The sequence below is a fragment of the Oreochromis niloticus genome, linkage group LG9 (assembly GCF_001858045.2).
Source record: "Oreochromis niloticus isolate F11D_XX linkage group LG9, O_niloticus_UMD_NMBU, whole genome shotgun sequence".
Lineage (NCBI taxonomy): Eukaryota > Metazoa > Chordata > Actinopteri > Cichliformes > Cichlidae > Oreochromis > Oreochromis niloticus.
In genome coordinates, this window is record NC_031974.2 from 33,221,164 (window position 1) to 33,365,342 (window position 144,179).

The 144,179-nt window shown below is 42.8% G+C and overlaps 2 protein-coding genes and 1 long non-coding RNA gene across 15 annotated transcripts in view; 2 read left to right on the forward strand and 1 right to left on the reverse strand.

Moving 5' to 3' along the window:
* kcnh2b (potassium voltage-gated channel, subfamily H (eag-related), member 2b) overlaps positions 1 to 2,941 on the forward strand; it is a 238,851-nt gene extending 235,910 nt beyond the window's left edge. Inside the window, exon 23 of the mRNA XM_019362965.2 lies at positions 1 to 2,941. This exon is cut by the window's left edge and continues 1,085 nt beyond it. The gene's annotated coding sequence lies outside the window, so the exon portion shown is untranslated.
* Positions 2,942 to 8,798: 5,857 nt separating this feature from the next.
* LOC100711676 (microtubule-associated protein 4) lies at positions 8,799 to 119,822 on the forward strand. Of its 13 annotated transcripts, none has more exons than XM_019362967.2 (18): positions 8,799 to 8,948; positions 37,308 to 37,496; positions 42,382 to 42,438; positions 58,068 to 58,181; positions 59,210 to 59,296; positions 61,485 to 61,673; positions 67,207 to 68,679; positions 99,141 to 100,402; positions 101,070 to 101,327; positions 103,789 to 103,963; positions 104,055 to 104,117; positions 107,542 to 107,840; positions 108,578 to 108,634; positions 110,657 to 110,749; positions 111,434 to 111,515; positions 111,640 to 111,752; positions 114,993 to 115,185; positions 115,520 to 115,662. In XM_019362967.2, exons 1-18 carry the CDS (start codon positions 8,849 to 8,851, stop codon positions 115,522 to 115,524), a joined length of 4,809 nt encoding a protein of 1,602 aa, XP_019218512.1. In that variant the 5' UTR covers positions 8,799 to 8,848; the 3' UTR covers positions 115,525 to 115,662. The 13 variants fall into 13 exon arrangements, with proteins under 13 accessions (XP_019218512.1, XP_019218511.1, XP_025766213.1 ...); XM_019362966.2 differs by lacking the exon at positions 115,520 to 115,662 and adding an exon at positions 115,361 to 115,513; XM_025910428.1 differs by lacking the exon at positions 114,993 to 115,185 and having other exon boundaries at positions 115,520 to 119,822.
* On the reverse strand, positions 25,082 to 28,462 carry LOC112847861 (uncharacterized). Its single transcript, XR_003221692.1, has 3 exons — positions 27,916 to 28,462; positions 27,460 to 27,523; positions 25,082 to 25,974 (listed from the first exon to the last, which is right to left on the reverse strand). It is a non-coding gene; the product is annotated as an uncharacterized LOC112847861 (long non-coding RNA).
* Positions 119,823 to 144,179: the final 24,357 nt, after the last annotated feature.

Consider the following 144,179-nt stretch of genomic DNA (forward strand, 5'->3'; position numbering starts at 1 on the left):
CCTTCCCCCTGAAGACCTACACCCAAGAGGTGGAGCTGATGTTCCACACTTCCCAAGAGCACACTGGATTGGCTGGTTTGCACCTCAGGGGTGGGAACTGGAGGGTTAAAAGCCATGAATTTTCTTGATGAACATATCAGCTGCCCTGTCATAAACATTGTACAGATTTGCTAGGGAGTGAAGAACATTTGGCACGCTTAGGCAGCGTCACAAACAGGTAAACTGGCAAACTTACAAGTTTTCCACAAGAACAGTGCACCAAAAAATTAAAAATAAAAAAACCACAAAAAACCCAGCTTACTAATTTCATGAGCTATGAGTTGTGACCTTACAGCAAAGTTGTGTTGGATCATCTTTGACACGATGAAGTCAGCAGTGACTGGATACTGGAACGCTTGGATGTGTAACGTCACATCAAAGCTCATGCATAAAGGGAAAACGTCTCGAGTGATTCTAGTTTATCATAGGTTGAATTTGCTACCTCAGATTTCATTGGTCCTTACTTTCTTTTTCTCCTGAGCATGCACCCAGAATGCTTCTACTATGTACATAAGCGTTTGTCATGTGATCCGTAATTACACAAGTTTGCCAGTTTACAACGACCAGCCGAATGCGCCATTATTCTATGTACAGTATAATATGCAAACACTGGCAAGAAGACAGGAGCGAGTGTGATTTAATCTTACTACGTGTGTGATAAGTTCAGGTCCAAAGCTTTTTATGTGTGCGTTCGTCCTTGTTTTTGTCTTTCTGTCTGCAGAGCCTGGTGTTTCGTACGTTTGCATCCATGCACTGTCAAGGGTCATTGGTTTTTAATTTCAAAGACAAGTTTTTGTCTAGAAAGAAAAAAAGAAGATGTGAACACCTTCATTAAACAGGCAAACGACAGTTTAGTGTTTGAATTGATAGCACAAACCCTTTACAATGTTGACATCACCACGATTTTTTACTACAGCTGCAGAGAACACAGGAAGGAGAAACTGCACCTGACACAGTTATTTTACAGCATTATTTCAATTACCTCCTATTTTGGGGTCCCAACATCTGATCCTTGTCACAAACTTTTAACGCAGATTCTTGCAAAGGTGTGAAAAGGCTGTAATTACTTCATCACACCACTGCTTTATCTATGTGATAAGTTTAGAAGTACAGCATGCAATACATTTAGAAACAAACCAGTTTTGTTCTAGTTCATTAGAAATGTACTCTTTGACAGTCATTTGATTCAGGATCGACTCTGTTCAGGTACATCAAAAGGTGTTTCTGCTCCGGTTCCATTTAACTTTACATGTAGTGCTGTTATAGAAGAAGCGTAGCTTCAAACTGTGGCTGCTGCCGTCCATCTTAAATATCAGTCCACAGCACTTCAGTGAAAGGCTGCACTTCATCAGTTCAAAGCAACAGTAAAAATGTTATCAGTAACCAGTTGAAAGACAACTTAATACTGAATAACGGGATTTCCTTCTGTTTATAAGTGCTTCTTTCGCATGAGCCATACTGTAGGTAGACACGTACAGTTGTGGTTTTAAGTTTACTGACACTCATCATAGACATGAATGTCAAGGCAATACTGGGCTTTCAAAGATTTCTTTAGACTACTCTTTCCCTGGCACAGGAACAGAGTTACAGAGTTACAGCGCTGACTATCCCTAACCCTGTGCTGTAACCTAACGCATCAGGTCGACGCATACAACAGTAATGTGAACGTCATTGAGGATTGTGGTGTAGGGATAAAAGGAGTTTCCAGTCCCGAGGTCAGTTAGGACGTAGAAACACAAAATAAATCTGGTTGGATATTTGAGAACTCTTCTATGAAGAATTAGTAGAGTCCAGTTAAAATGGTTGCATTCATAAGCAAGGTCCAAACAGTTTGCACTGGTTTGTGGGCAGGACTCTGGAAAAGTTGTTCCTGTTTTATCTATCTCACTTGCTTTAGTTTATGTTTAGGTTACTACCCTGTGGAAACACCTGGTCACATTCAATTTCCAACTGATGGTTTGAGGTGTTGTGGAAAAAATGAGACATGGTCTCTTTCCTTTATTATAATATTCACGCTGTTCAATGTACCATTTCAACTGATGTTACCACCACCATGCTTAACAGTTGGTGGTGTTCTTGGTGTTTTTCCAAGCAAGCCTCTGGTAAATTTCGCCAAGTTTAATGGTGAAGGGCTTCCTTCTTGGACAACAATTTGTCATTCTGCTGCAATGTAAAACTCACTTAGTTACAGACAGTGACAGTGATGTTCCAGCACGTTACAGTTTCCTCTCAGCTGAGCGTAGAAGTTTGAGTCTGACCTCAAGCAGTACGCAGTTCTTTAGAAGTGACCCCAAGAGACTTTTCTGACTCTTTCTCAGATCTGCACCAAGCTTCTTGGACTCTCTGTTACTACTGTGTTAGTCAGTCTGTCTACAAAATGTAAATTTCCTGCTCTTCACAATGTTTGTTGTGCAGTCATTTCATCCCAGAAAAAGAACACGTCACAGAAATGACTGAAAGCCCGATACTGCCAAAACATTCATATCCAGATGTCCAGAAGCACTTACGACTAGAACTGTAAGGGTCACGAGGATGAGTCTAGGATTCATTTTTAATTACTGTAAATGGCCTAAGGAGAATGGCGTACACTGAGCTTACAAACTGTATGTCAAAAAGAGAACATCTATGAAGGAATAAACAGCAACAGCAACACCTTTTCTAATGTGATATAGAAGATGACGCATACACTCTAAAAGATATTACTGGTCATATAGAGTAAAGGTGGAGTCTGGATCTTGTACGATCTGAAATCCCCGTGTTGGTGTTTATCCTGCATTATCATTCAATTCAATTTTATTTATACAGCGCCCAACCGCAACAAAAGTCACCTCAAGGCGCTTTATATTGTACAATAGATCGCACAATAATACATACAGAGAAAAACCCAACAATCATATGACCCCCTATGAGCAAGCACTTTGGTGACAGTGGGAAGGAAAAACTCCCTTTTAACAGGAAGAAACCTCCGGCAGAACCAGGCTCAGGGAGGGGCGGGGCCATCTGCTGCGACCGTTTGGGGTGAGAGAAGGAAGACAATGATGTTGGTCCAGGATCAACATTGCAACTGACCAATGGCATTCTCTGAGCATTTAGTTAGCATTACCCATTAATTTAGCTAATGATTTTAAAAACTTTCACTAACAAACCAACAAACCTGGACTGACGTCACAGTGATGACGCAGGAACAACACCAGTCCAGGGATATGAGCTAAACCCTGGAGCACACCCAGACACCTCTGGGCAGACAGATGTGTATAAAATCATAAAAGGTGATGGAGGCGCATTGGTACTCCTTTATATTGGGGAAAAACAGGTTGTTCTTCTGCATTAATGGTCATTTCTGCACAGTCTTTTTAAGTTCTCAAGATGAAGGAAAACAAACACCCATAACGTGTCTTCCCTTATACGCAGTTACATGGAAAAACCCTTTCCTGTACTACAAAATCAAAAGTTGTAATGGAGGAAGAGGGCAAGCTTGTTGTTGAAGTGCAATAGTCCTTTAAAGAGTTAAGACTTGTAGCAGCTTAACCAAGTCCATTTGAATTTAAAGCACTTTATTATCATTATTATTTTTAAACAGTGCAGATGTTTAATAAAGACTCAGGAATGTGTCGCCGATGTCACAGGTCTGATTTTCCTTTGTCTCAAAAAACTCAAACCAATCAGAAAGAAACAAATTGGATACGCGGTTACATTTCAGCGGAGTTCCCCTTTGATGCAGAATTGTGACGATTGTATTTCACTGTGTGTCTATGGTGTTTATTTATTGTCGTAGGATTATGATGTGTCTGTGGATTTCTCCCTTTCTTTCAGCATGTAACAGCTCTCTGTGTTCTGTCATTCTTTTGTTCACTCTGATGACATTAATACTCATACAGCCACTATCGATATTTATTCAGTATTTATCCATATTTAATTAACATTATTGTACACTGAAAAATTCTCAATCAACTCCTGCCTGCAGTCAAGGCCACATTCGGTATCAGATCTCTCTCACCCGTTAGCTGTGGAAATTGTCGGTGTCTGTGCGGTGATTGGACCGCGCGGCTGTGCGTGTGCAGCCGCTTCGTAAAGGTGCACTTTAAGTTTGAACCAAAGCAAGCCCGTGCTGTAAACAAACCACCTCTGGTGACATTGTAATCTCTAATCCAGCTCTTTCACTCCCAAAAGATTGTCGTCGTTTGAGTTAAGTGCAGAAACGCAGCTGGATTGAGTGTAACTGTAAACAAAGATCTTTTTAAAGTGACTTGATTCCCGAGGGTGTGATGGGTTGGTTAGGATGATCGATGATGCTGTTTAGTGACGGCACATTTTAAACAGGGATTCCAGCTTCTTTCAGATGGACTGGAGCTTTTTTTCCTTCTTCTCAGTATTCTGTAGTTGAAACGTGAGTGAAAGCATCACGGGTGTTTAAAGCTGTTAAGGTGACACTGACCAAATCTGCTGAGCTCTTTTTACTACTGAACCCTACCTGGTTTATTTCACTGCCATCACCAGTTTTGTTTGGTTTTTTCCTACCAGCAGTCCCTGCCTGTGCTCTCCAGGAAACAAAGAACTATTCTCGACTAAATACCCAGTGAATCTGGCTTCTTTACAAAAGACTTCCTTTCTTTCTTTCTTTCTTTCTTTCTTTCTTTCTTTCTCTGACAGTGCAGTCAGTGGTATTTTTCAGCAGTGGGCTCCCATTGCCATCTCACATACTGTAGTGAGTCTTCTGTTAGTGTTCAATGACAGTCACCTAGTGGCCTGAACTGTGTCTTTACATTCAGAACTATGACCTCAAAACTAGAATGTGGTTGTTGTGGACTCTTCTTCTCTGACCTTGTATGTAACGGTAGACCTTAGTGCTAGAGGACACATTTATGTATGCATACTGCATATTATAACAATAGAGGGTGCACTTTCCAAGAAAAAAGAAACCAAGGGAGGGGACGGGCGAATGTTTTGGTTTGTGGGCAGTTTTTGACTTGTGGGGGCAAGTGCTTCTTCCCCTTTGCATTTAGACACACACACACACACACACACACGTACAAACATAAGAACTGCCTGCACACTTAATACACATGCCTCCCCTTAACAGCTCTTCCATACTGCTGAGCTTTTTTCAGCTCTCTTCTACTTTCTATGAGTTCTCACAGACTTGCTATTTGTAGATATTTTGCGCACTTGAAGGAGGGAGGGGGGGTTTGGTACCGTTTACACAACACTGGATCTATTCTGCCTGTAAATACCACCTTCTATTACTTGTAAAGGAATCAAACTCTTTGGCACTTGTATAGCCAGCACTATGCAGAAACCGAACTTTCTTTGGCATGCTTTGAAATGCAGAATACTATAGAGGAAAATATACAAAACAAATAAAGACTGCTCTAATTTCTTATTTAAAAAAAACAAACAAGGAGCTGTCCATGGTAAAAATGGATGTGACGATGATGACGGTGATGAGGGTGATGAAGCTAAAGACTTTTAATATTGTGCACATTTTTACTTGCATGCTGCACTGAAAAATCATCCGGCAAAGAGAAGGTTTGATGTGCAAAGCAGCTGATTTTTGCTGTATGCTTGCAGACTGTGTGTAGAGTGAAACACTGAATTCTTCCAGGTAACGGGAGAGTCGTTATTTATATAATACATATATACATACTACTTCCAGGTCATGGAAGAGAGGGGTACTGAATAGCTGCAAACATAGTGATCTTAGATGATACAATATTATATTGTATACTTGTATCTTTGGTTGCAAACCACTGTAACAGAGTGATGCATGTGTGGCAGTCCTGGGCAGAACTGTTGACCGTTTCCAAAATATCCTGAAGCACTTGATTCCCCATATCTGGTCTCCGGGCTGTCTCGCCTGGGGGAGTTAAATAAAGTACACCTACATGAAATGCATTTTTGGACCACATCTTGCTTTTTAAGTGTGACGTGGTAAAACCTCTTAGCAATAGCATATCTCTAACACATTTTGCTTAGAAGTACTGAGTCATGACATGTCCCATCAAAACCAATACTTTAAAAATGGCAACTCTTTTTAATCTTGTATACTCTGGCAGTCTATGGAATACTGCTTAGCCATAAAATAGTAATGCTGAGCTCGCCAGTGAAGCGCTTCTGCAACCCTATTTTCTACAAAATTGGGAAAATGTGTAACATGTAAGAAAAAAATCACAAAAAACCCCAGAATTGAAACCACAAACATCACATCAAATACTGAACAGGAGAAATTTGACATTGTTTTTTAACCTGTGGAATGTCTCACTCTAAATATGTCAGGCAACAAGTCGGTAACACGATTGGGTTTAAAAAGAGAGCATGGTTACAATGTTTCTAGAGGGCCTGCTGCCATCCTGATGATATCTATTTCAATGAAGGCCTTTGTCATTGTCTACATTCGTTAGGACAATGCTAAACACTCTGCAACATTCTCCAAGTATTCCAACAGCACAGCTCTTCAGTAAGAGTCCAGGTGCTGAACTGGAGTGCAGGTTTAACTCACAGCAAAGCTAAATGTATCCTTTCTACATTTTACACATAAACCCAACTTTTTTTGGAAAATCTGGGTTGTCCAAAGCGCTAATGATTCATATCAAAGACTGCAAAAGGTTGGAGGGGAAACGGTGACGCTCCAGGTTCTGATTGTGTGATAGCATAATCAAATGGTTGATCTTTATAAAATTTGAAAAATATTTCTTTCAATAAACCTCTTTGAAAGCAAAATCATTGTGACTCGACTGATTTCTGTGACATTTTAACATTTTAGCAAAGAAAAACAGTTTTACTCAACGATAACTTCATGTTGAGGTTTTCAATTCACCTTTAAATCAGACCTGTTACTTTTTGTGTAAGGTTGCTTAAAAAAGCAAGTTTTCACACGATTCTACGCAGTAAAATTATGTACACGATTATGGCTCCCAGATGAATTACAAGGCTAAACAGCAGCCAGGTGCTGATAATCAAATGCACTTGACTAAATGATCATCAGCAAGTGTGAGCACCTTTACAAAGGCAGATGTTTCAGCAGGTCTGGAGCATTCAGGTGTGTGTTAATGCAATACCAAGCAGGAAAGGCATCAGCAATTATCTGCCTAAGAGCAACTGTTGGTTCTTAGCAATCTGGGAAGAGTTATAAGTCCATTTCCACACAATTTCAAGTCCATTATTCTACAGCAAGAAAACTTATTCACAAGTGGGAAACATTCAAGATAGATGGACAGACTTCAGCAAAGGACAAACCGTGCAATTATCAGAAAAAATGCATAAAACCCAAGAGCTACATCTCAGACTCTACAGGTCTCAGTTAATGTGTGAAATGTTAATGTTTATAACAGTACAACTACAAAAACAAATATGGCTTTTTTGGAAGGGTTGCCGGGAGAAAGGCCTCTTAAAAAATGTATACATTCACAAAGCTTCATCTGAACAAATCACAAGACCTCTGGAACAATGACCTTAGGACAGATGAGACTGGTGTGGAGCTGTTTAGCCATAATGTACAGCATCACGTTTGGTAAAACCATAGCATATCAGTGCAAACTCCTCATACAAGGAGTCAAGTACAGTGATGGAGGGATGATGATTTGGGCTTGTTTCGCAGAGGCAGGACCGGGCAGCTTGCAGTCATTGAGTCAACTATGGAGTCCTCTGTGTACTAAAGTCTTCTAGGACCAAATATGTGGCAATGAGTCCAACAGCTAAAGCTTGGCCAGAGCTTGGTCATGCAAGAAAGCAACGATCCCAACCACAGCACCAAATCTACATCAGAATGACTGAAAAAGAACAAAATCAAGGTGTTGCAGTGACCCAAAGTTTAGACCTCAACCTGACTGAAATGCTGTGGCAGGACCTTAAGAGTGCTGCATAAAAATGAATGCATACGAACCTCAATGAACTGAAGCAGCACTGTAAAGAAGAGCGGACCATAATTCCTCCACAATGCCATGTGAGACTGATACATGACTAAAGGTAGTTCTATAAGCTACTGAAACTTTGGGTGTATTTTGTGAAAAGTACAAGTTTGACAAGAGATGAATTTATATAGTTGCACGTGTGTATATGCACTAACAGGCCTGGAGTATTGTAACCACTCTACAGCCAAGCAGGTGGCGGTAAGACACATAAATGTTGCTTTGTCAGATGGCTAGAACTGCCTGGAAATGACGTTTGTGCTTTCCACCACAAGGCGTCACTATAGACCTACACTATGTCAAGTGGAGCATTTTTTTCCTGCTTTTGATTTTTCTGTGGATTTTTGCAATCTCACCACCACAGAAGACACGCTTCCTTGCTCCAGTTTGTGAATCAGATCCAGTAGATTAGGTGATGAGTTGTAGTAAATTAAATCAGCTGTTACTTCTGTCCCCACTACCCCCAAAAGCAACACAGGCAAAATCAACTGCTTGTATTTATACCATCAACATTAGTGGACACGTGTGGTTTATACTTTCCCCTTGGGTCTCTGTAATTTTCTGTAGCTCCTGTAATTCCTGTTTAGCCGCTTGGTAACATTCCACGGATCAGGGCGGTGTAAGGGCGTCTTCCTGGGCCGTGGCCGTATCCAGAGTTCGTTCCCCGAGGCGATTGGACCGGCACCGTCCCGTAAAAGGAGTCAAACTTTTCTATTGAATGCACACGGTGTCTGTCAAAAGCCAACGCGGTGAGTAAGGGATCTTTCCGGGATTCAGACGTTTTGATTGGACAGTAAGGCCTTCAAGCAGAGTTTTAGTCTTCGTGCGATTGGTTAAAATGAGAGCCAGTTCACGGTATCGTTTTGTGATTGGAGCCGAGGCAGTGCTGGGGGCGGGGCATATTTATGCGCGTCCAGCAGCGTACACTCTCGGGTGGGCGGATCGTAGCGGTGACAGCGACGCTCGGAGACTCTAGACAAACTGTCAAAAAGGAGACAACTAACGGTGAGTGACGCTGAAAAATGAACGTTCCGTTCTGTGTGGCGTGTGTGGTAACGCCCGCTGTGTGCACTGAGCGCGGAGTCGGTGGGCGGAAAGCCGCAGTCTTTGTAGCAGTGAACTGACGGTGATTTTGGATGAGTGAGCTCACAGGGCGCATCGCAGCAGGGACTGTGTACGGGTGTAGGTTAATGCTGCCTTCAGGTGCGCCTCGGACACTTTTACTTTCTGAAAAGAAGTCTGCAGAATTAGCACGCTTATGCCTTAGGCTAGTTAGCACCAGGGTGGTATTGTTGTCGTGAGTTTTTTAGGTTTTATTTCTTCCTCTGAATGTCCGCTTTGCATTCTTATTATCACAGTAGTGAGTAGATCACATGCATCCGTGCCAGTATTCCCGACCGCTATAGAGACAGCATGGTGAAGTTGCACTGTCACAGCAGACTCCCACACTGTTACGCAAGTTTCCCCTTTATATCGCTGTTTCTGTTGCATCTGTCCATTCATTCGCAGTCTGCAAGAACGAGCCGTGAATAAAAAACAAAACAAAAAAAACAATCCTCCTTATACTGTGCTGTTATAGTGCACATGGGTGTGGGTTTCCTCCGAGCTTCGAGGACAGAATACACGAGCTGTCCCCCAAGAAGCAGCCAGCAATTCATTTCATGCACAGATTACAGCTTTTTTTTTTTTGCATCCAGTCATGGTAAAATATTTATTTTTCCCACAGCTAAAAAACAAAAGTGAAACTAACACAGCAAGTGCCAAAGTGCGGTTTTTCTAGTAGCCACTTTTGAAGCTGGCTCCCAAAAGGGAGTCAGTTTTCGAAGAGTCTAACATTAAAATGCTCAACATACCAATATTTTTAAAAAGCACTCTCTTTCACTCTCTGTGGATAAAAATCTGTATGGTGGGTGGAATTTTCCTCATAGCTTTAGCTGAAAACTTGGCACTCCACCCTCATGACCAGATATGGTCACGTCTTGGTCCAAAAACCAAAGTGGTGAAGGAATAAAACTAGTGTTTGTGGTTTATAATCCAGAGTTCAAAACCGTTAGGAGATGTCATGGTTGCAACGTCCGTCTTTTATGTACAGTGTGTGAGGAAAGCAGTGTGTAACAAGCAGACAGTTTCTGAACATGTTCAGCTTTTACTTGAGGAACAGTGGCCCACAACTTCACTGGTTTTCAGACTTATTGGAGAAAAAAACCTTTATGCTGGCTCCTCTGTAGTAGGTAGGTGTGCACATGTGTGTGGGAAGGATAGTTATATCTAGCACAAAAGATTCAGGAGTTGTATGGACTCAACATTGAACTATTTGTTATCTAACCCTTTCAGAGGAATATCTCAATGAGTAATGTTTTGGTGTGGTCTGCAGTTGCACGTGTTCTAGTCACTGTGAGACCACTCTGTGTGACATGCACTCTCATCGATGACACATCCAGTTTTCAGAGAGATACTGTATCTGCTGTCACTGTTGTTTTAACTCTTATCACAGCCAGCTTGTTACACTGTTACACTGCTCTTAATGTTGCTAATAGTTGTTTAATATTTAAAGAATAAACCTCAGGCTTTCCCTATTATGGCAGAAAGTGGCAACACAGTATAGGTTGGATACCAGTGTGAGAACCTATCGGCCTTGTTGACTGATGTCAGCATATCTGCAAACAAGATGGAATTTACTGATGTCACTGTCCCATATTTATCTGCTGCGTCACACTGTTTTTGCTCTGGCCAAATGTTCAAGGATAGTGTGATGAATTCTGTCACAGTGAAGTTTTGTTTCCTTGGAGCAAAGTGGGTGGGGACAGCACCATCATGTCGAGTCATAGTTATTATCCCACTGATAGTTGCTGAATAGCATCGACTCGTTAGCTAAGAATAAACCTGTAACCTGTTGTACCTGTAGAGGATTATTAACGCAGTAACACATCATCCGGATGTTAAACCTCAGCTGTCTCAGAGCGTTCTAACCAGGTTTGAGGAGAGATGCCAAATTGCAATTAAAAGCAAAAAAATGAATTTAACTTCATCCCTAATGCACAAATCACTTTCCAGCTTGAACCCACATCTGTCCATCTTAATTGGTGGGTGGAGCTTGCTCAGTTTTCCGAACAGTTTCATTGTGTCGTTAAGCTAGTCGCTCTTTGGCAACAGGATTGCATCATCATTATATGTGATGCAGCACAGGAACAGCCTACTGGTGATGTAATCAAGAACAACAGGACTTTCCATTATTGCCAACATTCGTCCTCTTTGCGTCATTGTCTGCAGAGAAAACTAAAACTATGTCCGGAAAATTAGTTTTATTGAACGGGTTCTGATGTGTGAGCTTCAAAACGATGATGAGCTATTTTGCCCCGAATCTTTATGGAGCAAAGCGCTGCTCAGTGCAGCCACACAGGAGTGTGACCTGGCCGGTCAGTCAGCGAAACTTAGTGATGCTGGAAACCTTTCCATGTTTAGCCTGTGGCGCTAATGCTGTCAATCAATCGGTTACATCTTGTAACCTTAGTGAAGTTTTTGTTACAAGTTAATTATATTTTTTACCAGATGTTCCACTTATTATACAACTTATTATACAACTTATTATATGCCTTTTATTTTTAAAGTACATTCAGAAAACTTGGAATTCTTCTCATTGATCAACATTTTTTTTATGAAAGTGATACATGTGAGTATTTATCAGTTTGCATCATTACCAAACATCTTCAAGTATTGAGCATCTATATAAACAGATTCTGGGCTTGGTTTTTGCATGCTGCGTCACATCAGGTGTTTCTGCAGGTTTTCTATCTTGAATGTGTCGTTTGTGAACTTTTTTATTTTTTTATTCTGCCGTTCCAAACACGTGTGCATCACCTCCTTTACATGCAACCTTGCGCCTCCACCTGCACTGCAATTTAACAGTAAATTTATCACAGAAATTGATATAAAGAGGACTCACAGCAGAGCGGATTGACCCTCTGTAGCAGCCTCCCTCCCTCCATCACTCCTTCCATCCAGATTACTCTGCAATCCTCTACCAGCCAGATTACTGAGTGGTGGGGAAATAAGAGGTGGGACTGATCTAAGGCCCTGGATTCATTATGGACCTGATCCAGTCCCATCCCTAAAATGTCCTGATGCTTGTGTCATTCTGCTGTAAGTCCACCAGCAGCCCTGAAGGCTGACGGTTATCAAACAGTGATGTCTTTGGTGAACTACTGTCACTCCAGCTTTCACAGGAGTGGCTAAAATGAGAAACACACTGTGTTTCTGTGTGATCATTTTCTTTCTAGGGTACGATGCACATCTCCTGTTCTCTGTGTTGTTGAAACAGTTTTTAGTTTAGGTGTTTTAGGTTTTTTATTTTTTACTCATGTTGAGAAGAGAAAGTACCTCAAAAGTCTTTTACTACATCTGTTTTATAGAAGTATGGTAGCACAGAGCGCCTGCCAGAGCCCATGTTTCCAGTGGAACATCTGGTTTATTCTCTTCCAATTTTATAAATCTACAAGTTCTAGCTCAACTTTTCATATTCTATTACAGGATATCTGCCACTGTCTGACCATTCACCAGTTTAGGCACTTTTACATATTGGGGGAAATAAATATTTTTTCCCCTGCTGAATTTTCTGATGATTGTTGGCACGATTATTGAACCATTTCTGAATATTCGCAGCAGTAGTTGTCGTCTTTCTCATCAAGCTTCATACTGATGGTCTCATTCCAGCCTTGTGCAGGTTTAAAATCCTGTCTTTGACGTCCTTTGACAGCTGTTTGGTGTTGCTCATGATTGTGGAGAGGTTGAAATAGAAGGAATGGATTCTGTGCTTTATAAACATAACCAATCGAGATCAGGATCTGTAACTCACTGAGTGTTTGTAATCTGTATGCCACACATGCACACAGTCTGTGGAAGCCAACATTCGGGTCAGATACTTATTTCCTCAAAGGCGTGCAAATTGATTTGTAACGTTTATCTCATTTTCTTCTCTGGATTTTCTGTTTCTGTTCTGTGTCTCCATTAAAATGAAACTACCATAAAAATTGGAGGCTTTCCATTTCTTACAATGACATTTGTAAGAACTGATTATTTCAGCAGGGGATCAAATAATTAATTCCATAATACCCAGCTGCCTCTTGCCAAAGTCAAATACCACTCAGTAGTTTTAAAGCTGTGCACAGTTTGAATTTCTTGGAAAAACTCTTCAGCGTTCTGGACTGAGGTGGGACTTGACGGTAGCCTACTGGTGAATTCTGTAGGCAGTGCAGATCCAGTGTTGTCTTGGGAAAGCTGAACATACTGTAAGAAAATTGGGCAGCCATGTTGAAAAACTGCAATTGTGTGCCAAAATCTAGTGACAACTAAGAGTTGTTTAGGGAGTGCAAAGAGACCATCTACTAAATTAAAGCTGAAAGTTTAACTGCATCTGAGTTGTTTCATTTAAAGTCATTGTGGTAACGTACAGAATGAAATGAGAAGAAAACTTGTCTCTGTCCAAATATTTATGGACCTAACTGTACCTGCTGTTGTTTCTGTAGCCAAGGTTTCTGTAACCTTGTGTCGGTGGCACAGTTGACTCTGCCAGGCTGAAGATCATGTCAGTTTTTACCGCCGATGCTAAATCAAAGCAGGAGCTCATAGATTCCCAGATTCTGCAGCTTGAAAAGATGAGACTTTGTGGAGAAAACTGAATGTTGGAGTATCAGAGTAGACTGACTTTCAATCCTGCATCATAAGTGATGAGCATGTTTGTGTGCATTGCCTGTTCTGCTTGGCAGTGTCTGGCTGAACTGGTTCTAACACCGGCACATCGTCACAGGCTGCCAACTGCATTTATTGTCATAATAAATTTCCAGAGTGAAGCTTATTCTTTTACAGATGGTTGGCCACGCACTGAGGGAAACGACCTTTCTGTTACATAGGTCGGCCCATGTATGGTGAAAACTCCTTAATGTGCTGTTGCTGGATTGATTTCATCTTTCTTTTCCAATACTGTAGCATGTGAAGGATGATCACACAGTGCAGAGGTTTATTTCCTGTTTAAATCTCTCAAGCCTTGGGTGGAATTACTAATGCTGCTTTTATCTTTTGTTGGATTGCATTGTCTTTAAATAAATAATCAAAGCATGCACGGTCTACTCCATTCTAGGAATTCCCACTCACTGAAAGACAGATGATTTAAAAAACAGAAAAAGCATTTGTGGACACACGTCGAGGGTCCACAGCTTTAAACATTTGGCCGTTTTTCCCCAAGAATGAAAAGAATTGTGAAGTACGTCAGCATGTAGAGTAAATGTTCTGAAATTTTGAATGAAAAGGTCACTTATTGTTATGAAGAAGACTGCTTTTTTCCTAACCTAAAGAATATTCATGAAACACAGAGTGAAGGTCAGGTAACACGGGTAACGCTGTAGTCTTCTCTGAGGTCATTCGTGGGTGTAAACAACTTTTACTTTACAAATTATAGACATGGCACACTTTCATGGGATTAGGATGAAAAACAAACTCCACAGTTATTTCATATTTATAAAGGTCCCCGGGTAGCTTTTGTTTAGCTGGTGTAAACCTGTCATGAAATACAGATGTAGGAGTCTATATTTCATTTCATAGGAGTTGTAAGTTCCTCTAATAATATCAGTCCTGTGCAAATAAGGATACAGTGCACAGAGCGGTAAACCTGGACCTTAATGCTTTAGCTGGATGAAATTGTTAATAATTGGGCTCGATCCCAGATTTGTTAGTTCGTCAAAAGAGATGTTGGATCTGTTGTCACAGCCACACATCTGTAAGGTCAAACCTACTGAAGAGGTTCATTTAGAGCTGGGCGATAGAACGATAACGATATGTATTGCGAAATAACTTTTTCTCGATAGAAAAATTAAACTATTGCGATAGACCTCATCTCTCTTGCGCTCTTAAAAAAAACAAAAAAACAAAACAAAAAAAAACAGCCAATCCAAATTAAGTAGCGCAGAGCCGACCCAATCACAGCCGCAGCTTCACGTCACGTGACTTGTTACGTACAGCACAAGTGCCAAGCCGCACGTGTGTATTTGTTTGGGAAGCAGCCAGCCGCCGTGCCGCCCGGGTAATGGAGGAAATGAGTTTGCCGACTAGAGAAAAATCAACCGAGGGCGTGACCGAAGGTTACCGAAGAAAAAACAGATGATGGTTCCAATACCGGAGAGCTTGTCGAACGGAAGGGCCACAGAAGTTCCGTAGTGTGAAGGTATTTTGGCTATTTCAAGTCTGACAAAAAACAGAGTAGCGCGCACTGTAAATTGTGCCGAAAGCAAGTCTGGAAATACAATAAAGCGGTGCATGCTCAATCTCTGACTGAAAGCGCTGATTCGTCATTCGGCTTTTGTCAGACTAAAGTAACTGTTAATAAAACTGTTTGAAAAGCTAAGCTATACAACAAGGAGAGATTGAGAATTTCCTTTTAGTTCTCAGTTTATTTGATATTGACAAAAGTTAGTCAATTTTGTCTGTTCTTCTGTAAAACGACCTAAGATTTATTTTTAGAATTAAAATTTTGTTTCTAAGTGGAATTGACAATTTAGTCTGTTTTGTTTGTTCTATTTTGAAACTTAAACGCTTTAGCAGCCGCCCTTTGTGTCTGAAAAAGTCTCATGTTCCTTAAGTACATCTACCCTGTTGAACTTATTATGGGAAATAAATATTTAAATCAAAACAAGCTGCTGATTATTTCAAATATAGTTATTTGGCTTATATCGTGATATATATCGTTATCGCCTGAAATGAAAAAAACATATCGTGATATGAAAAAATCTTATATCGCCCAGCTCTAGGTTCATTTGATGTAAACTAAATGAACTGACAGCCTTAAAGAGTGCTGCTCAGCTGTGGCTGCTCTACTCTGGCATCAGGCACTGGCTGCTGTTTAATGCTATTGCTGCGTATGCAGTTTAGTAGAAACTCAGTTTCCCTTTAATGCTCAGAATAACTACAAAAATGTGCATTGCTGCATTCTGTCAGTGGCTACAAGGTAGATGTCTAAAACCAGGTTTGGGCAGTGCTGGCTCTGCAGCCCAGGTTGTTCTGCATTTGTTTTTATACTTACCTTCAGTAAATCTTCGATCTATATGTTTTAATCAATCTATTTCGTGTTTTTGTACTTTTAGGCTTAATGCTCATTCTGTATTTATTTATCTTTGAGGAGCCAGTGCAGCTTGTTTGGGCTTCAGCAACAAACCGACTGGCTGGTTGGCTAAAAAAGATCACAGTCTGGGTTTAAACTTCAAATAATACAAACTTATAGTACTGTGAGTGTTTTTACGTTCATTTCCTGGTGACAAACCGGTCTTGTTTAATATCTGATTGGTTGATGTTCATTAAAAAAAGACTAAAAATGCCCAAAGAGAGACATAGGAAGGAAGAAATAAAGGAAGGAAGGGCTGAGTAGGGAAATAATGAGGCAGGCAGGGAAGGGTCGAAGGAAAAACAAGTTCTTAGTTACTCCGATGGAGAGTTTCTGTGTTCTTCTCAGGCTGTGGAATGACATTCAACAGCCTGAGTGTCAACTCATTGCCCACTTTCTCTTCATCCTGACACCTGAAAAATACATCTCGCCATGACGTAGGGCTGTTCGATATAACGATATATATCGGATGACGATATCGTCTATCGTTTCATTTTACGCTATCGTTTGTTTCGTGGTGTCGCAAAATAAACTGTTTACGGCAATATTTTTTCATTATTTTGATGGTCACTGTAGCGGCTATATTAATTTCCTAAAGTTCTCTCTTTCTCTTATATTTAATATAACCACACTACAGACGGACAAGCGCTTGTTTTTATGCGTTGTCGTTAGCAACAACGACGGTAACACCATCGCGTGTCCGCTTGTTTATGTTCCACATAAACCTTTCACAATAAAGCTCAAGATCCTGTTGAGACTTTTCAAAATAAACTGAATCACGTGAAAGATGCAGAGTATTTACGGATGAGAAGCAAAAAAGAGCCGTCAGGTGCTAAAAAATAAACCTTAGACTCAAACGTTAGAACAGGCTTTTCCCCGCAGCACGCTGTGTAATAAATACTCACAAAGAAAACGGCGGCTGTTACAACCTATGTCTAAAAATGTATCGTTTCATGCATCAGTTAAAACACTCGACGCCCAGCTGGAAACACTTCACGCAAGTCGAGCTGCCCGTCATTCACAGAATTTACAGAAAATGTTTCCTTTTTTTGATTTATATCGTTATCAGACGATAGATGTCTTAATATCGGGATATGAGATTTTGGTCATATCGCACAGCCCTACCATGACGGACTGGGCATCACGATTTTTGTAAAATCTTAAACTATGTCAGAGAAAGCCCCCTAGAGTCACGTGAAACTGAATATTAGATTAGGTTAGAAGTGGGGTTTAGGAAAGCTGATCAGTGCTCCACAGTCAGGATCATCCGACTAAAGCAGGATACAGTCTTTAAGGTCATTCCAGCCTCTGTCTAGGAATCAGGAAGCAGAGGAAATCCATCATCCATTTGACTCTGCAGCCAAACAATGCAGATGGCAGTTTAGTGTGGGACAAGGACTCCGTCATAATCCTTACATAGTGGGGCTTTCCCTTTTTTATAACATGAAAAGTTGAAGCATTTCTCTGAATGAGCGTCCTTTCCTTCCGAGCTCGGCCCGACCTGTTCTTCAATCATTGTCAGCGCTCTTCTTGATTCCTCAGCCGGCACACTGCAGCTTTAATGTCAGGAACACTGAGGTGGCAGCTGGTAAGTTTCATCATTTCTCTTGGTGAAGTCTGAAGTAGACCGCTTTGGTGTAAATTATAACATAGTTACACCCCCCAGCATTGAAAAGGCGTGTGGGTGGAAAGCTGTCTGTGCCTTATTTCACAAGTCATATTTACCTGTCAGGACAATGCTGTCGCATGCTCGGCCACCTAAAGGAAATCAATAACTCGAATATTATCTGTACTCAATCTGCCAGCAGACAGCTGTTTGAATTACTTAAAGCCGGTGCAGTGCACCAGAGTCCGTTAGCAAATTTAAGAACAAGTTCTTTATGATAAATACATTTTTTCATGAACGGCAGGAGACGTCTTTACAATGAGACGGTCAGCTGCACCTGCTGCTAGTCGCTCAAACTGTTGTGAGCCTATTATGCAAATGTGTTGGTGCAAACAAAATGTTTGCTCGTATGTTTCTGGCTCATCAGTTATTGGCTCTTTGATAGGAGGGGGTGGGGCGACTGCTATCTATTGCATTACAGAACTCCCTTATAAGTTTCCATTTAGGGTTTGTGAATGTTCCCTACTCATTAGGTCTCCAAGGGTCAGAGCAAGGACAGTGGGTGTGTAACACAGTGAAGTGAAATTTTATGTCATTGTGACAACATTGGGTTTTAATTTGTTTGCTAGAAGTTCATTAGAAGTTTATTTTGCTTTGTAGTTTTCTTCGTGGATCTCAGAACAAAGAAAAAGAACCAAATCTTCATTTTGACCCACACCTCCCAGCCCATTTAGGGGTGCTTGAACAATTAATTATACAAGACTAGAACACAACCATACAATCTGCCACACAGATGGAAGCATTTAGGATTGGACGCCATCAGTACTCGGCGCCACACTGGTAAATATCCGGTCCTGCCTGTAACACTTTCCATCCTGATTATGTAAGACTAAATGTATTTTACTGTAAAGTCATTGTAATGATGATTCACTGTTGATGAGTGTGCTAAACACTTTTCAACCGTCTAAACCAGACTAGACTGGCTGGGATTGAGTCAGTTTATATCAAGGCATCAGTTACAGCTCAGTGTGACTTTTGTCTGATCTCCACTGTTGTCAAAGATATGTTCATATCCAAGAGTCTTCAGAAAGTGTGTTGGCAGATGAGCTTGCAGTTAGGCAGATGGTCGGGTCATAGTTTGTCCAAACTTGAAATGATTTCCATCAAGTTGGAGTTCCTGCTGTTCACCAACAGAGGATTTGTTGCCTTTAATGCCGTTTGAGCTCATTACGAATTATTTTGAAGGAACTCAGAGCCGAGCGAATTTATGATCCTCAGCGATGTCAAATCCTGAGCCTGTTTCTATCAGGCAGGAGTTCAGAGAAAAAGAAACACTCCTTTCTCTTCCAGGAAGAGAGAAGAAAACATTTTGCTTGACTCAGGTTCACCTCTTAACTCTCAAAGAATTATTTATCACTATTGATTTCATGCCAAGTCAGTATTGCAGGCATTACATGTTGTGGACTGTTACAGAGGTCAGATTTCTTAGGGGATGCAAAGCAATTTAGAGCTGCAGTTCATTCAATTCATCAGTGATGACGGGCATCTCAGGCAGGTTCTATTAGTGGTCAGTCCAAACCTACCGAGTCAAAGACCCCCGGTTCGATCCTGGGGAGAACACAAATCCCTTTGGGGTTGTGACGGCCATCCGGCATAAAAATCTGCCAAGTCAATATATAGGGAAATATGTGAAGCTACTTGCTGTGGCACCTCCTTTCAGCAATGGAAAGCAGCTTTATTCTATTCAGCCATTTTTTTTATTCTTCAAGATTCCCTCACCCATCACGACTGTACCTACTGGTGAGGATTCATAGACATGCAGTTAGTGGGGTTAGGTGAGTTGGTGAGTGTCAGTGGTCGTCTGTCACTCTGTGTTGGCCCTGCATCAGATTGGCGACCTGTCCAGGGTGTACCCCGCCTCACCCTACGGTAGCTGGGACAGGCTCCAGCCCTCCCTGCAAACCTGAATTGGATAAGTAATTAAGAGGGTGGATGGAAATCTGAAAATGATTACAATCCCTGTTAGTCACATTATGTTTAGACCCAAGCCAACTACTTCATATTCTTTATTTTGTGCTTATTCTCTGCAGCCATAATAGAACAAAACCAGGAGATAAATGAATAAATGTAAACATATGAAATGAAAACAATAAAAGTTGATGAATGGAAATGTAGAAATATTTAATTATGTTGTTTTTCTTTACTGAAATAATGTACTTAGAAATTTACATAGCATTTGTATTTATTTATTGTTTATTAATATTAATAATAATATGACATGGATGGATATTATTTGTACTTTTTGTACCAGCCTGTACCAACAATGGTTATTTTTGTTGTTTTGTATCAAACGTTTTGTGCTGAGGAAGTAAAGAAACGTTAATCTTTCAAAGTAATTACAAAAATCATTCTTATCTTTATCACACTACCTTTTAAACATTAAGCCAATACAACATTATTGTAACACAACAGATGAACATTGCCCAGTGATGTAATTCTTATTTGCAGAAGACACACCAGTATACTGGCCGGGCACTGGCACTGGGATCAGCTTTATTGACTGCCATAGATGCATCAAGGCCTCATGCCCGCTGAAAAACACAGTCTGACAAAGTTATTTAACATATTTAGTTGTTTCTGATCCTTTGTGAAGGAGCCCCTCCACTTTCGGGACCTTCAGGCAGGATGTGGGATGCTGTATGCTCACCGCTGGCTTCACTGCACTGCTCGGGAGAGCCACAGAGGACTGAACAGCCAAAATGTCCAGCAGGTTTCCGAGAGCTGTAATACATCTGTGCATCTACTGCACTTAGCTTCTCACAGATAGGCACTGAACAGCTTCAAACTGCTATGTGACTGCTAAACATGTGTTTCCCCCTTGGTCTCCATACAGGCATGATGGAGTCTTATACAGTACACAGAAAAACAACATTTCTTCCATTTTTACCTTCCCTGCCCACTGCTGGCTGCATGCCTCTAGTTTACGGCCTGTGTGGGTTCACAGTGTGCAGTTCAAAGTTCTAATTAGTTTCCAATAATAAAGATTTTCAGAGCTCAGTGCAAATTGAGCAAAGTCCTCTGTGAAAATGTCTTTGTCAGGCTGAGAGATGAACAACGTGATGTAGCAACCAGCAGTGCTAGTTTCCAAGTGTGGCATTGACTGATCCCTAAATAACTTCAGCAGCCCACAGTGCCATGGACTTTCCACAGTATCATTTGTCTGCCTTACGGGACAGTTAATGGTGTTTTTACTATACTGCAATAAATAACTCAGTTTAACATTTGTTTTGCAGCTAAATCATGAAAACCATGATTTGGAAAGGTGGAGGTTCCTCCTGTGATCATTAGGTGATTTTATACAGATACATCTCAAAGCAGTTAGACACACACACCGGTGTGTGTGTGTGTGTGTGTGTGTGTGTGTGTGTGTGTGTTTTGCGGGGGGGGGGATTGCGTGACAAGGGCAGATTGAATGAATGAAATGATGGAGGGATTGAGAGTGGAGGGGAAGAATGTGATGGTACAGAGTGAGCCGGTCACTGTAATCCCCCTCCCCCCTCTTGTTCCCTCCAATGGCAGCAGCTGGACCGGTGTGTCAGCAGCCAAGCTTTACTGCTGCCAATCAGACCCTCTGGGAATTATACAGCAGGCGACAGAGCCGGGTGTCACACAGACGAATGGGCAGGTAGATTCACTGAGGTGGTTACGAGGTGTCCTCTAAACAATTAAATCCTGAGAGGGTGAGAACATCGTGCTGCTGAACTATAAAACAAAAGATATTTCTTTTATTTTTGTTATCTTTTTACCTTCAAGGATCAGTTCTGGTCTCAGAACTTTGATAGGCTTAAAACTGACGGACTGATATGTCACAGAGTTGTTCCTCAGAGCTCTTTGAATACAAAACAAAGAAATGAGTACGGCTGCTTTAAAAGTTCCACAAAATATGATTACATGTTACATGTTACATGTTACTAGTGTTACTTCTAGGTCAGTTCTAGTTTTTGTTACATCAATAAGAATTTTTTTTTTTTTAATTAGGGTAGGTGGAGGTCAGCGTTCCAAAGGAAGGGGATGTTTAGAATCCCTGTATATCATTCCCTGTGTCTATATGTTGTCAGTACAAACAAGAGCACACCAGAGAATTTCTGATGCTCTGCTAGAACAAACACTGGGGTTTGAGTCCATTACATGTGCCACAGATAACAAAGATGTTAATAAAGCCAACAGGTTGACTCTAACCTATCAGGTTTAATTGTTTAATGTGGAACAGCAGGGGTTCACGGTTGGATAAGCATACTTCTGTTTTTGTGGAACATGCAGTATTCTGGAGGAAACTATTTAATATTGTTTTTGTTTGAACCTAAAACTTGGTAAAAGTTCTTGCAGAGTGGAGTTATGAAAGTGTTCAGTAGTACAACAGAGGACAGGTTCCAGCTGTTCTCGGTGGGACTGAGCGGAGCTCAAACATCAGCTTCTGGGTTCTGCTCCACAAGCACGAATGCTTCAGTGATATTTGTTGCCTTGTTTATACCTAAACATGCAGCTACAGAGCTTTCCTCAACAGTATGTCGTGGATGTTTTTGGTGGGAGTAATGTGGTGGGTTTAAGCAAAGGGTATGAGGGATACAGTTTATATTGGACATGTAAGAGGCGTGTCCAAGAGAGAGTCAACGGGTCAGAGTTTAGACACGTCTGTGATAACAGGAGGACCGAGGGAAAGGACATAACGTCTTCACTTCTCTTTAATCATTCACCCTTCAGTAAGAGAAAGTTTGAATCCCAATGGCAAGGTTCCAATTTGAAGGTTTTATTTTCAGACAACTCTTTTAGACACTGTGAGTTACTCATTTACTGACATTTACCCTTCATCCCAATAAACAAAAGGTCAGTGAGACTGAAGCTTTTAATGAGATGTAATAGCTGATATTTAACCCCGTGCTGTCCAAGGCCTAATTAGTTGTTTGTTCCATGTAAGGACAGATGTGTCTTGTGAAAAACAGCACTGTGCATCCAGCAGGACAATCAAAGTTTAAAGTCAGTCAAGTCTCAGAGCAGGCGGAGATCTTCTGGTCAGTGTGTTGTTCCAGCAGACTGAGCTGCCGTGTATGTGCCCTGTGGCATGTCCTAGCCCTGTAATAGTCTGTGTCCACTACCTGTGTGTTTGTTTTAGGATTAGAGATTGACCTCTGTGTGTGTTTGTGGGCGTGCGTGTGCGAGCGCTGCTTTGCATTCCATTTCAATGTGTAATCTTCACATTTCAACAATCGTGCTCAGGGCATACGTGCATGACACCACACGGGGGATTCATTCATAGAGAGAGAGACATGAAGTCCTGTGTGTGGACATCGCTACCTGTCTGTCTGTCTGTCTGTCTGTCTCTGTTTTCTAATGTGCACTCTAATGGGGCGCAGCAAGTGCTCAATTATAAAAACATGCCCTGAGAGTCCTGTGTAATTCTATTAGGGGTAGAACACAGCTCTCTCTCTCTCTCTCTCTCTCACTCTCACACACACACACACACACACACAGTCAAATACCAAACACTAGCCCTTTCACTTAGCCCTGAAATGGGCCCACTGTGAGCTCTTATGTGAATGAGTGAGCAACAGAGGAGACACACACACACACAGACACACACACAGACACACACACATATTAACATTACCTTAAGTGGAGCTCTGTGAGGCAAACATCAAAGACAGACTGGTTGCTCAGATCAAATAAAGACGGGTACACACACACACACACACACACACACACACACACACACACACACACACACACCACTTCATTGTAAGTTATCTGCAGTGTTGCTGTGACGTCAGCGTTCAGTGTTATTCTGCGCCATGATGATTTATTCAGTATGAGTAAATACAAACTTTATTACATGTAAATGTGAACTTGTTGCTGAAAAACTAAATTTGGATAAACATACTTCCTGGAAAGAATTTGGGGAATTGAAAGTAAAACTATGCTGCACTCAGCACTGGGAAAGGAATGACAGTCACAGTTGTACAGTGAGTAATAAATGAGTGAAGAGCAGATTGTTGCTGTGGGCTCGGCTTATGTTCATTCATCATTTTTAACTTTATAAATCTTTTTTTCTTATCCGTGGCTACTGTTCTCTAGCATCTCCACTTGCTTTTCACTGTGGGACTTTGCATTTCTTGTTGCCATGTGATCCATAATTTCAGCATCCAGTATTCTACTTATTTATGTATGTATGTATTTATTTATACAATGATGTTACACTAGTTAATGTATGTATGTCTGCTGTTTTACACATTAAACATGAGTTTAAGGAAAAACTCTAAGTTTAAAAAGGAAATAAAGAACCTGATCACTAACATTTTGTTACACTGACTTGGCTGCAGTGACCTCAGCTGAACTGGAAGAGAAGGTCGGTCCCTGTAGGTCATTCTGCTAAACATAACTCTATGCAAATAGAAATCGAATCTTTTTTGAAGCCATTTGGATTCATACAGTTTACAGATACACACTCTAAGCTGGAGAGCCTTTTCACCTAACAGATAATTCCACGTTTGTGCCATCCGTTGGTCTCCTCTGCTCGTCTGTTTTGAAGGCTGTCATGGTTTCACATCATGACTGCTCAGGAGGGCGGAGTCTGTGTACTTTATGCACACACACAGAGTTCACTCACGGACGGGAGAAACTCTCCATGTTTTTACCATTTACTTGGGAAACCCCTCACACACAGGATCTCTGCATTATTCATCTGCACATTCATTATGTACTGCATGTGGGGAATAAGAGTTACATAATGTCCTGGAGGTACACATCCTTGTGCTCACTTAATCACTTGAAAAGGCCTAAAACCACATTGTATAAAAAGAACTGCAAGCCGTCTCTGCCGTCCTGTCGTTGTAAACCCAACAGATATGACATTTCAGAGCAGTGTGTCCCTCGTGAGCATGTGTTTCAGTCACAATGCAAAAACCAGGCCCAGGACTGTGCTTCAGTTCGTCATCAGACTGCTTGTTTAAGCCTCATCTGATGGCGTTGAATCTGAGGGGCAGGATTTATGCAGTCTGTTACGTCAGGGCTCATGTTTTAGGGACAGCAATGATGTTTAGGTAGCTGTCACTCAGCATCAAAACTAGCTGCAATGATTTTGTGCACTTGAAAAAGTCATATAAAATAAAATGAAAATCTAGAGCAGGGTGACCAACTCCAGTCTTTGAGAGCTGCAGCTTTTAGATGCATCCTTGTTCCGACACACCTGAATCAAATGAATGGCTTGTTAGCAGGCCTTTGCCAAACTTGATGGCATGCTGACGAGGTACTCGGATCATTTGATTCAGCTGTGTGGGAGTAGTGATGCATCTAAAAGCTGCAGGACAGCAGCTCTCGAGGACTGGAGTTGGACACCCTGATATAGAGAATATCCCTACTTTTAGTATTTGCAAGACTGATTAAGCAAAATATATATCACAGCTTGCATGATGATGATTTGGTGCCAGTGTTTATTGACTTTGGATGTCTGCAAGACTATGAGTCAAAAGCTTTTAGAAAAGTTCCGTGTTTCCTTTGTAAACCTGCACCGAGTCTCCTAAATCTTATTTCTGGCAAATGCTCTGAATACACTAATACTTACAAAGACTAAAAATAACACTAACCTAAACTAAAAACATTTTCAAACAATCAAAAGTAAACTGACACTAACACAGTCTCTCTAAATTAAGAACAAAAAGTCAAAATGAAATGAAAAAATACAAAGTAGAAAATACAAAACTACTAATCAGGCCGTGCGGCGACGTTTCCGTGCGACTGAGATGCTGGAATATCCGTCCAGTGAGAGTAACATCCGTACGTCAGAGGCAGCTACAACCACTGACCCTCACACAGCTGTAAACATTCAGTGTCTCGTCCATAACTGACATCCAAAGGAGGGACATTTGATACTTCACATCAGAGGTCTTGTATACACACATATTATAGTATTGGTCCATGACTCATTATGATTCATCAGTTTCATCAGCAGTTAATGGACTGCTTCTGTATGATAAGATGAATAAGCATTAACTATCTAACCGAGGTCATCTGATTTCTAAGCATTAAAAAGCATCAAGAAGGCTTTGATTTAATTATGCATTAGTGTGCATGACCTGCCCAGATGCATTTGGTTTTCTCCTCTCTGTAAAGCTGGTTGTATGGAGACTCTAAATTGCCCCCAGTTATCAGTGTCCTCTGATATACGGCCAGTCTGTCCAGGGTGTGCCGCGTCTCTGGCTCAAAGCATGCTGGGATAGGCAGTAACCCTGTAAAGAAAAAGGTAGTTGTTAAGTGCAATTCACCTCCAGGTGCTTCTACTGCCATTGAAAAGCTCCCTCTAAGTCCTCTTATGTCAGTGCTTCGTGCACCACATGTTGGGTCTCCTCCACAGTCCTAAAACATCAACTTTTCAACTTACATTTCATTTCATTTAAATTTTGGGTGAAAAAGCAAAAAGTTGCAAGGAGCCAATAAAGCATAGCGATTTGCTGCAGTCAGAAATGTTGCACATATTCAACACACTGTCATGCTTAACCCAGCTGATGTGATCTATCCATTGCGTGCCATTTACTTGATTACTGTTGTTGCTTCGTGACTGTTCCTGTAGCACTACTGTGAGTCTTGAGTGGTTAAAGTGGGATTTGGCAGATAAATGAACCCCAAGAATCTGGTGCGGTGCAGAAAAATGGCTCAGCACAAGATAAGTGTACTGTGAGCTACAGATGACTTGTTTTCAGACAGGCTGTGATCAGCTTGCCTGTGCTGCTGCTGTGGCTCTGAGATTTACTGCCCTTTGTGGATTTAGCCAACTGTATTATACAGTATATTAGCAGATGTTACATGGCTGATGATACTATCGTGGCTGCTTTCCAAACCCTGCTTTTCATAGTATAAGTGGAATTTGGCAAGTGCTACCAAGAGCATCATCAGCTTAAATTCACATTGATGTCTGCTACCCTTGACCTAACCTGCCATGGCAGCCTTACTTGCACCATGCCACAATAGTCTGTTAATGGTAAACTTTACCATAATACTGGATACCACTCTGTTCCATAGCACTTGTTTAAAACTCTTTTCTCACACCGTTCACTAAGGCAACAGCTTTCATGGAGTAGTAGGAATATTTTTACATTAAAATTTAAATATTGATGTCAGAATTTAGCAATTTGTGTATCTCTAGGTAATAATAAAAACAGTGCTGCAGGTAAGGGCCTGTGAGTGTAGACGAATATGTCAGTCAACCTTTTTTGTCACCATACATCATTTCTTCTCCCACTACGAAATGAGAGACAAGAATTGTGGAGTTTTAATGTAGGTATATATGCAGCTGACCTGTCTGAGCTTTATTAAACTAACTGTTTTATTATTTCGGGGAATCTTACGTGTGCTTTTCGAACACTAGGACACTCCGTCAGGCGAATGCTGTGTAGGAAATCTGAAACCAGCGGTAACACCAGGCTTTTATTTGGATATTAGTGTTAGTTGTCAAGCCTGTAGAGTTATCCCCTACTGTGGGTGACCCCACCACCAGACCAAGGTGTGTGCAGGCGGCCAGCGTTGTGCTTTAAGTTTGTTTCCACAGATGTACATAAAGACCGATTGTTAGGACTTTTATTACTTCTACATTTTGTTAAACATCATCTTTGCAAAACACTCGACTGTTTTTGGGTTACTTTCAGCTTTGAAGGAGGTGAAATGACATGAACATTGCAAAACAGAATGTGGTGTAGAAATGGTTTTATCTTAGTTACCGTGGTTACGTAATCATTCCAAGCCAAAATCTTGGTCAAAAACACCTGATCAGTTGGCCTGCACCTGTTTTTAGATGGGCGAGCCACAAAGAGAAGAGATTATATACAGACAAAAAAGTGAAAAAGCAACATCTGAATTATTAGATCAGGTCAAACTGTCATTTTTTATTTTTTGTACAGGAAACTGTTCCACTATCTGTCTTTATCTACACATCATACAGTGCATACCATGTGACCCTACAGACCAGTGCAGCTCATTGAATATGTTTGCCATTAAACTGGGTATTACAGTTACTTTGTTATGTGTCCAGCTCTATTTGAAATAACAGTGCTGGTCGTTGCCTTAGCTGCAGAGGCGGGTCTCTCTGATGACAGAAACTTGGAGGGCCAAAATTAGAAAGTAGCCAAGTTCCTTTAATTTCTTACTTCTGCAGCTGTGTCTGTGTGTGCACTCACACCCAGAGCCACTGCACATGGTCACAGCCGTTTTGTTTTGCCACAGTCTCCACTGGTGTCCATAGTGTGACGTTAGCATTATGGGGCTCAGGTAACTGTCTCCACAAAGAAGGCTGATCTCGACTGTTTAAACAGACTTTGGTCCCCATAATGTGAGTAATACAGATGTGCACAAACACACTTCTCCAACAGTACTCCGAATGTAGGATCACTGTACTGCACCTGTGCACCTCCTGAGACTAATTACAGCGTCTGTGTCTGTGTGACACACACGGCTAGACCACGCCCTGAATGCAGCAACCAATCAAGAGGCACGTGGGACTGTCTGTGTCTCTGTTTTTTCCTCTCAGCCACACGGAGTAATCATAGTAGTTACAGTTGCAGAGCCTGGTGGTGACTTACCACTAACTTCATGTTGTTGTTTGTACGCGTGTGTGTGTGTGTGTGTGTGTGTGTGTGTGTGTGTGTGTGTGTGTGTTATGACTAGAAGGTTGAGAGACCATCTGTCTGATACAGTAGAGTGTACACTGGTGTCCGTGGCTGTGGGTGTGTCTGAGGATCTGTTCCCTGCTCTGATTTTCTCCTTTATCCGAGGAAACGATCCGTAATAAAGGAGGACTGTTGTTTGTGCTGAATCACTGAAGTGTTTACTGCTTGTAAATAGTTCAGCGAGTGTAGCCTTTCATACCAAACACAAGAAGTCAGCAGCATTTTGAAATGGTCAATCCAAATATGCAGTGTGTGTTCACCCCACTCACATCCCAGAACACACAGAATAGCCGACACACATTTTTAAAGTCTAAGTAATCTTAATAGGATCGATTAACATGTTTTCTCCTTGCAGGTTTTACAGGCTTGTAAACACAAGATGTGGATTTGCCAAAGGCTTAGGTGTGATCTCGTTACATTAGGACAGAGCGCTGGGACGATTTAAATAAAATACCTGCAATTCAAGAATATCAGCCAAACGCTGCTTTTCTCACCAGTTGGTTCTCTGTGAATAGCTGCACTATTACTGGTTTTTTGCGTGTGCGTGCTTGGGTGTGTGTTCCTGGTAGGGCGCACTGACAAAGTGTTGCGATTGTGTGACTTTGCTGAAGTAGACTGAATGGCCCGCCAGGAATGCCAGTGATAGCATCTCCCTCAGATTAGTGTGATGGCAGCTGGACACACGGGGGAAAGCAAAATCTTCTGTCACCTCCAGTATGAAATGTAACTGGTTTGGTTGTAAGTGTGTCTGTGTGTGTGTGTCATCTGCATAATAGAATAAACGTATGCAGTTCAGACAGGAATGTCTGCTAAGGAGTTTTTATGACATGACACTTGAGCGTGACAGGCTGGGGGATCCCCTGTAGGCATACTTGAAGTTGTGATTTAAAGGGTGTGAACAGGTTTGAGATAACTCACTCACCTCCCTCCTCCCCTTTCTGCTGTCATGTAAACGTGCAGAGGGAGGGTCGTGCTGTCTGCACCTTCTCTCATCATTTTGTTTTCAGAAATAAAGACTTTGTGTCCCACGGTGCTGCAGGCTTCAGCCAGTGATGGCAGAATCAGGTCCGCACATCGTCCTCAGGAGTCGCCCCTCACATGTGACATGCAGCAGGAAACCGCGCAGATGCCCAGTGATTGCATTTATGTTTTTCACATTTGGCTGTAAGTAGTTGCAGCAATCAGCTGATTGCACAGAGACTGACTGTGTAACACCCGCGCATTTGACTGCAAGGCAATTGCGCAAGTCACCTGACAGCAGGTAAACTGTCTCCAAACAACTGTGACCAGGTTCTGACTCGGACCGACTGCAGTCACTGTCAGACATACGGGTTTGCTAATGATTGCTGCTTCATTTGTAAACGCAGTCAGATTGCTAACACGTTGTAATTGATCTGAGAGCCTGCAGCACGTGCAGCTATGTCTGTTTGCAACAGGGAACATGACTGATTATCAGCTGGTTGTGTTGTTAAATAAATGCATGATTGCAGTGAAATTGCTGCCCTGCAGCATCTATGTTGCCAATTGTTTCAAATCTATGAGATTTGAAACAATTGGCAACAATTGGTATGTGCTCAACATGGACAGCAACAGATTAGCAGTTTTCACTGATTTATCTCAGTTGATCACTGTGTTATCACAGATTGCACGCAACTGCAAACTGATAACTGAGTGACTCTGCCTTATTGCCGTTTTATTGCTGTCTCCAGACATAAAAGTTGCTTTAGAGACACCAACTGACCAGGTGTGCGAGTAGTCACAGGGACTGAGCTGCACACAGTCGCAGTAATTTTGTTCGCACGGTGGTTTTCCTTAGTGTGACTGTAAGATAAGATGCTCTGGGAGCTGGCAGATTAAAGACTACTTAGTGTCTTGTTGAACTGCACTGGAGATTCACTTATACAACCCCAGTGGGTTGCCAAAAGTGTAGGTCTGTATGTGAGGGACTTTAAATACCTCATGTCTGCACTGAGAAGGAAAAGTATAGTTTTAGTTTTAATGGAAGGAAAAACCAGCTTCACCAAATTCCCCTGCAGTTAACTGAGGGACCCAGTTTTTAAATGTGTAACTAAAGCAAAGCTGCTGTTTCATGTCTGAGAATAAAAAGTCCTCTGCAGACGACATGGAACACGTCCTGGTCAATAAAATAACACAACAATCCAAGGTGCATTCTTGATTATCCTGCATGTCTTACAGTAGCATCACCTACAAGCATTACATAAAATATGTAGTGTTTCGTCTAATTTATATAAACAACAGTACTTAATTGAATCCATCAGTTTGTTTATGAGCTAAACCTGTGTGTGTGTGTGTGTGGGGGGGGGGGGGGGGGGGGGAGACGAGGGACTTTCAGCCATAGCTGAAAGTCCCTCGTCAGCTGTTTCTGTATAACAGATGAAACACAAACAAAACTGTTATGCAGAAAAAAGAAAAAGGGGAAGCTGACACACACACACACACACACACACACACACACACACACACACACACACACACACACACACACACACACATATTGTGGTCACATGCGTGCAGCTCATTTGCAACATTAGATACAGATTAAATAGCGACTGCTCTTATCAGTCATGGAGTTCTATAGAATCATCAGGTGTTCTCTAATCTGTGGCTGGACATTAATCCAGATTATGCAGCTGTTGGTAAATATTTTGAGGATTAGTCATGGCTCGTTGTGCCGGTTCTTTCAGAAACTGCAGACTTCCTGTTCAGTGTTAATGTGCTGACTTGTGTCTGTGAAGAGACACTAAGAGGAGAAGCTAATAAAAACAATGGGAGCCACAAACTCACTGAAGCAGCAATGCGAGCTCACTCCCACTGTTTCACACGGCGCGGTACATGCCCACACACACACGCGCGCACACACACACACACACACACAGAGTAAGCTGAGTGTTTAGAGGAAGTGTCATCAGAGGTGAGCTCTTCCCACAGTGACTGCACGCCCAGCCCACTGTGCACGTCTTTGTCTTCTCCTTTTCGTGCATGTTACACTCACACTCACTGTCCCATCTATGCAAACGCCTTCACTGGTTACAGGAACATGGACAGGTGCAGTTTGAAGCTTGCAGAGGTAATGATGGGCCAGGAAAGGCCAGTCCCTCTTTGAAAACCAGCCCTTTAAAAACGGATCACTACTCTTTGGGTTTCATTGCTTTATTTCAAAGTTGGTTCAAAGTAGACTTTCTATACTGGAGCTCATCTCTGTGCTATGGAAGAGGATCAGGGCCACCAGGAAAACATAAAAAGTAGGCACGTCTTTTCTTTTTTTCTTTTTCACAATTCTGAGAAAAAAAGTCATAATTCTGACTTTTTTCTCAGAATTCTGAAAAAGAAAAAAAAAAAGTGCCCACTTCTTTTCTGTTTTTCTTTCCCTGCTCGTCTGGGATTGGTTCCAGCTTCCTTTGTCAAAAACATGTTTAAACATTTTAAACTGTAAATGTCTCCACTTTTCTAACTTCTTATTGGGCTGAGTGGCATTCAGCTACCTGAGATTGGGCAACAACAGTCTGTTTAGCGTTTCATTCCACGAGAGCAGGTGTGTCAACATTCTTCATTCTTCGGTTCATACGAGGTACAGAACTGAACACTGCACAGAACAGTATGATGAGTGTAGGTACCATTACAACAAACAGCAAATCCACTCAGGTTTACAGGCAGTAATCACAAATATTTGCATGATTGGATCAGCTGTTAACAGTTAATCAATATTTAGCAGCATCATCTCTCACGTTCTGTTCAGAGCGTGGGCTTCATGATTCCACTGTCAGGGTGAAACATTAGTTCACTGTCCAGTGTGTGACTTCATACACCTCAGCAGACTCCAGTGAGGTCAGCGTATCCCCTTACACTGTGACCATGTGACCTCACATAATCATAGGTCTACACTGTGGTATTGTAGGGGAATTAAACTACCCTGCAGTTGCTTTACAGCCACGTTGACCTTGGGCAGTGAATAGCCCCACATGCTCTGCCCAAACCTTTAAAGCAGTAGAGTAAGTGTAGCTGCAGGCGGGCGACTGTTGACACCATAACTGCAGAGTTTCAGCTTTGCTGCCTGCTCGTATTAAAGTCTCCTAAACGCTGAAAGACCCTCACAGCTGCACATGTGCTGTATATTATTGTGGGACTGAAGATGAGCGCTCAGCTTAACGGGGAAGTGATCTCATGCTTTGTGTGTCACAAGCTTAACCTCTCAATTTTCTCATCTTTTTTTGTCATATTACACTAGTGGACGGGCATTGGTCCTTTCACATAGCTGAGGTAATTATAGCTGCCGCTGTGCTGCCTTGCTCTGTGGCACAGTGTGCTGCAGGTGGAATGTAGAAGCAGGAATCAAACCCCGTGTTTAGTTTGTTTTGTACCAGAGTTTTCTGAATCGAGCTGTGACACGTTTTCTTGTAGATTATTTGATTCGAAGTGAGGAATTCTGATCGGGGTAATGATTCACAGAGGACAAACGTCTTGCTATAAACTCAGTCAAATCCAGATTGTTGCTCAATGATTAACCAAGGAAGCTGAAATCAGACCTTGACCGTGCAGAGTTCTTTTCCCAGTAAGACGATTTCCTCTCAAATAGATGGTCTTTAGGTGACTCTGTGGGTGAGAGTATTCACCCCGCTGAGGCTCCTGACCCCAGCCTGCCTGAGGATTAATCCAACATGACATTATGTTGTGTTGTCATATATTTAAGTAGAAGGAGAAAAAACTGCTGGGGATTTTGTGGGATTAGAGTTTACGTGTTATGTCACCAGTCACCCTGACAGTTGCTATAATGCTCGTCTCTTGCCAAGGCCGAGCTTATGGAAAAGCAGCATCAGCTCCTGCTTCTTTCACTCACCTGTGGATAAGCAGACCTCTCCCTCTACCAGCACCGTCGCACCCCTGCTCAATCCCAATGTTTGTTTGTTTATTTACATTTATTTATATTCAGACACAGTGTGTGATGTTAGGATTTATTGTAATTATCTTGTTGTTTGAGTGGAAATAACTTGACAGACTGCATCAGGGGTGGTTAACCTGCTGGTTGTAGCAGTTTGCTGCGTGTGTATGGCACGGATACTCTGAAGGATGTTTTCAGGTTAATGTTCAGAGATGAGCGCCTCTCGCTGGTTCCTGTGACATTGTCTGTGTGATCAGAGGACCTAGCTGTCTCGGTGGTTGTGGGCAGTGTCGTTTTCAGCATCTCCATCCATCCTGTTCCATTTATCCTTATCAGAGTCACGCGGCTGGAGGCTGGAGCCTATCCCAGCTGTCACAGGGCGTGAGGAGGGGTACGCCCAGTTTGTCGCAGGGCTGACACAGAGACGACCATTCTCACTCACATCTATGGCCAATTTCAAATCCCCAATTAACCTAACCCACTAACTGTCTTTGGACTGTGGGAGGAGGGAGAGGGGGAATGTTTGCACAGACTGTCTGAAAGAGCCCACAAAGGTTAAATGTGAGTGTTTGAGTTCAACTGAAAAGTCTCTTATTTCCTCGTCTAGAAATCATAAAGCCTAAAAACATTGCAGACCTACAGTAAACAGCACCTGCAAAGCTGGTATGTCCTATGAGCTTTCACCTTCCTGCTCTTATATCTGGCCTTCCTCCTCCTCATCACCGTCTGATAACCCCCACAGATGGGGCATTAATAGAAAGCCCAGGATGTCCTCTTTGATATTACAGCAGGATACGTGTGATATTATAGATTGGATAAATGATGCTTGGTGTGGAGGTCTCATTTCCTCAGTTCCTCGGGAGGATAAACAGCAGTCAAACTGATTAATTATCCTTAAAAAATAAAAATATTCCCCCAAATTCTACATGAGGCACTGATTCACCTGAATCAGCTGATTCACCTGATTCAGCTGTAATGAGAAGCAGATTTTGTTGTATCTACTTTGAATGAAAGAATAATGTCATAAGGAAAGTCATGAAAGTCATTCATGCCTTCAAAGTCACTGAGTACCACACAAACAGGCCTCGTTGCTGCTTCGCTCCTTCCTTTAACTGCTCAGGTTTCTCATGTTGCTGCTCGACTGGCCTTTGTGTTCATGCTGTATTATTGTTTATATTCAGTAGAGTGTGGAAGCAGACCGTGAGGAGGCTTAACCTTCACCTCAGCTAACACACAGGCTTACAGCACAGACTGTATATAAAAGAGACTTAGCAAGACACACACCCACCCACACCCACACACCCACCCACACACACACACACACACACACACACACTCAAGCATATGTTGGCAGACAACACAATAGAAACTGCCCTTTCCATGGATTTCCTTCCTTTGTTGAATCCAGATTATTTCCGAGTGGCCACACCAAAGTTGTCAGCAGCAGGAGGTGAAAACAGCAGCTCAGCTCCAACTCGGGTACATTTGCTCAGGTCAAAAAGCCCCAAAATCTTATGAGTTTTTAATCCCAGGGTGGTATTCTGTCCCACTGCAGGAGCTAGGCTAATGAAAAGCCTCTCCTCCTGTGGTTATGTGGGAAACGGCCCATGGAAATGGAAGCAGGCGGCGCGGGCAACAAAGACGTACGGTATCCAAACGACAGGTCTCATCCTGCAGTGAATCCAATGACATTGTAGGCTGGGTGGCACAGATCACTCGGCTGACTGTGCAGCTGGTGCAAATGACACACTGTATACTAAACACACGCAGATGATGTGGGGTTAAATATGGAAACTGGGGCAACGTTTCTGACCAGCATGGCTTTGAGGTGGAGGCAGCAGCCTTTTTGCGACACACCCTGGTCTGTGCTGTACTGCTGCTGATACAGGGCCACTAAGGCGTGTAATGAATACGCCTGTGCAGAGTTTATTTACATTCCCAAATGTGAAAGCTGCTTGTCATTCATTATAGTCACAGCCGCTATCAAGTTTTCTGTGTTGTTTCTCACTGAATGTGTGAGGACAACGTCTTTTTTAACAGACACACCACATGTTGATTTATGTAAATCCAAAAAAATCAGTCGTAGCATGTCCGATTCTTGGCTGTGCTTCAGGCGTGGAGCTCCAGCTCCTCCAGTTTAGTCAAAGTATTCTTAATCAAGTTATTAAATAGCCCGAGTATGTGTGAATGGTAGGTCAAACGTGCTTAGGCACAGAAAAAGGTACTCGTGTGAATGCACATGTGAATGGATGAATCAGGCTTTTAGGAAGAAAGTACTTGAAACACTGAAATTGAGTGAAAAAGTACTACATAGGTAGCTTTTACTGAAACTGTACCCACCAGTATGTGAAAATATAAGACCTCCAAACCCCAAATGAGTCTAAAGAGTTGTTTGTCATTATATAGCTACAAAACTACAAATAAACAGCTCTTTTTCCCAGTTATATGACTGGGAGTATTCCCGGGTGGATACCTGTACCTGTTCTTTTTGCAGTCAATGGGGAAACCATCCAGTAGATGGGGATAGAGAGCTGAGTTGGTGCTGGTTTGCAGAGGACTGTGTTTTTACTGGAGATGTGTTGCAAGCATCGACTAATACATGATATTTAGCAGAGTGGCTTGATTCATGTGTGGCTGTGAGTTTAGTTAGCACACCCAAAGTAAAACATATATTAACTTAATGCAGGGTGGATGTTGTAACGTCCTCGACCCTGATTGTGGACACAGTGTTTTGGACACAGTGGACGCCCTGATGATGTGATTAAGGCAGAGTTGGAAAGTGTGGAACATTGAAGCAGAACTGAGACAGATTAATGCAGAGCGTGTCTGAGCAGCAGAGAAAGGCCGGCTGCTTCTGTGGCCAAGATAATCTGGCATTATAGCTGGAAGATGACACAGCATGACTGCAAATTCCCAAGGTGGCCATTGGTCAGCTGAACTCACAGATTGGTTGACGACTGCATGCATGCGTGTTCACGACCATACGAGTCCATGTGTAAGCACAGACTGTGCTTCTGTCTCGGTCCAGGTCATCTGTTTCATTCAAACACCGTGATCTCGTTTGAAACTCCGCCCCCTTGTGGTAGATGGAGTTTTTATCAGTGCTTGGAAAAGTTTTCTTCTGTGCAGTTGCCCTTCAAGGACATGAGGGGTCAGGTTTAGTCCTTGCTGGTGGTAGACTTTAGCAGGGGGAATGCCAGCTAGCGCAGGGTGTGGATCCAGGTCCTCTGGTCTTTTGGCTCCTTCTGTCCTACCTCAGGATACAAATCTGAAGCCCAGTTCAGTTCACATCAAATGTTTTTCCTCTGATCACCCCAAGCAAGCATGACTTCCTCAGTAAATGATCCAGTGGGCTGTAACTGAGTTTTTCTAACATGATTTCACTCTCTAACTTTCTTTGACCACTTCTCCTATCATTTCCATTTTTCACTTTCTTCCTCTTTCTGTCCGCTCGTTTTGTCTTCATATATCTGCAGAGTTTGTAGACAAAATCCAGGATTCGTGACTCCATGTTTGTGTAGCACTGTTTGTAAATTAACCTGCAGGTAGAACTAGTAATCCTGGTTTCTTGGTTCTTGGATCGTTGCTTCCCTTAATCACCACATTTAAAGAAGAGTGTTTTAAAGGTGCAAAGCTAGAGTGTTTATGATGTTTATGCATGTTCATGAATGTGCCAGGAGGGTACTTTACAAGCTAGTTAGCAGCTCAGTGAAGACAGTGCAGACAGTGAAGTGGGAGCTGCTCTGGGCAATGATCCGATTTCTAATTACACCTCAAGCATCTTTTATGTGGTGCTGATCACATAATGCTGATATATCTGTCATAGTTGGTTGGATGGTTCAAGCTGCAGATAGAAGTCTGCTGGAAGTAAAAGGCTGATTGGCTTGGATTACTTTAAAAGATGACGATGTCCACTTTAGGTGTTGTGAAATTATGTTTCAAGTGAATCTGTACCAGGAAAAAAACACAGGGTCTCTTGTTTATTCGTGCGTCTTTCTGTCTGCAGCCATGGCGGAGTTAGACTTGAGTCTGAGCGATGCGCTGACGGACAGCGTTCCCCAGCCCGGCCCGGAGAACATGGTGCAGAGGGACTTTGTGGCTGAGTTGGAGGCGGAGCACTTTGACGATAAGGTCGGCGAGACGGTGGGAAAGACGGACTACATCCCGCTGCTGGACAACGATGACACCAGGGCAGGTGAGATTAACGTGATGTTGTCAGTATCATATGGGTGGCAAACACATCCAGGGGAATAGCATCACCGTTTATCTAAACGCAGCATTCATTCTTCTTTTTACCTCCTAAGAAAAGTATCTTTCTCTTAGCTTCTGATCAGCAGCTAGTTATGAATGATTTCTGCTGTCACAGTGTGAACTGTGGGTTTGTCAGGGTGGTGATGTAGCTGGCTGCTGTGGCTAGCTAGCAAGATGGATGTTGTAAAAGATGTTCACTATACAACAACATGCAACATGCTCTGCAGAGCTGAGGCAAACCGCTCAATAATGCTCTGTGTTTGGTTACTTTGATCAACTCATATTTGATACATTGTTGATAAAATAATTAGAGGTTGACCAAGAAGAGATGAAAGAAATTCTGACTGATGTATCAGCTGATATTCTTCATATATATGTATATTGTAAAAAGATTTAGCAGCTGTAAATAAAGTGCAATTATAACACTAATACAGTGTACAGTCATACTCCTATTACCATAGACTATAATACTGTATAATATCATTCTTAAAGCAGAGAGTGTGCCTTTGACCTGAACTCCAGCTGCTCCTGTATGACTGATGAATGCAGGCACTGCTGCACGCTGGCTGCCATCTTGGATCTGCTCGGGTGTCATTCACCCACAGGGAAGACAGTAGCCAGAAGATAAGCAGAGCAGCAGTCAGTGCTTTAACATCCCATTTGGCTGGTGAAATGTGGGGATGACACAGGAAACTGTATTTTTATTGTGAGCTGTCAGTAAATGCTCTAACTGTGTCAGGAAAGAAGTGAGACAGCTGGTTTAGAAGTATGTATAAGAAGGAGAAGTGTCCTTGAGCAGCTTGCTTGGTCTCCAGAAAGCTTCTAAAATAAGTGTGGGACATGTGATCAGATGCCTTTGGGTCATTAGCCATGGGTGACGTGTTGAAGTTCCTGGGTACGGTGCATTTGTTGTCGTGAGGAGTTTCACGTTACCCTTTGGCTGTGTTTGAGTTTGCAGGAATTAGAAGGACAAATCGCAGCATTATAACAGCAGCACTGAGACTAACACGACAGCTTTATTAGAATAAGTAAGCTGTCAAGAGCTGCCAGTGTTGTTTCCTGTCAGCTTTAAGAAAGCATGAATATCAGCTGTTGTTCCAAACTGACCTCTGTGGTTTGCGAGGTGCTACGACATTAAGCTGCTGTCTGCAGTTTAAACTGTGGCTGAGAAGGATGCAAAAGTACATGATCGAATAAATAAAGAGGTCAGCTCCAGTGGAGATAAACAGTAGATGGATCGAATAAACAAGAAAATGGATAAAAAAGAAGTGACGGTTAACCGAGAATGACTCAGCTCTCGGGCCTGTTTTGGTTAGCCAGACGCTTTGGTCAGACAGTCAGACTGTGTGTGGGCACTCGTCAGTGACAGCCGGCTGCAGGACGGGCCGTGGGTGGTGTTGCCAGTGATCAACTGTGGCACGCTGTGTGCATTTGGACAAACGCACACATGCTGACACGCCGAGTGCCAAACAGCAGGGCGAGGCAGTCCGCAAGTCATTGTCCTCTGTCAGCATGACAGGGAGATGGAGGTGGCATGCATTTGTTGTTGTTTTCCCCCCTCTGTGAGTTATTGTTTCAGAGCCCCGGCGCTCAAGTGATGTGCAGTGCTGCACTCGTGCATTTCATCTGTCGTATTTGACTTTTATTTGTATGTTTTTGTGCACGCCCGTCCTTTACGTGCTAGGTTGTCGAATGCATCAGCGTGTGTTTATGTACGTATGGCATGCACTGGTTTGCATCCTGCTGTTTATGTGCCCTTGCTTGCGTCGTTGTGATAGAAATCATGCTGTACTTGTGAAGCTCTGCATCGTTTAGCATGATTAGTCGAGTAAGACTTTCTGGGCGTGAAAAACCTCCCAGGTACACAGCTACTGACCAATCAGATCATTAGAAAAGTGGCAAGTGATAAAGAAGAACAGAGATATGGAGTACTGGCATTTATTCACAAGTAGTTATTATTAAAGTTTAGTTAAATAGAAGGTTAGTGTGAATAGAAGGGCAACAATAAAACAAATATTACACAGTTATGAGTAACATCAAAAAAATAAGACTTAAAAAGCCAAAATAAAATTATAAAAATTAAAAAATGTCTGTAAAGCTTACGCAGTCAGAAGCCGAAGATGTAAAGTTTATCTTTGTAGATAAAGACTTCCAGCTGCTCCCAGCCCTCCAGCAGGCGCTTCCAGGGGTTTAGGAAGTAACAGATAAAAGCTGCATCGGCAGTTTGGAGAAGCTAAACTCCCCAGGACGGGATATTTTCCACAGTTGTCCTTTTTCACATGTAACAAGCAGCAGGAAGTCGTCTCCATCAGGCACGTTCTTACCTCTGGAAATCATCCGTTTGGTTTTGTGGGCAAGCTGTCTGCACAGTGCTCGGTGGAGGCAGCACACATGACGTGACCTCGCTTGCTGTGAATTCACCAGAATACCTGCGCTATTTGTTCATGGGCACAATCTGACTGCATCTGACATTTGCACTCTCACACGCAGCTCTGTGGGGTGATTGCCAGAAAAGTTCAGAGCTTTTTTTCATTATAGCTTGTTCACATAGGGGATAAAGCACCATGATGCCACCGTGGAAGTTAAAAGGATTTCCATTTGTTTTCCATACCTGCCGGTCTTGTGGAAAATAATTGGTTCCTGTTATTTAGCATTACTGTTAGTATGTGACTAAGCTCATCCTACTCTCGTTTTGGGATTAACTAAATAAACTTGGCAACAACAAAAAAATAAATTTGTGTTTGCGCAGTTATTTCTTTCCTGTAACACTGCTTCTTGTCAGTACGTCTTTACTGTTGGGGTGGCTGTAGCTCAGGCGGTAGAGCAGGTCATCTATTGTTCGGAAGGTTGATGGTTTGATTCCTGGCTCCTCCAGTCTGCATGTCAAGTATCCTTGGGCAAGACACTAACCCCAAATTGCCCTCCGATGCATTCGTCGGACTATGAATGTGTGTGAATATTAGTTAGAAAGCTAAACTAAGAAAATGTGCTTGTGTGAGTAAGTGCTCAGAAGAGTAGAAAAGCGCTGTATAAGCACCAGTCTGTTTACCAAAGCCTGTTTATAAATGGTGCCACGTTTGTAAGGAAAATGCTTCTGTGGGTTGAGCAGCAGAGTTGAGTTTGTGGGTTGCATCCATAAGAAACTCGCCAGATCTTCTCTGCCAATGCAACAGCTTATTCTGCTATTGATGGTTGCAGCCCTAGTTCCACCTAAAAAGTTCCATGTAGAGGGAAGTCAGAGACAGGCTGTGAAGCTGGTGCCCCAAGAAGACAACCCTGTCAGTACTTATGCACCATAGAGAGTCTTCTACAGATTTGCAGTCCAGCTTTGCAGGACGATATGGCCAGCAGCTATCTACTGAGAGACTCTCAAACATACAGCACACGGTCAGTCTCCAGTCTCATACGTCTGCTGGGACGCCTGCCACGCCTGGCCTTCACCATCAGACCCATTTGTGCTGGAGTCAACAACGCGTGCACTGGAACCTGAGCGTGTGGAGGAGCGTTATGCTCATTGCAACCCTCATAAAGTAACAGCTTTTGGTGGAGGCAGTGCGATGGTGTGGAAAGGCATCTCCCACAAAAGCAATGTTGGAGGCAATCTCAGTGCAGAGATATGAAGCTTATGCAAGCAGTGGCAGTCCCATATCTCCAGAGTCTGGGACTGAACTCTGTCCATCCAGATGACAGCACTCGCCCCTACTGAGCGGGGTTTAACAGAGACTACCTCCAATTTACGAGTGCAGAGGGTGGAATGTCTTGTCTGCAGTTCTGAACCTCAACCCAACTGAACACTTGTGGAATTAGCTTGAGCCAGATTGACCGATGCAACCACACTGGCTGACGACCCCACAGCAGTGTGTGACCAAGCTGATGACCTGCACGAGGAGGAGGTGCCAGGCTGCTGTGGCTGCGTATGCTTCTTCCACATCCTGCTCCGGCTTTTGTTATAGATTCTCAGTTTTTCTTGTTTTGTCAGATTTCAATCGTCCAATTCAATAAACGCTAAGCAAGAGTCAACAGCAAACTAAGACGTTTGACGTAGCACGGAAGTTGTGGCAAGTTTTGTATTGGGTACACCATCTAAAGAGAAATAAACAGGCTTTCCAGCAGTGTATCATATAGTCAGTATATCATTAAGAGGAATCGTTGGAACACAGCAATAATGGACCAAACACAGGTTTCCTTCCTTGTTGCTTACTGAGAGCTAAGTTAGCACAGAAAAGTGCTGTATAAGTCCGTTTATGGTGAAACATCAACAGGTTGACAGTGTTGATACTATGAGGCAGACAGAGATCTGTGATGCCCTAATCAATGCTTTATGTCCTCATACTGCTCATTTCTGAGACATTATGAAGACAGTGTTTGGTCATTCTTGTCACAACACATTCATGTCGTTTGTGTTTTAGTTACTTGTGTAAAAGTGTGTCTGAAGTTCACATTTCTCAAACAAAGGTCAATAATTCATAAGTCAGATGTCACACAGCATCCCTCCTTCAGCATCCTCCCCTGACACCAGCCAATATATGCGTCTCATTGCCTGCCCCTGCCTGACCCTAACTGCCCTTTGTGGTATTAGCAAGCACAGCCCCAGGCAGGCAGAAGACAAACACGCACCCCAAGTGAACAACAACCATATCCAGATGCCCTTTAAAAAGCCAGTAAAGACAGGGTCAGTGGTTTCCATTTGCAGACTCGGTGTGTCGTATGTTCGCTGTGCAGAGCAGCGCCGTGCAGTTTGATTTCCTCTCAGGTCAAACCATTAGCACTCTGATGGATCGTAATGTCTTTGCTTGTTTTTGTGTTTGTGTGTGTGTGCGTGTGCGCAGACGCGGGTACTGCAATGGAGAATGGAAAGCAGGAAGCTCGTGGGGTGCAGAAGCCTGGTAAGACATATCCCACAATTGCCTCTCCTGCTGGTCTGTTTGCAAAGGCCAGCTGGTCGTCGCCATCCACCAATCATGGCCTTTTGACCTTTACTTGCCTGTCGAGCTTCTTTTCATCCATCTGGAGCTTCACGTTCATTGGTTGTGTGTACCTGTTTGTGTGTGTTTGGGGCTTTTTAAAATCTCCAGGATGTTCAAACTGAGCAGAAAACTAGTTTAACGTTGGAAAAAAGACAGAAAAAGTAGTAAAGACTGGCTTTTCAGTTTAACATCAAACTGTATGTATTTGCATGACAGCGAGTCTTAACTGGCTACAGGAAGTTGTCAGATTGTTGCATTGATAATCAGCAGTGATCCTTGCAATGCTGGGAGAGACCATCAGCTGCACACTGTGTGCTCAGCAGTCCTTCTGTTGCATAGATGCAGAGATGAGGAATACATACAGTCTAATGAACAAACCCTCTATCTTCTCTCCTGGCTGTCTGCTCATACACAAATAGACCAATGAGAGTGTTTCTCGTGTGTGTGGGTGTGTGCTCCATTTTGGAAATCAGAGCGTCTGTTTTTTTTTTCTCTCTTTTAAGCTTTTTTTCCAGTAGTCTGGATAGTCTTTGTTCCCACCTCCCAACCTTTAAATAAGTAGCCCATACACACTTCTGCTCCTCTGATCGCTATTTTTGGTCATGATGTAGATGATCCATAAAGTGCTGCTCCGCATGGCTTTGCTGGAGAAAGGATTATGCATGGGTATGTAAGTGAATATGTATCGTGTCCCTCACTGGCAAAACCCAGTTCCCACTGCTGCCTCTATCAGCACAGTGTGAAGGGCTGCATCCCTGCATCTTCTACACTTACAGGGTAAATATGGTGGTGGTGGGTGGAGGAGGTCTATTCTCGACCATTCAGAATCTGAGAGGAGGTATTTGCAGAGTCCTCCAGGCTACTGCTAATTCACTTCCTCTTCACAGTAAATGACACGGACGCAGGTAACCACGTTTAAGCTCTGTCCTCGCCCGGCTCATCTATATCTGCCAGTATACCAGTATACCAGTATATATACTGTTATTCCAGTGATGACTGGGCATGCCCTGAAAGCATACCCTGCTTTATTATCTGTTTTACTCTAAATGGAATAACAGTGAACAAAAACAATGTGGATTTAAAAGACTTGAGACTAGTAATCATGCAGTGATACATTTCTAGGGCTGCTATTCTTATAGTTAAAATCATAGTCTCATTCTCATTTAATACAGATATTCATTCACATAAATATTATGCATCTGTTGATCTATAAAAGCATCTGAACTGCAGTCTGTGTCCACAGACTGGTGGAGCATCAGCAGCAAACAAACATTTCAGTCACACATCTATTTGTAGCTGCTAATTCGCTGGTTCAGCTTTGGAAACATCTTTTATAGATTTAGTTTTCTGGGGGCTTCTTTGTCTGCTCCTTGGTCTTTCTGTCGTCTTGGCTGCAGCAGGTCTAAACGGTGAGTTTGGGCTTTTAGGGATGGAAAAAAGGACCACGGTAAATCAAATGGGGCTCTTGATCTATAACACAAGCAAACAAGAACCAAAGGAAAGCACTTCCAATAATCAGTCACATGCAGTGGAGGAACTACTTTACGTGTATTTGGTCCATCGTTCTGTTTAAAATCAGCCGCCGTGCGCTCAGACACAAAGTCGAACCACTGCTGATTCACATCCTGTGTAGGATCCACTGAGATGAAGTCACAGTGAGGATGGATGCTGATGACAGTGGGAGGAAGCGGTCTGCATGTAAATAAGTCTGTATTAACTGTCTGCATGCTCGGGCAACTTGTGTTACCGTGGTTACTGTGGTGTTTGCATGTGTTTGCTTCTCATAAAAAAGTGGTTTGTCTCCGATTTGCCACACTGCATCTGTACTGAGCTCAGCAGGGGTACAGTTTAGGCTGTTAAACCTGTTTTGGTTGGGTTTTTGGGTCCTTCCTACTTTGGTGAACAGCAGCCTTATCAGGTACATCGGTTCCATCCATCATTGTTATTGCAGCAGTCCCCAAGGTAAGGACGCAGGCGGTATAAGTAGTAACTGGGTCAGAGGATTGAGAGCATAAGCTGAATCCTGACAGTGCAAATGCAGGTGTGTGTGTGTGTGTGTGTGTGTGTGTGTGTGCACACTGAGATGCTGTATGTCACCTCTGCTGCATGATGCTTCTGCATGGCACACAAACTCAGGTGTAGGATATCGTTTATCTTTTCATATCTAGTAATGAATTGAGGACGAGATGTTTTCTCATTGTTGATTTTGTGACATCTTTACTAACCTGGTTTCTTCCCTTTTCCTCCTTATCCCTTCCTGTTTATCCTCCTTTTTTCCTCCCTGTTTTGTTATATTTACACTCTTCTTTGTTGTTTTATATTCTTCTTTCTGTTTTATTATTTCTTTTCTGCAATGCCTTTTTTTACACTTTTCCTTCCTTCTTACTGCTCCCATGTTGCTTCTTTTATCCTACGCCCCTGTTTTTCATCCTTTCCCAATCCCCACGCTTCAGAGGACTAGAACCCGCCTCCATCACCATGCTGACTGTCAGCCTGCTGTGCTTCTGCTTCTGTGCACCTCCTCCCTTCTCCCCGTACAACACACACACACACACACACACACACACACACACACACACACACACACACACACACACACACACACACACACACACAGAGTCCTATCCACTGCTCCTTGATCCAGCATGAAGGAGAAAATCTGAGGTTGTGGACAAGACCTCACATCAGCTTCACTCATCACACACACACACACACACACACACACACACACACACACACACAAACACACACACACACACACACAGCGCTGTCCTGACTTCAGCACACGCTGTTCCTCCAAATAAGGTGTTGGTGCGCTGTGATTCACTCTGCAAGCCACGCTGGGTATATCAGCTGTTTCTGGACATATGCACGGTCACATTTGGAATTCATTACTTTTCTCGTGTTTCCTTCTTGAGTTCCTGTTTGACCTCAATGTTTTTCCACTGTTTCCTTTCGAACACTATTTTTTTTCCCTTTGCAAATCAGCTACATTTGTCCATTATTAATAAAGTCATGTTCAATTCATGTCAGTTTCCCAGATGTAAAAGCCTAAAGTGACATGAAGAAAGTCGTGGCCCCGTGTGGATCTTCTCTCTGTGTCTCTTTGTCACACTAAAGCCGACAGTAAAGTTTATAAGTTCACGTCCTCACACTCTTAAACACCATCCAGGCATGAACCCTTTCAGAGCCGCCAGTGCTGCAAGCCTGATCTGTCAACACCCAGCATCCAAAACACACACACACACACACACGCACACGAGGTATTTGTGTATTGAAACCCTACAGAACTATTTCTGTTTATTCTTTTTTTCCATGTAAATGGTTCAGTCCCTTCTTCCCGGTGGGATCCTTTGCACCATCCTTTGTCCTTAATAAACCCAATCTGTAGGTAAGCGACTCCTAAACTGAACTGTCACTGATGTGAACCATGTCAGTGAGACGTCCCACGCCTCTCTGTCTTTTGTTCTTTTTCACTGAAGGATGGAAAGCTTGGTTTGTAGCTCTGAAAACTTAATTTAAGTATTTTTTAATTGCTGTTTCAAAAACGTGCGTCTTGTTAAATCTTAGATTTGTTACTGTGTTTGTTGGGTCTGTGGCTGTGATCATCACGTATGCCATCAGTTCATTCGGACAAACATTTTAGTTTGTCCAAACTTATAATTATAAGTTCCTGGTAGCCACGAGTTAACATCCTGGACCTGCCGCCCACAGCTGTTCATCATTTACAGCAGAGCTGAGTGTGGACTGTGGTTTCTCTCAGACAGCTCTGATATATTTATGCACTGCTGGCCAACATTCACCTGTTGCGACCCTGATTTTGCGTCTCTTGCCTATAAATGAACAGCATATCTCTGTGATGCATTAGAGCCCCACTGACATGCTTCAAGATCTGCTACAGACCCAACAACAGTTCAGTAGAGATTTCACTATGAGTGCAGTCATCTCTGTATGCACGTTACCTGTTAACTTTTTAGATGCAGGGATTGTTCGACTGTGTGCCACAAAGGTTTAGCTCTTGCCTGTTTCATGTTAGTTGTTGTCATAGTGTCGATCTGCGTGTCCTTTTTATAGACTCTCCTCTCTTTGTTGTCTGCCTTTGCCAATAAACAGAAATATTAACACACACTCACCTGGCCTTTGGGTTCTCTTTCTTCTAACCAGACTGCTCTAAACCTCTAATGTCTAACTGCTATTTCTGTCTCTCACAGCCTTTGATATTATTTGCCATGTTTTTTTCCTTTTCCAGATATTCCTCTATCGTAGCAGCTTTCTAAGAGAACAGCATGCTTAATAATCCTGCCTGTAACCTTTGCAGGCGGCGGCGTTTCCTAATGTAAAGCTGGGAGATTAGCGTGTGCCACCGTGGAATGATTTTCTGGTGCTTCTGAGAGCTGAAAGCTATTTCTTTATTACCATTTCCTTTTATGGAAAGGAAACGGAGAGAAACAGTCATTTCTTTTTCCTTTGTGCAGCAGATTAAATGTGCACATGGTAAAGGACAAAGTGGAATTTTGGAAAGAGGTTTTCCAGCTATATCCGTTTTTGTCCCTTTTTTTAACGGCTCATGTGCTTTTTTCTGCAGCTTTCCATCATCCTCAGCTGAACTGCAGAAAAATGTGCCAAACAACCAAACTAGTCACTTTTGAGAGGAATGGACATTAAGCTTATTTTTTATGAGTAAATTTGGGTTGACAAGCTGCCATCAAAACAAATTACCATCAAACAAGTGTGCCCAGCACGTTAGCAGAAGAGCTAGCATGGAGTTTGTGTCTGAGGTCCATGATGGGATTAATCCTGCTTACAGAGAGTAGTTTGAGTCAGGTGCAGGTTAAGTTCATTTCAGCTTTTACGGCAAAACTTTGGCAACACGCTGCTTTAACGCTTTCTGTCAGAATATCCAACACAGAGAAGAAAACGTATTTATTTATTATTTTTAGATAATTCAACTTAATTTAAGAAAATGTTTGTGGAATATTAAAACTGTTAGATGAAGGAAACATGTCTGAACACTGTGACGTCATTCTGCCAGAATCCTCCTCATGGTTCAGATTTTTTTTTATTAAACCTCATTCTGCAAACCCAACGCTCACCTGAGCCTGGACTGTGAGGTCACAGCGCTCACAGTGATCACGGATGGCAGGGCGGAGGTCTGCGTCAGGCAGACAGGAGTTTACTCACAGCTGTGGAGGGGAGTCATGGTAGTGCTGTCAGGAGATGAGGTGGAGGCGGGCAGAGGGCGGAGGAGCCTGAGCACGGGCACCATGTTCGACACCCAAATTACATTAAGGAAAAGTATTGTGTGAGCTGAAGTTGTGGGATTTGGTTTCCCATCTTTCATACTGTGGGGATCATGTTTCCATGGAGCAGCAGAGTCTGGTAGCCTCGTGTTCTGATTCAGAGTTCTCACCTTCCCCACGGCTTTATTTCCCCCCTTATCAGCGACATTAAGGTCAAGAACCTGTCTGCACTTATCGAACCAGCTGCTACTATGAACCCGACTAGTTTATCTGAGTCGTGCTGTGAACACTGATATTCCGAGGAACGTTTTCAGTGTTAACGCTGCTGTCAGAGATGAGCACCTTCCTTTGGTTTTAACGGTAATGTTCAATTTCAGCTCGGAGAAACATGAAGAACAGGGTTCAGTCTGAGGCTTTTGTTGAGCTCCTAGTTTTAGTAGGATTTTTTTTTCTATTGATCTGTGATTTTCTAGTTAACATCTAGTTCATACCAAGAAACAGTTACTAATCTAAATGAACTAAAAGAGGTTTCCATGGGCTTAGACCAGGCAGCAACTTCCAGGGTCCAAAAGTATCTGCAGGTCGCTCTGCCTCTTTCTGAAGTGCTTTAGGTTTGATCCTTCATATCTTGAGCCTGAATGTTTCAGCCATGAAACATGGATGTCTACATGGATGGATACGAAATATTTGGCTTGTAACTAGCCACCAGACAAAGTACAGACATTCTGTACTTAAGTACAGTAATGTAAGTATAAATACTACTGTTGAAAAAAAACTCCAGTGAAAGTTGAAGTAGTGATTCAACTTTTACTCAAGTAAAAGTAAAAAAGTACAGACTCTGAAATGTACTCAAGGTAAGAAAGTAAGAGCAGCTCTTTGGAGGACGTTTCTCTTTTTGTGCACAGCTAACTGAACCTCGTGCTGTCACAACGTAATGATCAATAATATCAGTAGATGGGATACAAAGTTTAGTCTCACTTTTTTAAAATTCTAATTGTACTCAGCTCGAATTAGAAGAAAAGAAGGAAAATAATAATAATTTACATGTAAGCTTTAAATTTCCAGTTTCTCAAACCCCTCTGAGCATCTCTCCTCCCTCTCCTGTCTTTCTTCTCTCTCCCTGCTGTAACACACTGTGAGACAAACTGCACACAAACACTTTGTGTGTTTGCTGATGTTTGCTGAGCTTATAGAAACCCTGCATTTGAAATTACCTGACACTTAAAATGATCTCTCCCTTTTGCAACTTCCGGACACCTGCAGCGTTGATGTGACGTCCTCTGGTAATTAATACCAGGCTAATACTGTTCAGGCTCAAATCGGTTTGGTGTTTGCAGGCTGTGCAGTGACTGGAAATAATAACTTCCCCACATGTTAAACCAAAAGCAACAAGCCTGTTTTGAAAATATACAGAGTAGAAAGTACAGATTTGTGTTTAAAAATGTAGGGAGTAAAAGTAAAAAACTACTCAAGTACAACTTCCCAGCTCTGCTAGCCGCATACATAAAACACAGCTCGGCGGTGTGCATGGTCAGGATGACAGGTTTCTATGTGTTTTTATTGAATTAAGTTTCTGACAATCCATCAGTCTTTTCTAAGACATAATTAGCCACTAATCAATGTGATTTATGAGTACAGTATTCATTTTTCTGTTCAATAACTTACAAAAAACGACTGACTGCACCTTTAAAGTGTGTTTTAAGGGGCTGAGTGGAGGTAGAAGGAGAAGAGCTGAAGACTTTAGTCATATATGTTTTATATAGCATCACACAGTAAAGACATACAGTACCATAAACTCGTGTCAGTCACTGCTGTGCATGATCAGTGCTTTGGTTCTCTCGTCCTAATGTTTGGAGTTCTGTTAGAAAATGCTACTTTTCAGATTTTACACTTTGTTCTGAAAATGAATGAATTGAATCTATTGCACTGAAAAATTGGAGCATTCTGCTAATTCAAACTAAAAGGCTAAAAGTAGAGTTTTTGTCAGATTTTATTGCTGTCAGTCTGCTGTACAAACCTGACGTCTTATTTTCTTGATTTCCTCATTTGGCTTTGCTGATCTGTGACCAAGATAACCAAAAACATTGGAGTATTTGACAAATCTGCCAACTGTCTGAACCTCAGCAGTCACACAGGCCTGTTTTCAGTTATGTCACATGAGGTTTATGCGATCGAAGCACCAGAACTTCACACTTGTAGCTGAGCACATATTTATCCTGTTTTTACTTGAAGTGATTTGGTAGAAATGCGAAATCTTTCCTTAAAATATTCATGATGCGGCTTTAATCCCCAAGCTGGGAAAAAAACCTTAATTCCTCCCTCGGTGAAGCTTTCTGTCTCCACCGTCTGTGTGTGAGGACTTCTTATATTCAAAGGTGTGTGTGTATGCTTTTGTGCAACCCTGCATGGATGCATGTGTGTTTGGACGCCACCACACCCACTCTTCTTGAGTGCGGAGATCTGAGTGTGGCGTCACATGTGAGATGCTCTGGGAGGGGAGCAACAACTAGTGCACAACTTGTGCTCTCCACTGCACTTTGAAGCGTGCACCCGTTCATCTGTTGCTTTGACAGGTCTGAGAAATCCCTGCTGGCTGGAGCTGAACGCAGTCCCCCCGCCTGCTCGGCTTAGGACCGCCAGTTGTGATGCGTAACAGCGAGGCGTGCATGATTGCAAATATGAGCAAAGAAACGAAAGAAGTCAGAAATCCTTCAGAGGTCATTCATCTCCTTAATCCTGACAATAGAAACCAACAATCACTGATGTGAAGAAGGTCAGGGAGAAGTTACAGCAGCATTAAAATAGCCACAGTGGGACTGCCGTGTTTCTCTCTCTCTCACACACACACACACACACACACACACACACACACACACACTCGCGCTACAGAGACGTCTTATCAAAAGCACCTTGCCTGTCTCCTGCCTGTCAGTGCACATCACTCTCACACACTGCATTAGCTGTTCACGGCCTGGTTTCCTCCAGGACCTCGGCCTCCTCCCCTCACAGGTCTGTTTGTTTCATTTTCTTATTTGAAGTGCAGCGTTATCGTTACATCTGTGTTGTAGTGTTTCACACATTCAGCTCATGTACATGTAAGCTAACACAGTGCACTTCAGGCCACACCCACCTTCAGAGACGTGCAGGAGTTATAAAAGCAGATTCAAAATCCAGACTTTTATCTTTCCTGTCATACAGAACCACTAGAGTACCATATGGTTATGTCTGGACAGCATCCATGGCTTTAGAGAGACTGTTGGCTCTCCTAATCCTTTCTCAGGATATGTGATGTCCTCCTTTATCTTTCTTGTTCTCTTTTCACTCACATTTTTACCCTTGTAAAGCAAATTCTTCATAGAAGTTTTAAATAACTGAATTTTGGGAAGGAACAGCAATGAAATGCAGCTTCTGTACCTCGACATAAACTCCATTTAGTACGAAGTTCAGGGAGGACGGTTCCAGGAACGCTGGATAGAAATGTACTGGCATGTGCTTGGATTCAAACAGATTCTAACTACATGATTAATGCAGTGGCGTGGATGAATCAACAAGACACCGTAGATGTTTGTCCGGGGCGAACAGCAGTCTGTCCCCTCGGTGAACCGTCACTGAGCGCCTGTGGTCCTGCAGCAGCCCTGACCCAGCCGCTTCATGCTTACTATCACAGCTCAAAGAGGCTCAGGAGCAGGGCGAGGAGGAGGTCAGCTGGAGGACAGCTGCAGGACTCCAGCCTAGCCTGCCAGCTCCACCCAGATTAGACCGTTTTGGTAAAGCAAACCAACACTGGCAGAGTGTGGTACTAAGCTGCTGTTCTTGAATATTTAACTATGTTGATATGTTTTGCTGCATTGTCATTTGGGATGTTCCACTCATTTTAAAACCATCTGATCTCGAGTCCCTGACATGCATGTCACTCACAGCACGCTCTCTTATTGTTGCCAAATTAACGACTCTTTTGCTCGATGTAGTAACTTTTCACAGCCCTTCATAGAACTGCTTCACAGTCGTGGGTCTTTCTGTGCTCAGAGCTCTTCACATGGAGAAACTGCAGCTTTCTGTTTCCTCCAGCTTCCTCCCTGTTATCATTTTATCTTAGAAATCACACCGTAGCCACGATCCTTAACCTGAGACCATGTCCTAGTTGCAAGCTGTCTTGTCTAAACAGTGAAGGATTCCTAAAGATCCCAAGTAGGCCATGGCCTCGTTCTTAGAGAGCACGCTCTGTACATTTTCACTATTATAGGAAGTTCAAGATGGATCTGTGCAGGCTTTACTGCACTTTTGCTTTCTTAATATAAGCTTGCTTTACACCACAATAAGTTTTTCCCCCTGGGTTAGATTCTGTGCTGACTGTTATTCACAGCTGTCCCATCCATCAGTCTCTTATACCTACTTTAAAGTAGTAAGAAGGCCACAGCAGCTTTACATGTTAGTATTTTTTAAAGCTGCACTGTATTTAGCAGGTTGGAGTCTTTGCCGTGACCCTGTCGCTGTACTGATGCTGTGGAAATGTTTATTGTGATGCTGACCTGACAGGCCCATTGTCTTGGTCAGGCCTGGTACGGAGTCCCTCTATCTGGCAGAGCAGCAAAAACATCACAGTTGCTTCTTTGACACTGTGATGCAGACTTTAGCCTTTCATGTAGAGTAATGTAGTGACCTGACCCTTTACCTACCATGTCTCTTAGTGTACTTTGGATGTGGTTCTGTTCCCTAATTTTGGTTACGTAAGAATTCATCTTTTTCTGAATGGGAGCTGAGACAGATTACGTGCTGGACAAAAGAGTCAGCTGACGATTGGCAGCAAATATATCACAGTCTGTTTCCTGCAGGGTTTGAGATGTGTTTATATTTCAGCAGTGTGATACCAGATCAGAGTTAACATGCAGGTAACTGTTACCTGGCTAAAAGTACAGCAACATGGAACAATACATGGAAAAGAAACAGAAATGGGAATAATGGGAATAATCTTTGTACAGTATTTTTTTTTTTCAAGATGGCTAAAAATTGAAATCCTGAATCAGCTAAGCTGAGTCTAATTGCTGATACTTAACAGATTAATTTGTAATTGTAAGCAGAGCCTGTTCAAAGGTGATTGGTCAATAGGTGAACTACTAATCAGCTATTGGTCCAAGAATTCTTCTCCTGTGACATTAGTAAGATGTGTTTACTGGGCTTCTGTCACATGGAGCTCATGATTTGTGTCTGAAGGGTGAGAATCACTTATACATGCACAGACATAGACTCTAAGTGTAAGTGTTGACTCTTGAAATCGCAGACAATCAGTCCCATCAGTCATGTATGAATTTCACAACTTCAGTGTAGGTAAATGGAAATGTATAGCACCTTTTTTACACTGCTGGAGCACTCAAAGCACTTGATTCAACATGCCTTTGTCACCCAGTCACACAAGCACTTTTTTTAAAGCAAAGTTCTTTCTGTCTACTCCAGTTCATCCAAAGCTATGGTGTTAAAATTCTGGTCTAGAGTCGTAGTTGTTAGGTCATAACTAAGTTTGACTGACTGTATTCTTTGGCTGAATCCTTCTGCATCCCTGCAGCTGATCCTGAAGTTGTCCTAGGTGTCCTACAATGCCCCTACAACTAGTTCATGCATGAGTAGGATTAAGCAAAGCTTGTGTGTGTGTGTGTGTGTGTGTGTGTGTGTGTGTGCAGTTATGGCAGAGTAGTTCTGAGTGTGTCCTCAGATGCCTCTGATTTGTCTAAGCAGTAGCTGCTGCAGTCTGTCTTGCCATATTTTGTCCTCATACTGAGGTCAGGCAACCCCCAGCAGCAGCAGCAGCTCTTACATAATGCAGAATTTAGCTTACAATAAACAAAGACTCCGACTTATTATTCTCGGGCAAAAGTCACACTTTGAGGTACGAGCCATTACTGGCCAAAGTCACCCTCGTGTTTCATACTAGCTGAGGGATTTTCCTTTTGGAGGCTTCTTTTTCAGCAGCATTGATTGGTTACTGGACCTACAGCTAGATGGTGAAAGCAGTGCAGGAGTGCTAATGTGACCAGCCTTACAGATCAAGTGGTCCAAGAGAACTGAGCTGAACTTGTAGCTGAAAGAACTGGAGTTAATCTCTTAGCATCAACCACGTAACAAGCAAATAGTTTCAGTCACTGTCAACACCTCTTTATAGAATCAGTTTCAAACACTTCAACACAAAGACTGTGGTAACAAATCGGAGTTCATTTCAAAGGTCGCCTCTTCTGGTGCCTCTTTAGCACATGGCTAAAACAAATCCCAACCTTAACATTAATGAGTATGTGGGTTAAACTGCCACCAGCCCGCTATTTTCCCAAACCCAAACATTAGAGCTAACGGGTGCATTTCCATTTCGGTTCAGATAGCCAAACAACAAAGAGTCTCTCACCTACCCTTACCCTGCTGTGTTAACATAAAACTCAGTGTTGCAGTCAGGTACAAAAGTGACCCCCTAAGACTTCCTCCTTAAATCCAGCTCCACAGAGTTGCACATATGACAGTTTTTGAATTAAATGATTAAATTAGCCTCATACATTTACTGTTTTATGTCCAGTTTAAAAAATAAGCCATACATGACAGCTTATGCTTTACAAATGTAAGACTGGAACTGGAGTGTAACTGGTTTCCCCTCCTTTTTAAATCAACCCAGCACCTCACCGAACATAAATTTGCAGAATTTTATGGTTCAGGAAAAGCAGGTTTGCAGTTATAATCTTCCATTTAATCCATTTTTACATGAAAAAATTGCTGCTTTAAGATGTGTCACACATTTGATCCATGAAATTCAACTTCCTTATTGGTTTGGGGCTTTTTTATTTAACAGATGCATACACATTGGTTAACATTCAACCCTAGACAAATGTTAGAAAGCCAAAAGCTAGCCTGTTATCGTCAAATGTGGCAGACCTGTGATACCACATAAGAAAACAGGAGTCTGCTAGCACTAACACTTCTTTAAAAGTAACACAACAGAAGTTTTCAAACCTCAGATTTCCCAAAGTTTAAACTTTGCATTACAAAGTTAGCAATGCTCAAACACAATCAGCCAGCAGAGCTCAGTGTTGCCCATTTGTGGTTTTTCTGGCCTCTAGGGAGACAGTTAAAGGTCACCAGTCATGATGAGTGTTGACACTGTAATGAGCGTCCGATTGCGCACTGGCTCACCTGCTAGGAGCTGTTCAAATTGGTGCACACACTTACCTGCACTCACTTTTGCTGCTCCACAGTCGGTCTTCCTCCCTCTTTCAGGCTGAGCAGTTCACCATCGGTACATTAAACACAACAGCACAAATCCAGCATGAAATTTTCCCCTGTGGACTGAACTGAACTACTCAAAATTTGTCTAAGCTAAAAGACCTTAGGTGCAAAAACATTCACCAAGCCCAGATCCCATTGTTTCACACAAAAGTGAACACTGAAGTGCAAATCTCAGCCCCTTAGACGTTGTATCTGGTGTGATGCAGATAGTAAGTGCAGACGAGTTCAGAGTGGATTAAAAGACTAATATTGAAACTTTCTGCAGATATCTGTGAACATGCCAAGATCGACATGAAAGATCAGCATGTTGTACGCAGAAGTAATTACATTGTAAGTAATTTTAAGTAGCATGCTAGTCATTTTAAATTAGCAGGTATTTTACAGGAAAGGAGACCAACATTATAGTGTAAGGAGTTTAAAGTACTGCATAATGTCTTTGCAGTTTTGAAGTACTTTAATGAATATTTCCCATCTTCATTGTAAGTAGTTGGACAGCTGGCAGTATTATGGAGTATTAACTTTGACTAACTTCCAGGTATCTTAGGATGCTGCTTTCCAAAGTTATGTTAGTTGAAAGAGGAGAACAGTCTCTATCACATTTATATTGGTAACATAAACGAACTATTGAATAAGAGAACATTCAGCCATCATGCACATCCGCATAATTAATGTTAAATTTTAAAAAAACACAAAAAAACCGAAGCTCCAAAAAGGCAAACGTAATCCAGAGCCTCTGGGAACACGAGGGTGCTGTTAGTAGGGCTTCGGGATTCAGTGTCTTCACGTCCAACGCGTAACACTCTACGCTCTGTGACAAATCATTGATATGTCACGCTTTTCGGTCACCCAACGCATTCGGAAACAGGAGGAAACATGAGAACCGTCTAAATCTACACATGTACATGCATTTTACTTTCTCATCATGAATTGCTTTGGAAAACACTAACACGGTTAAGAGTGTGGTTAAGGTTAGGACTAAGGTTAGGTTAGGGCTGGAATACACGGCGGGAGCATCATTCTACTGGATTTCATCCAGAATCCGGCGCGTATCACAGGGACGTGGAAGGTTACCTTTGGCGTTCCTATGGCACGCCTCGGGGCGTGACAAATCGTCGGAATGTTACGCGTCGGGAATGAGAACGGTCTCGTGGGTCATGTAGCCTTCAAATAGTTCCAGAAAAGTCTTTAGCAGGCAGTTAAAATGTCTGCTGATGACATGCAGACTTTTAAAAATGCATCTCAGACTGTCCTGCTACATGGTACGGCTAGCATATGTCGCTAACTCCAAGGCTCCACGAGCCACCACTGCTGTATGAAAACAGAAAAATAAATGGTCCATTGGCGTGAATGGACTTGTGGGCTGTATTATGAACTGTTCCCAATGTACCTATGTGCAATTTATGTAGAAGTAATTTGTTTCATTCCTTTTTGTTTTGTTTTTTTTACAGTTATTTTATGGGTGGGTGTAAGGTGGATGCTGGATTGTGGAACGCTGTAACCCCACATGTATGAACAGCTCTGACTGGAAGTGATTGGGGTTGATGAAGCAAGGTCATACAGAGCGTGCAGTTCTGATGGCAGAGACCACGGTTAAAAAGGCTTCTGTTCTGACGGGTTGACTGATTGGTTCTGTCTGCTAGTACAACTTCTACTGTTGCCTTAGAGATGTTTTCTTTGAGTGATGGGTGCCCAGCAGACAGCAGCCAGTTTGGAGGGTTTCTAATAATAACACAGAATCAGAGCGAATTGAAAAATATTTGAAATATTTCCCTAATCTTCTTTATCGAGTGGTGGTTCGTGTACAGAAAAGGGAGCAAGGTTCCATACAGTGCACTTCAGGCTCTGCTCCTACTGATTTCAGCACCTTGGACAGAACCATAGCACTAGAAATATTTGCCTGATCGTATGTAGCCTGTGATCTCATAGTATATTGTTCTCATTGGTGAGACAGAGGGACCGAGCGAATGTTTTTGAGCGAATGGGTGACCCTGCCGACGGAATGTTTTCTGCCTCCTGTCGAGACAGACAATGTGCACCCCACCACGGCCCCCGTGCACGTCTGATATATGAAAGCTTTTTTGACTTTGGGTGGCGTCCTGTCTGTTCGCCTCACTGTCACCCTCTGTGGACACAGCTAGGAGAGGGTTGCCAACGGTGTATCCCTCCTTCTCTCCGCAGCTTCTCCCCTCCCTCCATTACTCCCCTTCCTCAATCCCTTCCCGTTTCTTTTATTCCTTGCTCTGTTTGTCCGCTCTTTTACGCTCGCTCATCCTATAAATCCTCTTTTCTGCTTTTCTTGTCTCTTCTCACCGAAACTTCTGATCAATTCCTCTCTGCGTCTTTCTCGCTGACGCCAGCCTGCCTTTCCCCCCTCGTCCTTATTTCGTAGACTCTTTCCGTTTTTGCCTCTCGCACCCAAACAATCAGTTGGAGGTCTGGGACTTGTTGGAAGGATGATTACAGGGTTAGAGAGGAAAGGAGAGGGCTGTGCGAAGTCAGGGAGTGTGAGGGGAGGCGCTAGCTGGCGGGGCCTGGGACCTGAACTAGACAGACAGTAAAACGTCACCACACCAAAGCCAGACTCCCCGACTGTGATCGCGTGTGTGTGTGTGTCTGTGTATTTGTGTCTCTGTGTGGTGATTTTGCGTGTGTGTGTGTGTGTGTGCGTGTGTGTGTGTGTGTGACTGGGGGTTCACAGTGTTAGTAGCTCACAGCCAGCTGAGGCTGCAGTGGAGACAGACAGAGACAGAGGCTCTGAGCAGCACATAGCAAACACCACTGATTGTTGAGTTGTGTAGGACTGGGATATCTGCTTTTGGGAGGAAATTTAGCAGGTGAGAGTACAGTTGTGTGTCTGTGTGAGCCTTTCTTTCCTGCAACGTGCAAGTGTGTATATTTTGGCAATGCCTGTTGTATTTGTGAGTAATTTCTATGCCAGCATGTTTGTGTGATTTCGGTAGCCTTGTGTCATTAAGTTAAGATTTTACATTAGAGCATCATCAGCGAGGTGAGTGAACTAACATTCAGTCATCTGTGTTGTTACTGCTGCAGGTAGTAAACTGACCTCGGGGGGACAGACAGCAGCGTCGCACCCGGAGCCGCAGGGAGAGGTGCGGCCACACTTGCTTGACCAGCAGCAGGCCTTGGCTTCAGACTTCTTATCAGGTACAGAGTTTAATGGTTCCACAGTATCTTATCCTTTCATCTTAACTTGTTAACACTGATTCATGACATCTTTTGGACCTTCTGTGGTCACAGTGGGACATTTTCAGCTAGGAAATGATGTCATTTTTGACTTGGATCAGAAAAACTGGACTTAGAGTGGAACTTTTTTACTCAATGCCCAGTGCTTGAGTCTGACTTTGTAGCTTCCAAACCAGTGACTGCCCCATATCCGAAACATCTCAAGGTTTTCTGTGTGTCAGAATTAGCTTTAGTTAGAGTTTGGGCGTCACATATACACACAAAGCAAGTGTATCACTAACTAGACACAGGAAACAATGAACATGATGTCCAGGTAGGATTTAAGAAAACTGGCATTGAATATATGTATAAATATTTATATATAAACTGTTGACTAACATGTTTGCATCGGTTGTTCTCTGTGATTTCCAAAAAGCTTTTCACGCTGGCTGGTCCTCGCCTGAGCGCGTCTTGAAGGCGCTCGGGCCCAGAGAAGCAGCACAGTTGGAGCTTTGGTTCACGTGTATTACTTTGCTTTGCATGGTGGATACAGTCTCAGAGTGTAGCGACTACGTTTCCAAACCCATGCAGCTTATTCGCTATAGTTTTTGTCTTTGTCCAATGTAGATACAAATTATGCGCATTACATGAAAGAATCCACAAATTATTGTACAAATGTAGCTTAAATGTATCCATTTTAAAGTAAAAATTTTACTCTTAATAGATGTACCCATGCAACGGGCCTTCTTTTTAAAATACTCATTTCTAGCATCATACCAACACAGAGCAACATAGATTGTATCTAGAATATAAATAATGGTTTTGTATCCGCTCTCCTCTGTGTTGTCTGCCCTCACTTCACACCTTTTGAATTGTTAATGCTCTCACGCCCAGTGGCACCTCTACTCAGTCGACTTCTCTTCTACATATTTGCCTGCGTCTCATTGCTCTCTCTCTTCTCTTGTCTTCTCTTCACCTTTTTCCATTGTTCCCTCCTTCCCTGCTGCCAGCCTCCGTGGCAAGCTATTCTAATCCTCTGGGCTTTCAGACCCGCCCTGCCCAAAAGATGGATACTAACCTGATGGGAGCGTTTTCAGGTATACTCCCAATATTTCCTTCTAACAGAGTCATAGATGTGAGTGCTGTTGTAATAGCAGTACTGAGATATTAACTATTTGTGTGTGTGTGTGTGTGTGTGTGTGTGTGTGTGTGTGTGTTATGAAATTGAATGGTGCTTATCATTACTCAGCAACACTGTCTGATGGGTCTGTATTACTACAGAATCTCTTATTTAAAAACACAGAGCGCTCACTCATGCATGCATGGAGAGCCTGCTACACATGAAGTGCTGTGTTGTGTCTGCAGCATTGATATTGTCATTGCAGTCTGCAAACAATTACTGTAATATTTCATATCTATTGTGTATATTTAAAGTAAGAGCTTTGTAATCCATGTGCATATGTGGACTTTGAGGTGTTTACTCAAGAAGTATCAAATATTGTGTTAACCTCACAGCAGCTGGGTAGCACTGAAGTCCTGACCTCTCTGCTGCAGACACGGGGCTTTTTGCAGGAGCTGTCAGTTAGCTCCATTCTTCAGAACCAGGCCAAAAATGATCATTAATGGTTTTATCTTCCGTCATAGAAGAAACATTTGAGAGTTCAACATTATAATTATCATAACCATCTCCGGTCATGGACGGCTACTCCAGTGTTTACTCTGGTTTTGCTCCTGTTTAGGTCATTTCTCCTTTTGCTGTAGGCTTCATCTGCTTCATGTACTCACTGCACTACTGTGTGACTAATTATCGTGTATGACAGTACTAATATTAAATACATGTTTTGTGCTAAAGTCAAGACTGTTCTGTCTTCACATCCTGTTGATGGCTTCTTAAACTGCTGTAGTAGCTACAGCATCATATCGTAAGTATCTGTAAGAGTATTTCTAGCCTTCCACAGCTGATGGATGGGCGGGCAGAAGGAAGTCACCTGAGATATTCAAATTGATACCATATTAAAATTCTTGGATGCGTTGGGATCTCAGTGATTTTGACCTGTTCCTTGTGTTTGAGCCTTTCCTTCTTCGGATTTACTAACATGTTCTCACAGTGAGTGCTGTGTTTAGCTTCACATTATACTCAAACAGTCTTTGATATGATTTGGATTTCATAGTTGAATCGATTACTACAAAAAGCAAAGTCCCTGAGGCAGCAACCAACCCTGAGCACTAACATTTCCACCACCATGCCTTACAGTCAGGAAGAGACTTTTGAATAGCTGCATTTGGTCTTTTAGTGTTTCTCAGTGGAAAACATTGTAAAACTTACAGTTAACAAGTCCAACGTTTGGAGTCTTTGTTGGGTCAGTGTTTGACACCACTGGTCTAGACCCACTGAGTCTAAATAAACAGACTTTTATTTGCAGAGGCAGCAGTGAGCGCTGAAACGGTTAAAATAGCATGCCCGTTATTATAATATCACCCCTGAAGCTCTGCCTGGCTGCTGGCCTGCCAGAACAATCATTGTGCTCAGTTTCTGCAAACACACCTTAACCTTCATTCTCTGTGGATGATTACAGCTCATCAGATTTCCTTCCTCATTAAAAATGTGACTTCCAACCAGGAACTTTGTCCCAGAATAGCCGTTGTCCACGCTGATGAATTGCATGTGTGGATGCAACCCTTGTTAGTTGCATGCAGAGCTTTAGCCGTCACTGGCTTGGTATCTGCTGGTAGTTTGCAGAGTGACACACACGCACTCACAGTGTGAGCTATAAGGCTGAGTTATGCCTTTCACCGTGCCAGCCTCTGCAGAGCCAGCTCTCATTGTTGTCTTAATGAGACCTGTCGTCTCTGGGCCACCCAAATACCCTCCAGGCTTGGAGACAGACACACACACACACACACACACACACACACACACACACACACACTTTGTTGCACCAACACATTCCCTGACCTATACAAATACAGCTGACACGTGCATCACTGAATTACTCTCTGGACTAATTTCCACCACTTTGGGACTCATGCAGGTGAAAAAGCTAAATAAGTCTCATTCATTGATGTGACCACATTCATAACCTCATCTCTCACCCATGCTGTGTATATTCAGGCCCCTCCCCTCTATGAGTATAGAGCTGTAATGTTGACTGCATTCAGGTTGTATGTGGTGTTTTGTTTTACCTTCTTACTGTTTCTTCCTCTTCTCTTTGTGTCGGCTTTCTGGAGTAATAGTGTCGGTGCAAAGAGAAGGTTTACCTGTTTGTCTGCTTTCTTTTTCCTCAGGTTTCTCCCAGCCTGGAGTGATTGGGATGAATGTGGAGGTGGGAGCTGCACCCCTTCAAGCAGAAAAGCCTCCAAGTATTGCAGATCCCCAGAATCTCACACCTCCAGCAGGATCAGTCGCCCCTAAGGAGCACAGCCCCATGCTGCCCGAACCACAAGCTCCTCGCAGCCCTTTGGATGTATCAGCAGGTAAGACCCATGCATGTGAACTCACACGCCACAGTGTTTCTCTTCACAACCAGTTTTTGTTGTTTTTTTAATCTACAGTAAAGCACAAGGTAACTTTAATTTCAGCTTCTCCAAATAACTTGTCTACGGATCGGCGCCTTTGAATTTCCTGTGCATTTAAAATTTGCTCAAACTGTGTCGATTTTTCTTATTTTCCCTTAAATTAAGTCAAAACTTGAAGTGAGAAAAGAGTATTGTTGCATGTGTGTGGGGGCTGAAACAGTGTATTTGATTGACTGTGAGTTTTAATTTTAAAGATGGAAAATGTTTTAAAGATGACGTAGTTTTGTTTGAGTACTCATAAGTGGCTTGTAGCAAAGGGGACCTTTGAACTTCAACCTAAAATGATTTTTTGAAACACATACTTGTATGATGTGGACATAAAACACAATTGGAAATGAACTGACCAAATCAGTGAACTATTGAACTTTTTATGTCTAAGAGCATGTCCTCATAATGTATGTGTGTGTATACTGAGATCATTCTACAAGCTGATGGCTCTTCTTAGAATCCCTGCACTATAATCAGTCTGGAACCAGTGTTTCCTGTTATGCTTGCACTCTTCACTCGTGCTGTACATGTTGGTGTAGCTGATTTATTGCAGAAAGGAGGTCAGTGTGCAGGTCAGTGATCTCTGCGTTCTGTCGATGCTCGCATACTTGCTGTGTCCTTCACTGTCCACTCTGTCCAACTTTGGACGGCCGATGCCAGACTCTGCTGCTCTCCATTTCAGTGTACGTGCCATCCTAGAGAGCGCAGAGTTATACTTTGTGTTCAACTTTTGTTGCAGAGTTTGTGTAAGAGAAGCATAATGCAGTGTTGTTTCTTTGCTGTTCAGATGGTCGTAGTGAAAGCCGTAACAGCTCCATGTAGATTAATAGGCTGAACCTTTAAATCTAGTAGAACACCAATGATTGTGTGTCTGCATACTTCTGATACTGAGGCTTGATCTCAGAGTATCCAGCCACACACGTTACTGTCTTCAAACTACTACAATTTCTTTCTCCAAACACTCACTCAGATTTCATGATGCTCACAAAGTGTAGTTAATGCAGATGAGTCACATAATAAAACATTCCTGAAGTACTGAATAACATCAGTACTGGTGGCAGTAGTTTTCTGGCTTTAATTGTCATTATTGACAAGTGTTTTTGGATAATTGTAAAAAATTAATTTGAGTCAGAAACTCTACAACAAAAACCAGCAAACACAGGCGGATCTGTTTAAGCTGTAGTGGAAGTTGTTCCTAAAGAGGAAGGAGGAGCCTATTGATCATGTGCCTCATCACATGAGCCAAGGTGTGAAAAAGTGCGTGGGTCATTATCAGCAGAGGTTGCAAGTGAAAACATTGTGAGAACTTGCCTCACTCTATCATGCGACCTATTGAGATCACCTGGCACAAGATGTGCGTGGGCATTAAGGCATCTGGGACGGGATCACTGAAACTGGATTATAGATGGCAGGGAACATTTTCTGCCGGTGTTGTAGGCTCCGGATTACTCCAGGTTTGTGTTCCAGAGGGTGGTGGGAGTCAAAGAGGAGCTACTGGTCCGTGTGTGTGGGCTTCGGGTAAACTTCAGTGTTGAGCAGCCTAAGCAGACCAGCACACAATGCACCCGACCCCTATGGCGCCTTCTGCGGGCGATGGGCCTGCAGGAGGATTGGCCCATGCCCCTTTTTCGGGCTGTGCTCGGCCGGGCCCCATCGACTAAGGCCCAGCCACCAGACACTCGCCCTTGGGCACCCTCCCTGGTCCTGGCTCCAGGGCGGGGCCCCGGTAACCCTATCCCAGTAAGGGGAACTGGTCCTTGGTGTTCTGCTCATAGGGGTCTTCTGAATGGCTCTTTGTCTCATCCCTCACACTTAAGACCAATTTGCCATGGGAGACCCTACCAGGGGGCAGAAGCCCCCGGACAACATGGAGTGTTGTAATTTTTTCATGATACTCAGTTGTGTTTAGACCAACAGTGCACCTCCCCTTGTCAGTTAAGGAACGACTCTCTCACTAGGCCTTGAATACCTGGGACACCATTTGGTCTTAGAACTGAAGAAGCTTCTCAGATTAGAGGTGAAAAATCTTCAAGATGAAGTCCAGCCGCTTTTCTACAGCTGCACATTGAAGTGTGTGTGTGTTTTATGTCTGCCTGTGAAGCACTAGGTAACACAGAGTGACTCACCATTGCAGCAAACCCTAGCCCCCTCCCTTTTCAAGATCCAGACTGCACATGCTTGAACCTTAGTCTGACCACCATGACACCAAATGACAGCCCACAGTGGAACAATAAACTGCACTGACCAGATGTAACAATGTACAAATAATAATCTAAGCAGCATTCTGGCCCAGTAGACATTTGTATTCCAGAGATGTCCTGAGTCATCACTAAAATATAAAATATATAAAAAAGGTCAAGAAACTGTATGTTAAATACTTTTGTAAGATAATACTTCTGACTTTGCAGCTGCCATTATTGACAAAATGCTGAAGAAGATTAATTTTTATTGTTTGGCGATATGATGCCTTAGACAGTTCTAGAAATCCTCAGAGTAACAGCTAAATGAAAGCCAGGATCTGCAACATGAAATTGCTGTGAGATAATGACGCATCACTATCATAAAGTTTTTTAGAGCCACGAGTGACCTTATTTAGATGCAGCGGTAGGGTGTCAGCTAAAATTAGCAAACTTTTCTGTTGATCTGCGTCCATAAACTGTATGGATAACCACTTCTTTGAAAACAAAACAAACAAATGATAAAATTAAAAAAAACATACAGGAATACAGTGAACGCCCAGATGTCCCAGTTTACCTGCTGGGATTTGAATCTGGCAGCAGGAAACTTAAAGCTCCATGTGGGCATGCCACGTGATCCGTGTCTATTTAAAACGGATGGTAGGGTTTTGAACAAGAAAATTTTCCAATTTGTGAAGCCAAACTTAAGAAGTGGTGTGTGTTAGCATTATTTATTCAGGTTTGGAGGTACACATTTGTAAAATATGACTCTGTGTTTGTGTGAGGATTGGAGTCACATTATATCTGTAAATCTTACCGTATGCTTGTTGATTCCTAACCCCTTTGAAGCAAATTTCACTTCATATTTCATGCTCTGAGAATTCATTTCACTTTTTAATACAAGCCATATTCACACACAATCGTTTTGACTGTATGACTTGGAGTCCTTGCGCACACACGACCCTGATGGATGCATCAGGGTCGTTTAGTTCAGCATCTTGTCCAAAGACATGTCGACATGCGTCCTGGAGGAGGTGGGGATCAAACCACTGAGCTTTTAATTACTCGATGAGCTGTTCTACGTTTGAGTCACGGCTGCCACTTTTGTACCAGGCTGTAATCATGCTCGTTTCATAGCTGAAGTCTGACATCATGAGCATTTTGGAGCCAGCCTAAAGTGGCCGTTGGACAAATTGTAGTTCCTGGCAGTTCCGTGTTGGCGTTTCAGCCCTGGAAGTTTACACAGACATAATCAATGTTGTTCACTTCACATATTCGTGTTTTAAATGTTGTGGCTGATAAGTGCATGTTGGTACTGCAGGTCAGGAACATTTACAGGTTTTTGTAACATTATCCCACTGTGACAACTTTACATGACAACAGACAGTAACAAACTCCATCTCTTGTTCTTTAGAAAATATCCATCAAAACTACAGAGTGACAGTAAATGCACATCCAGTGTTCTGTGATGCTTCCCCAGAATAACGAGCCTGTGCAGCACAAACACTGCAGTACTCTCATTTGATGTGTTTCTGCTTCTCCCGATTACTAGCATACAGAGCACAGTTGTGTCATGTGTTTGTTAATATGAAAAATGGCTCTCCAGAGAGCTGCTGTACTGTACTGTGTGGGTCCTGACAGCTGCTCCACTTCAGCTGTTCTTCCTCAGTTGTGTATCCTGTATGTATATACCTGAAATGTAGAAACAAACTGGGCCAACCCTCCCCTCAGTGGACGATGTCCCCTCTGCTCTTGTTAGCACTCCTGTATCTTGCATTCGCCGTCCTTTCTTTGCCGTCTCCCTTCTAGACTGAATTCAGGTTGACTAATGCCATCCATTATAAATGCCCTCTATTACTGAAGCAATGTTAAACTGTGCACAAAATGAATGGAGTCCACTTTAGTTACAGTAAAATGACCTGTGTTTGACCTCCTTTCTGTGGGACCATTAAGCATTCTTCTTGATATTTTTTCCATGTCTTTCTGTGTCTATCATTGTGTGCATGTTGGGCACTTCACTCTAGGTACTACATACTTACATGCACATACACACATTCTTGTATACACAAAGCTATGTCGTTTGCTACTAGTTTAATTGTGAGTGTACACACTGTACTAGTCCTCAAGGCTGCTCTGAGTCAGCCACCCAAAATTAGCCTATTGTCTCCATCCTTTAAGTTGCTCATATACTGCATATAAGTGTGTGTGTGTGTGTATGTTTAATTCTCACTATCCATTTGCTCAGTCAGTATTAAATTAGAAGAAATCTTCAGACTATCATGGCTTGGTTTGAATTACTTTATCTGCTCTTTGTTAAAGTTGTATTACTTCCATTTGATTCTTAGACTCTTCATTAATCTTACACTAGGCCTCTGTGCAGCTCCACATTTCAACCATTGCCTGAAACAAGTTTAACTGTTTAATTCCACTCCTCTCCTTTAAATCCAACTTTATTCTGGTTGGCTGCCCCTCACAAGCACAAACTTTAACCCGCAACTGGGCGGAGCCTGTGTGCTGATATGTGTGTCTGGCATGACCGTATAAAGACTATCTTCAATCACTGACATTATAAAGAAACAACTGTGTGAAACTGAGCATTTGGACTAGTCTGAAACCTTTTATTTTTTTTGTTATTATTTGAAACATAATATTGCCAATATGACACTGTAAGTATGTAGATCCGCTTAAAGAATATGAAAACATGCACACTCTTTCTATGCTTCACTAAAAGGCAACAGAAATTAGGCTATTAAAATGTTACGCTGTTTGTGTAATCACTATCCCAGTCTTCTTTTTGTGATTTATTTGCCTCTGTGTGATATTTCTCTGTATGTGTTGGTGCATGCTCAATCATCCAGGTAAGGAAATCCCAAAAAGTTGATTCTGATCATCTGGACGTTTTCTGTGGGAGAAACGTTTCATCCAGTTGACTTCTTCTTCAGCTGAATCCAGGTTTCCCCTACATTTATGAACAGTACAAACTAGCACCACTGACAAACAACGGGCTGTGAGGTCAGTTTCATGATCATTAAAATGAAAATTGTCATGACCACTGATCAATGGCCATGAGTACCTCATGCTCCTCGATTCAGAGATGGTCTTTTCCTTTTCACGTAAATCGCCTCCTTGACCCCCGATTCAAACCAACCCTGAATCAACTTTTTGGGCTTTCTCTGTATTGTTTGTTTTAGACTAAGGGAAAAAAGTTGATATGCACATATCTATCTTTACCAACCTTAAACTATGCCCTCTTCACCCACAACAAGGTGCCTTAGGCTGGCCAGACCAGGCTGGCTGCCTGTCGACAGACCTCCCTTTTACTCCAAGTGTCACCACAGTGATTGCTCGACATGCCAGCCATCTTGCAGCCAGCCCTGAGGACCCACCTGACAGTTGGCCTAGCCGTGAGAGCGCTGCCTATGCTGGAGGTGATGAAAGGGACAGGGATGGATCAGACCGAAAACAAAAGAAGAAGAAGAAAAGACGACAGAAAGATGAGGGATCCTACGAACACCTGGAGAGCAGGGGCCACCCTGAGATGCAAGCACTGGGAGAAAGCACCCGACCAACAGAGGAGTTCTATCATAGGATTGGCCCACGGAGGGATAAAGCAGAGGGTGGTTGGGAGGAGCAACTTGGGAAGAGTGGAGGCCGAGGGAAGAAGGGGAAGAGCAGGAAGAAGCTTCCAGAGGAGTGGGGAGTGGCAGAACCATTTGTTCCTTCATCTGCCGTGACCTCTAACATTACAGAGGAGGACATGATGGATCTTGGGAGTTCAACTCTGGACAACCTTGAGGCCTACTTGGCAGATGAAGATTCAAGCCAGAGCCCCTGGAAAAAGGAGGTCTACCCAGATGAAGGCTTGGTACCTTCCCCTCTTTCTCAGGATCTTTTCTCCCCAGCAGCTGCTCCCATTAGCCCACTGGTCCTGAACAGTGAGCTGAAAGCCACAGCAGCTCCGTTCACTATGCCCTCTACCACCAACAGCAAATCACTCGGTCCCTTCCCCATGGCCCCTCCATGTTGTGATCCATTTGATCTCTTGATGGAAACCGAAAATGCAAGTCTGGGCAACAGCAAAGAGGCTATTTCGCCACCTTTTTCTCCAGAGAATGAAGCAGCAGTTGGTAATCTGGCAGACAGTGGCATGTTTGACAACAGCAGTTCTCTCCAGGAATGTTGTGAGCAAGCCACGCCTGAGGCAGACACCTCAGCCTTCAGCCCTGCCACCCAGACAAGCCCAAATTGTTCCCCTGAAGGTGAGGTGTTAGCCTCAGCACCACCTCTTTCACCGTCTGATGCTTCATGGGTTCTGAACAGCTCAAATATGAGCAGCAACAGCGATTTGTTTAATTTTGCCGACATGGGTGTGCTAGGTCATCCTTTACCCTTAGGCCTAAACTTTGACACCCCAAGCCCAGCACCTCTCCGTTCCCCAAAAACTACGGCACAGGAATTCCAAGCCAGAGAGCTCAAAGAAGGCAAATCAACCCAGAAACAATCCAAGAAACCACGCTCTTCATCTTCTTCATCCTCTGTTAAGAGTCCAACTTCCCCAGAAGCTAAAAGGTTCTCTCCAATGCCATCGCCTGTCACCAGCCCCTCTTCCCCTCCATCGGTCCCCCCTCTGGCAGTTCCAGGATCTGGTCTTAATCCTGCAGCTAAGCCCTTCTTTCCCAGCTTTGCTGATCCTATGGAAGAACCAGCTGTGGCCAATCAAGATGTTCCCCTCGTTGAAGGTTGGTTGTAGTCACCCCTGGACAACCTAGAAATACATAAAGTAACTAAAACATGTAGACAAATGGTTGCCATGCATGTTGCAATCCAGCTTGGGTACTTATTTGAAACTGACGTCCGATATATCTTGAGCAGAACTGATTGCTTGTGTGTATTATATTCATCAGGGGTTATGTCAATCATTACACCCATTTGTTTGGTTTCCTTGCATGGATACATTTGTCTAAAGACTTGGCTGAGGCTTGCTGGCTGTTTTTGAGTGACTAACGCATGGATTGAAGTGTTGACCAACAGGGCTGTGGATTGCCTTGACTCTAAAGGGATGTTTGGGTTTCATTGCAGTGGGATCGTATAAGGTATTAATCAGTACTCGAAGCCAAACGGTCAGTGTAATTGTAAGCTATATTTAGAGTATTTTCAGGACTCAACACTACTACCAGATGCTCTCTTTAAGTTTCCTGAAGCCATCACCGCTCTATCTTAACAGCTATAAGTACTTTGACAAAAACACGGTTACCTTGCAGAAGACAGAGTTGCTCATTTAGCGGGGCCTCATCTTTGATGTTTTAAACACCTACAGTACGTATATGCTTTGCATCTCCTAACTGGGAGGAAGCTGAATATAATACACTGAGTACGAATCAGCACCTTATACAGAACTACTTAAAAGAAAGTGAAACATCCCTTTTATCTGTAGTATCCTGATCCCAATGATGCACTGCTGAGTTCTCATGACTAACAGTGTTGCTGTTGACAGGTGTGACACTACTAACCATTCACAGTCTTTCTTCCTAGCAGCACCAGTAGGTATCTTCACCAAATCAAAACGAAACCTGTAATTTTCTCTTCGGTGCAGGTCTGTGTTAACCCTGTGATCATTATCCCTTTCCTTTGCATCCAGGGGTTATGGTGTCACTCTGTCTTCTTTTTCCTGCATCCAATTAACTCTGTTTTCCTCACTACTGTAGCTGCCCGTCTTTATTGGAAAAATAGGTTGAAATAAAAGCTGGTGTCCTGTTTTTTCACTAAAGGTGTTACGCAATAACAATTCTTACCCCGTCTCCTTGAAGTATAACGGTTCCAAAAGGCCAAACTGTAATTGTTAATTTTGTTGATTTTATTTTCCATGTTCTGTGATGATTGTTGCCTCGGCGGGTTCTCCATCATAGGTAAGTCCTGTTTTCAGTCCTCCTGTGGTTTTGTCTCTGTGTTGTTGTTTTGTGCGGTGGTGTTGAAGCACACATTTGGGTGCAGAAAATTCGTTAACGGCTGTTGCTTAAACCATAATTGAGGTGTCACCAGTGTGCATGCAGTTAAATAAAAACCACCTTCTCATTCTCAGCTTGAAGTCAGGCTTGTTCTTTTAGGCACTTGGTTTCTGAAACAAGTGGATTTTGCATCATCTTCTGTTGATGAGTTTTCTAATTAGGCTATAAAAATGGGGAGTGTTTTGGCAGCTTATGTACTGTCCTCTTGGCATCATTAGGTCAGGATCTGCAAGGTGCAAAAGAGGGGGTTACTCCATCCTCTTATTGCCAACCTTTACCTATGGTTATAAACTTTGGGGGTGTAAAAAATACGATGAGGGTGCAGATATATGGCGATAATTAGTGGGCAGCACTCAGCCTTAAATAAAGCATTAGAAGCTGTGGTATCCCGCAGATATTTAGGATATAGTTGGCACCGAGCTTTAAGCATATGGTCAAAAAGTTCTGTGAATGGGTCATAAAAATGGAAACCCTTGGTTTATGTAAATTTGTCTGCTTTCTTTCAAGATGGGAAGATCTAGACTGCTGCTACCTTGCAGCATGATCTGCATCTTTTTAGGCAGAAGGCCGGGTATAGATTAGTTTGAGCTCTGAAACTCAGCAGATTAAAGCTTTTGGCCAGTTTTCTGTCAAGTTCACATTTTTAATAAAATACTGTACTCTGTGTCACTCAGTAACATGTGACTTGAGTTGACTTGAGTTGCCTGGGGATTAGTCCTGCTTATGGCAGCCAGGAAGTGACTTGTTTTAACGTACCTGGATTTTAGAAAAAGTGTAACTTTAATAGGGAAAGAGTTTCCAGCCCCTTGGGGCAGGGTTGTTTTTACAGCAGCCAGAAATGAGGAGTTGAAATAAAATGCACTGACGCTGCTGCTTTTGTGTGTGGGTGTGTGGATGCAGCCTCTGTGTGTGTTTGTCTCCCATTAAAGTGTATATCTAAATTTAGGCATAAGTGCATGTGCCTCTGTGTTTGTATGTGCAGGTTTCTGCTTTCGGAGAGGAGCTAAAGTGTTCTTTGTGTGCTGCTGTGATTTATGGAGATTCAGAGTTGCAGAGGATTCATTTCCTTGTCCTTCCTTTCCTGTCTCTGCCTCCTGTCGGAGGCTGTAATGAGGACTGAAGTAGCCTTCAGCTCACAACAGGAACAGTACAGTGTTGAACCTAGCTATTAAGCTGCTTTGATCAATGCCGTCCCACCACACACACACACACACACACACACACACACACACACACAGCACAGTCACATACAAGCATGGATTGAACATTGTGAATGCTTATTGCGTTCTGTTTGTGTTTCAGTTTCATTAGTTGTGTCTGTGTGTGATATCTGCTTGGTATTCCCGATGCTAGATGTCCATATATTTGTGTTGTTGTTTTGAAACCTTGTAATCAAGCATGCACTGCTGATATGTAAGACATGTAACAGCATTAAATGTCCAGCATCAGATTAAGCTTGCATGAGTCCCTGTGCATGTATTGGTAGATACGGCTGCGGGTGTGGCGGTGCGTGCTGGAGTTATTGCATATACATGAATTAAGTCAGAGTTTTTTATTTACAAAAACAGCTGATGGGAAGGTGATAGTGGGTGATGAGTTTTTGTACTTTATTGTAATCAAAATCAGAACTCTGTCACATGATGAAATTATGTTATAACCCATGAAAAATGTTTAATCTGATTGGACTGAAGAGTCCATGTGGCTGTTTGTTTGAGATGTGCACAACTCCAGCACACTGTCAAACACCAGGGTTCCCAACAGGACACAAACAACCTGAAGGACTGCCTTAAAGTGCTTAATGAGTGCGGAGAAAATATCCCAATTTGTGTTACACTTCTTGGACGAAATTGTTCAAGTTGTTCACCTCCTGGATTTGGCAACATGGATGCCTCCGATTTACTCAGCAGTATGAAGTGGTGGTTGAGGCTGGAGGCGTCTAGCATGCGTGAGGCCTTAGAAGCACAGGGAAGCATTAGCGAAGACTTGGAGCCGGCAGTGGTCGCTATGGATCGTCGGATTATGGCAGTCAAGGAGCTTCACACAGTGCCTGGTAAAATCCAGAGAGCTGAAGGAGTTTCAGGACATGAGGAGGAAGATGTACAGGAGCCTATAGCACCACCTCCTCAGCCAGAGCAACAGGGCTGGCATGCCCAACCTTTGTTCCCTGTGAGGAGCTTGGTTGTGAGGAAAGGAAAAAGTAAGCCCAGAAACCACTAAGCGCAGCAGCCCAGTCCGGTGATATTTTCCTCACGAGTGTCCCCAGAGTGAGGTTGACTATCGTAACAGGTTGTCCTGTCTTTTATTCAGGGCAGTGCCTCTGTTTTTATTGTGGATGTATCAAACAGTAGCTCTTTATTTGCAAAGCATCTACTGCAGTGCTGCTCTGATAAGGTTTGATTCTTTCTATTAAAATGCTTTTGCCTGATAATAGCTACACTCATATCAGTGAGGTATCACTGTACAGCATCACTGTACCTGCACAGCTGATGCCATGACTCTGTAGAGTCTATGAGTATTAATCATGAGCTTGTTTTTACTGAGCATGTGCCGTCATCTTTATCCCTTCCAACTTATTGAATGGAAAAGTAGACTGGTCTCACATGACTGAGGAGGATTTTGTGGTGTATTCTGCTAAGTCTGATTTATTGCCGAGTAAGGTTGAGCTACCAAAACATCCTGGTGCATGTAATGATGTCAACTGTATAAACCCCAACATGGGGCTGAGCTTTGTTCTTTATATGACAATATTGTGGAGTCCTTACTGGTATCGAGCAGGTCATTGTGTAAGACTGAAATGTGCTAAACCAGGTTGGAATGACGGCTTCATGCTGAGGCCAGAAGGTCTTTAAAGCTAGGGTGGAGTCAGGGAGGCATAAATGTGTTCCTCTGTTTAAATATAAGAAAAGCACAAATGCTAATTTAAGTATATCTTATGTTTTAAAAGGAATGAAGACACTATGAGATCAAATTCCCTTGCCAACAAATGGTGAACAATTTTGTCAATGATTTCTTGAAAGTAATCAAAAGAATGAGTGATGTTAAAACATCCTCGCCAGCTTATATTGATGGTGTTAGTGGTTTGGAGGAAATTACTCGAATGTGGCAGAAACATCTCTGTGATCTGTATGACTGTGTCAGGCGTCCCAGCTTTGGAGAGGGTGAAACTGATAATAAGGAAGATGTTTTAGTTTCTTCAGAAGAAATTTATGATGTTATGGACTGACTGATTCTTACATAGTGCTTTTCTGTTCTCCCAGAGTACTCAAAGCGCTGTATTCACACCCACTCATACAAGCACTTCTGAATTCTAAATTCACACACATTCACACTCCGATGAGTGGCACCTTGCCCAAGGATATTTGGCATGCAGACTGGGAAAGCCAAGGATCAAACCACCAACCTTCCGATTAGAGCTGGGCGATATATCGAGTTTTTTAAAAATATCGATATATTTTTATACGAGATATAAGATGTGACAATATCCTTTATATCGATATAGTCTGTGTTACGTTATAATTATAGTTGTGGAGCCGCAAGTTTGCCTCTCTTTCGTCCACTTTTGTCTTTACGCAACGTTACTCGACCTCGCCTCTCCTTCACTGAACACAACTCCCCCTCCTCCCCCATCGCTTCACCTGCAGGCAGCGACAAGATGGACACGGCAAATCTCCGTTAATGAGTTACCGCGCATCGCCCCGTGCGTGGGGCTGGACGGTGTCAACGTGTTAACGAGCTAACCACGCTAACGAGCTAGCCACGCTAACGCCATGCACGGCCTGAAATCATTTCATTTTCTCAAAAGTTGACTGCGCGCCTTTTGTATGAATTCTGGTTGTGCTTGATGACCGCGAACCGATTTTATGTGATACACGGCGCTCAGCAATCCGTCAAAAAATGTTTTAGTTTGACTTTGGTAAGCTACGGAGCTGCACCGCTTGATGGATTGTCGGAGCATTACGGCTACCGAAGAGGCTCGCGGAGTGATACGTACTGTGCTTCAACGTAATATTACCGTACTGTGTGTGTATAAGGAGCATAAATGGCTCCTGTTCAGAGACATGGTTACGAAGCGGATTTCAAACTCCAGGCTGTCAGTCACGCAGTAGAAGTTGGGAACAGAGCAGCTGTGAAATCTGTCTATGTTATTATGCTCAGCGTCTGTTAGTTTACATTTTGACTGCACAATTGTGAGCTCTTTGTTATGCACAAAACAACATTGTTTTCTTTTATTTATAGAGCATCATTATTTAATAAATGCTCATAATTTATTTTTGAGTAGTTTTTTTCATGTACATCTATGCTGTATGTTAATAAAAGTGCCTGTGTGACATCTGGGACACAGCTTTGACTAAGAACTCTCTTTTTGTTCTTACTTTATGGCTTTAAAAAAATATCGAGATATATATCTTATATCGCCATCCAGCTAAAAAATATCGAGATATGAATTTTGGGTCATATCGCCCAGCTCTACTTCCGATCAGTAACTGATCTGCTCTACTACCTGAGCCACAGCCACCCCTAACATAACATAACCCCACAGTTATGTTAGCACCCAACAAAGCTGACAAAATAAACAGCAGAGATAACTATCGGCCCATCTATCATTTTGTTCAAGGTCTTTGAAAGGACTGTTATAAACAGGATAGAAAGTTTTGTCTTGACCTCTGAAAACCAGTTTGTTTTTAAATCTATGTGTAATTTAGTGTCTCCCTGTTCTCTTGCTATAGACCCTCGTATGTCTTTAACAAAGTGAACTAACTAACCAACGCTATGGATGTGTTGGTTCCAGTGTGCACACAAAGGCAAAGATTGGAGCGCTGAGTGCAGCTGGCTATGTCGTCTCTCTTTTTGTAATGAGATCCTTTGTGTGTTTCCAGGGTGGATCTTTGTCACCAAGAGTGGTATTTAAGTCTTATAAAAAAGATAAGAAGGCATGTGGAGCACAATAAAGAACAAGGAGAAAGATGTTGGAGGATTACAGAGTAAAGCATGTGGAGTCAAATAAGAACCTGATTTTGGATGAAATCAAGAGGACATACAAGAGCAGAGCAGGGACAGAAACGTACCGCAGGAAGGAAAAGAATAAGAGGGCAGAGGAAGAGGAGATACCGGGGTACGGTGTAATGATTCGTGGGACTGATGAATGCAGATACGGTGCTGCGCCCATAACCTCCGTGTATTTCTGTTAAAATTATTTTGATATCTTTGAAGAATTTAATGTATTGACTAGCTGTGCCACTAACTCACATAAACCCGGTTAGCCAAGTATAACCAGCTTTCCAAGAGTCAAAAAGATATTCTGGGCTCGTATAACCTCCTGAAATGGGTCAATTCAGTTTCTCAGCGATGTAAGAGGAGCCAAAGATTAGGACCTAGTTTCAGATTCCTCTTTTCAATTTCTTTTCTCCACCACCTCCAAGCTTACCTAGAAAAAGTCGAAGCAGGCCAAAATAACTAGGAGGGACATTCAGGCCACATCACAACAACACCTTCCCTCCTCTACCACCCATACTCTCCCCTCTCTCTCAGACAGACCGAAAACACAGGTGCCTTCTGGGATAAAGGGCACAAACATACCACTGCTGTGGCTCTGTCTCCCCCAGCACAGACATATACAGTACACAACTGAGTCATCAAGCTATTTAAAGACAAACACTAATCCTCAAAAGGCAGATGGGCAGGCGTAACTATACTGTATCAGCAGTCTATTTTTACCACATAGTGCTTTTCGCTGTTGTTTAGCTCCATTTCGTTAGAGCGCAGGCTGTTAGATGGTAACCCAGAAGGGACATTTGTAGAGTATGGCCATATCCCGGGACCAGGGTGAACTAATGTCTTTTGACGGTTTTGGGGGAAGTGTTAGGATTTGCCTCGTTGGCCCCACTGTAGGAGTCGACAGCAAACACTAAGACAAAAACGCAAGTCACTTCCAGGTTGGTTCATCAACGGATTCACAAAGAACAGATTTAAAACCCATGCAGAGATGGCTTCAGGCCACTGGGCTGTGCTTCAGATTTAATACAATTTGATATTGGCATTTTAAAAAGACACTGCACATCTACTATTCTTGTTTCTGTGACTAAACTAGACTTTTACTATTTTTATGACAAAGTCAGACATGAATGATATATTCCAATTAAAAGTCATTTGCTTTCACATAAGGCCCTTTTTAGGAATAATGCTAAACCTGCAACTTCAATACACAAACTAACTATAGACTGATATCGCAGTAAACTTGCGCAGTAAACGTAGTGGATTCCGCACGTTGCAATTTTGCCAGTAACTAAGTCCTGGGCTCACTGTAATGCCACATTTTAGGGAACTTGCAAATGCACTTAGTGAAAGTAAACAGTTTAGCAAGAAAACCAGATTAATGTTGATTTGAGTTCAGTCAGTCGGAGACCCAAATGCTGATCCATAAATACAGACTAGATTACATTTTCATGCAATAACATAGGCATCATTTAACATTTCAGTCACTAATAATAGATACATCCATACAGTCCATCCAACCTTTTTTGTATTTCATATATAATGATTACCGTATTTTCTGCACTATAAGGCGCACTTAAAATCCTTTAATTTTCTCAAAAATCGACAGTGCGCCTTATGTATGAATTCTGGTTGTGCTTACTGACCTCAAATCGATTTTATGTGGTACACGGCGCTCAGAAATCTGTCAAAAATGTTTTAGTCCGACTTTGCTAAGCTACAAAGCCGCACCGCTTGATGGATTGTTGGAGCATTACGGCTACCGTAGTCAGGAGCCTCGCGGAGTAATCTGGGTCCTAAACTCCGTCACCTTCAGGTCCCAAAGTCAAATGAACACTGCGGCATCACTGAGAGTTAAAAACTGTCTAAATTCTTTCATCTGTAATAAAATGATCCGTGTTGCTGCTTTACCAGGTGTAACAATTAAGTTTAACATCCAGGCATCCATGAAAACAGAATTTATTAAATTTAACTGAGTTAAAAGTTAGCAGGAAGTTAGCTCGCTAGCTTCCACCTAAACATGATATAGCATGTTCTGACTGAGAGATTTACGAAACATTCAAATATACAGCTCTGCTATCACTTCCAACATAAATGAAGACAGAAAACTGCATGGCAGGATGCTGTAAACGGACCAAACTTCAGTCAGGAGAACAACTGAGATAATCCATCCACAATACGAGGTTAGTCATTAATATACTGCAACAACATGGGAATAGAGCAGCTGCCAGAGAATTCAACATAATGAATCAATGGTACGAAAGTGGAGGAAGCAAGAAGAATGAGTTGAGTAAAGTTTGACTTATCTGACTGTTTTGTTTTGCTTAATGCGCCTTATAATCCGAAAAATATGGTACAAAATAACTTGCTTCCCTGCGCAGAGATTTATCCATCCCAGAATTCAATTCAATTCAATTTTTTTTATACAGCGCCAAATCACAACAACAGTCGCCCCAAGGTGCTTTATATTGTAAGGTCGACCCTACAATAATACATAAGTAAAAAAACCCAACAATCATATGACCCCTTATGAGCAAGCACTTTGGCGACAGTGGGAAGGAAAAACTCCCTTTTATGATGGTATAATTATTTCATTTCATGACCCACTGAACATTTTAAAATATTTCTTGTTCTTTGCATGTTACTAAGAAGGTCAATGTTGTTAATTTAACAAATCCTTTTTCATGGATTTTGCTTTCATCTGTGGTATCTTCCATAGATGACATTGGAAATTACATTGGATTTGGAATATGGATGTATGCGTGTATGCGTCTGTCCATCTAGCACAAGAGAAAAGTTGATAGGAACGTCTGAATTCGCTTTCCAGTGACATAAACTAAAATTAAATCGGTTCAAATTGGCTTTAAAGTTACTGAGCAGATCGTGGCCTCTGTCCATGGTGCTGAACCTCCACATGGAGGGAGCCAGCAGTCAAGCCTGTGTTCCACTACCTTCAGCCTGTCAATGCTCCATTACTCAGTGTTATAATTATCCCTTCAGATAAGAGGCACCTTTTTTTCAGAAGTTGTAATTATTTCAGAGGGGTGTGAAATGTAATCTGTGTTTGCTTTGCTCTGACAGAATAACCTTGAACTATATAGAACATATAATTAATGTCTTTTGCTCACTTCCAAAAGTTTTCCGCTTTAAAAAAGTTGACCTGATTTCCAGTTTAATAGAGCCACTTCATGCTTAGCTGGCAGAAAAGTTTTAAAAAAGAAGGTAGGCCTATATAGTACAGTATGTTATATGTTGGTGTCCAGTTCATTCAGCTTTGCAGGTGAGGACAAATGAGTTTAATGTAGAACGCTGGGATGCATCAGAGGATGTCAGTCCACGAGTGTCTATACACACAGGTCCTCTCTTTCTAAAAGTTGCATTGAGAGTTCTGTGTGTTCGCGAGTTTCAGACAGAGCGTGCTCAACAGCTGCTGAATGCAAATGAATGTAAAATAAATGTTTAAACAAAAGCATCTGAAAGCTTAAGATTCTCCTGGCAGGCAGGCAGAATTCAGAGAGACTACGAGAAAAGAAAATGACAGGAAACTGACAGATTTAAGACAGAGCATGGTCCAGAAAGACAGGACATGGACAGAGGCAAAGAGAAAGATCGACAGGAAAGCAAATAGGTAAAGAAATACGCGAGGTTTTGTCAGGAGTACGTTTATGGATGCAGAAAAGGAGATGTCCTAGAAAGAAAGGCAAATAAACAGCATGTATATAAACAGGTAAATGGGCAGATATGTAGACTAAGCCCCTGTGTGGTGTCACCCATGTCCAGCAAAAGGCAGACAAAATGCAGACGATAAACTTACCCTAGTGCAGAGGTTCCCAAAGTGTGGGGCCCGCCCCCTAGGGGGGGCGCAGTGCCATTGCAGGGGGGCGCAGTATGAAAAGAAAAAAAGAAAAAAGAGCGCTTGGACACTGTGGACAGGTTTTTGACGGGGCTCCCACACAAACGCAAAGCAGGAGATGAAGCATCGCCAAATATGTTTCCAAACCAACTTCATTCCAAGCCAACGACTAGAAAATATGGTGAAGCATATCTTCCCTTTGGCTTCACCTGCACAAGTGCCAAGGTAGGTCTCCCCTGCAAAATTAGTTTCCCCTGTGTCGGGAGCAGCGCTGGGCTCTCCAAATCACGGACAAACAGTATCCCACAGCTGTGTATGTGTTTAAACCCATTTTGCACAGAGAGACATTTTTTGACAAATGTATTGACAGCAATGTTGAACATTATTACACAGGAAAAAATAACTACACGTAAAATAATCACACCGTGACGCCTCTGCCTTTCTAAATGGAGGGACAGTAACTGCGTGTGTGTATGTAAGCATGTAAAACCTGCAGATAGTCAGATTAACAGTAACAGTATTTTGTCTCTATCTGCCATTCTGCAATCCATCTCATGTAAACAATAACGTGGCGCACAGCGTGACGTGAAAAGAGGCACATACCTTTGACGTTGCGTGACGAACTCTGTAATCCTCGTCCACACGTAAACGCAAAAAAGGAGTTTTAAATAATCTCCGTTTTCGGTGAATCGCAACGCCGTTTACGTGTTGACGAAAAGCCCAAACGCATAGAAACAGCTGAGTTTTCAAAAATACCCGTGTAGGTGTGGACGCAGCGTAAAAGAGTTAGTAGTATATTTTATTACTACCTGTAATTTATTGCCGTTTACTTGTATTTGCTTAATTGTTTACTAAATGTTTGAGGTGTCAAATAAACCGCAATGGAGCAAAATATGGGTGTGTGTGTTTGGAGGATGTGTTTGTGCGGTGGTGGGGGGGGTGTTTAGGTGGTGGTGGTGGTGGTGGGGGGGGGGCACGAACATTTTTCTTGTAAAACAAAGGGGGCCTGGCAAAAAAAGTTTGGGAACCACTGCCCTAGTGTAACATCATATTTCAAGAAATTCCATGGATTTGTAGTTGCTAACAAATAACCCGTTTTGTCTTTTTTGGCTCCTTAAGCAAAAAGTCTACTTGTCTTGTAGACTTTTGTGTTGTTGTGTTTTCTGTTTTGATGGGCTGGGAAGGAAATGCTTAAAAAAAAAAAAAAAAAAGGTGAAAACTGTGGGGATAAATTTAAAGGTTGAGGTCCAAATGATAGGCAAATATTTCAGATCCAGAGAAATCCATTATTTGTAAGGATGGAGCAGCACCAGTGCTTCTGGGAAAAAAATGGTTCTTAGAAAGACCTTTTCCTGAATCGTGACCTTAACGATTTGTCTGTTCATGTAACATTTTAAACACAATGACGAGGGATTTCATATTTGACAAGTAATGAATCCAGCAAGTAGACAGGACAAGAAACAATAAGCCAGTCAGTGTGTCGTACTAACACTTTTGTTAACAGGAAAAAGGAGCAACCGTTATATTGACAGGTGCTGTCACTATAGCTAAGACTGCTGTTTGTGTTTACCTGTAGATTCCTTTGCTTCACACCTAAAACTGCAGCCAAGTCAGTCTGCTTGGATCGCAACACATTTCCCTTTTGATCAGCTAACATAGAGGAAGCAAAGTCAAGTCAAAGAACCCTAAAAATCCTGTCAGATATCAGGCAAAGAGCGTTCAGCACACACACTGAAGCTGTTCTGGAGGCTCATGGCTAAATACCTTTAACCTTCAGTCAAGATCACCCTACTTATGAAAACAGGATCCTTTGATTAGAAAAAGATGCAGCATTCCTGTAGCTTCTCCTGCCTTTATAAGATAACTCTTACACTGAGACAGGTGAGGAAGTGACACTGTGCACGTCCTTCAACTTCATCCAGCAACAAGTAGAATAGTCCATATCGTTTAATACAACTTGCAACTTTGTTTAAACTTTGTTAAATAGAAATGTGAAAAATAAATGGATACAAGCTTAAGTTTAGATGAAGACTTGTTAAGTCATAATGAAGCATCATGCTAATTTGCTACTTCAGTATTTTACTGACTTGATTTCCTCTCCTTGAAATGGTCACACAGACGTTTGCTAATCTAGAGTTACTTTTTAAAACTGGATTTTGAAGGATGGAGGGCATGTAAAATGTCAATGAAAGTCATCGTTTTTTTGTTTGTTTTTTGAAGATTTCATTGGCAGAAAGGTAGACATAGATAGACAGAGACACTGGCTCTGGGGGAGGGACAACAGGAAGCAAAAGAACAATGATGGGGCAGTTGCCATAAAGGTTGAGGATCAGGTATTGTTGTAGTCAAAGCACTCAGCAAAAACCAACACTGACAGGAGACTTTTTGATGGTATAGTTTTTGTCAGTTACAAAGACAAAATTATGAAATTGCCTGTTGAATTGTTCCATCCATTGCCTTATTGGACAAGTTCTCCTTTATGCTACCATTTTACCAAATTACCAATTACCAACAAGAGCCTCAGGTCGCCAGAGAACATTTGTCGTCATTTGTCTTTGGAACAAACAAACAGAAAACACAACACAGTACTTGATGTGAACTGTAAAAGCTCAGAGAAACAGTCAGAACCTTTTTCTGTATCTCAGTTATGCAGAAGAAGTAAACGGGACAGCTTTGCTCTCACAATGTGATCAAAAAACAGTTTGGTTTAGAGCATCAAGATGCACACATTCTACATGTAGATGTGCAAAGTTCAAATTCCTGGCATTACATTAAAATGTTGAAGTCTTTCAGCTTTGACAGTTACCTGTGAAAGCTGAAGAGAGTGGGGAAATGGAGGCTGAGCTGTCAAAGGTATGAGGATAATCTTCCTACAGCCTGAAAGAGCGTGATGCTAAAGTAGCTGTTGTCTTTTTTTCCACTTGCGACTGCCTGATTAGTGTCTGTCTGGCTCTGACACAGAGTAACTAATCCAGACTGGAATGCCACCTGAGGTTAAAGTAAGGCTGATTTTGACTAATGACACCAAACAGCAGAAACAGCAGCCCAGCCGTAATAAACTGTCAACTTTTGGAGCAAATCCACATTCAGTCAGTTTTCTTACTATTTAATTTGTATCATAGCTTCCAAATGTGCCATAGTTACCAGGCCTGTTAAATTTAATTTCTTATGATATCATGCTATCTAGGAATTCAGTGCCATTTAAAGCAGATTACATGATATCTGTGAAAATCAAACTATTGCTGTAGCCATTGTTTTTTCCAACTTTGGACTGAAGTATGACAGCGTTTTAGATAAATTACACTTTGGTAATTTGGTAAATATCAGCTCGTTTTTTAATAAATGAAATTTTTTTTCCCTGTGTGGTTGACAGAAAACCATTGTTTTACTGGTGTTGTGACACTGGGCACAGTTTCCACACATTTCCACAGTATGCTAGTTCCACTTGGTTTAAAGGATAGATATCCCTGTGCTAAAAACTTTGATATGGTGTTTATGAGTAAAGGCTCGTAAACGATTCATTAAGAATTTATGTAATTTTTGAACTCTACAAAAAACAAAGAACAGCACTAATAGGATGTTGGCGCCAAAGATGCTCAAACTTGGGTTTTGAGATCCAGCCTCCAGCTTTCTAGAAATCCAAATTCTGTCCAAATTTGCTACAGCCTCGTCATTTTAAATGCCACGAATGGTAAATGGACTGATTCTTATACGGCGCTTTTCTCCTCTCACGGAGTACTCAAAGCGCTCTATACAACATGCCTCATTCACCCAATCACACCCATTCTCACAAGCACTTTATCTACACTTAGTGCTTTCTAACAACATTCATACACATTCATACACATTCATACTCCGATGGAAGCAAGTTGGGGTTAGTATCTTGCCCAAGGATACTTGACATGCAGACTGGAGCAGCCAGGGATCAAACCACCGACCTTCCGATCAGTAGGTGACCTGCTCTACCTCCTGAGCTACAGCCACCCGCAAATGCCGGAGATTCATTGGTTTTCAGCAGATTTTGAAAACTGGCTTCATGAGTAAATCGAGGATAAAGTGACAGACGTGGCACTCCTTCTTAATAATAACAAATTTGAATGTGACATTTTCCATTTTCCTGTCACTGTGTATTCTGTGGATGTGTTCAGTCTCTCTCAGCATCGTGAATCTTCATTGAGTTTGGCTGAAATCTTAGCAGATGAGCTCAGTGCTCTGCACTGCTGTCCATCTAGGCTGAAGAGCTGCCTCGGGCTCCATGCAGGCAGGAGGAGCAGAAAACTGCTGTTGGGTGTACTGTAGATGTCTTATGATGTCATGTGTATTAAAAGCTTATATGAATATACATATCCGAGAAAGCCAAAGGGAGTTACTGGATGTGGCTGAAACAGCCGAGGGCGTCGGATTCAGATTCATTCATTATGAATGACAAATTTAGATCAGACACTTAGAGCTGCCTCATTGGGAATTGCAGGGCCGCTGGTTATGTTGGTACTTAATAAATAGGAACTGTCTCTTATGTGCTGTTTAGGGACATTTTCAAAATTGTCCTTTTTTAAATCATTAAGTGTTGAGATAAACTTTGAATAACAGAACAGGTAATTGAAGCGTACAGCCTGGTATAACATGATGGGCTAATTTTAATACAGTAATCCTTTGACAGCTTTTATTAATCATAGCTTTGCTATTATATCAGCATTTTTACCGACAATAGTTTGGTATCTCTCAGATGTTGACAGAATCGATTTTTCATGGACGTCTGTGTCAAAGTCCTTATTGGTTTCTCATGGAGCCAAAGCGATTAGTTCCAAAACAAAAACAGCTCATTTAGGCATTGAGCAAACTTCATACAGCACTGTCCTGTAGCTAATACTAATCCAGCTGTGCACAAGTATTCTTACTCCTTTATTATGGACAGTTTAGGAGATGATGTGTACTTACAGTGATCAGTCACAGCATTAAAACCAACATAGTGTGGTGGGCGTGGTCTGCGGTGCCGCTGCAGGGGAGGCAGGCGCACCCGAGCGGCATCCGTAATCACGCCTCGCCAGCTTAAAAGGTGAGCCAGCTCCCGTGTGTGTGGCTGTAAGCTGCAAAGCTGCAGCTGATTGTGTGTAAAATCAACTGGGTAATAATAAAAGAAGTATGCAGCAAAGCATTTATACCCTGTTTCCACCAAAACAGCCTTGATCTTTTCTGGCTTTGACATAGAACCTGTGAGTGTCCCACACCAGAGATCCTTGATTAGAGTGGCATCTGTAGCATTTTAAGGTAGGGCTAGCAGCTCTACCTTTCAGATTTTCAGTCCAGTTCTTGTATAATTTGGCACATCACAGCCTTTTCTTTCTGTTCCCTTTCCTTAACAATGGCTTCTTGACAGCCACTCTTCCTCTGAGACCATTTCTGACCAGGCTTCAGTGAACAGTAGATGGAAACATTCATGGATTTTGTTCCTGTTTCTTAAGGACATACCTTTAAGATACTGTTAATCTACTGTAGTTTTTTTAAGCCTGCACACATCCTGAGGTATGCTAAGTTTTTGGCTAATAGATCTTGTTTGTGCAGAATACTACTTTAGAGTCAGCTGATTAAACTGGAACAAACTGGAACCAATTCCTCTGAAACTGATCAGCTAAAAGCACTAAACTAAAATGAGTGAAAAATCAGCAAATGTCCAAATAAACACTTTGAAGGAGCTTCAAAAAGTCTGGAGGACTATTACACTTTAAAAATTACAAAACATTTTGGCTCCTCTGGATGATTTAAAGGAATGAGGGGTGGCTCGAAACTTTTGCATAATCTGAGTCGATTCAGATTTTACCCAATGTCACAAATAAGTCTTCACACTGTCTGTCACAGTTCTGAGAAGAAGAAGAAACGACTATAATCCCCTTAAACAGCGAAACAAAGGAAATATTCCCATGTTTTCAGAGTAGTGGGATTTTGCCTGATGTCTGTGATTAATACCAAGACACTGACTGATCTGTTTAACCTGTAGCAACAGGCACAGAAGATTAGTGTAGTGGAGTTCCTTCCCCATGGTTTCTAGAATATTAATAATGTCCTCCTCCTCGTGGCTTTCACTGCCGTCATCCATCCTCCCTCCATCAGCCCCTGGCTCACCACCATCACTACCAAACACTCCCCCAAACCATTTCTGCCCCAACCCCCCACTTGGCTGGAGCCAGCAGACTGATGAAGAAGCCAGTTGCTATAGAAACAAGAGTCAGTTGCTTTGGTGACTAATGTGAAGAAGGGCTACCGAGGAAACAATAGATGTTTAGTGAGAGTCTAGCTGTTGTGATGGGCTGGGAAGGAAATGCGATTGAGCTATAAATAAACTGGACTAAAGACTGTGTCTCCTTGCATAATCACCGACGCCCTGCTGAGATTATTCTCCTCCTCCTCATTATCTGTGATCATCATTCCATTATTTTACTGCAGTCTCTCAGAGGTGAATTAGCTTACAGAAAAATCCTGGCATATTCAGGTGACTTGAATCCTGCTAATTTCAGACCACAGCTCATGACTAACTTGCACAAAAATCCATATGTAAAAAAAAAAAAAACAAGGCTTTTTGTTCAGAAGTGAACTATATTGTCAAAAGTGTTAGCTCATCTGCCTTCTAATGCTAAATAACTTGAGTGACGGTCCATTCCCAACCAACCTTGTTTTGAAGAAAAAGGGTGTTTATGTGAAATTTTGACCATTTGAAAGATCAGACGCTGATGTTGGACGATGTCAGCGACCTTTGCACAATTCAATTCAATTTTATTTATACAGCGCCAAATCACAGCAACAGTCGCCTCGAGGTGCTTTATATTGTAAGGTAGACCCTACAATGATACACACAGAGAAAAACCCAACAATCATATGACCCCCTATGAGCAAGCACTTTGGCGACAGTGGGAAGGAAAAACTCCCTTTGAACAGGAAGAAACCTCCGGCAGAACCAGGCTCAGAGAGGGGCGGGGCCATCTGCTGCGACCGATCGGGGAGCACTGTGCACCTCAGCATCTGCTCACCCCAGTCTGTGATTTTTATCTGGCCTAGCGCTTCGTGGCAGAGTGGCTGTTGTTCCCAGTCACTTCCACTTTGTTATAATGCAACTAACAATTGACTGTGGAATATTTACTAGTGAGGAAATTTCATGACTGGACTTGTTGCACACCTGGCATCCTATCAAGGTACCACGCTTGGATTCACTGAGAGCCGCCCATTCATTCACAAATGTTGGTAGAAGCAGTCTGCATATGTAGGTGTAACACATGAATTCAATGATTAAGATGGATAATACAGTATCTGCAACAAGGGCAATACAGTGTATCATCCACCATCCTGCCTGCTCATGTGTCTTTTTTGTAATCACTCCTTAAAGAGTAACTCCATAGTTCTGCCAGTGACGCTAAGGGAGCAGACGTGGCATTAAAATGACAAGAAGAGCTTCCAGGCGAAGTGTCGGCCTTTAAGGAATTAGGAGGGAAAACGTGCCGATATATAATATGACAGTCTTACACCAAAGAAGATATTGCAAGGTTGCTTTAGCTGACTGAAGACATCATATGTTACTGAACAAGTGTTAAACGTGGAAAAACAGATATGTTCAGTGATACTTTGGCCACTTAAGATGTAACTTGTACGACCTTTCTCTCTGTCACGTTTCTGTTGTTTAGGTTTGAAACCTGTTTCTACAAAAAAGTTCCATCGCTTTTTATCCAGCTTTTAATTTCCTGGTACATCCACAGTGGACCAGCCTGTGTTAATGTCAGTGATCATCAGATACTGCTACAACACGAAGAACTTCCAACACTGGACGTCTAAACACCTGCTGGAGTAGCTATATATTTAGGTTATTAGGTTATTATATTAAGGTAGCTATATTTAGGTTGCCACTGGTTACCAGGCTTCTAGTCCTCTATATGGCCCGAGGGGACAAACGTAAGAGTTGTGCAAGGAGGCAGAACTCAAAATGAGTGACAAAAGTGCAGAATGACAGAAACAATATCCTGTCTTGACATCATACCTTCTGCATGCATAACTTACTGCTGCGTCTTCAGGTGCAGCTTTGTTACGAAACTGGATTGATCCTGTTTTCTGATGGTCATTTTTATTTTTGCATGTTTTCCAAACCTGAGTGAGTGACAGGAGAAAAACAATTAAATAACGCCCACATGCCGTCTGGCTTGCTGCTGGTATATTTATTAAATTAGAATGTTTGGATCACCCAGTTTTTATTATGTTTTCACTAAAAATGTGAGAAGTTTCACCTTTTAACCTGCTTAAGGCCACATCAGCTAAGCTTCTAGCAACACGGCTGTGAGGCTGAAGGCAGTCCAGTGTGTTGAACGGGTTGACAAATTTGTGGCGCAGATCCAAGACTGGTACCATAGTTACAGCTAAAGGACTGTAAGGGACATTGGGATGTTTGCATGTACGTATATGCAGAAAATCTTAAATTGGTGTTTTATTGATCAATCACAGCTGTTTTCTGTCACTTTTAGTCTGCATCAGTAAAGCCATTCAAACATGCCACTGAGCTGTTTTCCTGGCCACAGCCTTTGTCCTGTCTGTATGCCATCCTAGCGGCCTGCACGGGTTATTAGGCACAGCCTCTCTGTCACCCAGTGGGATTATATAACACTGTATAGTGAGTGTGTCTGCGTATCTTTGTCAGCCAACCAGTCAGACAGGGTGAGGTCATCAGTTTGTTGGTGTGTGTGTGTCGTTGTCCCCATGGGACTCTGGCATCAGTTTTGTACTTCAAGAGGCAAGCAGGCAGGGAGAGAAGAATTTTGCCAAAAGCAAACATGACACATGTGATGCACAGAGGCAGTGACAGTCCATCAGCCTCGAGCAAGTCTGCCTACCTGCCAAGCACGTCTACCTGCCTGTCTGTCTGTCCACACCTGCCTGCCCGTCTTATTTTCCAGGTGCGATGTGGAAAAGGCGACAGAGGCGCCGACTGTGGCGACGGTGCATTCAGAGGCAGGTTAGGAGACGCAGCAGGCTGTGTCTGACGTCACCGTAGTGCGACGGAGGTCGTTGGCATTCTGGTGGAGATGTGCTTTCTCGGTGTGGTGGCAGGCTGCCTCTTAATGGTGTCCAAACACGTAGTCGTCAGGAGGAGCCGTTTGAAGTTAATTGACGGGTAGACCGAAGGAAGGAGGCAAATTTGGATCACTTGTGATCCCATTAACCACATAATGTGTCAGACATACGCTAGACAAACAGGGTGGGAGAGGGGCTGCAGTTGCAAGGCATTCTGGTATCTTTTTATTATTGACCGATCCCCTGAAGTGACCAGAAGTCACAATGAATTGATTTCTAGCCCTGGGTAGACTCATGCATGATGTAATCTCCTAAGCAATGAAAGGATATGTCAGTCATTGCAGTATTCAAGCATATTTATGCATTTGGCGATGAAACAAATAAAAATCACGTGTCATAAACGATGTATTTTAACTAAAACTGCTAACTAACATGGAAGGTGCAGCTCAACGCTGCCCAGACTCCTCTAAATTCTGGTTTTTCCTAGTTTTGTCTGTGTGCTGCTGGAGTGCAGCTCTGTGTTTCCTCTGCTTTTGTGCTGTTAAGGTTTTCATTGAAGGAGAAAGGTCTGCATACCTCTCTGTTCCACATGCCAGCTTGGCATCAATCCTTTTTCCAGTGGGAAAACACGGAGTGAAAACAAAGCTCTCATTCATTTACTGTTTTATGAAGCAACGCTTCCTCTGGCTATGGAACTATTTGCAGTTGTGCTTTTGTTTAGTAAACCATTGCAGCTCCATCATTTCACTTAATCCTCTCTATTGTTGTGAGACCCACTTGAAGTTGAATGTTCAGAGATGATGCTGAGTAGCTAATCGTTAAAGTCACGTTATTTTAGATGCACTGACCTCCCAGTAACACACGGAAGACTGCATTGTTGTACCATTCATTAAGCTAACAGGCAGCTGGTCACACAACTGAGGCAGAGGTGGTTCTTCCTGGTTGGTCAGTGGTAAATGCACGGGTTCTTTTCTGCTCTATCTGAGCGCTTTGCTCAGTATCCATTCTACGTTTCCTTTTCTTCTGTGTTGTTTTCCTTCACTTTTCCAATTCTGATTCCCTTTTCCTGCTCTTGTCTGTCTGCATACTCCTCATCTTCAGCCCTGCCACCTCGCCCTGTCCCCGTGTGCCTGTCTGCTTGTTATAAATCATGGTTTCCTGCTGACACTCAGCCTTCAGTCCAAACCGACAGCCGCGGGAACGACTGTAACCGCCGGCTGTTTTGACTGGCACTGGACACGCACACACACATATATCAAACTAAAACCATCACACTCTCCCTCCAGTCCACCGTTACTTTTGCACCACATTGTGACCTTTACCTCAGATTATCTGTTTACGCACGATAAACTTTATTGTTTTGTCAGACGATGCTAAATAAAGGCTTGTTACCAAAAAAGGACTAGAGACAAAAACACTGAAGGGACCAAGCAAGCATCATCTTTGTCACCTGCTGTCATGTTTTAATCCGCTCTCTATGAAACTGTGGGACATATTTCAGATGGACCTATTTATCTAGCACAGCCCTGATTCTTCTGTAGCCGAGGACAGATTTGTGCTATTTTGGATTTACTTGACATTTTGCTGTGTGAAGGTGTCACTGTACTGTAAAATAAAACTGTCCATTTGTTCAGCCCCAACGACCCCAGTAACACTGTGCCACTTTTAGTGGAAATTGTAGTTTTTGTGCGATGATGATGATGATGAAGCGAAATGGAGCTGAAGGTGTTTGCGTGCAAGAAGCCGACGCTTACAGGCTCGACTCTGTTTGTGCGCTTCAGCCTGAAAGTGTGTAACTGTATTTGCATGGCATGTCTGTCTTTAATGACTCTCACATCTGCCGTGGCAGAAAGCTTACACAGAAGAATTCACTTTCTGTGGAAATGTGTGTAAAAGCATCTTTTTGACGTGTGTGTGTGTGTGTGTGTGTGTGTGTGTGTGTGTGTGTGTGTGTGTGTGTGTGTGAGTGATAGAAGTGGCCTCTTCATCTCTCCGTCCTAACTTCATTTCTCCTCTTCTTTCCTTTCACACTGAGCTCAGAGTTGTTGCGATATGCTAGCACTTATTTCACGCACACACATGCTTGGATAGCTTCCTGCACACATTCTCACATGTTTTTGTTCCTTTAGCCTTCAGAGCTTCTGTTGTCACCGTCTTACAACTTTCTAATTTTATCCCCCTGCAGCTCTTCAAGAGCCGTGTGCTTGTTTGTTACCAGGAGGGTTTCACGGCTCTGCCACAGGGACTGAAAAATAGACCCCACACTTTACATGGATGCTATCTGCTGAGACACATGAGGGGATTTGAGCAGGTCATACAGATGGACACTAATTAATGGCAGTGCTCTAGAGAAGTGTGTGTGTGTGTGTGTGTGTGTGTGTGTGTGTGTGTGTGTGTGTGTGTGTGTGTGTACACGTTGTACTTTTTGCCAAGAGACAGAATAACACAGAGGGGTCTAGGGGGGAAAAAAGAGTGAAAAAGAAAAGTAGATGGGAGGGGGCTTACTCACTCCACCACAGTGGGCGGGTTCCAGGAGCTGGCTATAGCCAATTGACTTCCACAACTGGGTCACATGACAGCTCCAATAATGAGTGAGAGAACCAGAGAGAGAGAGAGGGAGCAGGGGAGAGAGCTGCACATCCAGTTCAGCCTCAGTGTGTGTTTGACTTCAGTGTGGAGACACACAGACACACACCTGGAGTTGCAGAGCGCAAAACGGCAACAGCACAAGAAACAAAGGAAAGAGAGCGAGACAGGCAGAGTGGTAGAGATTACCTCTTTGACACCTGAGACAGCTGCAGGCTTGGAAACAAAGAAAGGGGAGAGAATAGAGAGACAGCATGTCTTCTCTCTCTGATCAGCAGCCTGGCTCTCCTTTCTCAGAGTACAGTGAGCTGTGCAAGGTGCCGTCCCTGTCGCCCAGCGTGCCAGCTCAGAGCTGGGATTGGCAGCACCCCACAGCCAAGGACACGGGTACCCCGAGGGGCTTGGTGGTAGGCGACAGACCTTTGGCTTCAGCCGGACTCACAGATGAAGACAAGCTGTGCTTCTTTGAGCAGCCAGACCAAGGTGGCATGGACGCAGAGCTGAAGGTGCCGGTCAGAGTTGGGGGCATCTCTGGAAGCACTTCGATGGGCAATGCTTCCCTGGGAAGTGCAGGGGACAGCCCAGACAGCCCTCTTTCCTCCTCGCCATCCCCGTCTCCAGCCTCTCCAGGAAGACTGCCCTCTGCCATGGGATCTGGTGGCAGTGGCAGGGTCCCTCTACCACCAGTTCCTGGATCTCCAGCCAGGTGTATGGAGCTGCCATCACCTACTAGTGCAGTGCCTCCCCACTCAGTAGGAGCCTCATTGACAGAGGCTTCTCCAGTAGATGGAGACTCTCCATCCGAACACTGGAACAGCTCATGTTTTGCCGAATCAAGCACAAAAGTTGCCATGCCCCAGGTGGCCCCCAACTACTGCGTCATAGGAGTAGTCAGTGACAACCACTTGGAGAGGGCGGATGAGAATGTGGCTGGAGCCGGTGTAGCCTCGGGAGCTCAACAGTTATCAAAGGGCTCGTCGGTGGACAACAGTGAGGAGGAGATGGAAGAAGAGGAGGAGGAGTTGGAGCCCTGTTTTATGGGGCGAGCTGAGCAGCAGAGGAAGGCCATGAGGCGAGCAATGTCTGAATGCTCCCACCTGTCAGTACCCACCAGTCTAGAGCTCCCTGATAAATACCCCTGTGGCGACGAGCCAGGGCTGGACCAGGTGGCGTCACCTTTAAGTGGTCTTCGTCGCTCACAACACTCCATGAAACGCTCGCTAACTGTTGCCGAAGATCAGCCCCCTACCCCTCCCCCCACGCTCTCAGCAGCTGGTGCCACACATATCGACCTACGGCAATCCCCACCCGAACCCCGCCTCTGCCTCTCCCCATTTCCTCCTTTGAGGGATGGCAGCGCTGGCTTCCCACTCTCTCCATTAGAGGCCCCAGCGGAGGGTTTTGGGATGGAGAAAGAGGCAGGGGGCATTGTGCTTCCAGTGCCCCTCAGTCCCAAGGGGTTCAGCAGCTTGAATGCTGGATCCGCTGAAGCTCTAAGCTCACACAGTGATGAGGAAGCTGCTAATTCTAACAAGACTGTAGAGTTTGATGGGAATAAAGAGGATGCTCAACTGAACACTGGTGCAGATTTAGCCTTTAGAGTTGGAAACATATCAACAAAGGCACAGGACATTGATGACGATGATGACCTGGACACTGGTGTCTATAGCAGCCTCTGCCTGAACTCCAGCACTAACCCCTTCATGACAGTGGATGGTAGGTGGACACCAGTCTTGTCTTTTAATACTAGTTTTAAAAGACCAGTGGCAAATCTGTCAAATGAGGGAACTTCTGTTCAACTGGTGCTATGTTAATTCAGTGTCATGAATGTAAACTTCTATATAGCTAGATAGGTTTCTTGGCTTTTTGTTCATTGTTGTCATTTTCAGTTAGAATGCAAAGAGGTGAAGTATGCATGGCTGGAGAATGCAGCAGCTGAGATGGAGAGTAGAGGTTGCTGGATGCAGTATTTAAGCGTAAAACAAGCAAGAAAATTAGCAGGTTGACATGTTGATTAAGTTGTCTTCTGTCAGACTGCCGTAAATCAGACAGCATGGCTTCCTTGAATGTTACTGTAATAGAAGGATCTGAGCTCGCGAATGGCTCCGGGGGAAGCTGCCGAGCCAGACAAAAAGGAAGAGTGCCAGACGGGAAAGAGATGGGGAGCAAAAAAAGAGAATGAAAAGCTGAGAAAAGTCGACAGCAGTGGGAGCAGCGACCCCTCACACCCCACATGGGCTAATTAAAATTCCACGATGGTAGTATCTGTCTGGTTGTGTTGGTCAAGCACACTGTGCGTATTTTAGCTGCAATTTTTGTGTGTGGAGTGAGTGAAGGAAACAAATGAGCGTGTCAGTGCTTGAAACAACAGGTATGGCGCCAAGCACTGACACTCCCCCGTCTGACTATCTGTACGTGTAAGTGAATGTGTCTGCTCGTGCTAATGCAGCACAATGAGCTTGCAGGGAGAGGTTGTGTAGCAGCGTTCCCTCCAGCTGACACTTGGATTCGGGGTCAGGATAGCACAGCTTGTTAAAACTGATGGTTGTTGTGTCTTTGTCCAGACTCATTTCCTCTCGTTCCCTGTGCTTCCATCACGTTCTCCATCTCGTTCTAGCGCTTTCTCCTCTGTTCCTGTTTCTTTGAATGCTCATTAGATTCCCGGTGAAGGCCGGCACAGCCAAGATGGCTGAAAGCGGGTCATGGTCATGTCGAAAGATGACCGTCACCAAAACGGGGTCACAAACTTGGAAACTTGGACCACCAGGGTGCTTTATAACAAGTCTCTCCTTTGCTTGGTCTCTGTTTCATACTTATCTGTTTGTCTCTGGCTTCTTCTTCTGCTCTCTGCTGCTGCTGGGCCATAGTTTTCCTTTTTTCTGCCCTCTGCTACAGAACAGAGAGTGGCAGAGGCTTCCAGCCAGGCCAGTGGAGTATTAAAAGGGCCAGTAATCTTTATTTTTCTGCACCCCCTGAAGTCCAGAGTCATTTAGCTAAAGGCTGTGTGTTGCATGCATCTGTTTGTTTTGGTTTACCCGGGTCATGGAGATATCTAAACTTAGAAAAATTGTTTTATTTTCAAAGATTCTTTTTTCTTCTTCTCTCTATTGTGTTAGCCGCAAATCTGCATTGAGTTGCAGCTTGGTCATAGCTCCATCTCTCTGGAGGGGTCGTCGGGGTGACAATGAGCAGATTTGATGAAAGGGGGTTGGGTGGAAAAGGGAAGGGGAAACAGGCAACAAGGCAAAATGCATGGTGACAGTGATACAAATGAGTGAGTACATGCTGTGATGAAGAATAGGAAGTGAAGGATTTAGACAGTAAGGTCTGGGATGCAAGGATGGGGAAGATGTATAGAATATGAAGATGGGAAGGAATTTGAAGAGAAGAAAGATTTATTTTTTGATCCGCTTGTGGCAGAAATATGGCCCCAAGCATCGAGCAAATGGTTCCATGGAGTCTCCAGTGCAACTCGATCCAATCATTTTAAAAGCATGGCGCTAAAAGCATTTACAGGAAAAGCACGTGTTTGATAACACAGACTCAGACCCCTCCCCCAGAGATCAGATAGTGCAGCTTTTATTATGTCGTTTTTATTAGTAGTTGTTATTATTGTTGCTGCTTTTGGACAACCTCAGAAGCTTACTGTCCAAAGAAACTGAGCTCAGTCTTACAGCATCTCAGTTTGGAAAATCAATCATGCAGTTCAAAATACATAACTACAGTTTTAACTTGAACCCATTAGTGGTGCTGAAGTGCTGGAGGTGCAAACATGGCCACATTTATAAAGGATTTTCTGTAAGTACATTATACGGTTGCATTGAACATATTACAATTCAATTCAGTTTTATTTACACAGCGCCAAATCACAACAACAGTCACCTCAAGGCGCTTTATATTGTAAATTAGACCCTACAGTAATACATACTGAGAAAAACCCAACAGTCATATGACCCCTATGAGCAAGCACTTTGGCGACAGTGGGAAGGAAAAACTCCCTTTTAACAGGAAGAAACCTCCGGCAGAACCAGGCTCAGGGAGGGGCGGGGCCATCTGCTGCCACCGGTTGGGGTGCAGTTGTTACATAATGATTTCAGTGAGTGTACAGAAGTCCCTCCTACTTCCTGTTCAAATGTTCTTTTTGTAAGGGGCATCCAATTGCAAGAAAGCTGTCACAACTCAGTCAAAACGCAGACATAGTATCTAAATTTAGTATGATTTTTTTTTTTACCAGGATAAAAAAGAAACGACAACAAAGAAAACTGTTTTCACATTTAGTAATACCGTCGTGACTGTAGTGTTGTTGCCACCATGTAGTTTTTGTTTAGCTTTGTTTCTTTGCTTATTTTACCCGTGCGTTTGAATGTCAGTGACCTCGAACTCAAAGTTGCGCAATAACTGAAGAAGGAAGTAATCTAGGATTTTCAAATTAAGGGGTAGCACATTTATTTTTAAATGAGGCAATAGTGACGATATTTAGACCAGAGGGTGGAGTGCTAAATTCTTTATTAGCATTAGCATTGACTCCACTATTCACAGGTGGTGGTTAGAGAAGCTGCAGTTTTTCCTCTTCCATGTCATAGGTGCATATACAAGCAAACTTTTGTATGCCATAAGAAATGATTTCAAACAGGTCCTTGACTGACAGGATGTGAGAGCAACCTCATTTATGCCAACAGTAAACCTATGCTAATGTAACACAGCGGTAAGCCTGTAAGGAGTTAAAGCCAAGTGCACACAGTGTTTGTTGATTATGTAGTGTTACCCTGGACTCTAGTGAGGCCCAAATGTTGCAGGGTAAGTGCAGTAAGTCTGTTTTCTGTGCTGTTACAACTCCACAGCGTGTTTTCTACCAAAAGGCCAAACACAACAGTAAAACCATTGTTGACGATCTCTCAGCCACAGAGCTTGTGCTGAGTAGTGATGTGGAGCAAGGAGTTTAATGAGGTGGCATCAGAAAGAGCTGATTTACATAATCCACTTGAGGAGCAAAAGGAAGGCTTTACACATTAATCCTGAATCGTTTATTAATGGCTGAAGCCTCGGTTGAGCGATTCATTGGCTATAGATTGATTACGGAACTTGGTGTAAAATCGAAAGCGTCTTATCTTTAACTTCTGAAGGTAAGAAACCTTCATGAACCTTCATGAACCGTGCATGTTAGGGCAGTATCTCGCCAAAGTCCAAAGAGCCCAGTGGAAATTTTCCCAGTCAGGCAATTTGTGCATAAAAATGCCATGCAGATAAATCCCAGTGATTGCTTTACACATGTCAGACGTTTCTGTTTTTACTCTGCTTTTTGAAATTCAGACACCGACTTGTTTTAAGAGGCTGGAGTGGGCATATTTTATCATATTAATAAGGCCAGAGGAAAAAGGTTTGAGTCGAGTCAGTTCCTTTCAGGAGAGTCTAAGCTTAACGGCCCTTAATGAGCTATAAGTGTTATCATTATGTTAATGAAACCTTCAGATAAATTGGCTCACTGCACCCAGATGCTCATTGTTCTGTTGTCCCAAGCCGTGTGTTATACAAGAGTAAAAAGGAACTGCGGGGCATCCTGGTGCCTCTGCAGCTCTGCTAATGTCGCAGGTTGTAGCAAGTAGGGGCCGTGCAACGTAGGAAAACACACATGACAGTGTTATTACTCACTGTTCTACTGCAGGAGCTGAGCCTGATACACAGTGCAACGTCCTGCCACACAGCACAGGTCTGTGAAACCGAAACAAGCACAGCAGTTAAAGGAGCCAAAATGGCCGCCCCGTGACCGTTGTTTGTTTGTTTTTTGTTTTGGTTTGTTTTTCCTCGTTTTTCAGGTCAGTTCAGTTTTATAGAGCTAAATCACAACAACAGTCTGCTAGAGCAGAGAAAAGAACGAGACCCACTACTAGTGCTGTACACTGAAACACTACGACGATGCTTTTCTGTCTACACCCTGTCAACACTTCAGTCATCTGTATCCAGCAGTGTTCTGTCTGCTGTGTTGAGAACAGTGAAATAGTGACTAACTATGGCACAATCAGCAGAAATAAGCAAATGAAATCGACTGAGGCCTTCTGTGGGAGAGACTCACACAGTGGGCTGTGAGAGAGTGGGCTGGGCGTCACCTCCTGCTGGCTGATTAAATGAAGCCATTTTCACCACAGCTGTGAGACGTATCAGATTTCTGCTCTAATTAGGGGCTCGGGTTGATCTCCTGAGCCGCTCGTTGTTTGCTGTATAGAAAATCAAGACTTGGGTTTGTTCTTCTCTTGTTATTATAGGTCGGCTTTCAGTTGTGTATAATCACCTCTTTATGTTCACTGGCTCTGCTGTCTGTAGTCCCAGGCCCTGAATCGTTGCGCGTCATGTGACCTTTCTCTGTCAGTCTGTTCACCCCAAAGCTGAACACCCTGTGTTTGTTGAGTGTACTATGTGTCCTTAATTTAAGTCCATATTTCGGGGTTTTCCCCTTTTTTGAGGAGACTATTTTGCTTTTCCAGCACCAAAACTCTTTCCTGGACTCTACTAGATTACATCGACTAGCTTTGCATGATTCCCAGTTTAATATATTCCTTATGTTTCCTTTGCTGGGTGTTAGTGGAGCCTCATTTCATCCTGTCTGAAACAAGCTCCTCCCCCTGTAAGCCCATCGTCTCTGTAGGCCAACCCTCTGCTGCTTGGCTGTCCCATAAAATCACACTGCTGACCTTACTCTGTGCTTAGATCACCAACTCCTGTTCTAGTTCTAGTCAGAGATAGGCACAGATCAGGCCTAGTCCCACCACACCCAGGTCTCTACATGCTGACAAATGAGCTACTTATGGCTCCTGAATAATCAAGATGACTCATTATCTCCCCATTAGCCTAAATGATGTGACATTTCTTCATGAATTGCCTGTTAAACACAAGCGTGCTCCGTCTGACAACCATCTGTGGCTGAAATTCAGTAACAATGCCACGTACAATGGTTTCAGTGTAATACATGACTGCTGCTCTTTATGCTGCTCATGGATGACTGTGGCCTGTTAGGATTAATGCGTTTACATGAGAAAACACTCATATTTTATATCAAGCTTCATTCCTTTCTGGTGAAATATTCTTTAATGGAGTGAAGTCTGCACAGGAAGCATTGCTTCTGTCCTCCACAGGAGGTTGGAGGGCAGGACTGAATCCGTTATGTCATGTTCATTTCATAAACGTGGACATGAAGGGATCCAGCTCCTTAGCTGGGACACAGAGTGAGCAGCTCTGATGGGATTCAGTTCACCCCACTGCTGGGTCATCATCACTGGAGGTCAAATGATGCACATGTTTCATTTTAGTGAGTCAGCGTGAGGGAAAGCAACATCTCCAGATCTGCAGTCTGCTCAGAAATATCCACGTTCACAAGTTCAGTTTGAAATTTTTCACTTCGTGAGTTTTCCTGTTGCCTTTAAATTTTGACTGGTGTTATTTTTGTCTGTTTAACGCTTAAACAAAAATAAAATATCAAACAAACAGACCTAAGATTTTGTTTTTTAACCAAACTTAAAAAAGAGATCTGTCTTTACAACAAAAACAAACAAAAAACTTCAGTTTATGAAGCTTTTTAAAAGGTTTATTTGCTGGTGGTGGACTGTAAACGACTGGCACAACAGATGGAAAGGTGTAAAGCTGGAAATTCTGCACATATTAGCTTTTTGAAAAAGTCACTTCACAATGAAAACTCCCTTTATAGGTGAATCCAATGCAGACATAATTGGGCAAGATGGCAAAAACTTATTGTTTCCTGCAGGAAACAGGGAGGACGGCCTCGCTACAAGGCCAAAAAAGCAAAGTAAACTGGAAAATAGCGCCGATCCAAAAACGAACATTAAAACTATTATAAGACAGGTGGAAGCTGATACGAGGGAAACGCAGGACAGGTTGGATAAGTTGACAAAATGAGAGTCGGGGAGCACAGAGCAGAGTAACAGATGAGACAATCACAGGGGCAGGAAAAGAGCAAAGACAGGAAGTGAAACAGAAGAGCCACAATTAAAAGTTACTGCCAAAATAAAACAGGAAGTCACTATAACCCATGAAACACACATAAACAAACAGGAGGATACAAACAGGGAAGCTGATCTTCCAACAGAAAAACAAAGTACAGAGTGCTTCAAAAACAAATCCTAAACCCGGGAATGAGTTTGTGTTTTTACTACTCGGTGAAGTCGATGTGTTTTTAAAATGGTTTCAGACGCATGTTTGCTTCTGTGATGAACTCTTTTCATGTTTTGTTCATAAACACAGTAACTTCCTCACCAGTGAACCTAAAAGCTGGAGTTCAGTTATTATTTTCACTTGTGTAAGCGACTCTCACTTCCCTCAGAGCTTGTGTCGTGGAATCAAATCACATTGTCTTCTTTTTGTGCTCACTTCCAGTTTGTCCACTAACAGTAAACCAGCACTAAAGTTATAAACAGATTTTTTTGTTCTACAGTATTTACTGCGATCTCTGTGTCGGTGTGGCTGCAGGATTCAATGAGAAGCTGCAGCTTTAAACCAACAGCAGAGATGTTTGCTGGTTCACTTTATACACTGTGGACAGATATGCTGCTTACATGAGCCTGAAGTCTGTGCTGAATTCCTGGTTTCTGGAAGTTCTGAGCCGGAGTTTGTTCTTGTGGGACTGCGTAACTGTTTGGGCTGTTTGAATGAACTCTGCTTAGATATTATTGACTGTCATTTTATTTAAAACAGTTTTCTTTTTTCTTTTCAGTAAAATCAGACATGACAGAGAAGACAGAAAAGAAGGAGGAGAAGGTGGAGGACAGTGTGAAGAAGGTGGACCTGTTTGAGCCTGTGGATAAAGTCGAGCAGAAGAGTGTGAAGGTTGAGTTCACGAGCAGTGAGAGTCCGGTTAAGGTGGAGAAAGAGGTAGAAAAAGACAAAATGAAGGAGGCAGAAAAACAGGCAGAAAAAGTGGATGAAAAGCATAAAGAGACAGAAAAACAGGCAGAAAAGGTGGATGAAAAGCATGAAGAGACAGAAAAACAGGCAGAAAAGGTGGATGAAAAGCATGAAGAGACAGAAAAACAGGCAGAAAAGGTGGATGAAAAGCATAAAGAGACAGAAAAACAGGCAGAAAAAGTGGATGAAAAGCATAAAGAGACAGAAAAACAGGCAGAAAAAGTGGATGAAAAGCATGAAGAGACAGAAAAACAGGCAGAAAAAGTGGATGAAAAGCATGAAGAGACAGAAAAACAGGCAGAAAAAGTGGATGAAAAGCATGAAGAGACAGAAAAACAGGCAGAAAAGGTGGATGAAAAGCATAAAGAGACAGAAAAGGAGATGGAAACAGAGAAAGTGCAGCCTGTGCAACAAAAGCCTGAGAAAGAGGATAAAGTGAAAGCAGAAGAATTCTCAGACAAATCAGAGATAAATAAAGTAGAGAAGACAGAGAAAGAAGAAAAAGTGAAGGTTACAGAAAAGCTGGAGGCTGAAGTCGAGAAAGCAGAGAATGTGGACAAAATTGCACAAAATGACAAGTCCAAAGTGTCCAAAGTGGAGGACAAAGCAGAGAACAAGACCACAGAGAAGAGCGAGATCACAGAAATGAAGGATGGCAAAGAGCAGCACATCAACAAAGTGGAAAAGACCCCAGAGCAACAGCCGACATCTGTCAAGCTCGAGACCAGCTGTGACGAGACGCAGAAGAAGGCCGACACGGAGACAAAGGCCACAGCGGAGCTGGAAGACGCTGAGACAGAAAAGGCTGACGCAGACGAGGCCAAGAAGACGGAGAAAGACGATGAGGCGGCGAAGCCGTCTGAGAAGCCGCTGGAAAAAACAACACAGGAGGACGAAAAGGAAGAGAAGCCGGACAAAACCCAGGAAGACAAAAAGACGGTTGAGAAGAAAGATGAAAAGAAGGACAAGGCCGCAAAAGCAGACGGAGACAAGGCGAAGAAACCTACAAAACCTTCAGCTAATGGAAGCATTTCAACACCAAGCAAAGACCTGGCAGACAGGAAGACCAAGGTAGGAGTTAGTGGAAGGTATCAGAGTGAAATGTTACTCCTGACATATGCTTAGGATCCTCATTCTGAAAAAAACAGTGTTTTAGTATCACTGCTGTTTTACAGTATTAAACATCAGCGAGGGTAGCCAACGCCCGACTCAGGCTGTAATTTAAAATGTAATACTTACATGTTGGCACAGTAGAGTAATGGGCTAACGAGTCGAAATGATAGCAGTGTACAATTTCATGGTAGTTTGCAAAAAAACACAAGACTTGCCCATCTTACATCATAAATCATCCAAACTCCTAATAAATATCAGCCTGAATACAAATGGTTACACAGACACGATGGCTGAAAGCATTCCAGCCATGCAGCGTGGAAGAGGAGGACAGCCACAGAGCATGCATGCTGCCTCAGCCTCTGCCCCGGTTGTGTTTGTGTTTACTGCCTTGCAGCGACAGAGTAAATGCTAAGTATTGGTGGTTTTTGTTTTCTGTGTGTTTTTTGTTTTTTTGCTCTCAATTTTTGTGATTTTGTGATGTAATTGGTGCTTGTGCTGCTTGACCCCGCTGCCGTTACCATCCATTTTTGTTAATTTTATCCATTTTCCTTGGTTTCCCTCCTTATTTTGCCCTTCTATCCATCCATCATCCATCCATCTCCTGCGTGTTGGTCCTGCATCGCAGCCTGCTGCCGGGGCAACCAAACCAAGCGCAGCTGCCAAAACGCGTCCGAGCACTGCAGGTGCCGGTGGTCCGGCTCCAGGCCTGACTAAGCGTCCCGTATCCTCTGTCACCACCTCCACCCCCCACACTACAGACAAAAAAACAACCACATCTAAAGCACCTTCCACAGCAGCTGCAGGGTCTAAGCGGCCCTCCACCACTTCTGCCAGCCGCCCCATGTCATCCTCCACCAGCACGACACGTGAGCTTAAACCCAAGGTAAGTTTAAGCTAACAGGAAGCGGTCAGGGGCAGCAGCCTGCTCAGTTACACAGAGCTGCACGATTGACGTCATCACAGTGAATCCTCCCCAACACTTTAAAACTAAACCTGTCTTATGTTTTGAAGTCATTTTATTCAACTATATCAGGGGTCGGCAACCTGCGGCGTTAGTCCTTATACTGCGGCTCCGCATGGTTTGGGAAAATAAATTAGAAGTATTTAGCTGAAGTGTATTTTATTTATGTTAGTTCTTTTTTAACTTGTAGTTCTATATTGGAAGATTGTTGTGATTTTGAAATATAAAAATAAAATTCTATTATTTTTTCATCGCTCAAAATAAGAGTCACACTCACGGAAGCCGGTGTACCCGCCGAAACGCCGTGCATTTATCGAGACTTTCGACCCCAGGTAGGCCAATTATGGATCTGGATCCACATTATGTCAGCAGCTGTTCTCCACCGTGAACTATGTTAAAAACAAACACCGCTCACGCCTCACAGATGACAGCTTACAGTCCTGCGTAAAGATGAAAGCCCCGATTTGCAGACGCTGTGCGCAGAGGTTCGGGACCAGAAGTCTCATTGTAAACACATCACGGCAGACCCGACGATGTTTGCATGAACACGCTTTACAGCATCTCTTTATTGAGCACTTTTCACACACGGTTGCTGTACGCATACAGCCGGCTGTAGCTTTGCAGCTCACAGCCCGACACACACCACCAACAACACAACAGCACAGATAGCGCAGACGTTAAGGCGGCGAGGCGTGATTGCCGGTGCCGCTCAGGTGTGTCCGCCTCCCCTGCAGCGGCGCTGCAGACCACGCCCCGCCGCACGCATTAACCAGGTAAAATAGATATTTAGGGCTGAATTTTGCAATTTTTTAGAAGTCAGGTCAAGGCTCCAAAATCCCAAATACGATATAAGGGAGGCGGCTCACGACAGTTTTTGTTTGCTACATGCATCATTTTAGTTCAGGTTGGTGTCTTTCCTTTTGTTATATTTCTTTAAGAGTTCAAAATGTGTTAATTACATAAATAAAATGTAATTTTCTCTGTAGCACTTCATGGATTTTATAAGCAGCACACCTTAGTTGTTCACACAAAGCATAAAGGTAGAAAACAATATATACAGTGTTATCTTCATTTTAGATGTCAAAAAGTATTTGTGGCTCCCAGTGTTTTCTTTTGCGTGGAAACCGGGTCCAAATGGCTCTTTGGGTGTAAAAGGTTGCTGACCCCTGGGCTATATCCATATCGATCAGGACAACAGATTTCTTACTACTTCGGCTTTTTCTAACTAAGGTTAGGATCAGTGGAGTTTCTAACAACCGTCTGTTTCCCCCTTGGTCATGAATCTTTGCCATCTGGTCTGTTTGCGTGCACAGGCTCACAATGGAGACTGTGAAAATGTAAATGCATGTAAAGTTTGTGAGCTGGAAATGCAGGAAAAAAGCCAAGAGGGTTAAACACGCTGAAACACTTAGCTGTGCCTCTCGTTTGAACGAACACGAGTGTTTTACTGTAGCCGTGTTATTATATGAAAATATGCTGAATTCAGACAAAGACATGAGTGTTTCTTTATAATAACTGTACAGATATTTACTTGGTTTTTATCCACCGCAGGAGCTGCAAACATGCAGTTATAAAAATTAGTTTATGTCTGTATATGAAACTGATATTATGTCAGGACAAAGAAACTATTTCTTTGGTTAGGAAAAACGAACCTTTCACAGCAGATGGCCCCGCCCCTCCCTGAGCCTGGTTCTGCTGGAGGTTTCTTCCTGTTAAAAGGGAGTTTTTCCTTCCCACTGTCGCCAAAGTGCCTGATCATAGGGGGTCATATGATTGTTGGCTGTACAATATAAAGCACCTCGGGTCAAATGTTGTTGTGAGTTGGCAATAAAATAGAATAAAAGTGAAATTTCCATTTATTAATTGGCCTGTCCAGTGTTATGCCTTGTTCCCCAAAAAGACCAGTCAGCCTTCTGTCAGCCTCTTCTGCTGAGCTCCTGAAATGTAAACAACAACATATTAAAAGCCTTGATGGAGCTGCTGAGCACCCAGGGGTGCAGGGTGACTCAGTGCAGCATGAACAGCACGTTGCAGGACGGCTCAGCTGAATGTGAAGGTTAGCGTCATCTGAGGGTTACAAGAGGCAAACACGCTGCTGAGTGAAATGTGTAATCATCGTTGAGGGCTTTGGGCTCGGTCCATGTCTTCCGCCAATTGGGGCAAAATCTTTGACCTGAATTTCTCAGTGAAGCCAGCGAACATTTGCCTGGACTGATGACAACATCCAGGCACACTGAAGATGCTTTGTGACCTAATTTGCTGCCTGTTTGTTTTGTTGATTTGATATCCCTCCGCAGATGCTTGCCCATATTCATTAGTTTCTTCTCTCTCTTCCTGGATGACATATTACCTCGCCCAGATTTATTTTTCTCTTTCTTTTCAGACAACAACAGAGAAGCGCCCCCTGGTGACAAAGTCCAGCACTGCTGCCTCAAATCAAACAGGTTCTGCCACCAGAAACACATCTGCTGCCACAGCAGCCAGTAAGACCGCTGCACCAGTGCGCACAGCAGGGTCTACTCGCACCACCACCACTGCTGCAGCCAAAAAGCCTCTGGGTATGTGTGTGGCTTTCTTTACACTCGGTTTATTTATTTATTGTGTTGATAGATTACACGACTGACAAATGTTTAAACATTTTCTTTTTAGCCTCTAAGACAGACAGCAAACCAGGAGAGGAGAAGAAACCCAGCACTCCGAGGACTTCAACAGGTAGAAACCACTACAGCGTCTGAGCTTATTAGACTTTTACTTTGTCATTAGTGAGAGCGGAGCTAAACAGTTTTATCAGGCCTCGCTGAGAGTATTAGTTCTATTATACTGGGCTGGCACAGAAGCCTGTGTGTAGTCTGTTTATTCTCCTTTCTTAGTACATGTGTAAGTACATGTTTGTTGTTCGGTCATTCTAAGACTTGCAGATAATACATTTAATAATAATAATAATACTACATTTTATTTATAGGCACCTTTAAAGACCCTCAAGGTCACCTTACATTAGTGCAACAAAATAAAAACATATGGTAAACAAAAAAAACAAGTATGAAAGCTAAACAAGGTAAAAATAGACGGAGTCACAATGAAGAGTGTGCAGACAGGACTGGTTGGAGAAAATAAAGCTTGAGGACTCGTACGTTTTTGCTGATGGGGTTGAGCAGAACTATTCGTGCCCACACTTATATATATGGGTGCAGTAAGAATCCGCCTGTGCCACCTTAAAGCTACCGAGTCTTCTGACATGTGGCACAGGCGAGTAATACACGCCCACTAAACAGCTGAGTGCAGCGAGTACTGGCTCGGGTTCTGTTTGGGTTACAGCACTGCTTTAATTCTTTATGGCAGAGATTCAACAAGGTTCCCGCTCAGCTGGAAACGTTCCTCAGAGACTTTTGTCCTTTTTTAGATGACAGCATTTGTCTGCTACACATCCATAATACAGATCTCCTGCTCCACGTCCGAAAGCTAACGCTAAGAGCAAAATGTGCTACAGCTATGAACCGCTGATACGTATGGATCCAAACTTTGATGCTGTTCAGACCTGTTGTTTAATCCTGACCCTCATCACACCAGGTTGTTGTACAGTCTGTTTGTGAGCTCGTGTGAACTGTAGCCTCTGTTTTGTATTCGTTGCTGCCATGAGCTGTGGTCTGATCTCAGACCAGTCTCTATAAAGGCCGACCCGTCTGGCACCAGGTTCAAAGTCACAGTAGATCATTTTTATCCACATTCTGATTCTCAGTTTAAACTTCAGCTGGTCATCTTGACCATACCTGCTTGGCTAAGTGCTTTCAGTTGTAATTGGCTGATTAGATATCTGCATTAACAAGCTGTTGAACATGTGCACTGAAGAAAGTGACAGCCACTGTGTATAGCTCGTCAGCTCGGGGGCGACACTGTGGTGCATCCACGTCTTTGCACAGTCCAGTGTAGATGCAGACAGTTGTATTGCAGTTGGTATTGATCATGAGGGAAGGATCCCGTGCTACTCCACAGTGCTCTCCTCCATCTGTGCCTTCTCTTTGCATATATTTCTCTCCTGTTTCTTCCTCTCTGTAATCTTCTCCTCACTTCTCCTCAGTCTGTCTCTTCCTGCACAGTTGTGGCTTTTCTCCTCCTGTTGACAGAGTAGTTTATGTTTTGGCAGCAGGAGAGCTGTCAGCAGGAGTGTGACACCAGAACGCACTCATTGTGTCCGACCGTGACAATGCTGGGCAGGCTTATGCAGAGGGAGGCTTTACTGCTGAAAGGCTCTGGAGAGTTAAAAACCTTCACCACAGCAGCCGGTGGATTACTGTCCCCTTGCTGTTGACAGGAGTTTGCAGCTCTTTGCTGATGCAGCCTCAGCTCGTCTAATCTGCCAGGGTTCATGCAGAAAGTCAAATTACTCTTTAGAAACATGAAGGCGAGGGGGAGGATTTCCTCCGTTAAATATGTCTTAACGGGAGCCGGAGATATCCGACAGGCTCTCGGGGAGGACTGACAGCAGGACACGTGGTCCAGGATGCCTCAGCGCTCTGAAAGAAGAGTTGGCATACAGTCCAGGCCAAAGTATGTGAATTGACAGGTTTGAATTGGTGCTAATGTTGCACTGCATCAGTGCAGGCTGGCTTAGGATGCTGGAGCTAAAGTGTCTTTACTCAGAGAGGATTACAGCACTGAAAATCAGTGGTGTTTGAATATCTCCCCTTTAAATGTCTGTCTTTCACTCACTTCACAGGTACGTGTGGTGCCTGCGTACCAGAGAAAAGGATGCAGATGGGTTTTTGCACCGCTGTATATTTTTCTGTAATGTTCACTTTTTGTTTTTATGTTAAGGTTGATGACGGGCGGCGTTGTGTGTTTGTTATTACCGTTCGTGTGTCTCGGTGAAGACGCGGAGCAGTAATGTCGGAACTCTGAGTCTTCCTGAAAACGCATCTTTAAGATGATTAACAGAGAGTTTGACATCATTGGAAATAACTTATTTATTTTCTTGCCAAGAGCTTTACATTAAGAGCTGTGCATTAAATATAAAGCCAGGAGGTGATTATCCTAGCTTAGAATAAAGACAGGAAGTAGGCTTTTAGCAGTATTTATACACTACTGCTCAGAAATTCAGGGTCACCCAGAAAATGTCTCATTTGTCACACGTTTATTCATGAAAGAGTAATTAATGAATTTTAATTCACTTGTTTGTGGTGACCACAGGTGTGTTTTTAGTCACAATGGGAGGAGCTAGATGACCTGATGAAGCTGTTCTAGAGTTTAGGAGTTGCAGCTGTCAAGTTGGATCTAAGTGTGAGTCGGGAATTGTGCAGCTCGTCAACTGAAAGGTGAAAGGTCTGAAAGCTAACCTGAGGTGTGACCACAAGAATCTAAGACTGAATACAGTGTGATAATGTGATGATAAGCAAAGCTGTGTCTTTTTTTAGCTACGTTAGCTCTTTAACTTCTTGGTTTATTCTTCATGATAAACTAACCTACGCATCCATCCATCCTTTTGCTTCCACTTATCCGGGGTCGGGTCGCGGGGGCAGCAGCCTAAGCAGAGAAGCCCACACCTCCCTCTCCCAGCCACCTCCTTCAGCTTGTCTGGGGGAACACCAAGGCGTTCCCAGGCCAGCTGAGAGAGAGATAATCTCTCCAGCGTGTCCTGGGTCTGCCCCGGGGCCTCCTCCCGCTGGGACATGCCCAGAACACCTCACCCAGGAGGCATCCTTGTCAGATGCCCAAAACCACCTCAACTGGCTCCTTTCCAGTTGAGCCCTCTGAGTTGGTTGAACTTCTCACCCTCTCACCCATCTGTAAGGGAGAGTATCCGCGATCTCATTCTTCCAGTCACTATCCACAGCTCGTGACCGTAGGTGAGGGTAGGGACCTAGATCGACTGGTAAGTTGAGAGCTTCGCTTTCACACTCGGCTCTCTCTTCACCACGACAGACTGGTACAGCGTCCGGGAATCGCTACTTATGGTGGTGGAGTGGTTTGTCCCAGGGGCTGTGTCGTCCGGGGGCTTCTGCCTTGGATTTGGCATACACTCCATATCTTATTTTGCTTTTTCCCCTCTTTTTTTATAAGTCTGGTTTGAAAAAGTTGCTATCATAATGCTAGTTTGGCAAAGAGATCTATAAAGCTCTGTATAATTATTTTCTCCCTTTAGCTGACTCAAGCAAGCCTAAGACCACCACCACCCGCAGCACTGCCTCCACCACCACCACCACTGCCTCCCGCACACGAACCACAGCAGCCAAACCAGCAACGCCATCCTCCACCACAGGCACGGGGCCAGAGAAGAAGCCCCCGGTGCCCCGCGCCCCACGGGCCGCCTCTTCAACCACAGCGACCACCGCTTCCAGGAGCACAGCTCGCCCCGCCACAGCCGCGGCTCCCGATGTCCGCAACGTTCGCTCCAAGATCGGCTCTACGGACAACATGAAGCACCAGCCCGGAGGAGGGAAGGTAAGTCTGCCGCCGTATGAGTGTGGCATGTGTTTTCTGACACCGACTGCACATGGACTAACAGGAAGTGGACCGTGCAGTCTGTGATTTCACATCTGACACTGACTTCTTCTGGGTTCCTACCTGGCTTCACAAAATATCATCATCCAAGTCCAACCCACTAAAAGCCTATTAGCTCACTAACTGAAGTAAAATGGTCTCCATAGTTCTTCTTCTCGTTTTCACTGTCTGTCGTTTTGCGTTTCCTCTGCATGTACATCTACTGTCATTGCACTCTGAACGCACAACTTCCATCAAGGCTCTTTCGAAACAGCACGGATGTTGAAAAAGGTTTACGACACTGGTCTTGTGTAGATTTCTGTGGATTTCACCAAAATAACTGCTAAGATATGAGATCAGGGGGTCATTGCTACAGGAAGTCTAACATGTAGCTGATGGACAAAAAGCTGAATAATAAGCAGTAATACAGAATATTAACGTTTTTTAGCCTTGATTCTGTTGTAGGATATGATGCCCTGGTTTCACAGTGGAGTCGATCGGGTTGATCGGGTTCGGTTTGTGCATGTACTCTCCATTCTTCTTTGCTGCCCTCCTTCTTTTTTTAAACTCACCTCCATGTCCCATCATTCCTTACCGTCACTGCCTACTTACAAACAATCTCTGCACTCTGACCTCCTCCTCCTGTGTTTTTGTTAACGAGGTGTTGTTGTTGACCCTGCGTGGACTTGTCTCCCCAGGTGCCTCCTTCCTCTCAGAGCAGGGGTTTCACCTCCAAAGAAAGCAGCCAGGGCAAAGTGAGTTCCCTCTCCATCCTCCCACCATGACTACTTACACTCCCTCTTTTCTCTTGATATATTTTCCGGTTGCCTTTCTCTGCTTCTCATTTCTGTTAGTTGTTTTTTAATAACTGGACCCAGTGAGAGCACAAGAGCAGGCTAGGCAGTACTACTGGATGCTCTTGAAATTGCACACACAATTTCCTATTCTTTCAGTTTCTCCCAACACGGACATCAGACATGTCTGTGGGGAAATTAATTATCGGATTATTTATGGTTAATTTGTAATTAAATTTGAACCCTCTGCTCATTAATTAACCAAGATCATTAACCTTGGCCTGGGGTTTGAAGCAGCGTTAACACAAATAATAGTAGAAAGCTGCTGATTCTAGTTATTTTGTAGAGAAGCTGTTTGAATAAAGCCGCTGCTCTCCCAGTCTGCTAAATCTTTAGTTTGTTCAAAAATAAAATTGTGTTATGATCCATACACCATCCAGGGAGTCATGCCAAACTATAAATATAGGAGAAGCAACATGTAAAGTTATGTTTGTGTAAATGACAATGAAATGTAAACAGACACCAAATCAGTTTGCATTACAAAAGTGACAGAAGCACAACTTACACGAATTATTCTTTGAACTTAACTCATTTAAATGTTAACTGTTAACGAGCGTCCGAGTCACTGAAGTCCAAATAAAGATCAGTCACACATGGATATAGTCACATGATTGGTACATGTGATCATTACCATAGACTGTATATAAAAGATGGGCATGGTCAGTGTGGGTCCATCCACTGATCATAATTTACACATGAACACCATGCTGTGTTTAGTAGGACTTTTAATTTAGATGTTTAGAGCATAAATTCATCAGGAACTTGCTTACTGAGCTCACAGGTGAAGACTGCAGTGCAACCAAACTACCTTCTGTACCCAGACAGCTACAGACATCATCTGTGGACCTTTCAAATCCAGCTTGTTGCTCTTCTTCTTCTGTCTTATTGTAGATCAGGGTGAAAAAACAAATAGAAAAACAGCAAAAAACACAAGTTGGATAAAAAACAACAATAATAGAAAAAATGCAGCAAAAGCTGAAATTAAAGCAGAAAACAAAACACGAGTGTTTCTGGGACATAAAACAAAATGAACTGCATTATTACAAGCAAAAAAAACAACTTAATGAAATTCAAACATGCTTAATAGAAGCAGAGGACTCATCGGTGCTGTGAGGGAGGTGCAGGTAACGTGTGTTTAACAGTGTGTTTCATATAATACTGTAGATACATGTTGGCTTTTAGCCTGTTAGCCTGTTAGCTTGTCACTTCTCGTGTCCCCAGAAACGCTTCTGTTTTCCTTCGTGATTTAGTTTTTTAGCTGTTTCTGCATTTCTTCTATTTTTCTCGTGTTTTATTCGACTTCTGCTGTGTTTCATGTGCTTTTGCATTTTTCTCTTTACTGTTGTTTTATTGAGGTCTGTTTGACCTCTCAGGGCCACCGTACTAAACTCATTTGGATGTAAAATGTGTGTGTTGGCTGTAGCAGTCTAACCTGACGTATTGTAAATAATATGTGTGTTTTAATTCTTAGTGTATGTTTAGCTCAGCTGTTCTAACCAACGTGTACGGCAGCGTCTCCATTTAAAGAGTTTAACGAGGGTCCGAGACGTTCATGTGAGCCGGCCCGGTGTCTGTATGTCGTGCTGCATGTGTGCGCTTCATAAAACAGGTTCGGTGTGCTCTGTGGGGCCTTCAGCTGTCCTTTTCTCCAGGTTCGGGTGCTGTTTCCATCGCTATTTAAGCAGCAGCAATGCTGAACTACTCGGCTATGTTTAGCTAAAATAGTGTTTGTAGCCAGAGAGCCTCGCTCCCGCCTTCTATCCTTTCCTTTCTAACCGTACCTGTGATGGTGACTTCTTCCTCCCTGCACTTTCTCTTCTCGTTTCTGCTTCTTTTCTACCTCACCTCTCCTCTATCGTCTCCTCCCCCCTTTTCCCTCGCTCTTCTCTGCTCCCCTCTTGCTGCTATGCTGTGTCCATATAGGTTCAGATAGTCTCCAAAAAACTGGACTTCAGCCACGTCACATCTCGCTTGGGCTCCAAGGACAATATGAAGCATGTTCCTGGTGGAGGGAATGTAAGTACTGTCTGGCCCACAACCAGCGCCCACATGTACCGGCCAGTTAGTCTGACATTTAGAGCCCATTAAAATGGCTCGAATGAAGGCAAGGCCACAGATGAAATGTTGTAACAGGAGCACAGTGTAAAGAAAAGGAACATTAAAGGTGTTTGTAACGTAAATGCTGCTCTTGGCTGGAAAATGGGGCGTTATAGTTGTTGGCATGCTGGCCAAGCTTAGGTACAAGCCCTTCCCCAGAACCTGCTTCACACTCCCGCTCGCTTCCTTAAAGTTGTCTTGTGTTGTCCCGCCCTCTCACTAACGTACTAAACCCTACTCCAACAGGAGCCTCTGCCCTCTGATTGGCTGTCTTGGTTCTGTGAGGACAAAATCATAATCACTGAGATAAATCTGGGGGTTTCTGGTTTCCTGCAATGATGCTGTGCCAAGCTTCTTCTTTTAGTGTCTGTCGTGGTTTCAGCACAAACATATTTCACAAAAAAACATTTTTCTACAACATGGAGGAAGAAACTAGAAGATACGGTTTGTTCAGTGTGCTGTTTGTCCTGATGCTGGTAACTTAAGGTATAATCAGGACGTAAGAAGGGTTCTTTTTTCTGATTGGTCCTTTGATTCAACCCCAGTCGAGCATTTTTACACAAATCTGTGGATTAAAGAAGAAACATTTGTGACAATCAACAGGTGCAGATTCTCAACAAGAAGGTGGATGTTAGTAAGGTGACGTCAAAGCTGGGCTCCAAGGACAACCTTAAGCACAAGCCTGGTGAGCTAAAAACTGTGTACTCTGAGTCTGCTGTCCTAAAACAACAACAGTGAATCAGTACATAAGCACCACGGGCTGTCTTTGACTGCACGAGCTTGCATCTGTGTACATGTGTGTGTTGCAGGAGGCGGCGATGTGAAGATCGAGTCCCACAAAGTGAACTTTAGAGAAAAGGCTCAGTCCAAAGTGGGCTCCATGGACAATGTGAGCCATTCACCCGGAGGAGGAAATGTCAAGGTGAGGTCACGAGCCGCAGCCCGATACACGCACGCTGTGTTTACGTCCCTCTGAATCCACTGAACTGTTTGTGATCAGTCAACAAACTAAAGAGGAATCAGTGAAACAATGAACACTCGTGTCTTATGCTAGCTACAACTTCAGTCACGACTCGCTTTCATGAATAAAGAAAGTAGCGCTGCAACACAACAGTTACAGGTTAATATGAAGGACAACTGGTGAGTCAGGCTTTGGTACAATACCACAGAAAAAACAAGAAAACATTTTTTTTATTCATTTATGTCCAAAAAAGGCCATTAAGGCCATTTTTGGACATAATGGACTAAAACACTGTCATCCTCCCAGGAAGAAAATACTTTTACAAATCCAGCTGCACAGCTTACAATGGGATCCATTTACTATTCTTTGTACAGTGCTCATATTAAACAGAGCCAGAGTAACAACAGTGGTTCTGTATGTCAGCGACAGGGGACATGACCTCGTCATGGTCATCTCTGACTGGAAGCAGAGAAGCCCCGCCCACTTGCTGGGCCACATTTACTAGCATTACAACCCAAAGCCAGGAGCATCAGCCCTGATCTCAAGGCTAACTTTGCTTGTAGACAACTGTTGCAGAATTTATGTTCTGGGAGCTCAAGTCGACATAAATCAGCTTCATGTAAATCGACCTCACAGGGCGAAGCAAAGACATTTCAATAAACAGTCACAACTGAATAACCTCAGAAGTTTAAAAAAGACCAAATCTGCTGCTTCAGGATTGTGTTGGTTTCCTTTGTTTTGGCTTCACTCTCACAGATGTAGGATCATTTCATCAGAAGAATAATCAGAATAAAACAATAATTTATGAAAAAATCCCATCCTGTCTCACCGTATCGCCCTCGTACCCTGACCTCTGTCTGAAGGACACTGTTGGGAATTCAGTTCCTTCCGGTCTGCATGTTAGTATTTCAAAATGTGTCACATCGTGGGATTACTCGTGTATAAGGGCAAAAAAAGAAGACTCTGGCTTTTTACGTTGGTCTTGTTCCGCCTCTGTGTTGGTAATGACATGTAAGGTGCTGGGATGCCCTCACACATCAGCCTCGAACCCTCGTCCCTGCAGCCAGCTTCCTTTCTCCTGACGTTCCGGTTGTGAACCCGTCTGGATGCTGGATGCTTTCCCAGCACATTCAGGGAGACAGAAAGCAGCCGTGACAGATATAGGCCCCATTTTTGGGTTTTGGATTCTTTAATAAAAACTGAAAACATTCAAAACGTTCATGTTACATAAAAGAATGGATATAAATCGACCAGTTCATCTAATGATAATGATGTCACCGTTCCCCTCAGCCTATGGCAGCCTGTCTGTGTTTCATGGTCACCACATGGTCACTTCTTCATCCTCATTCACTAGTTTGCTTGCCCAGCGATCGTGATCATCGTGATCAGTGCTACAAATAGAACAAACATCAAAATAACAGAGCCTGTTTTTAGAACTGATTTGCACAGTTTTGTAAAATGTATCTTTATTTTGGAAGGAATGAAAGGATACAGTATCCCCTTTTTTCATTCTGTGTCACCATCTACATCTGCAGAATCCAGATTTATGCACAACCTGAACCTTTTCTCCTTTTAAACGACGGCGCGAGACGTGTTCTGCATTTTCCTTATTGTTGCCCATGTTTAGTGTCTATTCCTGCTCTGTGTGATGTGCTCCTTCATTACAATGAACACACACACACACACACACACACACACACACTGGACTTTAACTATTGTAGCTGAATATCACTCAAATACTCACAGCAGCACTGGTGACAATGGTTCCCAGCAGACATATCTTTGGATTTACTTCACATGTTTTAAACTCCACATTAACCAGCTCTTTTGTATAGGATCCAACAGACAGTCTCACTGTTTCCTGGCTCATTTCTACAGTTCTCAGTGATTGCCAATAAACTGCACAGCTGTTCAGGCCTCTTTGGTTCATTCTGACAGGTTTTGATTTTTGCTTTTGGAGAAATTGTTACAGTGACATTAAATTTGTCCAAGATAGAATAATATTCAATTCAGTTCAGTTTTTATTATATAGCTCCAAATCAGCAGTCAGCAACAGTCTGCTCATGGATCCAAACTGGGAGCAGAGAGGAAAGCTGAGCGCTCTGCCTCCCATTGGACTTTAAAACGTGTAGGAACCACGACTAAGGCCGCAGTGTGAGAGTGAAATGCTCTGTTGGGCTGATACGGTGCTGTGAGGTCTTTAAGACCTTTAACCTTATTATTAAAGAAGTTGTGTGTGAGGAGAAAGATTTTAAAGTTGATTCTGGATTTAAATGGGAGAAGCTAATGTTGGCACCGTAGAGACGTGTCCTTCACATTACATCAGCTTTGTTACCTGATGAGTTTGACTTTCAGTTATATTTCTATCATTGCATTCATTGGGCATGCTCAGATGTTATTTGTAATATTGTATTCTTAAGTTTATGTTTTTATGGTTTTTGTATTTCCATCTCTTCCACTATGAAAGCTCTGAATTCCCAACCAAAGGGAAAAGGATCCACTTTCCATTACGGATCCAGTAGCTTTACCTCAGAGTGCAGCACTGGGGAACAGGTGGAACAAGGATTTTGCCAAGGTCATTCATAAAGCTGTTTGCACACATTAACACGCCTCAGGACACTGCAGTAGAGTTCCCACTGACAGTCTGACCATCAGGGATATTTTCAGGTTCATAACCTGGTGAATCTTTGGGGACGAGCACACTTCTGGTTCCACTCGTGAACTGATTCCCTTTTGGACGCTTCATCTGAAAATAGGTGAGCTGCTGGGGAGACCCAGTTCTGATCACCAGCGATGATCCTTCACAGAAGATGCTAACCTGCACAAGTCTGAGGACTATTTTACAGAATATCCTGGCAAAATCTTTCATTTTCACCTGTTTTTAAGTCGTAAGACAGCAATGTAGGTCAGACTTAGAAAGTGGATCACTAACATGTAGTTTTTCTCGCTGAACCTTTCAGAGCTTCCATACCTCACCTCAGTCTGGCTCCACATCCTTCTAGCTGCATTAATCAAATTCTTGTCATCCAAAAATGTCTGAATAAATGACTCAAAACTGCTGTTTGAAGAACTTTATGTTGCTGTTCATAATAATAATTTTAATAATAATTAAAACTTATAGTTTCTCAGCCATGATGATAGAGATTTGGAGCCAGGTTGTTCCATCCCCACCAATTGACACATCCTGCTATGTGTTTCTAGGCTGAGGGGGCACAGGAGACAACAGAGGGGAGTGGGGACCCCCTGAGTGGCAGCCCTGCCCCGGCCCCAGGCTCCGAGCCAGGGCAGGCTGGGGGCCCCGCTGCCCTGAAGAATGGGCTGAAGGACGGGGCTCCCTGTCATAGTGAGGGCCTCCAGGAGCCCCAGGCTCTGGACTCACACATCCCAGAGACAAGTAAGTGTGTGTGGGTGTGTGTCAGTTTGCTGTGTGGGTGGGATCCCCACACAGTAAACCAGGAGGAGGCAGGAAAGGTTTGGATCTAAGTCCTGCTGAGCCGAGTGTCTCTGATTGTTGTTATGCTGTCTGCAGTCCAAAGCTCCTGATCACATCACCATCTTTTATCTTACAGGCATCTAATTCTGCTGTCCCTCTGCCCTCCTCATTTCAACTCCCCCCCTCAACGTCACCGCCTCCCCCTCTCCCACCTTGTCCTTCCTGTTTTTCTTCTTTGTTCTCTCCCCCTCTCCCTACCTTTCCTCCCCTCCTCCCCCCAACGTTTCTGCTTTAGATTGAGTCTTTCAAGCTCAACTTCCGCGAGAATGCTCGCTCTCGCACGGACCACGGCGCTGACATCGTCACCTGGCTAGCCCCACAGGACAACAACAGTAACAGACCCCACCCACACGGTTCCTCTTATTCCCTACACACCAACCACCACCAACAACAGCAACAACACCAACCCACAACTCGTAGTGTCTCTCTCATCGAGTCGCTGGCTTCGGTCGGCTGCATCAGCTCCCCTCCGCCCCCTCCTCGCTGCAGCTCCAGGTGGAGGTCCAGGGGGTCGACCGCTGCAGCTCCTTAAAGGGATCGTGACCTTTGTGACCCCTCTTGATATCTCTAACCTGCTATTGCTACATTTTGACCCATCGAGTAGTCCCATTATGCTTTTTCTCTCACACTGATTGTGCGCCATCACCCTCGCCCTGCTAGATTTGGCTGAGTGACTGTGGAGACTGTGCTTGGGCCTGGTGAGAAGCGAAGGGGAAACGAGGGCACATAAGGTTTTCTCACATTCTGGCTTTTTGCTTGGATCCTCTTCACCCCACAGCCTGGTGACAGACTGTGCTCTGCATCACCCCTCCCACAGTATCGTCCACACCCACAGGCGTCAGCAGCAAATCACTTCACTCATCTACTAAACAGCATGGAAACCCTGCAGAATCACCGCTGGCTTCTCTTTCCTTTGTGACTCTAGGGGCTGTTTGTTACCTGTTACCTGCTTACTCTCTGCTTCAGTGACATCATAGTAACTCATCTCACCGTCTCCTCCTCTCTCTCTTCAGCACCACTTACCATAAACGCGCTGACAAACAAAATAAAGCTAGACAACACGTAGGCTGTTTAACTCTTTATTCTCTGTGTTTGTGATGATGTGTTTGAGTGACACAAATCGTGTAAAAATGAGCTTTGGTGTTCTGCTCATTTTATTTCTTGCATTTTTCTTTTTTTCTTTCCTTCTTCATTGATTTTAAAACAAAGTTGTATTTATTTATTGTATGTGTCTTCCTGCATAAGCAATACAACGGGTGGTCGTTTTTTTTGTCTGATCAGAAAATCTTGGAAACACGCACAGGTTTTTCTAAACCAAGACACACAGTGATGAAAGCGATTCAGAGGGAGAGAGGAAGTTGAAAAAGCAGGCGTGGCTAGAAGCGTGAAAAGGGTTGTTTTTTTATTAATGGCAAAATTACAAGAAGCCTGTAACCTGAACGTTTCTGAAACGTAATAGAGGAAGATGAAGTTCAGTGTGCAGCCCAAATGTAGATGAGGAAATATGAAATATGTCTGAAGTCGAAGGAGCTGTGTGTATCGTATGTGCCTCCTGTCATTTTAAAGTACAGCGAATGAGGCTGACCCAGGCTCAGACCTAAAACTGCTCAGAGGAAGTGAAAGGAAATGCCAGGAGAAACCTGGTGCTGCTGTTAAAAGGAAATCCTGTAAGTGACCCTTTCCTGATAGTGCTTCTTGTCCCATTCAGGTGTTTCTATGAGGATCATGGTAGCATGTTGTTTGGCATTTGGCTAAAGCTTCAGCTGACACTCCAACAGTGTGTCCTCCTGTTGGAACAGCAGCGGGGGACGATGTGGTTTATCCTCTTCTATTGTAGCAATGTAATCAAATGTTGCCTTTGTAATGCATGGCCAGATAATATGACTCCAGGTTAAAGGCTGACGTCCATTATGAACGTGTTGTGGTTTGGTCAATTTATGTGTCGAGCTTAGCCGATTTATTTTTTAAAGGAAAAGAGAGGAAGAACCAGTTTGTAGTCTTTGTTTCCCCTTTTTAAAATCATGATTGAATTTCACAGCCGACCACAGATTTGAATGCACCAACTCCGTGGCTCAAACACACACAGGTCGGCCATTATCAGGATTCAAAGAGGGTTTCTTTTGTTTGGTTGTTTGCTCTTTTTTGGCTTTGTCAAACTGATTCTGTCAGCAGTCATTACAGTAATATAACAAGGGCTGGGTATCATCTGAAACTGATACCATACATCGAACTGACTGGCAAATGAAAATATGATAGATCAAAACATTATCTCATAAAGTTAGAATGGGGAACGTGTTAGCAAACGTAGTACGTCTAACTTCAATAACAGAACAGCATTTTCTTTTTATCTCCGTCTCAACCAACTCTTTAGCTGCTACATGCTACAGTTAACAGCTAGCTTTTTTCACCAGTCAGCTGCTAACTGTACTTGCCTCCCATCTGGTGCTTTTTTTTTTTTAAACTGCAAACAGCTGCCTGCTGTTGTGTCTGAAAACAGGGTTTATGAGAGTGAAGTAAAACAGCAAAGTTCCAAATTATAAAACCAAAACAATGCGTTGAAAGAAGCTAACAAGCTTCTGGTAGCTAGCAGTAGCTACCATGTTTGAAAATGTTACCTCACTAGCATGAGAGGTTTGTTTGTAATTTTCTGTTGATATCACAATAAGAAATAGTACTGTTAATCCTTTTGGCCACAATAATCCTGTAAAGAGCTAATGTTGTGATGCCCGAGGTGAAACTCATCTTGTAACTGCCAAAATGTTTGAGGTATACCCGACAGTTTTCTGAAGAACAGTACGTTTGAACTACTCACACAGCTGTTTCCAGTCTCTGTGTTTGCAAAGTCAGTGTTTTTGTCAAATGTAGCAAAATTCCCAAAAAGCAAAATGCAAATTCAGCTTCATTAGGTTCTTCCTAGCAATAGCATCCAACTACAGAAACACAGAGGTTTTCAGTGCAAGCTGACACTAAAATCAGTGATTTGTAGAAAAGCTCTGATGACATTAATTAGCACCTTAAAGCTTGAGTGTATCAGCGAGGGTTGACTGTTATGGAGTGGAAATAATGAGGAATAAGTGATCCTTCATTCTGAGTGAGCTTTTGCACGGCGACATAAACAGAGCAGTAGTGTGAATGCCCATGCCCTCTCTCTTCTTCTTCAGCTGTTAATTGATTTAGTCATTGCTAATTTTTAACAGAAGTACGGGGACGGGAAGTCAACCAGTGTCTTTGGAATTGTCTTTGGGAATATTTCATATGCAGATGGTGGCGCGTTAATAAAAGCTGTCATCAAGCAGTTGAATTGCTTTGTTTGCGCTGCTGTCTTCTAGCAAAAAGCTTCCTTGTGCCTGTCCCAACTTACTCTAGCTTTGCTTTTCTCCCAGAGTTTCTACTTACCACTACACGGGTGTACAGATGTGCTCTGTAGTCCTCTTCATGGCCCCTAAAATATAAGAAGTAAACAAAGTAGATACCAAGAAGGGTTGGTTGGTGGGGAGTTTTCCAAGTACCCTTAAGGAAGCATCATAACTATTATGGCTGTTATTCTGATTATAAGAACTGCAAAAATAAAAAGGTCTCCCTGTTTTTATTGAAATGGGCCACCTAAGTAAAGAATGTCTTTTGAGATATAAGTGCAGTAAAGATATAACATATGCGCTCCTGCAGCTCTGTGGGGATCGTGCTCATCTGATTGGAGGGTGTAAAATATCAAATTTGTCACAGCCGCTTTTACAGCCTGCATCTCGCCCAGAATTGAGACCCCCAATGCAGCACTTCTTCAAGTCTTTCAAATATTATAGCAGATGATTTTACTTGGAGTTGTGGCAGCAGCTCGATTTAGAAACATTGAACAGGAAACGTATATATGCTTAATTATTTAATTAACTGCAGCCTTTTTAACAAAATGTATAGTGCACGCACATGTATGTCTGCACACTATGAAATAAGCCCAGTCCTAAGAGATGAGAAACATTTCTGTAAGGATACAGTGACCTCTGCAGGTTCATATAATAAAGGAATAAAGCTAAATGGGAATGAAGCTAATACACCTGAATCACAGGCCACTGCATAACAGTGGGCACAGAGGTCCACATACAGGCCTGTCATTTGGACATTCTGCATATCAAAGCCTCCGTTATGGCACTCAGAGGGCAGAGACCCCAAAACTTTCTTATTTGAGGCAGAGAAAATGAACCGTAGCTAACATTTTGGCTTATCTAATAAAAGCTCCTCTGAAATCTGTCCAAGGAGCCTCGTAGTGCTTGATCGAACGCTGCCACACTCACACTCGACATGCAAGTGTAACACTAGCTAACGAACACCTACTGTACCTGCAGAGCATGCTGAAAAACTATGGGATGTGTTAGGTAGACTTACTCTGTCATTTGAAGAACCTCCTTGTTTTTGTTTTGTTTTTTGCGTGTGTGTGTTTGTTTTTCATAATTTGAATTTTATTTTTCGGTTTGGAAAAAAATTTATTGTGATTACTTGTTAATTAGTGATGTGATAATTAAACAAATAAATTGGACTAAAACTCACATTTGATTTGATGTGTTTTGTGTGTGTTGTGTGTTATTTCTGTGTATTTTATTCCTCTCGAGCAGGTACGCCGAAATTAAAACTCCAGAATATGAAGAAAGTTTAAAACATGAGAAACATCGAGCCCATTAAAGCCATTAAATAAAAGTATGTTGCTAGTGTGAATTGTAGGCTTTGTGTGAAATGCTAAACGAAACAACTGGACCTTGTTGTGTGGTTGTACCAGGACAGGTAAGCAGACAGCTCATTTTTCTAGTAAAGTAATGAAGATCAATCTGTCACTGGATGGGAAAAGCCAGATCGATGAGAGACGCCTACTTATCCACACTGGAGAGAAGCCACACTGATGTCAGCGATGTGGGAAAAGTTTCAAACACACAAAGTATTCTAAGATGCACCTGCCTGTCCCCACAGGAGAGAGCCCATACCAGCGCTTCCACAGTACTGTGGAAACAGTCCATTGACTCGAGCACATAAATCAGACATTTGTAGCGATCTCCACGAGTAATTATACACCGCTTTAGGAGAGATCGTTGTTGTCGGTCGAGTTCAGCATTCGAAGATTCAAAGCGTTTATTGTCACGTGTACAAAGAAAGCATTTCTCTGTACAATGAAATTCTTTCTCTGCTGTCCACACACAGATGCTGGTTACTATGAACAAATAGATAAAATACAAATAGCATGAATAAATAAAATTGAAGTGTTAAACAGATTTATGTGCAAAGAGCTATGAGCTTAATATGCTGGTTTGATATGTGAGATGACCTGATGTGCAAAAATTATTACTGTTAAAATCGGTCAGCTGTTCCAGCGTCTGATGGCAGTGGGGAAGAAGGAGCTGTTGAGTCTGGATGTTCTGGATTTCACACGTCTGAACCTTCGTCTCGAGGGCAGAAGAGTGAACAGTCCGTGTTGGGGGTGTGTGGGGTCTTGGAGGATGGGAATGAGAATGAGAATCTAGCCTGCTCTGTGGCATGAAATGCCTTCGAAATGTTCAATGGCTTCTTGCAACAGTGCGTGTGTGTGTGTTGTTCTGTGTATCAGCATGAGCACTTTTTAGCAAAGCATTCTTCATTGCGTCAGCATGTGTGTGTGTGTGTGATGCAAAAACACACACAGACACACACAGACAGCCTGAAGCGTGTCCCGGGGTCCCGCCCCCCTCCCCTCAGTCTGCTGCTGGTCATCGCGTTGTCCACCTTGGGTCTGGTCTCGGTTAGGGCACTTCTTGTGCCAGCGTCAGTGCCGGCCGCAGGTGAAACATGCATCTTGGCAGTTTGGCTTTTGACCTCGAGTGCCCCTTCTGCCGCCGCCACACCCTTTCCCTCTGTCACTCGATCCTCCACGCTGGTGTGTTACGGTCTTGTACATTGTTAAATGCAGCATTATGCAGGTCGGTGCTCTGTTTCTCCTCTTTTCTGCCTTTCTTTTCATCCAGGGCATGATGGGCGTGGAGTCGCAGCTCTGCCAAGCGAGGCTCCTCTTGTCCTCCCACTTACGAGCATTTCACTTCAGCTGCTACGTCAGGCCTCAACCCACGGAAAACATGGCCACGCAGATGCTGTTCATACGTGGAAGCAGAGAAGCCTGTCATGTCATCATACGGTGGATGAAATCGTCCACAGACTCACCTTTATTTTGTTTGCAGGCTTGAACTTTAGACACCAGGAGGGCCACCGCATCACGATAGTTCAGGTTTGTCGTCCTCAGTGCAGGGCCAGGCAAGTGTGGTGATATTGTCCTCAGGTCACATGGCTTTAGTTTGCCTGCCACTGAGCGTCTTGTTTCTTGGCCTGAAGGGCGATATTCCTGGGAAAAGATGAGAAGCTGCTCCCCAAACTTTGGGGCCTTCTGGCCCTGCCACTTCCACCATTGGCAGCTGCATACTTTTGTTGTCTCTGATGTGTCATTCGCAAGTTTGAACTGCTTCCCCCTCCTCCTCCTCACTGTCATACTCTTCCTCGTGCTGTCAGGCTCATCGTCAGTGAGGGGGAGGTATTCAGGGTCAGCGTCGGGACGAGGATAGGGTGTTTGTTCAGGGTCAGGACGTGGCGTCTGTGATGTCTGTCCTTGTTGTTTCCCTCCTTTTCTCCTTTCTCGATTTACCTTTGCCTCCGTGTGACGTCATGACAATGTCTATTTTTCTCCTGCAGAAATGATAACGTCTGCCTGGCTCTTCTCTCTTGCTCTCTCTGCCCCCCTCGTTGGGTGCTGTCAGGCTTTTTCACTGCCTGCGACTGAGGATCCCCACCCGTGCAGGGAGAGGAGGCCCTGGGTTTAATGCCCTCCGTCTCCACTGGGTGAGGTTCCTCACCTGTAGTTCCGCCAGCACTTTCAGGTTGAACTGGTGGGTTCGGCAGCTGCAGCGGTGGGTCAGGAAGCGGGGACAAGGGAGGGCAGGAGTCCAGCCTCAGCCTCGGCTTTCACGGCCTGCAGTGCAGCCTGTAGCGGGGCATAAAGAGAAGAACAGATAGGGGTGGGCAAGCAGGGAGCTAGTGCGCTGTGTTACAGGGAGGCGGGAGGTGCACCAACACGGGCCGTGTGTCAGCGCTCTCCTTCTTTCTCACTTTCAAGTTTTTCTTTAGGCAGTTCTTTTAAAGCTGCTTTCTTTAATCTTCTCACTGCCTCCTCTATCCACATTTTCAGACACCTTTTTCATCTTTTACTCTGTGTAAATCTGCAGTTTTAACTTTTCCTTTTTTCCACACCTTTTCTTCCTCTTTTTGCAGTTGTTCCTCACCCTCTTTAACTGATTAACACTCAAAGATACCTTTTCGGGAAAACCATTTTCTTTCTGCCATTTAGTAACATATTTGTTTCAAATATCTTTTATTAGACGCAAGTATCACAGTTGTTACAGGTTATTAAGACTTATAAGGGCGATCGTGGCTCAAGAGTTGGCAGTTCGTCTTGTAATCAGAAGGTTGCCGGTTCGAGCCCCGGCTCCGTCAGTCTTGGTTGTTGTGTCCTTGGGCAAGACACTTCACCCGTTGCCTACTGATGATGGTCAGAGGGCCCGGTGGCACCAGTGTCCGGCAGCCTCGTCTCTGTCAGTGCGCCCCACGGTGGCTGTGGCTACAATGTAGCTGCCATCACCAGTGTGTGAATGTGTGTGTGGATGAGTGGATGTGTGTCAATGGAAAATTGTACTTAGTAGTCAGTATAATCTTTTAATGATATAAGTTTCCATATATGCTTAGAGGTGTATAATCGATTGTGTAGTGATAGGGTGTGTGATCTTTAGTGGGCTGCAAAGGCTTTGTGTGCATTCCAGAGTGTTCTGGCATTCACACCCACATCCTGGGAGCATGGGAAAAGGGCATACCTTCTCTTATTGTTTTATGATAGGATAAACGTATCTATGTCTGTTTTAAGCTAAGTGCCTTTTGTTTAGATGAACTGTTGGACTTCCAGACCAGCAGGTTTAGGGAAGTCTTTATGGGGTCACACTCTGACCCCACACACACACACACACATACACACGCACCCAATGATGTATAAATAAAGACCAGGGCAGTGGCACGGCGCGAGTCTCAGAGCTCTCACTTCCGTGCGAGTGTTTCTGTCACTGCCCTTGCTGCAAGTAAAAAACTGTGTGTTTCTCCTCTCTGATTCGAAGCTGAAGAAGTGTCTTAGAATACATCTCTTGACATTTGTTTTGGTCCTCCGAGCCGGAGCAGAAACATCAGAACTGTTATCTGTGACTCTGCTCTAGGATCTGGCGGACTGAGTCCTGACGCCGTGGGAAGCCAGCACCGAAGTTTGTGCACAGCCCTTTTAGAATTCGGGTCCGGACCGGTGTTTATAGTCTGGTCCATGGCGGTCGGATTCAGTCTGACAATCCGAACCACCAGTGAGACGTCCGAGGGTGAGAAACACTATTTTGGTATATAAAACCGCCGCAAAGGTTTAATGAAAAGCGTAAAATAGGTTAGAAGTGGCCGCAATTACTTCGTGAAACAAATTAAAATAGGTTAGGATTCACCGTAATGAACCGAATTAGACTTAGGTTTTAGAGGTAGCCGTAATTACTTCGTAACAAATTGTAAAAGCGCGCAAATGTCTATGTGTGTATGTGTCTGGAAGTAAATTGATTTTACAGCACAATACGCTGCTGAACTACTTCTATTTTATTAATAAACAAGCAAAATTAACACCTGATGAGGAATGGTTAGAAAAACAACAAACCGGAGCAGGTAAAATAAGTGCAAATAGGTGGAGAAATCCACGAAAAGCTAAAAACCGCAGCTGGGAAGGGAAATGCAATCCCTCAGCTGTTACCTAGCTGAGAGCTGCCCTGATCAACAACAGCCTGTGCTCCAGACCATTAATTTAACCAGTTGTTAACAGTAATCTGCATTAAGCTTAGGGTTGCTCAAATTTAGTACAATGACATATGAGATGAAGTAAAATAGCCAAATATTTAAACTAATGAAGTGCATAGAGGCACTTGACATGTTTGAAAAACTGTCATCCTATTATGAGCCATGGCTGAGATGTAGAGCACACCTATGAAAACAACTAATATGCTGAACCCTGTGTAAAACAGCTAAAACTACATGATGGAGAAGCTGAACTGAATATGAAAGTGCAAGTCTTTGCCACTGTGGGGCAAAGCACGCAACCACTGTGAGGTTGCGTTGCGGTCTCTTCTGAGCTGATGAGTAAGCTACACATTATCAGATCAGGAGCTGGCTGAGAACTCATCAAAGAGAGAGAAACAAAACTATGATAACTGGAGTGCGCAGCAGTTTTCCTGCATCTTGACTCATGTGTGTAGAGTGTTCATAGCATCAGCATCATGTTCTTGTTTATTTGTTTTGTTGGGTTGAAAAATAATTAAATAAACTTGTGATCATATTTATGGATCACCATGGCACATATCATCAGCCATGTGATTTATTTACGCAGATGAAAAAAGTGAGTGTGAATGTGTCTGACGTCGCAGTGTGTGTGTGCGCTGTGTAAAAGTAATTGTCTCCAATTGTGAGAGCGGTGATTCTGCAGGTCACCAGTTTAAAAAAAAAAAAAAAAGGAGTAAAAAGAGACAAAATCTACATTGTAGATGAAAAATAATCATAGGAAAAAGGTTTTGTGTTTATCAGCCAAGAACAACTACAATCTCATTTTCTGCTTTTAAGAAAGGAGAGTTCTGTGTGTTGGTTAAGCAGTGATGATAATAATAAAAATGTCTTAGTTTTGTCATTTTCAGATGAAAAAGCAGACCTGAATCAATTTTCCACATGCAGCGGTCGGAAGAAAGTTATAGTTTAACATCATTGGAAACGTTCAGGCCAAGTTTCTGGCTAACTTATTTACAGCTCCATGTGTCCCTCATCCTCACAAGTGAGCTCTCACTCCTCCCTGAAGACAAGGAATGCAGTTCCAAAGAGCAATAACATGGGAGATAAAGAGACAGCAGCAAAGTCCTGAGCAAAGAGACCCAGCAAGCAGCAGCAGTGTGGACAAACAGCATCGGAGAAGAAGAGCAAACCCATCATCCTGACTGATTGGATGAATGGCACTGTGTTTCCAGTAAGCTGCAAATTCACTGTGCATCTGAAAAGAACGTTTGAGGAGAACTGAGGAGACTGTTGGAGTTTGACATTTGCCACTTTTGGAGTAAAATGGCAAGAAGAGACAGTGGAACACAGGACAAAGCTGAAGGAGAACTGCCGGCTATTGGACTGTTGAAGTGGGAGAGGACAACAGAGTGAGAGTAGGTGAGAACACAGAGGAGATTGTGGATAACAGACAGGCACCTGAAGGATGAGGGGAGCGTGCCAAGCTCCATCGACAGTGCAGAGAGAGTTCGAGGATGACATCATGATTCTGTGAAAAGCACAGGAACCAGAAGCTATGGTGGTGATGACAGTAGTTTCCTATGAACATCACCTAATGCTGTGTCACTGTACTGTGCATACGATGACACACTGAAGACTGCTGGGATCATAACAGCAGTAAGATAACTGGATCCAGCACCCTTTCCACAGAGGGTTTTCCTGCAGAGGATGGACAATGGAGGAGTCATAAATATCCCCCACAGGACGGAGGCCTGAAGTGAGGTGATGGGGGTTGGCAGAGGCCATAAAACTTGAGTGCTGACGAGGCCTGCAAATAGCAGAGAGACCCTCCTGGATACATCAGAGCCACTGCAAAAAGGTTGAGGACTCAGAGGATTCCACTTCCTCCACAGAAGTCAACTAGTAAAGGACAGTTTCACCCTCACTTGGTTGCTTCAGTGGTGAGGGGGAAGTGCTGATTGAGCATTGCTCGCACTTCAACCTCCAGCCATTGGCCAACTCTAGAGTAACCAAGTAGTGGGGTGTGACGGACCTATGTGCAACCATGGGAAGGTGGACCCTCCTGGTTACCTTGACTACGACGCTCACCCTTACAGGACCCCAGCTGATGCCGGAAACCGTTGAACCACGAGGCAGACAGAAAAGATGGACGCACGACAACTCCCACCTAAGAGACATGACACAAGACCACACCCACCCTTGGATAAACAATGCCTGGTACCGCTATATCCACGACAGGACCAGGGAACCGGAAGAAACATGCTGAGGATTGAAACTCTGGACTACCGTTTTGGACTCTTCTTGAACGCTTCGTGCAAGATCAACGAACAGCAGAACCAGGAAATTGATGCATTACGCATCGCAGTGATGCAACATCGAGTAGCTCTGGACATGATACTAGCAGAGAAAGGGGGACTTTGTGTCCTCTTCAACAACACCTGCTGCACTTACATACCAGACACTGTACACTCATCAAACATGACTGACGCCCTGAATGCCTTGAGAGAGATCCAGCAGGCCCAAAATCAGGACTATGTAAGTAATACAAGTGACTGGTTTTCTTGGCTTTACACTGGCTCCTGGCTACAGGTGCTAAAAAGACTACTCATTGGAGTTGGAGTATTTTTATTTTTATTTTGTGTCTTTGTAACATGTATACTGCCATGTCTAAAACTCATGATTAACCGCGTAATATTTTCCACTGTTGCTGCATACATAGCCGTGAAAAGTGATGATAATGACTCCAACCTGTTGGAACATGAAGACTTTGTGTGATTAATGACGATGTGACAGAAAATGTACAACAAGATGTTACATACTGATATCTCACTTAAAAGTTATACTGACAACAGGAGGGAATGGAAAATTGTACTTAGTAGTCAGTATAAGCTTTTAATGATATAAGTTTCCATATATACTTAGAGGTGTATAATCGATTGTGTAATGATAGGATGTGTGATCTTTAGTAGGCTGCAAAGGCTTTGTGTGCATTCCAGAGTGTTCTGGCATTCACACCCACATTTTGGGAGCATGGGAAAAGGGCGTACCTTCTCTTATTGTTTTATGATAGGATAAACGTATCTATGTCTGTTTTAGGCTAAGTGCCTTTTGTTTAGATGAACTGTTGGACTTCCAGACCAGCAGGTTTAGGGAAGTCTTTATGGGGTCACACTCTGACCCCACACACACACACACACATACACACACATACACACACACACACACACACACACACGCACCCAATGATGTATAAATAAAGACCAGGGCAGTGGCACGGCGTGAGTCTCAGAGCTCTCACTTCCGTGCGAGTGTTTCTATCACCGCCCTTGCTGCAAGTAAAAAACTGTGTGTTTCTCCTCTCTGATTCGAAGCTGAAGAAGTGTCTTAGAATACATCTCTTGACAATGTGTAAAGCGCTTTGGGGTCCATAGGAACGAGTAAAGCTCTTTACAAATACAGGCCATTTACCATTATGCCCCCTTTTTCTCTAAACAAAACAAGAAAATAATTAAATAAATAAAAAAAACAGAAGAACAAAAAACAAAAGCCCAACCCAACATGTCTTAGAGGGGGAAACCCACCCCCCGGAGCCCAATCCCCCAACTGCCAGAAAATTATATTTTCCCAAGATATGCGAGTAAAGGACGCCAAATTAGTTCAAAATCTTTCACATTGCCATTCATGGTATATCTTATTTTTTCAGGGTGAAGTGTATTTGTAAGCTCTGCAAGTCACATCTTTAACACAGGAACCTCTTTGCCTTTCCAAAGCTGCAGGATTAGTTTCTTTGCAATGATCAGCGCAAAGACTTTTTTGAGCATGTTGTAAGCTTTGTGTTTCTTTGGAGATCCCAAAGATAATTACTGTTGGATTTGGAATCTTGATTTTGAGAATATTAGACAGATAAGTGAAGATGAAGCCAGGTAACACACACCAATGAGTTAAACTGCAGGAATGTCTTAAAGACATAAAGACCTGGATGGCTGCTAACTTTCTGCTTCTTAATTCAGATCAAACTGAGATTATTGTACTCGGCCCTGAAAATCTTAGAAATATGGTATCTAAGCAGATTCTTACTCTGGATGGCATTACCTTGGCCTCCAGTAACACTGTGAGGAACCTTGGAGTCATTTTTGACCAGGACATGTCCTTCAACGTACATATTAAACAAATATGTAAGACTGCTTTCTTCCATTTGCGCAACATCTCTAAAATTAGAAATATCCTGTCTCAGAGTGACGCTGAAAAACTAGTTTATGCATTTATTACTTCCAGGCTGGACTACTGTAATTCACTATTATCAGGATGTCCTAAAAACTCGCTGAAAAGTCTTCAGCTGATCCAAAATGCTGCAGCAAGAGTCCTGACAGGGACTAGAAAGAGAGAGCAGATTTCTCCTGTTTTGGCTTCCTGTTAAATCCAGAATTGAATTCAAAATCCTGCTCCTCACATACAAGGTCTTAAATAATCAGACCCCATCTTATCTTAATGACCTTGTAGTACCATATCACCCTATTAGAGCACTTCGCTCTCACACTGCAGGCCTACTTGTTGTTCCTAGAGTATTTAAAAGTAGAATGGGAGGCAGAGCCTTCAGTTTTCAGGCCCCTCTTCTGTGGAACCAGCTTCCAGTTTGGATTCGGGAGACAGACACTATCTCTACTTTCAAGATTAGGCTTCAAACTTTCCTTTTTGCTAAAGCATATAGTTAGGGCTGGACCAGGTGACCCTGAATCCTCCCTTAGTTATGCTGCAATAGACGTAGGCTGCCGGGGATTCCCATGATGCATTGAGTTTTTCCTTTCCAGTCACCTTTCTCACTCACTATGTGTTAATAGACCTCTCTGCATCGAATCATATCTGTTATTAATCTCTGTCTCTCTTCCACAGCATGTCTTTATCCTGTTTTCCTTCTCTCACCCCAACCGGTCGCAGCAGATGGCCCCGCCCCTCCCTGAGCCTGGTTCTGCCGGAGGTTTCTTCCTGTTAAAAGGGAGTTTTTCCTTCCCACTGTCGCCAAAGTGCTTGCTCATAGGGGGTCATATGGTTGTTGGGTTTTTCTCTGTATGTATTATTGTGCTATCTACTGTACAATATAAAGCGCCTTGAGGCGATTTCTGTTGTGATTTGGCGCTATATAAATAAAACTGAATTGAATACCTTCTCTTATTGTTTTATGGTAGGATAAACATGTCTATGTCTGTTTTAGGCTAAGTGCCTTTTGTTTAGATGAACTGTTGGACTTCCAGACCAGCAGATTTAGGGAAGTCTTTATGGGGTCACACATACACACACACACACACACACACACACACACACACACACACACACACACACACAGGCAAGGTACTCTTTGTGTGTATGTAGACATCATATGTTAATGAACCTATGTATATTCATGTAACCTCAATAAAAGAGCAGTGTTACGGGGGAGCGGACAAGAGCGACTGGGGTCAAGCGAAGGAACGACGCTTGTCGTGGTTCTCTCCCTCATATATGAGTAACACAAAGAACTTTGCCTACTTGGTGTTCAATGCTTTTGCTGTGTAGTTAAATTGTCTTGAACGTTCCAGATAATATTTTGATCATGCATTTCTGTTGTCCTGTCATCTTAGTGGGTTAATAGCTGATATGCAAATTAGTTGATCATTCTTAGATTAAGGTAAGGTGACTGAATTCTAGCACAAGTGAATGGGATGTGTTGGAGTGGAGACTAAAACACTGAGTTTCCTGTTTTGATGTGCGAGTGAATCCTGCACCCAGATACACAACTCTGAATACGTCAGAACAAACATCTTTTGTGAAGTGCATGACAACATGACATATGTTTTATGATGACGGGGAAAAAGGAAAACTGAATAAAATGGGTCTGTGGCCTAAATGAGTGAAAAGCACAGACCTGGGGATTAAACTCATATCTAATAAGACATGAGACTTATGTTGTGTGTTGTGCGGCTGATGGACGGTTTGGAATTAATCTAGCTGATGATTTTTCTTTTGTTGTAGGGTTGAGCCTGCCAATTGGGTTTGGTGTGGTTTGCCCTCCTGAGATGAAGAACATGTGTCATGACTTAACGAGGCCTTTTTATTTTGATACTTTCACAGTGCACTGAAAGTTTTGTTTGATGATCTCTGTTTGAGCAGATCTGCACGATTAGAACAGAAGCGCTATACGACATGTCGTTGAGAAAATTGTTGCAAGTGAGTTTCTCCACATTAAAATGGGCTCAGGAGGAAGTCACTTATCTGGGACAATTAGAAAATAAGTTCCTGCCCAAAAAGGATTCAGCGAGGTAATCCGATCTAAAGTTCTTCTTTTTCTTTTTGAAATGACGTCATTTTGCTGAGGGTGGAAACAAAATGCGATGATAGTTTCCACTATCAGCAGAGAAAGAATGAATGAATGCATGAATGAATGAGTGAAAGAGGAAAAAAACTGACTGACTGGTAAAAGCTGATAGAAGCTGACAAGACTTGACTGACGTGACATCACTGTGTGAAGTTAACCCCCACCTGACAAAGGTGCAGATGAATCTATGTGTGTTTCTTTTTACAAGGAACAGAAAGATGACAGCAACATTCGAGGTTGTGTGATGATTTAACCTTTTAAATGCCACTTTCTGTGTCTGTGCATCTACCAGGGGTGTTATTCACTACCTTGTGTTGCTCACAGAGGTAACTGTGAAAAAGTGTGTATACACCTGCGCAGCGTTAACATTTGCATTTTCTTTTCTACAGCTTTACAGTTCTTCATGTGATTTGATCATGTGATTTATACCAGGACAGCTGGTTGATGTTTTTCTGCTACAGGATTTCTGGGTTTATGTGTGAAGAAAACTGTGTTTACAGGTTATGAGTTGGTGATGCTGTTAAACTGTGTTGTTGGGAAAATGTTGAATATTACAGGGGAGAAGTGAATATAGTGTGTGACATTTCCTGTGTTGAAACTAGTGTCACTTCTTTCCACAGCTATGGATGGCTAACTTTATGGTCTTTTTGTAGCACCTCTGGACCCTGTCAATTTGTGCCTGACCTCCAGGATTATCCATGTGTGTTGCTAATGTTTGTTTTTCTAAGAGTGCATGTAGAGGATTCAGCAGAGACGGACAAGTAACATAAGAACACAAATGAGAGATGCAGTGTTTATGGAATAGTTTAATATGGGGCTCATTAGCTGGCCACTACTGAGCTCCTAGTGTTAAATATATGGAGTGACTTTGCTTAAGGGAAGTCACCGATTACATTAATGTTGACTGAGTACATGGGATGATCCATGTCTGAGGCAAATTATGGCAATAATTGTAGTTTACTGATTTGAGAAAACCTGCACATGATACTTGTCCTGCTGATGCTGAATGCTTTATTACTCTTATGATATAATTGTTTATAAGTATGAAGTTTGATTTTACTTCCAGATCTTGTTTTCCAGGCCATGATGGTGTGTATGCAGGCTCCAGACAGAGCCAGGTTTTGAGCAGACTTAATATGCAAAACACACTAACATCTTTTATTGCAGGGTTACGGAGCTACTCCAGAGGAGGTGAAGCCCTGATGTTGCCTGGGACGTGATCTAGCTAACCTTTTTCTTTAAGACATGAATCTAGGTTTGATGAGTTGACTCATGGGAGTGTCCATGCATCAAGAGGAGGGGTCCAGAATTAACATGAAACAATGAAACAATGTTTTCTATGATTTTCGTGTGATTTGTGTGATTAACAGTTCATTTACAGGTATTGAACCTATGCAAAGTGATGCATCCATGTTCAGATGAGGCTTTGATGGTCCATAAGTGAAGTTCACTGCACTAAAGAGAAATGTGGTTTGATGATGGTTTACATGCTTTCCAAGTAGAAGTTTTTCCTCAAAGCAAGGAAATACAGGTGCAGCAGTCAGAGTGTTGCTGAAAGGAATCTCCTGAGAAATCTTCAGAGGCCCAGTGAGAAACAAGAACCATTCCAGGCATAGCTGACAGCCCAGGCAGTGGTTGAGGTCAAAGGTTGAGCTGTTTGAGGCCCATCATGAGATCAGATTTCGGAGCCACAGCAAGGACCATGAAGCTGCGTTGGAATGAGAGCTGTGCCAAGGGGGCTTTCCAGAGGCCAACAGAGGAGATTGTGGACGACAGACGGGCACCTGAAGGATGAGGGGAGCGTGCCAAGCTCCATCGACAATGCAGGGGGAGTCCAAGGATGGCATCATGATTCTGTGAAAAGCACAGGAACCAGAAGCTATGGTGGTGATGACAGCAGTTTCCTATGAACATCACCTAATGTTGTGTCACTGTACTGTGCATACGATGACACTCTGAAGACTGCTGGGATCATAACAGCAGTAAGATAACTGGATGAGCAGGCCTGCAGCTTTCAAGATAGCTGAGACCCACGTTGACAAACAACAAAACCACCTGGTATGTTTGAATGTCTATTCTACATACATTTGGACTCTGGTCCTATGGACAGTGTTGGAAACAACTGGAAGACACATTTATGATGCCCTGCAGAACTTAAACCACTCTGCAGAGAGACTTGTGATTTACATGTCTAGAGGAGGTGCACCACCAAGCTTTTGAAAATGTTAATTTCTTATTTTGACCATTAACAATTCATTTGTTTGCTCGTAGGATGCAGTTTGCCATTGAATGAGATTAATGAGGAATGGGATGACTGCTAATACAGTTATCAAACTGTGTACGTTTACAGTAATTTAAGGTGATTGACATATGCTGAATATAAAAATGTTTGCATTGACACTGTCAGACATGAGGTGTCCAACACTGGGGACTTTTCTAGCATAACTATCAAAAGGGGGGAAATGTTAGATTTGTATTGTTGATTGTCATTTATGCTTAGAAATATCTACTCATATATGCTCAGAGTTGTATAATTAATGTCATGTTGGTAGAGGTTTGATCCTTAATAGTCTGCACAGACTTTGTGTGCATCCCAGAATGCTCTGGCATTCACACCCACATCCTGGGAGCATGGGAGAGGTCATACCTTCTCTTATTGTTTTGTGGTAGGATAAACATGTCTATGTCTGTTTTAGGCTAAGTGCCTTTTGTTTAGATGAACTGTTGGACTTCCAGACCAGCAGGTTTAGGGAAGTCTTTATGGGGTCACACTCTGACCCCGCACACATACACACACACACACACACACACACACACACACACTTACACAACGCACAGGCAAGGTACTCTTTGTGTGTATGTAGACATCATATGTTAATGAACCTATGTATATTCATGTAACCTCAATAAAAGAGCAGTGTTACGGGGGAGCGGACGAGAGCGACTGGGGTCAAGCGAAGGAACGACGCTTGTCGTGGTTCTCTCCCTCATATATGAATAACACAAAGAACTTTGCCTACTTGGTGTTCAATGCTTTTGCTGTGTAGTTAAATTGTCTTGAACGTTCCAGCGAATAGGTTTAAGCTACAAACCTATCACTATGTGCAGAGGTGTTTTTTTTCTGTACTCAAACTGATCTCCCTATTGGAGCTCAGTCTGGGGGGGGAGTTATTTTTTTTCTCCTTATCTTTCCTCATGTGATGCATTTCATCCATTGTTATACCCCTCTGACCTGTCTTCCCCATGTGATGTTTTTGTGTAATGTATGTATGGTCGGAGGGTAAGATGGCGCCGCCATTGCGTGCAATAGGTCGGCAGCCTTAACATGAAATTTCCCCTTGTGGGACTAATAAAGGTATATCAATCAACATATAAATACATGGCAAATTGACTGCTTTTTATATGGTGCTTTTGTATTCTGCTCGAGCACTCCAAGCGCTTTATACAACATGCCTCATTCACCTATTCACCCAAACATCCATACAAGCACCTTTTCTACACGTAAGTGCTTTCTGATTCACACACACATTCACACTGATGAACACCACATGAGCAACTTGGGATCTTGCCCAAGGATTCTTTGGGATACAGACTAGAGCAGGCAGGGACATCCCATCACTCATTGCAGTGATCCCAAACCCAGCTCCAACACATTCAATTCAAATAATGCAAATGACCAGCTGGGTATTATGTGCTGCACCTGCCCAACAACAGACTGATCATTTGTTTTGGAGTGGGGAAATACCAAAAAACCTAAAACAAGCAGTCCCAAGGACCAGAATTAGAAAAACTGCTTTTCCATTATTGCCCAAAGAAAAGTGGCCAAACTGCATAATGTTCAATTCAATTCAATTCAATTCAATTTTATTTATATAGCGCCAAATCACAACAAAAGTCGCCTCAAGGCGCTTTATATTGTACAGTGGATGTTGCACTAAGGCAAAGAAAAAGACCAAAACATGTTGTTTTGGTAAGTAAATTAAACCAGAACCTGCCTAGAAACGACTAAAAATACTTCTTCAGATATTATTGTACCTGAACAGATTTGTTTTTTAAAAACACCTTATTTCAATTCAAACATGCATAAAATGTTATGCATAAAATAAGTACACAAATGAAAAATACATTTAAGGGACAGTGTAATCACCCAGAATTAGGGTTAATTAATGCGACTTTTGTCCCACTCCTAGTCTGAGTCTAGTTACATTTAAATACTGATACTTCAGTTTTACCTGGTTTGAGCTCCATAAAGCAGGCAAACCAGAATTAATCACAGAAGGCGAAAAAACTGAAACTACGTGTGAAGCTGCCAAACAGGATGAACATTTATTAAACAGACCAAAGGTAACGGTGTTTTCAACAGAACTATGAAGAGAGACAGCGAGACTGCCGTCATTTCTCAACAAAATATGGACCGCGGTCAAGTGAGCCGTCATTTGTGAGCCGCGGTCAAGCCAGCCGCTTCTTAACCGCCGCATAAATTTTCTTGCGCTTCTACACCAGTCTTTACGGTAGCGCATTTTCTCGCCGATCGAAAGCCTAGACCCGCGCACACACAAATTGCAATGAGACAGCCCAATACAGCCATCGTGACAGTCTGGTTGCATATTCAAAAATTCATTAAAAATCATCCTGAATAGTTGAGGTCCAACTTTCAACACATTCTTCCTCTGGGACACCTACTGTACCTCTGTGCCAAGTTTCATATCGATCTGCAGGATAAAAACTTGTTCTAAATAAATAAATCAAACATGCTGCTTAGAAAATCATGACAGGTAGTATAAAGACACAGCTTATTTCACCGAAATTGCCTTGTGTTCTTTGATTACCATTTAAATAGTGATTTTAATTTTTAAATATTTTTCTGACATACAAGGTCTTGAGAAATCGCTCAGTATTTTATTCTAACTTCCTCACAAAACCATATATCTTCACATGGCTACATACAGTGGCAAATAAATAACTGCCAAGTGGGGTGTGCATAATTATTCAGCCCCCTTTGGTCTGAGTGCAGTCAGTTGCCCATAGACATGATGCCTGATGAGTGCTAATGACTAAATAGAGTGCACCTGTGTGTAATCTAATGTCAGTACAAATACAACTGCCCTGTGACAGCCTCAGAGGTTGTCTAAGAGAATACTGGGAGCAACAACACCATGAAGTCCAAAGAACACACCAGACAGGTCAGGGATAAAGTTACTGAGAAATTTAAAGCAGGCTTAGGCTACAAAAAGATTTCCCAAGCCTTGAACATCCCACGGAGGACTGTTCAAGCGATCATTCAGAAATGGAAGGAGTATGGCACAACTGTAAACCTACCAAGACAAGGCCGTCCACCTAAACTCACAGGCCGAACAAGGAGAGCGCTGATCAGAAATGCAGCCAAGAGGCCCATGGTGACTCTGGACGAGCTGCAGAGATCTACAGCTCAGGTGGGGGAATCTGTCCATAGGACAACTATTAGTCGTGCACTGCACAAAGTTGGCCTTTATGGAAGAGTGGCAAGAAGAAAGCCATTGTTAACAGAAAACCATAAGAAGTCCCGTTTGCAGTTTGCCACAAGCCATGTGGGGGACACAGCAAACATGTGGAAGAAGGTGCTCTGGTCAGATGAGACCAAAATGGAACTTTTTGGCCAAAATGCAAAACACTGTGTGTGGCGGAAAACTAACACTGCACATCACTCTGAACACACCATCCCCACTGTCACATATGGTGGTGGCAGCATCATGCTCTGGGGGTGCTTCTCTTCAGCAGGGACAGGGAAGCTGGTCAGAGTTGATGGGAAGATGGATGGAGCCAAATACAGGGCAATCTTGGAAGAAAACCTCTTGGAGTCTGCAAAAGACTTGAGACTGGGGCGGAGGTTCACCTTCCAGCAGGACAACCACCCTAAACATAAAGCCAGGGCAACAATGGAATGGTTTAAAACAGAACATATCCATGTGTTAGAATGGCCCAGTCAAAGTCCAGATCTAAATCCAATCCAGAATCTGTGGCAAGATCTGAAAACTGCTGTTCACAAACGCTGCCCATCTAATCTGACTGAGCTGGAGCTGTTTTATAAAGAAGAATGGGCAAGGATTTCAGTCTGTAGATGTGCAAAGCTGGTAGAGACAGACCCTAAAAGACTGGCAGCTGTAATTGCAGCAAAAGGTGGTTCTACAAAGTATTGACTCAGGGGGCTGAATAATTACACACACCCCACTTTGCAGTTATTTATTTGTAAAAAATGTTTGGAATCATGTATGATTTTCGTTCCACTTCTCACGTGTACACCACTTTGTATTGGTCTTTCACCTGGAATTCCAATAACATTGATTCATGTTTGTGGCTGTAATGTGACAAAATGTGGGAAAGTTCAAGGGGGCCGAATACTTTTGCAAGCCACTGTATCTCTTTCATCCTGCAGATGTACTTGTGGTTCATATAGTATTTTAAGGTTGAATGGTTCCATAATAAAGTGGGGAGCAGTTGTCAATGTTTTTAAAAAGTCTTACACACTTTCGTATACTCAACCACTGTGTTATCATCTTCAAAAACTACTTCAACAAACCTGGATATTTTTTCCATAACGCGAATTAACAGTTGCTCGAGAGAATGCACTCGACAGTGACGTATAAAGGTTATTATACCATACTGGAATTGTACAAAAAAAGTTTTTTTTAAATTATTTTTTAAAATTTATTTGAACCATCTTTCAATGAAATGTTTTTACTTATTTTTATGTGTTAAAAATATTTTTTCAGTGTGACACACATTAATTTTACAGTGTTTCAACAGTTGCTCTATGGAAATCTCCATTTTAAACCCCTTTCATGTTTTTTTTGTTTGTTTGTTTACATACACACAATTGCTGCTTCAATGGGTTCTATAAAAGAAAAAACTGCTTACATAAAAGAATAAAACACTGCCAGCAGTATAAAGTATCACAATTAGAAACTGAAACTTTGGTTAGTTTGTGGATGCATCAGACTTGCTGTTCTGCGATCCACATTTAGAAATTGCATTTTAATAAGGTAATTAGACTTAAAACTAAACTTGTGTTTTCCTTACTGCTTATTGACCACTGTCTTTCCATTCTAGTCCTTCCTTGAGGATTCTGAATGTTTTACATGTTTTCTGACCTAACATACTCGCTTCAAAACAATTAAGTCTTTAAAGTGTTACCAGTGTGCTGCAGTGTTTTGTTTTTTGTTTTAAATCGGGTGAGTTAACACTGATTATACGCAGGGCAGCAGCTATCAAGGACCAGAATAAAGAAAAATTGCTTTGGTAAACTGAATAATTACAAAGTTGCTCTTCAAGCTACTCAAATGTACCAAACGTGAAACATTCATTATTGAAAGTTAAAATGTTCAATCAAAATATAACACAGAACATGAGAACGAATGATGGTTATACAAGAGTTTCACTCCTGTTCACAAGAGCACCAGTCATTGGTAATTTACATAACATTCTCTTGATGTGTGGTTTTAGAAATCTTCCTACCCAGTAGCAATTTTGTTCTTCAGCCCAAGAACTTTGGGCGAGAGCTTTTCCCCATCCAATCCCATCAACACTTTCTGAATGAATTCATAATAGTGCCTCAATTCCTTGGGGTAGGCTAGGTTTAGTGCATAGATTACTCAAAGCATCAATGCACAAGCTTGGGCCGGAGATCCAGTGTTGTCCATGACTATCTCCCCTTCAACAAATATTCCAATGTCATCATAATGTCCATTTTGTCCATCCTCCTTGTTGATGACATAAATGCCCATGGTGTGCTTCTTCATCAGTCCATTTAACGGGTTTAAAGGGTTTTAAAAAGCAGATATTTGTCTGTTTCAGGTGTTTGGCAACACATTTTCCTGTGCTCTTTGTCCGCTGGTGGGAGTGTCTCACCTGTGAGGTCAGCGGGGCAGAACTCTGCCGTCAGCAACAGAGAGCAGAGAAAATTCAGAGGTGCAACTAAAAACATGCTTGCCATGTAAGCCCCAAACATCTCTGAAATTGCTCTGCAAAACTGGATAAAACTATGACTGTCACTACTCTAAGCTGCTGATGGTCACACAGTGTACATTTACTATAGTATCTAGTGTATCATATGGTACCCCAATTGGAAGGCTCTCATTTTCTACTTTCTGAAACCTTTTTAATTTACACCAACAATTTAGCTGTAACAGAATTGAGAAACCAACATTACCCATGTGTGACCATAGACTATAAATACGTGATACCTGCTGTTAAATCTCATCTGTGGTTGTACTTCAGAAGTCCTGTGGGTACCGTAAAGACTCATGTATGCACACAAACCTAAATTTTTTTGCTCTCTGATCCTCTTTCTCTTGGCTGTTTCCTTCAGGGATCACCACAGTGAATGATCCACCTCCATCTAACCCTATGCTCTGCATCCTCTTAACTCACACCAACTAAATTCCTGTTTTTCATTTCACTTTCACAAGTTTTTTTTCTTTTATCCTGGATATCTTAAACAGTTTAGGAGTTGGCTATGATGGTGATGATAATAGGAGTACTCTGAAAAATCCTCTTGGTGGTGAGAGGTCTTAGGGGTTTTAACTTGACCCATTTATTTTTTATCTTATGAGCAACAAAGTTTGTTCATCACACATCACATTTTTAATTTACATTTGTTTAGCACATGCGTTAAACAATCTGAGGCTAACTAAAAACTAATAGCTAAATAAAAGGTTTCAGGTTAATTCAGAATTGATAATCTGATTACACTCAATCTCACTCTATTAATTATTGAGATGATTAATCAATCATTTCAATAATCAAACATACTATAAAATAGTTTGGGCCCTATATGTAGCGCAAACTTACTTAAATAATCAAATATTTTTGTATTTATAAGAAAAATCAAAAATTAATTTTATTCATGTTTCTACGCTTTAAGTCACTTATGTTTTTCATACACAACTTGTATTTTAAGTGCTGCTCAAATAAATACTCTGTACAGTACACAGGTCAAGCATTTAACGAAGCATTTAATTCCTATGAGTTACCCATATATGGGTAACTCATAGGAATTATCAAAATTATCAAAATTGAGCAGGCAAGTATGATTTATGAACATTTATAAATCACGCATTCGTTTAGTTTTCTGAAATGCATCCGATGACATCCTGTTACCTATTCATCCGGGACACTGATTAAGGGTGATGGCGGTGTGATGCGTGCACATGCTTCGACAATTGTAGGAACTACAGAATTACAATTTTACTTGACAGTGTTAAACACACTAAGTTTGTAAACTTGGAAAAGTTATGAGTTCCTGTGGTTCAGCAACAGACAATCATGAGTGACACATAACGACAGATAAGGTAAACATGAAATTAGCATAAGCCGCAAATCATTACATTTGCCTTCTTGACAAAAACTTTAAGTTTTCCTTATGGCTTTTTGCTTCATATGATATTTGGTTCCTATTAATTATTATTATTATTTTTTTTTTACAGTAAATTTGGTTTTAACGAAACACATTATCAGACTGATGCTTTGTCCATATCTTTGACTAGAATGGTGCGTTGACAATCATGTGGTAAGTCTGTGTTTCCATCCGTGGCCCTAGACCGCCACTTTCACCCACCACAGTGGTTTGGAATATGTCAGTTCTAGTAATACAGGAAATATGTAAATATAGCAAGTGCATGACAAAAGCCAAAACTGTTATTGTTTTCTCAAAAACATTGAAGCCTTTGTATTTTAATTTCTTATTTGTGGAGGTACATTTTCCTCCTTTGGAAAGGCAAGTTTTATCCTTAATCAATATGTTGAAAAAAATTATTGTAAATACATCCATCCATCCATCTTCATCCGCTTTATCCGAGGCCGGGTCGCGGGGGCAGCAGCCTAAGCAGAGAAGCCCAGACCTCCCTCTCCCCAGCCACCTCCTCCAGCTTATCCGGGGGAACACCAAGGCGTTCCCAGGCCAGCTGAGAGATATAATCTCTCCAGCGTGTCCTGGGTCTGCCCCGGGGCCTCCTCCCGGTGGGACATGCCCGGAACACCTCACCCAGGAGGCATCCTTGTCAGATGCCCGAACCACCTCAACTGGCTCCTTTCGATGTGGAGGAGCAGCGGCTCTACTCTGAGCCCCTCCCGGATGGCCGAACTTCTCACCCTATCTCTAAGGGAGAGGCCAGCCACCCTTCGGAGGAAGCTCATTTCTGCCGCTTGTATTCACAATCTCGTTCTTTCGGTCACTACCCACAGCTCGTGGCCATAGGTGAGGGTAGGGACGTAGATCGACCGGTAAATTGAGAGCTTCGCTTTTACACTCAGCTCCCTCTTCACCACGACGGACCGGTGCAGCGTCCGCATCACTGCAGCCGCAGCACCAATCCGTTTGTCGATCTCCGGCTCCTTTCTCCCATCACTCGCGAACAAGACCCCGAGATACTTGAACTCCTCCACTTGGGGCAGGAACTCATCCCCGACCCGGAGTGGGCACTCCACCCTTTTCCGGCTGAGAACCATGGCCTCAGATTTGGAGGTGCTGATCCTCTTTCCCGCTGCTTCACACTCGGCTGCAAACCGTTCCAGTGCGAGCTGGAGGCCTTCACCCGATGGAGCCAACAGAACCACATCATCCGCAAAAAGCAGAGATGAGATTCTGAGGCCACCGAAGTGAAAGCCCTCCGCCACTTGGCTGCGCCTAGAAATCCTGTCCATAAAAATTATGAACAGAACCGGTGACAAAGGGCAGCCCTGGCGGAGCCCATCACCCACCGGGAAAAGAATATTTATTTTATTGTTTTACATTTACAATTTTTTCCCCCGGGGACCCTGTGACACCCCATTAAAGAGCCGTAGGCTGTGGATCTCTTAAGATCTCACTGTTGGGTTTGTAAGGCCATGTTACTCATAAATTTCTATCTTCAAAGAGTAGATATAAAACAAAGTTCTAAGCTAATTGACCTTAGTGTTCTCTTTTAAAAAAAATAAGAATCGATAAAGAATCGAATCGTTAAATAGAATCGAAAATGGAATCAGAATCGTGAAAATCTTATCAATACCTATCCTATCCCTAATAATTATAGAGGTTTCTATTTTATTTATTTGTTTTACTTTCATTTACAGACACGGAAAATTCGTCTGAAACATGAACATATAATAAAATGCATTGAGACTTTCTCCGAACCACTAGACTAGAAAGAAACACAGTGTACACAGAGGAGACGCATTCTGGAGTAACGTGTGCAAAGACTTGGTAATCTGAATACTCCTCTGGCAAACAGTTTTTAAGCTCTGAAACAAATGTTAGAGCAAAAATTGAGTGGGCAACAGAAGTTTGTTCAGACCTGAAGAACAGATAAATAAAGTGGATGAATAAAAATTGTGCCTTGCACAGGCACACCTAAGTATAATTAGGTGGAAGGATACTGTTTTACATTACAGATGGATGAAAATGTAATTACTACATATGTATTAAACAGAGAACCATGGAAGTCCTACACAAATAAAAAAATATCAATGTTGAAGGTGATGGTGGGACCTCCAGAGAGAAGACTTCTTCTTTGGTGCGTATTGTTAAAAGAAAATAAAATGATTTCTTTGATGTTACATATATTATTTTGAATTCAAAAGTTATATTTTTTTTTTTTAATTTTATTATTGTTCATATTACATGGTTAAACACTTTGTTTTTAGAAAACCGTAAATTAATGTGAAACAATTTCTAAAAAATTGTCCATGCATTTGTGTCATCGCATTTAGATTATTGTAATTCCCTGTTTACCAGCTTGGATAAATCATCTCTTTCTCGCCTCCAAGCTATACAAAACGCAGCAGCCAGACTACTAACTCGCTCTAGCAAGCGAGCTCACATCACTCCTATTTTATGTTCTTTACATTGGCTCCCAATAGATTTTAGAATTCGTTTTAAAATTATTGTTGTAACGTACAACGCACTAAATGGCCAAGCTCCAGATTATTTTTCCAAGCTTCTCAGAAAATACACTACTGCTCGCCGTCTCCGCTCACAGACTCAGAGTTTGTTGGTTGCTCCCAGAACACGTCTGAAGACGAAAGGGGGCGGAGCCTTTCAGTCTGTGGTACCAAGGCTGTGGAACAGTCTACCTCCACAACTACGTTTGGCTGACTCTGTGGAATCCTTTAAAAAACAGTTAAAAACTTTACTGTTTAAACAAGCTTTCTGTTGACCAATGCTTTTTTACATTTTTATATTTTTAATTTACATTTAAACTCTACATTGTGTATATTGTGCATTTTGCTATTTATCGTACTGTTTAATTTTTAATCTGTGTGTCTATGAAAAGCGCTTAATAAATAAACTTTACCTTACATCAATTTGTACACATGTAGTGGTAACTCCATAGTGTAGTGGTTAACAATATCACCTAACACGAGAGATATTGCATGAATGGATGGAGGCACAAAACACAGGAAGGGTTGTGTCTGGAAGGGCAAACGCATATGGCTCTGGCCACCTGTGATACACCCATTCAAGTCTTTAAGCAGGGTAAATCAAGATTATTCTTTTTTATTTTTATTATTTTTTTGTATTTCAATGCTGCTGTTTCACTAAAGCCATTTCCATGTTTTGCTTTTTGGGTGTTACACTTTTGTCCATCACATTTTCATACAGATTTCAATATTTACTCTAAAATGTAAGTTAAATCAACCACCAATAACTTTAGAACTGCCTACCTTGTGCTGAAATACTGTATCAAACAAATATAAATTATTTATATGTTCAATTGGGTGGCTGTGGCTCAGGTGGTAGAGCAGATCAACTACTTATTGAAAGGTTGGTGGTTTGATTCCTGGCTCCCCCAGTCTGCATGCCAAATATCCTTGGGCAAGATACTAACACCAAGGTGCTCATCGGAGTGTGAATGTTTATTAGATTGCACTTGAGTTTAGAAGCGCTTTGAGTACTCCGGGAGAGTAGAAAAGCACTAAATAAGAATCAGTCCATTTACCATCTATATTTGTGTGTGTGTGTGGAAGTGTTTTACTTGCATTATGTCCACACTGCAGAAGACAATATTTTCATATAAAAGCCATATGAATATATATCATGCTTCACAACACTGTGGTGTTCAAGAAACATTGCTTTAAACTCTCCAAAAGTTGAATCTGTTCATCTGGACGTAGCGTTTTGTGGGAGAAACGTTTCGTCACTCATCCAAGTGACTTCTTCAGTCTCAGCTGACTGCAGGTTTCCCCAAACCTTATAAACAGTACATTTGCATAATGACTGAAACCAGCCCACTGAAGGAACAATGGGCTGTGAGGTCAGTTCCTTAATCATAATTATGCAAATTCCCTGACCATTGATCAACAATCACTGACCAAAGAACACTGATCAATGGCCATGAGTACCATTCACAGAGAGTTGGGGAATGGCTGCAATCACAGCATTGTAAGATGGCGAAAGATGTACCCTTAGGCCCCCTCCTCGATTCAGAGATGGTCTTTCCCTTTTCACGTAAATGGCCTCCTTGACTCCGCGCTCAAACCAGCGTTCTTCCCTGTCCAGGATGTGTACATCCTCATCGTTGAAAGAGTGTCCACTGGCCTGTAGGTGTGAATAAACTGCAGAGTCCTGGCCTGACGAGGTAGCTCTTCTGTGTTGTGCCATCCGCTTCGCTAGAGGTTGTTTGGTTTCCCCGATGTATAAATCCTGGCAATCCTCCTGGCACTTAACAGCGTACACTATGTTACTCTGTTT

Bases quoted from the DNA above. Each gene is read 5' to 3' on its own strand.
- LOC100711676 (XM_025910428.1), top strand. From the start codon at position 8,849: ATGCGCGTCCAGCAGCGTACACTCTCGGGTGGGCGGATCGTAGCGGTG. The intron at 37,497-42,381 runs GTGAGATTAACG...GCGTGTGCGCAG, and splicing joins CAACGATGACACCAGGGCAG to ACGCGGGTACTGCAATGGAG. The intron at 61,674-67,206 runs GTAAGACCCATG...ACCCACAACAAG, and splicing joins CCCTTTGGATGTATCAGCAG to GTGCCTTAGGCTGGCCAGAC.